The sequence below is a fragment of the Diadema antillarum genome, unplaced genomic scaffold (genome assembly GCF_040938485.1).
Source record: "Diadema antillarum isolate AM-2024a unplaced genomic scaffold, OU_Dant_1.0 seq00000692_RagTag, whole genome shotgun sequence".
Classification (NCBI taxonomy): domain Eukaryota; kingdom Metazoa; phylum Echinodermata; class Echinoidea; order Diadematoida; family Diadematidae; genus Diadema; species Diadema antillarum.
The window spans coordinates 819,533-963,711 of record NW_027271597.1 but is presented as its reverse complement, the minus strand read 5'-3'; the positions used below and the strand labels follow the sequence as shown (position 1 = coordinate 963,711).

Below are 144,179 nucleotides of genomic sequence, written 5' to 3'. Positions count from 1 at the left end.
GGCAGCCTAAAGAGGGGTTTAAACCAGCTGACCACTTCCCCCGTAGATCTGCCACTGCACATTGTGAACTTTTCCCTGTTTACAGTAAACAGAATTTAGCAATTAGCATGAAATCTCACAACAGTCCTAGTTTGAAGGCATCTACAATTGCTCACATATACACATACATACAAGCAGACACACACACACACACATGCACACACTCACACACACACACATACACTAGTCAGATGGGTCTTTGATAATGTATGGGCCTATCCTCTTCGTCAATGCACCCATTGGTGGACCAACGACCTGAAGGCCATACTTCTTACACAAGACCACTGTCTTCATGTACTAAGCATTCCATGCGCTCGCAATAGGTATCAAAGGACCACCTCTACTGCTTCTACATGTATCCACTTCACAATACAACATAATAAATATGCACTGTCGAGGGTCACAGCCTACCACTCCCATTCACTGAGTGAATTAGTGTGAGGCCAAGGTTTGTGTGTGCCCACTGGCATGTTCTCTTTGTGATGGTCCACATTTAAAGGCTATTGCAATTGCCAATTACACACACGAGTAGACAAAATACTGATGTTATTCGAATCGGTACATCTGGAACAACGCACTGGCAGTAGTAGTCTGCATTGAAAGGTCCTGTATGCAGTATCTGTTATGTCTTTTGGCAGACAATCATAGGAGTCTCCATGGGAAGTGCATGATCGGTGTGAGACAGTTTTGGTATGTCTGTTTGCAGCATGTTTGTTTGTTTGTTCATCAGTTAGTCTGTGAGAAGTACTGCCATCACTCCTTCCACCCACAGCAAGCAACAAATCTTGGCTGCCTTTCAAAGTGGGCGTGTCCTGCTGCTCAGCTGAAAACACTGGCGCACCCACTTTAGCAGAGGTAACACGTGGGATATGGTCGGAAGGATGAACTTCTGCATTAAGGAGCTGATGCCATGAGCTTCCCGTTCCCTGTCCGCACTAAAATCGCCAACAGTCTGCGGTCGGGGACCCACAAGTACAGTGGTGTCTCACAGATAGAATTCAGTGAAGTGATCAACAGATAGCAAATATACGAATATAAACTGAAATAGAAAGAGTGATAAGTACAGTAATGCCAACCAATAAAAAAAAAATGAATAAATAAATCTTTTCATGTATCATCAGTAAGGTGTGGCAGCCAGCTTCTTCATTGTACGAGAGTGGTTTGCATTGACTGAGGCCCAGGATAGCAAAAGGTCACCTGCAGAGAAAGGCCAACACTTCCAACCGTACTCCTGCACAGGAGATGAAGCATGAGGGAGGCAGGGGGTTGAATCAGTGGATGCGGTGCTGGCTGGAAGAGGTGTCACCAACATATCTGGGGTCTGTGAGGGAGAAGAGAGATACGGACAAAAGAGATAGAATGGAAGCAGTGAACAAACGACGTAGGGGGTTGCATGGGCAGGAAATGTATAGCAGGATATCGTCATACAGAGGATAATCAAAAAGATGAGATGATGCAAATTAACAGGAACAAGACTATCACGAACAAAAGAAAATGGTGCATGTCTAATGTGCCTGATAAAGGGTATGACAAAGTGGCAAACTATACCTACAGCTTATTGAACTGTGTTGCTGTTGCATACAATGAAAATATGATGAGATTCTACTTGTCATTGGGCTTGGCTACTGGTGAGTGTACAATGTATGAACAAATGTCATGCACAGTAGAAAGAGTGCTAGCATTCACCTGTTTACAACAGCTTCCTGCTTGCAGCCCTTGCTAATGGTTCCATGACATTTGCCCCTACGACAATTGCTCCCATGAAATATCTGCATGCGCCAAACATAGTGTCTACCCTCACACATAAACATAACCCTAATCCTCATCCTCACTTCACTCTAAACCTAAAACCCAATCACAACCCTAACCCTCAGTCCTCAGAGAAAATAAGACCAGAGCAACTGCTGCAGGAACAAATGTCGTGTCACCCTTGTTAACATATCCCACGTACCACTGTGTGTAGCAATCTTTTTTATTGTGGCAACCCAAGATTACCCAGGTTGATCCAAATGTGTTATTATCCCGCATGGCCTTCAATCAAACTTTTACTTTGACTGCAAAACGGCACAATTAAAATCATTTAAAGGACAAATCCACCTTCATAGACATGTGGGTTGAGTGAATGCAGCAATATTAGTAGAACACATCAGTGAGAGTTCGAGCAAAATCGGACAATCCGTTAAAAAGTTATGAATTTTTGAAGTTTCTTCTCAGTCACGGCTGGATGAAAAGACTACTATAGCTTGTGATGTCACATGAGTAAAACGATATAAAGAAAGAATAAAGAAAATTCAACATATTTCCATTTTTCTCGCATAACAAAAGAACACTCGACTTCTCTCTTTCAGAAGGCAGGGGGAATAATATTACCCTTAACATACGTCAGTAGCAAGTCAAAGAAATGTGCACTTTATTCAAAAAGTAAAGTTTTGTGAAATTCTCTATTAATTTTCCTTTATATAGTTGTACGCATGTGACATCATACACTGTAGTAGTCTTCTCTTCCAGCAGTCACTGCGCAGATACTTAAAATATTTGTAACTTTTGAATGGATTGTCCAAATTTCCTCAAACTTTCACTGATGTGTTCTACTAATATTGCTGCATTCTCTCAATCCTTATGTATATGAAGGTGGACTTGTCCTTTAAAAATATGAATATGTATGAACAGTAACTGCATACATGCATACACAAATAGCAGCATGGCAGCAATATCACGGAAAGATGATACAGTAAATAATAAACAGATAGAAAGTGACTCCAGTGATTTGAGAAAAGAAAAGGAAAAAACAGATGGGTTATGTATTTCACTTTCTGATGGCATATCGTCCAACCCTTGTAAAAAGAGAGGCCCCTGGGTAGGAAATAACGGCAGAAACGAATGCAGTACTCTGGCTTGTGCACACACCTAACGTTTGATAGGAAGCACAGGTGAAGGTCTCAACACGGAGCTATTGATGCTTATCCTGTTTACCCATGCGCGGTTTCTCATGCATCAATTACCAGGTATGCATTTTCCTCATCCTGAAAAACCTTAGGTTGGTTTGCATGAAAAAACAACAACATCGGCTTCAAACACCCTTCTGTACATGGTAGTGTGCATACCAAAATATCATATTAATAGTCGCATAATCCAACAACAACCTCATACACGTGCCCCTCTAAATGTAGAACTAAATGATACTTTTTAATGTATTGACTAATATGAACACTATACAACTATGATAACTTGGAGCTCAGTGAATAGTTTTGCACAGTAGACCTGTTTTGGAAATAAATTAGTACATAGTTTTAAGTCCATTAAACGGAAGTGATGTAGTAGCTGACTACACAGGTAGTTACAATGATGCATAAACACAGGGGGTACATATAGCAAAAGCATTTTCGCACCAATGTAGATACCTTACAAGTGCACTGCATGGCTCCAATATACTCAGGACTATGCATTATCTACATCATATGTATTTTCCACAAGGATATTGGCTGTATTCGCACACAGGAGTTAACAGCTTTTGAACCTCGATGGAAAAATAAAAATAAATAGATACGTTGTAGCTGGCTAAAAATAAAGCACTATGAACCTCCACACTGCGCATGCCTATCTTAGACTTGTGGGCCGGGCCATAACCACATCAAGCTCTTGGCTCAGCCATGGTTCCACTATTCTTTTTTGTTTGCAGAGTCTATATTATCTGTGTAAAGTTTGTATTATAAGCCAAGTCTCTATTGTCAGAAATTTGTAATGCCAAACTTGTAACAGAGATCAGCTACAGAAGTCACATTTGTGAGGCATGAACAGAAATCAACAAATCATGGCTTGCTGAATGTGCGAGATGTCTTATCACTTTATTTTTGCCTTCCAACTTTCACCTGTGTGTAAATATACAACTGAAATGACACAGTTGTTAATCTTTTCTGTGCCAGGGACTTTGGACAGTGCATACAATTTAAGTGGTTTTCTGTGCCAATTGGAACTTGATGCACACACAGAGTTACTGATCGCAAAACAAATCCATGGAACTTTTGTCTAATTTCTCACTGCTCAATACACCCTGTGGGTAGTTTACGATAAAGTCTGAAACAAAATATTCAGATATCAAATGCAATCTACAAGCGAAACTATCAATCAAATTGGAAAGAAAGGATAAAGTGAAACACAAGCCTCATGCTGAGTATAAGACTTTACAATATGATAGATAAATTGTTGTGTAAGGGGGAAAAAATACATCTAATGCAAGGAATCACAATCATGACGTGCACAATAGGAATGTCACAGTAATCTAATGAGAACAAGATGGGGACACACAGACCGGTTCTATGGAGTGATTCTATCATGCATTCCATACAACTATAGATGGGTGAAGTCACTGGACTCTGAATACTCAGCGAGGGATGAATTTCAAGTCAGGCTGATACCAATCTATCAAGTCCATGCAACAGATTGCTTCTTCATGCAAATATGTGCGATATGACCATTAACAGATGCATGAACCAGATCTAACTCAACTCTACATACTATACACCAGATCTAGCTCAACTCTTATATACTAGATCTGACTCAACCTTACATGCATTCTATTTGGAGCTGGGGAGGGGAACTTGTCCAGCCAAAACTCAACTTCCATTGAGTAAAAGCACCACACAAGGGAAAAAGAAATCTGTTTACAATGGGAAGGCAATAATCTATCATTTGAAAAAGACAAACAAACATTCAGAGGGTAATTAATGGAACTAGAAGTATTCATTTAGTTGGGGAACTTCATCAGGGTAGGTGGATTAATACTTGTAGATGTTCACTGAAATGTGAATACATGACAAATAAGAATAAATACAAATTCCAGTTTTAAAAAAAAGAAAGAAGACAAAACAAAACAAAAGAAAATCGAACCAACAATGCAGTGTGATTAACTATCATTTTTTTTTTTCAGTTCATCAGATAATTATACTGTGTAACAATGATGAAAAGACTAAAAGACAAGGACTTTTCTGCTTCTAACAGAGGACTCTGGAAGACAAAGTTTCATATGCACAGAAAGAGTACACTTAATCAGCAGGTCAGAGAAAGTCAGGGAAAAGTTGGAAAGCATCACCAACTCCATGGCAACGTCCATGAGAGAGAGGATGAGTATTTCAAGGCAACCACTACACGCTGTGTTCAAAGAATACTAACATTTAACTGGCCACAACTTTCACGTCACTACTGATCTCTCATGTCCAGGTACACAAATTGTGTAAGTGACAATAGATGTTTGCTCCATTCTGAACAATCACTGATTTCCTGACAATTTGCTAAATCTGGCTAAAAATAATAGGCATATAAAAAATATGACAAAAACAAGAGAGACTATGATAATACACTTACATCATTTCACTCAAATCTGAAAAATAGTGTTATTGAGTATCTTTCCCTGTGCACAATGACAGGCCCATTGAACAATGCACATCTCAAAAACATGCTTCATTACCCATCAAGAAACTTCCACAACGTTCAAAACCGTAGCTCTCAGGGATGGGGATTTAGAAGTGAACCGAAAATCAGCTCATATAATACTATGACGGAGGGGTATGGAGATTTGACCCCGGGCCTTGTATGCTATGGCTGACTGAAACTGAGATCAAGACAGAATATCATGTCAAAATATGCTCTATCATTTTCTTTTTATTTCAATCTTTTGGCCACCATAGGGACAGTCACATGAGCAACGACTGCCTTGTGTATTCCATGTGCTGTGGAATGATTTATGGCAAGTCTGGGGAAACCCCCCCCCCCCCCCCCAAACTATCTGTGCATTACTGAGGTGAAGACAAATAGATAAATGAGTTTGTGCAATATGCAGAAAGGGCAAAGGACAGTGGAATTTTCATGCTGACCCATCTGAGATGATCTAATTAACAGCACTTTATAATTATACAGCAAATACTGCCTCAGTCTATACATGCACATGTTCCAGCAATCAAACGTACAAAAAAAAAGAAGTAGAAAAAGTAATGTTTTCTGATGTGATACGGATGATCAAGGCAGCATGAGGGAAGTAGCAGATAGTCGCACATACTATGTGACAAATGGTGGATGCATAACGAATGAGATGTTTATGAGGGCTGCTGAGTGACTCTGTGACTGTGAACAATATTTTTCCTCACTTCCAATGAACTTGTGACATCTAACTCAAACGTGAACCATCTGTATGTGGAACTCAGCAGGCAACCAAAAATAGAATGTTGTCTCTCGTATTGCACAGACCGAGTCTACTTTGGGGATGATGGGTACGATATACATTTATAGCTGAGTGCATACAGATGCTGCAATAACCAACTGCATTAAAAATGAAAACTAGAAAAGCACTCAGAGAGCGCAGGCCTCAGTCAAGTAGCTCATCTACACCCATACATGCATGCTGAAAATCGCAATTTCCCAATGATAAAGAAGCCTTTGTTTACCTCATCAGCTTCCTGCATGAAATTTATAAAAATTTGTGGATCACTTTCAAAATGTAATCATCTTTTCCTTCTGTCATCATCAACTTTTCCTGCAAGTTTCACCCATATCTGTTGGCAACTTTTTGAGTTATTTTGCAAACAGATAAGCAAACAAATCAATGCTGATAGAAACATCACCTCCTTGGCAGAGGTAATAATAATAATAATAGCGCAGTGAAGCCAAGATGTGGCGTCTTCATTTAAAATCTCTGAGTAATATTTTCTTCCTCTTCCAATGAACATAAAAAAAAAGAAAGTATCAGCCCTTATTCAACAATGTCAAAACTCCATTATCACCAGTGATATTTTAACAAGAGTTGGTTATGGCAGATATCTTTGCGGCTTTCAAGCAAATGAATGGACACTAACTACAACCAAACCACAACGTGTCACAGAAGGTTGAACTTGATTCAAGATGATAAACCCACAAAGGTCCAATAATAGTTGAAGCTACATGAAAATGGTGACAAAAATGAGCGTGCAAGTGCACAAGAGTCCATGCATGCACATATAAATCTTTCTAGAGCTACTTTGGAAAGGCATGCATCACAGAATAAATTGTGGTTGAATCTCCCAAACGCTTTGATAATATTACCTGTAAATGCCTGGTGGGTACAAAGGAGGTCTAGGGCCTCGGGAGGGAGTGGGTGGGAGTGGGTAGGGGTGGTCTGCATGGTTGGCAGCATACCCCCTGAAATGGGGTAATGGGGTACGGGAAGGGGTTGGGATAGAAGGTGTGGCATTAAACATAAAGATGGATTGTTTGTCAATTGTTTAAAACAAGTTTATGAGGGGGTAGGAGATGACAGGAGAGAACGGAGAGAATCACACACACACTTTTGTTAAAACATTTACAGCAAAAATTATCTGTTAAATATTCATCGCACTTAACAAAACTATATAACTTTTACTTCTTTCACAGATAAAAGGAATTGGAAATTTTGCAGAGTGTGGGAAAAGCACAAGTCAGCTGTCAGCTAGATCCCTGTTAGTTTCCAATATCTTGCTGGAGGACATACAGCTTATCAAGAGACAAAAATGTCTCACATTCATCAGCAAAACAGGACAAGTCCTTTTAATTTTCAGAACATTATAAAGCACCGAACAATGGTAGATTACTGCATATCACTTTAGGAAACCATACTGTAGGCCTTTGAATAACAAATCATACCATCTCGTATGATGGATACTAGAAGTCATCAAAGCATTCAAGCATTTCAATGTCCTTTTGGGGTTTTTTTTGTTCAATAACAAACAGAATTGAAAGTTTGATCTCATATTTGAGACATACTTAATTTCCAACTGCAAAACTACAGCATGCTCAAAACTCTGCTGCTCAGGTCCTCAGTGGAACGTCTCGCTTCTCCAGCATTACCCCAGTTCTTAAAAGGCTACCAGTGTCCAAAAGGACAGAATTTAAAATTCTGCTCCATACATGGAAAGCAGTACATTCTTTAGCTCCAAAATTATTTGCAAAACCTTGTTTCAGAATATGTCCCTGGCTGAAATCTCCCCTCATGTAATAGTAAACAATTAACAGTTAAAAGAACAATCTCAACTCTTGGAGAAAGGGCGTTTATTTCTCATACCAAAGTTGTGTTTTTTTTAATTCATTTCTCTTTCTGTCTCACCTGCTGATTGAGTATGGAAGTATGTCCCAGCAGCGGGGCCTGTGATAACAGCGTCCCCTGGGCTCTGGGGTACCCCAGCCTGGGCCGGGCTCTGCACTTTCGGCATTGGGAAGCTGTTGGTGTAGTTTCCACCCCCAGAGCTCTGCCTTGCCGTCATGTCACTGAGAGGCATCTGGCCATAGCTCCCCATGGCCTGGTAGGAGGGTGACGTAGAGTAGGCTGCCATGGAAGAAGTGTGGCCGGGGCTGTATTGTTGGTGGGGAGGGTACTGCTGCGATGTCGGCGAGTAGCTGTGGGCTGCCGATGGCGATGTGGGTGAGAGGGTTGTCGCGGACTGGCCGGGCATGCTGTGTGAGGGCGCCTTGAAGGCGGAGCTCCCGCCGTGCAAGCCTTGCGACCTCTGCTGGGCAGCAGCAGTGATGTATGAAGTGTGGAGAGAGGTAGATTGTGATGATGGAGACACACGGATGTTGCCGTTGCCGGGGGAGACCTGCTGGCTCGACATTTGAGGTAGCGACGTTGGGTCCATGGCCCCGCCCACATTCATCCGTGAACTTGTCACACCTGATCTACCCTGTATCGGAGTATTGCTAGCAGACTGGGAGTAGGCCTTCGCATGACCACCACCTGGTACACTCTGTTTCTTTGCAACAGAACTTGTCGTCCCACCTTTCTGCTGCACAGTCTGGAGTTTTACCCGGCTGCTCGACTGGGCCGTCATTTTCTCAATAGTCATGTCCCTCATTAGTCTGATCACTGGCTGTGATACGGGTATGTCTCTCGTGGGCACACTGCCACCCATAGGACGGATCTTACCTGTCCCCACCATACCAGACGATGTCACATCCTTAGCCTGCAAGCCAGGCTCTTGATTGTGTAGAGTTCTCATGGTATGTGCGTTACTAATTGCCGACAACTTGGCAGCATAGGGCTGCTGGCTGGGATCAAAGTCTGTACTTAGTTGCTTTGAGAATGGCTCTCCACCTGGTTTGACTGTCTTCTTCCCCAACCCTTGCCCACCCTTTGGTGTCAAGTCCACCTGTCCTAGCAAGCCACCACTCACGTCACTAGTCCTGTTCATAACTGTCTGGTTGAGGCTTCCAAGCGGACCTCCTGGAGGAACTGGTGTACCAGTTTCACTCGTGGAATCACCAGCATGCAAATCTGTCACCAGTTGCTTGGATAGCAGCTGGCTCACCAGGAACTCTGGGTCTAGAGGTTGCAAGGGGGAGGAGCCCGGATCCGGAATATCATGCTGACTGCTCAAGTTGCTTTCCCCTGTGGTAGTAATACCGCTTGCACTTGCATTGGCACCAGCCACATTGCCACCTTGACCAGCGCCGGTGCTCGGAGACACCTCCTGGTTGCTGTCGGAGGATGACACCCCCCACTCTGCCTCCTTCTGGTGAGCGCTGGGGATGGCTTCCATGGAGTCCTCGCCACTACCCACATAGTCCAGCAACGTTGGCACATCCTCCAGGTGCTTGGCGGTGATGGGACTGCCTACCATCTTGCTAATGGGTTGGGAGCTGGAAGGTTCATCCTCTGCCGGGACAGTTTCCGAGGTGGAGGGGGCGGGGTTCATGCTTGACCCCTCCCCCTCCTCCCCGGCTTTCTTACTGACGAGTAATTTCCTCGGACCACCAGACATAACTTTACGCTGCCTGGCTGCATTGGAGGTCACCTGGTTATGAACTTCTCGGCTTTCTTTGAATAGGTTTCTGGAGATTGACAGGGCAAAAAACACAAGAAAAGATATGAACTGTTGACGTACATCCTCTCGGCAAAACTCATGAAGAAAATGACCAATCCACATTATATGACATTTTGCATACCAACAACCCTGATATTCCATCAAATAGAAAATATATGGGTGAAAGTATTGCAAAAGTAGGATTTTCTATCTATCTTCCACACATCACAGATAGCAGATTTTCACACGAATACAAATACAAGGTTGAATGAAGCTTCTTCTATCATGAAAAATGGGAATAGTTGGCAGGCATGCATTCTGGAGTGGCAGTAACATACAGAATCCCTGCAATAGGAAGGCTGACAACTTCCGTCGGAAATCTTTTAGTATGTCTCACACACCATTCTATTAATGGAAACATATCCAGATACTGGTCGATTTGTACTGACATGAATAGTCTAAATGAATAGTCTAACAATTTAAATTGTCTGATATCTGACTCACACTCTGGAACAACATCAACAACAACAAACACTGCAGGAAGGATTCTCCTACAGACAGTGGTCCTCCGAAGTATCTAACTGATGCCCATGAACTCTGTCCCAGATCCCTTTCAGGGTACTAAGCTTTGTCACTGTTGGCAGGAGTTGACCCTACCTTGTTTGGATCCAATCCTTGGGCCATAGACCCTTGACCTCTGACTCCAGGAAGGCCTTGAGGTACTCCTCAAGAGACTGGGTACGAGACTTGCTGATCTCAAATGTCTTCACCTTCACCAGAACAACATCACACAGCAGCTTCCTGGTTCATGGCAGACGTGTTGTTTAGAGGTGGGAGAAAACATGACAAAAAAACAAACGCCGTGTGGGTTATGTTCTTTAATGATCAATAAAAGAACAATATTTCAACTAATTGAAGAACTGCCTGACATCAATGAAAATAATCATCAGTCATTCAGAGTTTTGTAGTAGCCACGTGATAAAAATCATGGGCATAGTTCCATGACATTAGCTCCTACGACAATTGCTCCCATGGAGTATCTTCACACTAAGCCAAACATAAATTTTACCCACAAACATAACCCTAACCCTTATCCTAATCCTCACATCAAACTAAACCTCAAACCCTATCACAACTTAACCCGAAGTCATAGGGGAAAATAAGACCGGAGCTATTGTCACAAGAGCAAATGATGTGTCACCCATGGGCATACACACTTGGGGTGGACTCGAACCAATCATCTTCTGGTTGCTAGACTGGCATCATGTCCAGTAGAATATCACATCTTTGCCCAATAGCCAGTGATGGTTCCAATCCTTTAAAGCAGTGGGTACTACGCACTTATTCAAATAAATGATTCTGGCATCACGTTCTCCTCATTGCAGCTGACTGACAAATGTCGATTTAGTTGCAATGAGAACAACTTGATGCAAGAATCACTAATTTGAAAAACAAATTGTTTATATTGTCATAAAATAGTGTAACACAAACACACACTGAGAGAATATTTAGAACAATGATCACCATAGCACAGAAAAGAAAAATTTCTTTTCTACACCTCATTTAATGAAGAGAAATAAAGACTAAGCTGAGTGAAGAGTATCAATATTTTTTTTTTCCAGGCAGTGAAAGGTATGAATAGACAATTTCACAGAGTGATATCCTTCATCCTTCATCCTTTGAAGACTTACACATGCATTAAGAGGGGTGAACACAAGAGGGAAATTCTTTCATTGTGTGTCGACAGTGTGGCTTTTCTAGATTTGTCTGCACAGTACGGCACTCAATCACATCAACCTCCACAATGCAGGAGGGTACTTTGTTTTTAATGTATGACCTACCTCAGCCTGTCATCCCAGACAAATTTCTTCTTTGGTGGTTTCTGCTCTATCAACTTGCCATCAGGTCCTTGAACCCTGCGAAGGAAAGACAAATAAGCAATTCTGGTCAGAAATCCTGCCACAGGCACAATCTCTCAAAAATAACTTGGGCAAACTGCATGGATCCTTGCCATTCCTAGATTATATATGGAATGTACCATTTTACTAATCTGGTATTTATTCCATTTTTACTATTGTACACTTGATCAAAAAAGCGAAATCATCCCTTGACATAAAAAAAAAGACTACACGATACAATGGAAAACTTGCTAAACATATCATACAAACACATCTGACTGGTGGTAAATGTTCATTAGTGATGGGAAAATAATTTCGGACATTTTCACAAAGTTTTATGAACTCCAGTACAAGCATGTCACTTGCATCATGCTTCAAAAAGTGGAAGCTTCAGTGGTAACAAAAGCAAGAGGAAGAACTGGCCCCTGTCATAAAGTGGGCATCTCATAATATTGGCCCGGAGACTAAGTGGCGACCCGGGGGCATCTCAAGCCTCTGCTATTTGCAGAGACGTCTACAAATGTAGGTGACACTTCCTGGAGAAAAGCTGGGTCTCTAGGGAGTCGTGAGATTGGAAACTTTTTCCACTCTCTAGCAGGTTTCAGAGACATCTCTGCTACATCCCGCAACATCTCCATCAGTTGCAGCAACACCATGGAGATGCATTTTGTCTGCTCCTTGGGAGACATCGCCGCCACGTCTCCACGATGTTGCTGGAGACCAGGAAGACTGAAGAGATGTTGTGGCAACATCTCTGTGATTCTGCCTGATCCATTCAAGAGACCACACGACTGAGCGCGTGTTGACATGGAGTCAATTTTCACTCCTAATCCAAGACACATACATCTCAGTTAAGTCCTTCACATTGGTACATGTTCCTGCTACTGCTGCTGCTCCTTGTGCTGCCCTGGAAGAGGCTCTACCACCTTGTCTTGCCAGGGGACATTCTCTCTACCGGGCCACCCAAGGGCAGTGGGGGGCCGGAGGGGCACGAAGGAGAGGATGAAGCAGTTGTAGCAGCTTCAACACAGTTTGTGGATGCTGAGGCAGCAGCTGATGCTGGAGCACATGAGGAAGATGGTTCCAGGGGCAATCCAACAAGAAAGCAATATTGGTTGTCATCTTGTCAGGAGACGTCTCAGACATCACTCTGGATTAGCCATGGTGAGAGCGCAAGTCTTTTTTATTGGGGGGTCTCTCTCTCTCCAGTTGCCGTGACTGATCAGTCGCTGCAGTTGTGAAGTCTATGCCAATGAGATAGGCCCTTAAGCCAGCACTTACATGTTTAGCATCGCCTCCTCAACCTCGGACTTGTAACGCCTTTCTTGCTCTGGCAGGACTTCAGCAACAGCTAGGAAAAGACAAATAGAAACATTCTTAGAAATTAAGTAGGAACATAGATTGACCCCATACTACATCCTAACCTAGTCAATTTGCAGGCATTAAAGGGAAATTCATTCCTGATATTATGTTGCTTTGAATGAACACAGAAATATCAGAGAAGTACTGTAAATCAATTAAAATTTCGGAAGTTCAAAGAACACAAATTGGCAACTCTGTGTGATGTAAAGGTTGAGCAGCTCTCCATTTGTTTTGTACACAAAATTTCATCATTTTGATATTTATCTCATGTATATGAGAAAACAGAACTTATCCACCGAGGATGGCACACAAAAATGTATTACCAGTAATCTTAATTTTCACCAAGAACAGGTCTGAGAAAAATTCTACTCTGCAGAAAAATGAAAATTGGTCAATTTTGCTAGCAACATAATATCAAGATGGAATTCCCCTTTAAGCCGCGATGCACATTCAATAATTACTCAAACATAAAAACACAAATTTCTGGAAAAAAAAGAAAATTGGTCAATTTGAAGCAACATTATACAGAATCAGGATGGAATTTCCTTGTTAACTATGATGTACATTCCAGTAAGCACTCAAACATAACCATAAATGATGACAGAGTCATTTTCACTTTTCTTCCATGATCTCAACTGATGATTCTCACAATTCATCCAGTGCCAACCACAGACTGATTTTGCAAAAGGTCAGCAGAAAATCAGGACAAAGGAACAAGTCTTGACCATCACACAAACATCAGCAGAAGAAGATGCGAGAATGGGTGTATGAGAAATGTGGAAGGAGCACTATTACCTTCCCTGAGTCTCTGTAGAGGTTCCTTCAGCTGATTGTCCTGAGCTCCCAGCTGTAACTTCTTGGCTCTCTTCTGCAGCGTCAGCTTTGTGCATGGCAGGTGATTGGCCAGATGGCCGTACACTGCTGACCGCTTGCTGCAGCTCAGAACCCTCGTACCGTGCTCAATCCTGGGTGGCAACAACACAGACAACATTGAGGGAATACTGAAAACCTACCTCTAGCACAAAATGTAGCGAGGAAGACATATTGGTATATGATGATCAACAAAAGTAATTGACAGCTATAATGATCATGATGAAAAAATAAATCATTGTGACATTAGTAACGTAAAATTGTAATGCCAGTACACCTGGGTTTTCATGTTTTCAATGTTCTGCTCTCTTATGTATTGAGGAGAGTACAATATCAATATTTGTGCCCTCTATGATTGTAAAACTGAACAAAGAATAACGTAACAGCAGTGTGCCGAACCTTGTCTTTCCTGGTTGTATCAAACATGTTTCCAGAGTATAGTTTTGTCTATGACAAAACAAAACTTTGGCATAAAGAATTAGATGAGCTGGTCGAGAGGACTTTTGTCATAAAGGGCATGTCCACCTTTATATACATTTGGACTGAGAGAATGCAACAATGTCAAACACATTACTGAAAGTTTGAGGAAAATCAATCAAACCGTTCACAAGTTATGAATTTTCAAAGTTTCTATGAAGTCACTGCTCGATGAGAAGGCTACTACAGTGTATGATGTCACATGCACAGAACAATATCAGGAAAATATAAGGAGAATTTCCCAAAATTTCATTCTTTGGAAAAAAAAGTACACATTCTCTCAACTTGGACTGACGTATGTTAAGTGTAATATTATTTCCCCTGCCTTCTGAAAGAGGCAAGGCAAGTGCTCTTTTATCATGTGAGCAAAGTGTAAATATGTTGACTTTTCCCTATATTTTCCTTATATGCATGTGACATCACAAGCAGAAGCTATAGTAGTCTTCTCATCCAGGGATGGCAGCATTGAAACTTCAACAATTCATAACTTTTTAATGGATGGTCCGATTTTCCTCAAACTTTTAGTGATGTGTTCTCCTAATATTGCTGCATTCTCTTAGTCCTTATGTATATGAAGGTGAACTTGTCCGTTTAATGGGAGCTCTCTGTAATAACAAGGATGAACAGGGTGGTCCATGAAACGGGGAGGGCTGTTCTGGAATAAAAGTTGTGTATTATGATCACAATCATTCTACATTTTTTTTAATCTCAAAACACTCCAAAGCAACTCATCATCCTGGCAAATTGCATCAGCCAGTAAGTTTTTTTTTTGGTAGACCATTTTGATGTATTGGATGCAAATGCCAAATGGTGGAAGATGAATTTTGAGTCCTCCGAGAACTATGCTTTGGCTTTAAACATGGCCACAGCCCTATATGTCCTCTACGGATTGTGACAAAAAAGTGCCAAACTTACTTCAGCAGCAAACCATTTACATAACCATTGAAGAACTTTGTCTTTCCCTCCACAGATTTTCTGGCAGCCTAGAGAATGGATGAGAACAAGAGAGAGGGAAAAACAATCAACTTACAAAAATGTGAAGACTAACTGTGAACATAGTAATTTATTCTTGGCAATTTAGGTATTTCTGCATGGTAGTAATTACAATCCCATTTGTAATTTGAATAATTACAAATGCTCAATTGTCATGGGTGAATCATGAGGAAACCTGAGGTGAAAAAAAAATTGTATTTCCTGTACAATTTCAAAGCCAGGGAAATCATCAATTTTTAAAAATCAATGGCATTATTGCTATAACTCAGACAAGTTTATCATGGCAAATGACAAAGTTCTACATTACTTTCATTCATTCTTTGAACAATCAGACTCTCTATGCCAAATGTGGTGAAATATGTAAGACATTTGTTTTTCATAGAGTGTGTATGCCTGTTTGTGACGGACATTGCGGAGTAGAAGCTAAATACATTTATTATTTAATACTTGATGTAGTACTGCATCCTTAGGCATTTTGCACTCCCAATTACAACATTCGTACATGTTACTGTGTATGACATTGGCACCAATTTGAAGAAAAAAAAAAGATGGAGAAATGTATATGTACCAAACCTTTGAATCAACCATTCCATATATACCTCTTTGATTTTCTGTATGTTGTCCACAAGCTGAAGAGGGAGTGCATGAGGTAAGGGGACAATCTGCTTGGAAGACCCCTCTTCAGCTCCAGGCGCCACTGGAGATACATTGGCATCACTGTCAACATCCCCACCACTGCCCGCTGCACCCCCACCACTCAAGCCCATCCCCTCCAGACCGTCAGTCCCATTCATTGAGGCAATGGTCATCTTCAATGCGCCCATCAACTCCTTGTCCATGTCCATGTTCAGGTCAGCCTCCGAGATGCCCAGATCCAGGGACATGTCCATCGCCCCCGGGGTCCCACCCACGGAGCTCACCGCCCTCTGAGCGGTGGAAGACGGGGCTTGACTCGCGGCCGTCCTTGCTACGGCGACTGCAGCAGACGTAGGAGCACCATTGACTGAGGAGGTAGCCGGACGAGGTTGGGGCGGTTGTGGGGATTCAACGTTATTGCGCTTCAGTAGTTCGGCCACCGTTGGTGTGCGAATAATCCGTGGCCCTCTTTTCCTCCTCTTCTTCTCCTCCCTAGATGAAGCGTGCAAAATTGAGTGGCTGCCACCATGGTTATCACATCTTAACATAAGTGAGAGATATGTCTCATGCATACTAATTAATTACAACATTGAACAAATCTTCCATAACTACAGTACACTGTTGTAATGATTAACACCCATTGATATTAATAACATTCCCTCAACAGGTCTCAACAAAAACAATAACGTGTTAACCCCCCCCCCCCCCTTATGACATTCAACAAATAATCCATTACTATAGTACACAATTGTATATTCAACAACCAGTACTAAAATCAATCCTCCCTATGGGTCTCTACAATAAACGCTAAGAACAAATCTATTGATCCTTCTAGTCGTTCTAGGCTTGATGATGTGATTCTTAAGAAAGTAGAGAGACACCACATCTGTCCCAAGGTACCAGCTGCATGTGAAGGGCCGTTGATACAGCACTTCTACTGTAGTACGTTTGAAATGTCATAACTTTTGAACGAGTGTCCAATTGTACTCAAACTTTCACTGTGTTCTACTAATATTGTTGCATTCACTCAATCCACATGTATACAACTGTACATGCATTTGGGTTTCATTCATTTGATCCCCTTTAATGCATACCCTTTTAGAATATCGCCAAACTGTGAAGACAGAACATCACACACACGCACACAAACTCAAACTGCAGGGACATGCTTACCTTAATTTCTTCTGAAGATGCTTCTTAACTTTCTTAGAGATGCGATCACCCGTTCCGCCGCTATCGCTGGAGAATTTCCTTTTCATCTTCTTCTCTTTCTTCCGCTCGCCATTCTCGAGCTTCAGTTTCTTCTTCTTCTGGCCGAAGGCAGAGAAAATACAGAGACCAGAATTACGAGTGAAATAATTCTGAATCTCTTTGCTTTCTACTAATATCTGAACAGTAGCACTGATGTAGTATTACCTCACCTTAAAGGTAATTATCAATATGTACTTCTGCCATTTCACAATCACTGGGTTTTACTGATAATTCCATGTACCATATATAGCTATACAGACAAATCAGTGGAATCATGGGTTTTCCTTTTACCTTTGTGTACATGATACAGTATAGATAATAAGCCTACCAATCAATATGTGCTGCTTATTAAAATGACTGCATTTTATTAAGGCCTTGACTTACAAGTGATTTTCCATATCATTTTGTTTATACTTTGGATTTTTTTCTTCCAGTAAAACTCCTGTTCAGGGAATTGTTTTGCAAGAATTTGAAAATATATTCTTGCCTGACTGGGCAAGTGGTATTTAAAAAAAAAAGTTATGTAATGCCCTGTTTACATATAATCTAATTTCATATTGACCTGAAGAAAGTATGTGACTAAAATGATTTGAGACTTTGTGGTCCTTTGTCTAGTTTTCATTTTGTCTTTACCTTGGGTGTCTTGGGTTTTTTGCCCTGGAAGTCTCCATCATCGGAGTCTGAGACCTCCCTAAACTTGAGTTGGCCCGTGTTGATGTAAAAGCCACCAAACTGAGTGGTCAAGCTGGACGGGACCAACTCATCATACTGTAAACAAAACAAATCAATGCACAGAGAACATCAAGCCATGCTTACTTACAAGCACCTTTGTTATGTTTCATATATTTCTCCACAATCAGAAACACTGCAAAAAAAAACTAGATATATCACTACGACGACTGATATGCCTCCGCCATAATGCATGGTTCTCCTAATAGGTCTATAGTACAATGTCTTGACAATGTGTGATGACAGTTTCAAACAATTCGCAAAATATTAAAATGACAGGTTTGACACAAATGTGCTGAATGTTCACTTTCCTAGAACTAGGTTCAATTGGATGAATGATTAAAATGTCAGAGTGCAGGTAATTGGGGAACTGATGATTTTTACTTGACTTTTTACCCTTTTATAAGTTTATGCATTGAGTAATTTTTCAAGGTAATTGAGAAAAAGTATAATTTCAGTATCAAATGGGAAAATAGCATTATCTAAACCTGGCCTTTGACCTTTGACCTCACAGTTCCAAAGAGAATCACTGTTAGGTTGAACATGCATAAATATGTAAGTTTCATGATGATACCTTGAGTTACTTTTGAGATATGGAGGAAAAAGTGCAATTCAGCACTTTTGCTTGACCTTTGACCATTTGACCTTTGGGCAAAGAAACTTCCCACAGAATATTACTTCAGAAATATTTATTTTAAAACTTCTTTTTTTTTTTTTTTTTTTTTTTTTTTTTTTGGGGGGGGGTCTGATAACAGTTGTGTCTAACATGATCTACACTGTATCCTTTGCACTAATAGCCTCACTCAATAGATATGTTCACATTGTACTATATAGGGATATTGCCCCTCAAGCAACAATGGCTCACTCACACATTGCCTAGCATTACTGTTCACACCTGCAATGTTTATCATCAAGAACTAGGACTTGATAAAAGTCATCAGCTTTAGTGTCTGGCTTGCAGTAACCTCCTTTTCATGCAGTGATCACTCATTCCCATGCAAATTTGATTCTTTATAATGAAGAACTGTGCACCTACAATGTACAAGTGTACATTGTACATTACTACCATGAGAGTGAAAAAAAAAAAGTAGTCACAGGTATAATATCAGCACTTCAACTGAAAAACCAGCATTTATGTATAGAGTGTACATATATGTTACAGCATGTACATTAAAGCTACAAACACATCGCTTGTATGTAAACAATCTGACAGATTTGATGAAGATCATTCAGTGCTGGTAGGGGTTACGGTATTAAATTACAAGCTTGTTGATTCACATATACATTGTAGGGGGTCATTGCATTCTTGGGGGAGGGGCGGGGAATCACTGTACTATCCATAGCTATTTAAGATACAAGTGTACACCAATTGTATACAGTTTGTACATTGTACATGTCAGTGGGCATTATGGTCAAGAGCATCAAGTTAACTTCAAGATAACTCCAAGTTAGTACACTATGAGAGCATTCACCAAAGTCTCAAACTTGAGATGTACCCCCCCCCCCAAGCCCACACTATCATCAAAGTCGGACATTTTCAAGTAACTTGTGCCTACTGTAAACTTTGAAGTTATGCAGCTCAGTATGACCCTCAGTCACGAATTACAAGACTGAAATTTGTGTAAACGATTTTATATTGTCCCAGAGGTAATTTTGTCATAAAGAGAAATTTACAGCCCCTATGTTTAGGCCTAGCTGTACAATGGAGTCGATCATTTGGGTGTTTTTTTAAAAAAAAGGTGGAAAAAAAAAAGAGAGCCAGTCTTACTTGTATTACAACTGTATATGTGTTATTACCAACACTTCACACACCCCTCTTCAATGGAAGACACCATGATCCATTGTATGATGAATGAGATGAGTGCTAATAGTGTCATTGTTAAATAGCTCCTTTAGCATCAGACTTTAGCCTTTCTATTCACCAGCTCCCCTCCCTTAAAGGGAAGCAGTCCTGAGATTTTCACTGTACTGATAATTAAGAAGAGTGAAAAATATAACCTTTCACCAATTTATACGCGTGGACATCAAAAATTGTCTCCGTACGCGATTTAAAAAAAATAATTCCTGCAAGCGATCGTGTAAGAGCCTGCCAAAAGGTGCAACGTCATTGATGCCCTCCTCTCAAGTTGACAGCCGTGCCTCAGAAAACCAATTTAAGTGTTCAAAATGATCATATCTGATTTTTTCATAAAATGTGACAATATGTGGCTTTATTATTTCAAACAAAATATTTCAAGCTTATTTATATATACAATTAATATAAAAATAAATAGTAAACATGTATTTATAAATAACTAGGGATGACGAGCAGAACACCGCTGGAAAGAGTTGTGCATCGATGACGTATGACTCTCCGCCAAGACTTGCTCATTTGCAGAGTCACACTTTTTTAACCGAAATGTACGAGCTTATTTGGTGATTTGAAAGTTTGTTTTTGATGAAAGTAGTTCATTGGAGGTACCAACAACGACATATTTTTTTAAATATCGTGAGGACTGCGTCCCTTTAACTCCTCTTATTTCGTGTCCACAGGAATGTGTGTGAAATTTGTGTACATTTGAGTCAACGGCACAGAATGGGTTTACATAAAAACAAAGGTGGCTACAAGCTTACAGTGCAGCATGAAGAAAATGCCCACTAGGAGCTGGGCTCACCTCAGCATGGCTGTTCTGGGGTAGACAGTACCAGTTTAATCATATGCTGAACAAAGATACACGCTCACTCCCAAGGGACCTCCCCTGCCTGGAATCAGTCACACTGCTCTAAAGATCACTCAGCAATTATTTTTTTTCTCTCTCTCTTACTGGGCAAATTTCATACGATACATGTAACACTATATCAAAAGATCGCTGCAACTTGTACATGAATACAGTGTGAACATGGTTTTTAGTACACACACACACTGCACACACACACACACACACACACACATCTTTCTTCATTCAACTTACGCATTCCGAATTGTCAACAAATGGGTCTGATTCATCATAGCCCATGCCAGCATCGAGAAGCTCCTCGAGTCGTATGCGCTTCTTCTTCCCTTTCCTAGAAGGTACCTGAACACACAAGAACCCCACAAAATGCACTCATGGTGATTATGAAAATTGCAAACACAACTGCTGACACTGAATTATGCCCCCAGGGCGTATGTATTTCTCATCAAGAGGCTAAACACATACAGTCTGTACTGCAGCCCAGGCAAAAATTATTTGAGTGTCACAAGTTGATAATTGATGCCATTTGAAGCCACATGACTGTGTACTCTGCTTTCTATAACATAAAATATGAATGTCAAAAAAAATTACACATACACTGTAAAGTGTACAGTATTGTGTGGAAACTGCTGATTAAGTGATAAAAGAAAAAAAAAGGCAACTTGTAATTTCATACTGATTAGGGCCTACAAAATGTACATAATTATTGTATTATTATATACTTTGACACTCGGGGAGTCAGAGATGTGTGTATACTGCATATACACATGTGTACCTGTGTATATCATATATTTACTAAAGGTAATATACAACTTTAGACCAGGGAGGTGTTAGATAAGGAGAGACAACTCCTGCTCTCCTTTGAAGTCATGCGCGGCACCGCCGAGAAGTTATGCGCTTAACTACAGGTGGAAATCAGGTGCTTTGACAAAAGAGAGCATCAATAATCGGGACTAGCGCTCTCACATCTAGAAATACTTGCCCCTACTGCATTTCGCTCTCTCTCTTTCAATGTGATGGCAACAATGAATTTGTGTACCCTGAATTGGAGCAGCGAATCAAAATGTAGTGTAAAACTGACAACTTTAACAGCAAATAGTTTAAAAGCACGCTGGTGCACGCTTTAGCGGAGTACTTTATTTGAAAGATCAAAATATCCCAGATTAAAGGATAGAAAACTAACATGCGGAAATGTGCGCATTATAGAAAAATATAAGGTTTTTAAGATGGCCTAATTTTCATTTCATTTCAATTTGCGCATTACGAAGAAACTAGAAATACATGTTTATAATATTGAATTCTTTCCTAAACTACTCTTAATCAATTCGAGTATTTCATTTAAAATTTTACGGGGAAATACGGCTTGTAATTCAACGAAAGGTGAAATGCGTTCTTCATCTCCGAACTTCGCCTTGCAACTAGAGCGGTGCAGCGCATGACTTCAAAGCGTATAGTGGAATGCTAGACATCCCATTGTAACGCTTTGAACCAAAACATGTGTTTGCATGAATTATGAAGAGTTGTCTCTCCTTTTCTAACACCTCCCTGTTTAGACATACTGAAATATGCTTTAAATACACTGTATACATACTTATATTATACATGTACATATTATATACACATGTATTGATACCAGCAGGTAAAAATTAGAACTCTGGAACTTATAATCAGGAACACCAAAAGTACATGTAAACCAAATGACTATCATTCTAACTGATGAATACAAGGAACATATTTGGTATAATCAGAAATTCATTTTTGATCCATCATGTCTTCAATTACATTGTAGGCATTTCCATACAGGCTATGGACTACAACTGTACATTATGTGCAACATTCTGGACATCCAACTGAAACTGTTGCTTGGATACACAATACATGTGATATGTACAGGCCTACAGTTTGTACATGTACAACCTGTAGTGTACATGTACAAGTTGATTTGTGCATGTACCAGTACATACAAGTGTATGAGCTTACCAACTACATGTTAAAAGAAAAAAAAAAAAAAAGAAAAAAGAAAACTATCCCCTCAAAAAAAAAAAAAAGAGATTGAAAAAAAAGAATACACAAATGTGTACATTTACCCGACTAAATGAACCATGCATACATTTTTAGTGCATGCATGTAAAGATTTTGACACCTCAAAGATTCATGGGAAACATTGAAAGCATACAACATGCATGAATAACACCCAATAATGCAGTGACATTTTACAATTGTATTAAGACTGATATATAGGCAAAGTTAATTATAAGAAAAATCAAATGATCTCAATGAGTATAGAACTTATGATAAAATTTTCTGCAGTGTATCAAGAGGATCGAGGATGAGGTTATAAAATGGTGAAATACAGCAACTCTCACATTGTATTTTTCTTCAAACTTCTTGGCAATTGCTGCCAAACCAGCCAGGTCGTCCTCTTCGACATCATTGAACACTTTACTTTCTTTCGCTTCCTCTCCCTGTTAAAGACAACAACAATAACACAAACGCATGTTAATCCATTGTATTGAGTATGATACACTTCGACTGGTCATTTTTAATATTTCACGAGTCCAAAATGATGATTATACTGTACCAATTAAGTCTTGCAATTTGTACAGCAGATTACTAAATCACCCATTTTGTACAAATTTGTACATTGTACACAGTAGGATAGCCTACAGAAAACAAACAAACAACAGCAACAACAAATTAAAACCAGGCAAGTCCTATAGATACATGGCATACCACACAGCAGACAAAGGAATACAATTCAATAGAAATATCATGACAGGCAAGTAAAATATCATTTCACAAAATTAAGTAATTCATAAATGCTCAGAAAAATATAGTTCATCCCAAGTTGAACATGTATTCTGAAAAATTGAAAAAAAAAGCCGGTCTCCAGCTAACATGAATATTATTACCTAATAATGTTGTACAGGTGTATAATAATAATAATTTAATAACGTAGAACACTCTACGTAATAATAATGTAATTCAGGTAGGCCTAATAACAACATTATAACAGAGACCTTTGTTAAATTAAAACACAAAGAAACAATGCGATGAAGTTTATCATTTTCAGGATAGATGGTCTTGCACTCTTGTGGAATAAGTGGTGGCAATGCATTGATAACATTCCTGAAGTAAAAAGTTTTAAAAAAAAGTGCAGTCACAACTGTAAAACAGTTTTCTGGCAGAATCTAAATAAAAGTAGACCTAAAAGAGACTGAAAAGAGACAAAAGCAAGAATTCATTTCTAACGGTACATGTAACGTTAGCTGCTTTACAAAATGTGTGGAGCCTAAAGTTAAAAGACACAATAAAACCGTTCATTTCCAGCTGCTAGATTTTAGCTTTGAGTTTTGAAATAGTCTACAAATATGATTTGGACTAAATATACCACAAAATCAAGTTGTTAGATCATTGCAAAGCTCAAAATCGCGGGACTAATTACTTCATCAAGTTTCCAAATCTGGGGTAGAACTCGCCGATTTCAATCTGCCGACCAAAATTACATCTATTGCAAACTGCTAAAAACATTCACCAGTACGACAGAAAGTTCCCCTTACATTAGAAGCTTTATGTAGAACCTGTGTCCATCATGATCACTGACTTTTTTCTTCAAGAATTTTGCGAGGAAAACATCACTATTTTCCTTGAAATATTGCGAAAGTTCGAGACGTGTACTTGTGATTTACACACACCCAACTCACGTCAATTACAGCTGAACGCCGCTCGGGCTAAGCGAATCAAGACAGCCACCCAAAAGCCGCCGAACACATGCATGCACACACTCCCAGCCGCAACCAGCGGCACAGAAACTAGTCTCAGTAGTGCAGCCTGACCGTGCGTGACCTCGCGCCCATACGCAACACGAAATGTTTTCATTCAGTCCATCCGTCAATATGGCCCGCACTCATTAAAATTATCGCATCGAAAACCAAGCCCGATTCCAAAAGCTCCGATCCTATCTTTATCCCCCTCCGAAAATACCACATCCCGCACGACGTCCAAAATACGACACCCTCCACTAAACAAGCCCCACTCAACTTCCAATCCGATGTCCCATTCATTCAACGCGCAACGACGTGACACACACACACGTACACACACCAACAATTACAGAAACCGTAAACGCGCAGCCACACAGCCTACACACGGTCCCGACTTTGACATCATGCAAATGAGCTGTAATGAGATGCACCGGTCCAAAAGAGTATCAAATCATTCACTCAAAATCATTTTGCTCTGAAAAATCCTCTTTCAACACGATCTCCAGTAGAACAACGCAACACCCGAGCACACCAATCAACAACGAGAACACGTCCCTGCATCGATTTCAACATTACACTCTACATGACCTTCGCTTCAGGCAAGCTAAGGACATTCGCCAATCAAAATTTGAGAGCATCTCTTCACACGGCATGTAATTTATTAGATATTCAAACATGCTGTATAGACCAATCTCAACAATTCCTATCCTTCAGCATCCATTTTCAATTCTGTAAAAACTACAAAATTTTGTGATTGCGCGGTAGGTCGCAGGAATGATCATTGCGCACTTCGCCGGGAAAAAGACCCCTCTCTATTTGCCAACCATTTCTTAGAACGATTTCTCAAGTTCACATTTCATGTGTTTTGCCCCGCCCTATATATTTTTGGCTGGCGAAGCCAGAGGAAAAGATGGCGGCTAGCTCTTCGATAATTGTCTTTCATCCCGTTTATTCTGAGCTGCATAAAACCACGTAGTAAAGGTTCTCGTTTGGGGGAAAGAAACATTGCCATGCCATCACAAAAGAGAACACTCTATTTCTAGCATATCTCAGCACTGTACCTCCTACGACTGTATAAATGAATGGCTAAAAGGTGTGAGTAAAGGTTGGGTTAGTTTGAAAGTGTGGAAAAAGTAGGGAAAACGTGAAATTTAGGTGAAAAAGTTGCACAATCGTTAGGATAGATTTTGTTCTACGGAATCCATGCATTAGAAGCACGAAAAGGTGACATGAGATTTACGTACCCCAGCATTTTTAACGAGGACGGGGTAGGCAAACTCTGGACACGTCTCCTCTGTTGTTTCTCGAAGATCGAGTTCGAGTCGCAGTGCAGGCGGTGTTTTTGTGTCCCGCTGATCACTAAAAAGTGGTCCAACCGAGGCCGGTATTATCCTTCTACGTTCCGCCATTACTGAAATATACTCCTACTTCATTTTTAAGGATTTAGACACAAAAATATCCGTCTGGTTATTCCTTTTCATGCGGGTCGCCATCTTCACGTTAGTGACGCCAGTGCGCATGCGCGTGTTTATGCCGCGCCACGGAGCACGAAACGCATTCATACTCACAGTACACGTTCTGTATTGTCACGTACAGTGGCGGGTTATTTGATTCGGAATCACTAGCTTTCAACGCCGGTGAATGAACTGTTTGTGGTTGATGGCAATTTGCATGGCTGTAATGCACACATTTATTGTCAACTATTGTAATTTTTCTTTCTTTAATCCTACAAAATGCATAAGGATAACTGAGCAGTAATCGTGAGAAAAGTCAGACTAGCAGCATCCCGTTATGGAATGACTAACGATCATAGTTATATAGTAATATACACATTTCAATGTCTATGCTCCTGGACGTGTTTTCTATCTTTGAGTTAGGATCAACTTACAATCATCGATACTATTGAATGCCCTTTTTAGTTTTATTCAGTGTTTCCAGAAACCACAGAAAATTCCTTTATTAATGGCTGTATGAAAAAAAAAGTCTCCAAAATATTCATTTTTATTTGGGAGTTAGAATATTGAAGATACACACATCATACGATCATTTTATACTAAGTTGGTCCTTTGTAAAACACCCCCTAGTTAAAAAACCAATGATGATAAAAATATGATATATTTTCGTGTACATGTCAGTCTAAGATTAAGGATAATTGATATCAAAATTACTTTTTTTTAACTATGTCGTGAATTTTTAACACCGATTTTAGGATGTCAGAGTTCTAAGAAAAACATTTCCGCACGTGCTCATGCGGTCCATGAGACAAATTACTGTAAATGATAATGATAATAATAATAATAATAACAATTATAATTATAATTATAATTATGATAGACCTAATAATAATGATAATAATCATAATTATAATAATAATTATTATATTGATAATAGGCCTAATAATACGAATGATAATAATAATAATAATAATAATAATAATAATAGGCCTAATAATAATAATAATAATAATCGAGGTGACGAGGAAAATGTTGGTAGTAGAGTAATTGAAGTAGTGGTTTTAGATTTTGAAAAGAGAGAGAGAAAAAAAACATGAAACCAATACAATGGGCTATATGACAAAAAAAAAATTGGGGGAATGAGTTTTCTTCAATTTGTATCCCTCTTTACAAATTAGATTTGTAAGATCGTAACTGCTGCTCTACATTTTTAACAAACATGTCGGAAAAAATGAACCAGCTGGAATCGAATCTGTCATCTGTACTGCTTTCCGGGCACTTTATACCACCAGCCTATATCCCTGGTTGCCGGCAGTGACACGATGAACTTGGAACAAATACCCAAGCTCCAAAATTTTGACGTTGTTAAGTTTAGTATAAAGTCCTAGGCAGACAAGGCATATTGAAGAAAGCAAGAGATTAGGGGTAAGATATGGGGTATGAGTTTTCTTCAGTTTGCCTCCCTCTGTAAACAAAACAACGAGGACTCATACCGCATATCTTCATCCCTCTGCTTATAAATCTTGCTTTCAACTCTAAATCTGCACCATATACATCCTCTATATGGCTTATATTTTCCAGGTGAGATGCCAAAGCCAAGGAAGAAGAAGGAAGGATTGACAAAAAAAAAGAATAATATAGAACCATAAAGAAACCAATGAACACCCCCAACAATAACGGGAAAGGAGGTCCAAAGAAGATTAAAAAAAAATCCTCAACTCACTAATTTGGAGAATGTTTATGAGGATTTCTTGCCGATTTTCACAGGTTAACAATGTTCACTGTGCTTTCTTCGCCGAAAGTTCAGCTAAGTACCTTGGCACAATAAGGGTCAAGTGATTAAAAGAGGGAAGATTCCTATACCATGATATAAAAACTTCATCATCGACTGTTAATTTGTATATAATACATTTTAAAATCAAAATGCACTTGACGTAATCTTTATTTCATAGCACGAATCACAGTTTTGTAATAACAGTTTCTGAGGGTCAAAACATTTATATTGCCTCCCATCATGTCATCCAAAACAACAACAACAATAATCCACCTGCAAGTTCAACACCATGGTTAGTTGCTACATATGGGTTAGCTATATTATGTCACATTTTGGATTTGTTAATGCGTTGTATCCATGTGCGCTGCAAATTGTTTTGGTATATCTACCGGCATTTTAAGAAGTAATATGAGTTCTTAAAACTACTACAAATGATGCTGGAAAGGTTGTTGTGATGATAATAATAATATAAAACAGCGATAATGACAAAAACAGATTGATGGAAAAATATTACTCTTTGTGATGATCATGATAAGATTAAAAATTTCTAATAATGACAATAATATATACTGAAATGTCAAAACTTGGCATTGTTGGGTTTCGTCAAAACATGTTCTCGAATAATACTTCTGAAAAATACTAGTTCGGGTAATCTATGAAACTTCTATCTAAATTTCAATCCCCATAACATATGAATGGAATTAGCATCATAACGGTCGTCATAGCTGGAGTTTGTGACCGATATACTTGGACGAATCAATTACTTTCATGTCATTTCTGGTGTACACACTCCCATGCATCGTTTGATTTAATATGAATGTTCACATATTACATTAAATTTCCTGTCTATCTTGCTATATTGTCGGCACAATAGACAGTGACGAGGATTTTTTTGATAAAATGTATTCCTTACAGAATAAAAGCAGCTTTGGTCTCTTAAAATTAAGAACAGGAAACTGGTGTAACCCTCACAGTTCTAAAGTTTCACATATTTGCATTATCTAATCTCTTTTTTTTTAAAGTGCTATAGGCTGAATGGAAAAAAAAGAAACCTTTTAAAGATCAATTCAAATGTGAAGTGGTATTTTACTTCACAATGTCAATATTTCAGGAAAGTACTTTTTCACACTTCTGACATTTCTTTGTCTTTTACAAAGTCCTTGCTCTTATAACAATCACCGTTCCCTCTTTCCATCATTTAGTCAGTAACGCCCCGACTGGGCTATTTATATTCCCCCCCCCCCATATATCACATAGATATGATTTTTATATCTTACCCCTGACATTACAGCCTGACGCATCAATAGGGTCTATTAAAGCTGTGGTACGAATACTTGATGATAAAATATCTTTTGCATCATAAAGGCTTGCATCATGGACAGAATATAATATGTTATAGTACTGGAAAATTGTTTGTTATGTTGTATAACTTTGTGAAAAATGCTGAAATAAATTAAATCAAATCAAATCAAATCAAATCAAATCAATTTGGACGATTCGATTTCCGAGAAACGCCAAGTTTCACCGAAAGGACATGGATAACGGATGTAATACAGATAGTTTTTTAAAAGATATGTCCCTGCAGCTTGATCCGTATACTATAAAATTGTGAAATTTACAGTTATAAATTTTGCACACTAAAACAACTACGCGTCAGTATCTTGCCTACTATGCATATTAGATATATTATTTATCAATGGAGACGGATAGGTTCGAAGAAAGATAGGTAATACATGTACAAGTAACAATACAACCTTTCCTGCGAGGCTATTCCTGATCTTCCATAACAATGGACACACCTTGTTGGTATATTATCCAGACCATGATCTCACCGAGACAGATTTGTTACCTGGAGCTCCCCGGGGGATGACAAATGATGACGTACTTGTCATATTGGGTCTGGTTGGGAGTGGTACATTGTTTCCTGTGACCATTCATTTCCTGCTCCGCCCCATATAATCATGAATGATCACCTTTCATTAGTCGTACATTCGCACCACAAGGCTCATCATAGAAAATTTCAAGAGCATCGATACAAATGAAGAGACATCGTGTAGACACAAAAATTTATGTTGTGGTAGGGCTATACCATCAGCATTATGAATACATAATTTATGTACAATGTCGTTATTGCCTTTTTACCTGGATGGTCCTACCATAGGCTACAAACAAACATCGTTGATATGGATGTACACAAAGGTTCAATGAAACAAAATGAACATCTAAAATAAAAAAATAAGAGCAGAATCCTCCGATTCCCTTAAAGTTATCAGGTCCAAGAATAATTGTCCACTGCCGAGATTAAATTTTAACTGCAAGTGAGGTGATTGGTAACAATCGGTTCTCATGACCACATAAAACTTTTGACGCTGTGAATGATGACAAAAATCATAAAGTTCTATATAGCAGGGAACGATATCTATTTCGCTTTTTATGAAAGGCTGTCTGATGTTCAGTTGGTCACGTGATCAACTGAATGTCACTATTATGCCTTTGTTTGCAAGTCTCGGACAAATTTAATATACAAGGACTGGAAATCTATTGTTCAATGACGTATGAAAGAACGAGAAAGCAAGTGACATCCTTTGAATTGCGAGACTGAAGGAAGAAGAATACTTTACGTTGCACAAGAACGTAATCTGCTTTCCTTCATTATTCGATTTTAAGAAAGAAAAAAATGATTAAAAGAACACCCCGAGACCACGAACGGAATCGATTCATATACAAAAACAGGTACATTATATATTAAACTATACACTCTACAACCCCACTACAAATTCTGCTCCATATTCAAGTGATTTCTAGCAAAATGTATAGAATAAACATATTTGTTAACTGTGAATCAAACACAAAAAAGTGATGAAAATTTTATAGAAATCAAGCCATAGTTTAGAAATTTATGGATTTATAAAGTTTCACATATACCATTTTCACGCAATAGTATAATACTGGTACATGAGTTACCACCACATTTTCAGTTTGCACAGTCTGAAGTTTGGCAAGATTCATTTTCGCGGTCAGTGCCTCGGCAACTACAAGTTCCCTTTTCAGGAAAATTAACATAGTAATAATAATCATTATGAACCTACAATAATTCAAAGCGGAAGTAAGATTCTGTATAATCACATTTTCTTTGTGCAATCATTCAAGAATGAACATTAAGCGGGAATTGTGAGGCGATGACATTTTTACTCTCAGTCAATTTCCATGGTAATGTGCTTGTGATCAATAGAATATTTCGTGAAACAACAAACATAATGACACTTTGAAATTTTATAACTTGAGGAAATATCTTTGTATAAACCTAAATAGTAACAAAGTGCGCATCCATTTACTGCAATAAACTTGATTTTGTTTCTCTTTGGGGTTCATGTACTCTTATTAAGAGAGAGAAAGAAAAAAAAACTAACTATAAGATGCTGCGTTGATTGCGTAGTATACTTAGCGAAAATCTCTCTCGCTGTGCCGAGAGAAAAATAAGAGTCTCGGTTTCCTATATATCATAACCAGAAATTTGCATGAGTATAATTTGACTAACAGTGACTGGCTGGTTTATAAAGGAGTGTACGTGAGGGGGTGATGTTTGTCAATCCGAAGGTTCGTAATTCCAGGTATGTTATCCAGGAAGTTCGTTAATCCATAAACGAAATAAGGTTCATTATTCCGAAGGGTCGTTAATCAGAAAATGAAATGAGGTTCGTTATTCCGAAAGTTCTTTAATCCGAAACTGAAATAAGGTTCAGTCAATCCAAGAAAGAGAAAAGGTGCGTACTAACGAACCTTCGGAATTATACGAATCTCACAATTTTTCGTTTTCGGGATTATTGAACCTTCGGAATTACGAACTATAACTTAACAGAGGTTCGTCGTACCATTATGAGTTGAATTCATGACCAGTAATCTTTCGCTGAAGGGCTAAACTATCAGAATTAAACAAAATGTTAATAAATGACACCGCAATTCAAATGCAGAAATAAAAATCACTATTTTGCTGATATGAAACATTAATTGTTCATGTACTGAATTGAGTAGTTGCAATTCTAAGTATTAAGCCAATCAGTTTCCACAAATTTTACTGTGAAGACAGCATTCAAAGCTTGAATAACACGGCATTGTGTGACATTATGGCTCGAACTCCGATCGAGGAAGAGTCCCAAACACTGAATCCATTGAAGGAACGACGGACCAGTAACACTTGAAATATCTATATAAATGTATATTTATACGGCGATATGCATTTAACTCCATTTTTAACTTAACTAAAAACAGAACAGAACCAAAGAGAGCAGAATTGTAAAAGCTTCATAAAAATTGGACAAAAACTAAGTTTAGTATTTTCACGAAAGTGTGACGTGGCTACAGAAACCACTTCTTACAGCCCCCTGTTGGTTTGTTCAGAGAGGAGAAAAAATGAGAGAAATCGTTTTATTGGTGGTTCAATTAGCAGAAACATCCTCTCAAGATTATTTCACAACATATTCACATAATCAGTACATAACACATCATGGTAACATAAGCATGTAATGTATAACAATTACAAATTTGAAGCAGGTAGGTTCATAATATACACGTACGTCGAATGTTGTGGGAAGGAAATAAAGCACAGCTTGTTGAACAAGGTCCAAAAAATACAGAATACTATACGCAGATGAGTGCAAACGCTATTATATTTGAGAAGGAAGGAAGGGCTAAGATGAGAAACCAAAAGGAAGGCGGGGAAGGAAGAAAAACAGAGTGTTGCGAATTAGGATATAGGATATTCAGAGGGCAGTGCGAGTTTGGCATTATTGAAAATTACACAATTGGCTACAGAAGTATTACTGCATTTGTGAGTGTTACATAATGCATATATTAGCCATTTATTAAAGATCATTTATCGTCAATCATTATACCGTAGGATGCAATATGGATGAACTGGGGCAGACTTATGTAAATTGGCAAATTATTCCAAAGCATAGGACCAGATTAAATCACAGCATTTTGTGCAAAGGTGGTGCGTGTACGAGGCATATGAAACAAGTTTTGCTGACGAGTGGAGTAACTATGAACGAAACGGTTTTTTTTTTCTTTAATATATAAAACTTAAAGTGCAGTTGGAGATTCATTCACGTAGGTTGAGACATTAAGGATCCAAGATGGAGAAGATGCAAGTCATATATTTTCAACGATTTGTTTTTCAAAACATATATCTCATCTACTTTACAGCATAGATCATTCCGCGTGACTGATTTCGCTGATTTATGAAAATACGTGAATTTTTCATATAGATTCCATGACTTTCTTACTGCTTGGCTGATTTAAATGAAACTTCAACAGTTCTGTTTACCTTTACTTTTATCGTAGTAATACATCAACTTGAACATGGCGGAGAATTTCGCTCTGAAGGCGTGATGGGCCAAACCAGTAAAACATGATAAAGGGATCTATGTCAGTTTGTCATCAAACACGTATACATTTATATTACATTGTATTGACTCAAAAAAAAAAAACAAACAAACAAACAAATAAACGACAAGAAATTATAAGTACCATGATTACAAGTCCATTTACAACTCCACGTTGAGATGACTATAACTCATGGCATGTCCAATGACAGCGAATTGAAGGCCACGGTAATATTTATTACTGGATTAATTAAAATCACCTATTTTGATAATTTATATTGTTATAGTATAAAGGTTAAGAATATTTGCATTTGCGGACTCGGCCATGCATGATAAAATGAATCTAGATGTATTACAATTCAATTTTACTTCATGCAGTGTTAAATTGTTTCGTGGTGATTGATGACAATAATATAGTTTATTACTCGAGTTAGGAGCGTGTATAGGCCCTATACATGCCTCGGCATGCGACTGGATCTACACTGATGATTGAAATGATACTTGGACTTATAATTATACAACGCATCGGCCAGTAATGAGGGTCTTGTCTTCTATACGAAGGATCAGTTAAGGAAATAAGAGTCTAATGGTGTAAAGGGGTATACGAACGGGTGGCCAAGAATAACACCTTATAGGAGAAACTGCATGTAGCCAACATTAAGATCAAACAAGACATTCAACAAAGCCCCGTGGAAGGCATCTGGCAAGACTTGAGCTATAGGGTTTCCGCTTTTGATTTTTATTGGGGAAAAAACAAACAAACAAACAAACAAGCTGAAATGACCACATGAATAAGGAATGTAAACGGGCTCTCCAAACGCTCACACAATCGGTTGGAATGGTAGAAATATCAAGGATTGAATCTTGCTTTGATAATACCTATCATACAACGCATCATGGATGTCTCTCGAAGGATTTATATAGAGAGATTTAGGTTGGGTTTTCTTTTTCAAGTGAGACTTTGGTATGAAATCAATTCGTCTATTAAGTTCCCGACTTTTATGCGTGACTTGTGGGTATGCATCTACATGTATGTGATTTCACCTATACTAGTAACTTATCTTTGGCAATTTTCCTCCCAAATTTTACCGCCTTTTTCAAGTTCCACTTGTTATCACTTCTAATCTTTGACGTGTCGTCTGCGTCTGCAATGTTCAAGGATCATTAAACTTCCGGTATAATGGCCTGGATGAATTAATAGTCTCTTTCTCCCTAGAATCGGCAGACGTCTTCTTCCGCTTCCGGTGGCAAGAGCGTGGAGGCGCTTATAGCATAATACTGTATCATGCTACGCCCCACCCGCTTCTTCATCAATAGACTTGCCAAGAATGACAGATCATCTGTGACTATAATTATATCCAAAGTTCCTTTCATAAAGAAAACAACCCAGCACATCATACTCGGCAAATAACACATCATGATATTGTGGCAATTGTTTCTTTATATACGTTCATTCTATGTCTGCTTTTTTCCTATTGAGTGTGTGTGTGTATGTGTGTTTGTTTTTGTTTTTTTAATTTCTCAGTCTTCCTCGTTCAGCTTCTCCTTTTTGATTTTAAAGGGATGTATATAATATCATAGCTAATGTGGGGATTTAGCTTTTAACTTTTTGTGAGATACTTAGAAACCACTTAATGAAATAATGGAGAGCATACAATTCTAAGAGAAATTTAAAGTTTATTCAATTAAAATCAGCTTTGAAATGGCTGAGATATCCAAAAACAAAGTAAAACAAAGCGATCCTAATGAAAGATTTGTCCCATCTTTTATGATGATTGCTTTATTTTGAATAGCTCAGCCATTTCAACACCAATTTTCATAAAAAAATAAACTTTAAATTCCTCTTATAGAATTATGTAATCTTCCATATTTCATAAGTGGTTTCTAAACATCTAAAAAAAATCACCATCAAAAAAGGTTGGAAACCTGAAGCTCCATCTCAACCAAAACTGTACCATCCCTTTAAAGGACAGAGACAGCAAAACTAAGTTTTATGATCAATCTACATGAGAAACAAAAAAAGATTACAATACAAATATTCCTGACAATCAACTGCTTGATTTTACTTACAGTTTTAATCCAGAGCAATATTGAGCATCACTTGTGTACTCTCCAAGTGCCAACAGTTTCTTTGAATGAGTAATGTAAGTCTTGGGGACAGCTCAACATTAGCTATATTTCCTTTTGTATGGGGTGCACAATGAATAATGCTTCAGAAATGTTTCATGATTTCATTAAAAAGAGTGAAAATCATACAAAGTTTAACAATCCCATCATTGCTGTTAGGCATTCTAGAGAGCACTCAGCATATACAAAGTAATAGATTACATTGAAAACTGTATTGCTCCTGCATGTAAATACAGTATAAGAAAATTTTACAATAATTACCAACAAAACATGCTTTCTTTCATAAAATGCCTGATCTTTAAACAGCTTCATTTACACCTTTGAAAATGAAGCTTTCAAAGGTGTAAACACATGGAAATAGGTTAAGAGAGAACAGCATGCATCTGTATCCTTGTGTAACATTTAAGAAAATATCATCTATGAAAAAAAAAAAATATCTATGGCAAATGAAATCCAGCCTAATTTATCGTCATGCATTCTTCATTGAAAATTTGGAACAGGATTTCTATTTGATGTGTCAATTAGTATGTTTTCAGTTCTATTTTCCTTTTGGCAAGTGCATGAAATTAACTACGATATTGTGTTCTATTGCTTATCCATCCTCAGTGGACCTAATTATTGGTTCTACACACGATATGTGAAATGATGAAAATGCATAGATGTGTGAAATGTATAATGTACACATTGTATCATCCTTCCATTGTACATTGTGTACAATGCAAAAATAAAAGATGCTGCTCTGAAGATTGTATATGTGCAGTGATAGCTTCATGAAGATTTTGTGGTGGTCACAACTACCTGGTACATCCATACACGTTCCATGTCAGATATCACACACGCACAGAACCACTAGATTGAAATCATACATGTGTATAAATAACCATCAAAATTATTGATCAAATTATCCTCTACTGTTAAAACATAATTATAGGCACACTGTTTTTGTTGTTTTTTGATATTTTTGACATGAGCGGCATAAAGCATTTGGCCTACCATGACATGAAATGCTTATTATAGAATTTTGTCATAAACCTGAATCTCTTGTGAAACATGGAAAGTGCTAGGTAAATAAATTAGAAAACATGTTGCACAATTTCACTTTTGCTCTCCCTCTCTCTCCTTTGTATTGTTAATGTACTACTACTTTAACATATCACTGTAGAAGTCAGAAATTAATACAGCGTCAGAAGTCCTTACTATGAATTTCTATAAACTAAACAGGATCTTTCAGAAAATATGCAGTCAAATAAATCTGAAAGATCCAACAAAATTTTGAAATGAAATCAAGCAATGAAAGTCTGTCACTCTGAACATGAGTTAAATGTACAATATGTAGTAGCAGGTGAGTAATCCAAACATATCAGATGTCTTGATCAGCAATGTTTGACTGCAGTGAGACAAATCTAAAAACTATACCAGCTGGTTTTGTCTGCTAAAAAAACTGATAGTATCATAATGAGCATTGGTCAAAATTCATGTTTTTTTTTCCTCTTGATTTTATTAATTTTAACACTTTGTTTTGCTTGTGATTTAAGAAAGATATGAAATAATGAATACAATTTTGGGTCCACTGAAAACTTCTTTATGCATTCCAGTTTCCCCTTTTCCACTTTTAGGTAAAATTTTAGAATTAACTGATTTACTCCAATCTCCAATGCATAAACAAGAACAGCTATCAATCAATTTATCCCCAGATAGAATATCAAAGAACTTGTTTCTGGCGGGAAAGAGTGATACATGCGATATTTCATGAACAGCATGAAGAAAGACGGAGAGCACCAATAGTGTGTAAGGTCAAAGTCTGGTGATCTTTTTTTTTTAAATGCCTCGATGCCACTTTCATACAACTTATCAAGGCACGTATGCCTACATTAATTTGCAGAGTACACATTAATTTAATATTGCCACATATTATTAAAATTATCGTAGAAGCCACATTTCTTTTCCTTGGGTTGATCATATTATCACTAATAGCACATAAACCATATGTTATTTTAATAACCTCAGAAAGTTTTTAGGTCATGTCTCGAAGGAGTTACAACTGTGTACTTACTCTTTGAATGTACATTTACACTTTGTTGCTCATAATGTATTTGTATTAAATGCAAAAGCTTTTTTTTTTAATGTACAGTAGACCTAAAGTTATTCTGATTGGATACCAAAACAAAGACCACAAACATGACAAAAACGAGCATGACTGCTTAAATCATTTAGATACAATCATATTTTATTACCACTTCAATCACAATGTTGTCTACTTACAAGGGAAATGCATATACAAAGTGAAACACAAGCATGGAATAATTACAAAAGAATTATGTGATATCTTCACAAACATTCCAAGCTCCATCTTCATTTGAATAGATATGTTACTTGCTCATAACATTTACTCAAGAGTGATGGAGATAAGTGGGGTAAATCAAATGAGGGGACCAGACTTACATGAATTCACATTTAGAGAGAAAGAGATATCTAGATTCTTATACTGTTGGAAATTATTGATGAAAGGATGGTTCTCCAGTTTAAACTGCCCCTGAAGAATGACTCTCTTCAAATCTTTATAATCTCAATGTGAAGAGCGTAAGGCTGAGACACATAAAAGCCACAGATTACCATGGGTTTGTTTAGTTTTTTGGGTTTTTTTTTCATAGATCTTGGGAGTGATGTGTAATGTGTCAAAAAGTGTGAAAGACATTAATGCCTTTGAATGCAAATTTGATGATGCAGTTTGAAACTTTGCCATCCTAACAAGGAGGTGATAGGATGATAAATAGACCTTCTATTACTATCATGTACAAATGAATTTTTGTAATCAACAACGATCTTTACTGCGCAGTTAACAAGTCACATATCAAAAACTGCTTTATACAAAGAACTCACCCATCTTCAAAGACCACCTATCAGTGCAAAGAGCACTCTCCACACAGGGATATGAAAGTACCCCCTCTATGGTCAAAATCAAGAAATTGCTACTTGAAGTTTTTCCTATATCCTACAGTCAAAATTGATATTTAGTTCAGTTTGGTGTCTATCAAAAGGAATGAGACAATTTTCATGACTGTCTTACAAGGCATGCCCCTCAAACTAACCAAAGACAGCTGAAAACAACCAAACCATTCTAGGTAGTCATGCTTTCAAATTCTTTCCAGACATTGTTTCAATGTCCTGTCACATGAATCCAGATACTGTTGGGTATGGCTACGCCAAGTGTTTCCATTTATTGCTCCCTGTGACTAACTAACCAAAACAATGGAATGAATGTTCAACACAATGTTCTGGAACTAGCCTCATTCTCCACACAACACATTGTTTCATAGTCCTGTTAAGGGCAGACATACAATCTTGGGCATGCCTGTACAGGATGCTTAATTCCTTCCTGCCAGAATGTATTGGCAAGCACAATGAAAATACTGTGAACACAAGTTTTGCTCTGTGTACAGAGTGTAGTGATGGTCTGATGACACTGAATACTCATGGAGTTTTATCCCTGTAGTCTACGTCATTGATCATTGTACACAGCTGACGATGTATACGGCAAATATGTACTAAAAACAAAAAAGACATTTTCTTTCTTTTTTTTTCCCCCACAACAGCTGGAGTTTGATAAAGAATAAAAGACAGGGGTCATTTTGGAATTTTCTAAAGTAGCCTATCAGAATGACAAAGCATTATACATGTTGTATGAGCTACCAGAATACTGACATCACTGTCATGAACATTAGCTATTTTTTTCTTCTTTTTTTTAAAATTCATTATTTGATATCCTCAGAATGGTAGGTACATGTAAATCAGACTTAGATCATTTACAACCACACCACATAAAATAGATAGGTTTTTGTGATGATAATTCTGTGAATGAACGCATACATAAAGAAACGCCAACTACGCACATTCCTTTTCTACTATAGTGCAGTGAGAGGGTCTCTGAATATCAACAAAGAAGCTGAAAGTGACAAAAAGCATTTGGTACAAAGCTTTAGTGATTCTCTCTATGCTTGGCTTGTTCTACACTATGTATCCCTGAACATCAATTTCTGACTTAAATCTTTACAAAAAACAGACAGAGAAGTCTTCAAAGGCCTTCCGTAACACAAAAGACCAACTCACATTATTTTCTTCATCCATTTCTTTTAGGAAAAAAAAAAAGTGTATTAAGTTATAAAATGATGGGTGAAAAGAGATGAAATTGTTGTTCCTCCCCCGCCGCTCCCCACCAGGTGATTTCAGGTATCAAAGGATCCCCATCTTCCTTTCATACATGGCATGAGGGTTTCCCATCGCCTCTGAGTTACCAGGAACTGCAGGTAAAGAAAAGAGGGACAATATGAAATGAAATAATTAGCGCAACCATGATATCACATCACCATGGGATCACAACACAAGAATTAACTTATTTGGTCACAAGGGGACAGGCTTATGGTGTTATGTCCATAGCTCTATTTTGTCTTGATGACATTTTTACATATAACAGCAACATGTATCATATTTAGCATTCCACTGACACTCAAGTCCTGTAATACTCATGTATGACATTTCATGGATGTATACATATACAATTTGTATATGAAATAATATCTATATCATATATCATATCATATCACATCATATCATATCATATGAACAATTAAAAAATATGATTTTTTTTTTGGATGTCCAAGAATTTTGATGTAAGATATTTATTGGATTTATTAACATGAAGAATCATTACTTCAGAGTACTTGTTCAGACCAGGCCTAATGAATATTTCATGGTAAAAAACTGTGGAGGATGTAACATACATATATAATACAAAATTCTTCCATGCAGTTAGAAACAGCTCAAGTTACTGATTCAAGGCAGAACTTCTTTAATCTTGTATAAACAGCCATGCACAGATAGTGCAACTTATTCAGTGATACGGCAACAAATTCCAGCACTTCACAGGTGAATATTTACTATGAAAATATTAACATAAAAAGAAAAGGGAAGAAGAGTGGATTGAAAGAGGAGAAGAGTGCAAAATATTGGACAGACATGACACACCAGTGTTTCTGGTTGGTACATTGTATAACCAACAATGTACTAACATTTGTCTAAGAGCTGGCTTCTACAAGGCCAAAAGGAGTATAGCGCCACCTTGTGATAACTGCTGTATAGTTGTTGGCTCTGTGACCAATTCTGAGCTTTTACAAGAGCGGGCAAATCGCCTGCTCTTCTTTATCATCTGGTATTCTGCAAAGTAAACTCTTATCCACAATGGATTGTTCATATAGCTATGAAACAAATAGATGGTAAAATTTATGTCCTCACGGCTTAATTTTAGCTGTTCTCCCTGCTTCTGCCTTTTTGTTTGTTTTTTGTTTGTGTGTTTTGGTGTGTTTGTGTCATTTCCACTGATCTGTCTTTGTTTTTCCCCGACTTGCAAACTCCCTGAACAAACTGAGTGATGTGTACACTCATGACTTGTTCGGCCATCGTCCTGTGGTAAATATATATGACTTGTGAGCTCTGTGTCATACGCGTAGGTAGAAAACTGCCCTCATGACACAGTCCATTGCACTTTCTGCAATGTCATTCTTGAGCCTGAAGCAGAAGTGCACCAAGTGAGGAGGATGTTGGTATATCAAGGCACCTGTGTCATAGCAAGCAGCCAGGACTGCCAGCCAGGGGGTGGAGATGGTGCACAAAATGTGCTGGCAAAAAAAAATAAAAAATAAAAATAAAAATAAAAATAAAAACAGAACAACAACAACATAAATATCTATGGGATTGGGAGAAGATTAATAGTTGTTTTATGCAAAATTACATTTGCACTAACAAGTAACTAGACAAGTACTTCTACATTTGCACTAACTACACAAGTACTTCATATCAGAAACTGACTATCAAGCATCATAATAATGTACAACTGATTATGATGATAATAATAACAACTAGAAATGTCGCTACAGCGACTGGTTATACCCCCGCCAAACAACATTTCACAAGCTTTGGTCAAAACAACATTTCATAAGCTTTGGTCAAAAAACTGAGGAAGTAGTTAAATCCGCAAGATCTTTCCTTGATCTTTTGCCATTAATATGCCGTTACCATGGCAACGTACTTTCGGGTACTGTCGAAAAATGCGTCTTGCACATCTACAACCAAAGGCACACATCTGTACCAAGTTTCATGGAAATTGGGCAAAAACTGAGGAAGTAGTTTGCAACACAAAATTTTCCATCATTTTGGCTCATAATATGTGAGCTGTTACCATGGCAACATACTTTTTGTCACTGTCAAGAAATGTGTCATGCTGACCTATATCCTAAGACAAACATTCAATATGAATTCCATGAGAATTGGAAGAACACTGATGAAGCAGTTTTGCCATGAAGCATTTTGCCCTTTATTTTACCAATAACTTGCCGTTACCATGGCAACGCACTTTTTGCCACTGCGGAAATATGTGTCTTGCACATTAACATATTCAGATGAACATCTGTACCTAATTTCATAAAAATTGATCAAAAACTGTGGGAGGAGTTCGCGACGCAAGATTTGTACCCATTTTTGCCCATAATATGCCGTTACCATGGCAACGTACTTTTGGGTACTGTCAAAAAATACGTCTTGCACATCTACAACCCAAGGCACACATCTGTGCCAAGTTTTATGGGAATCGGTTGAAAACTGAGGAAGTAGTTCGCGACGCAAGATTTGCAACGGACCGACCGCCCGACCGACCGCCCGACCGCCCGACCGCCCGACCGACCGCCCGACCGACCGCCCGACCGACCGCCCGACCGACCGCCCGACCGACCGCCCGACCGACCGCCCGACCGACCGTCCGCTGATTCCTATATACCCCCTTCAAACTTCGTTTGGCGGGGGTATAAAAATTAGTTTTCAAATGCTGTGATCCTTGTTATCAGCATTATAATGATACTTCAACCCATCAATAACAATCGTGAAGATAAAAAATCCTGAAGAACTGTTGAAAGTGTTATCAACATTAATTCTCATTTCAGTTTATGAAAGCTAAATTTAGTCAAGATTAGTGGCACATGTTCATGGATACTTATATTAGTTGGTGGTAATGTTAACCCCCGAAGTGCAACAACTGTGGGCATCTTGTGGAAATCAGGGCAGGAGATTGCCAAGCAATCCACAAAAAGTTCATTCCATTGGCTACAAAGCAACCATTCTTATCTTGGTATACATTGTACACATGAATTTCCTGTTTTCACACACGAAGGACCAAAAACTGACATTGTAAGTTCTGCATTTGTTCCTGAAAGTTTTGTTGCAGCACCTATCATAAGGATTAGCACAAGCTGAAGTTGATCTGTAATCAGTGTATCATAAAATGTAGTATGGGTTTGAACGCTTTATTAAAAAAAAAAATGTTTCAGTCAGTAGTATATAAAAACTACAGAGTCACACACTACTGTATGTTGACTTTACACCGCACAGAGAGACCCAGATTGCCAGCGGGGACGACAGGGGCTACGGTTTCACATCAACTGGATGTCATATGCGCACTTCCTGTCATTAAACACCCTCGCAGCACACCCCGAAGCGTCGTAAATGTCAGAGAAATAACGAAACATTTCCGAACCTGTGACATACTCATCACGACGAGAAGAAGAACCTAGAGAGCTGCAAGCTATGTGTATGTGTCCTGTCACAACTCCCATTTATTGTATGCCAATGTCAATCTATGCTACACATTATTCATAGACATATCTGACATTAAAGAGATCCTTAGCCATGTCAGGCAAACTACTTCAGTAAATTTTTTTAGAGTAAATGAGGTATCTGGGGAAAAAAGTCGGCAACAGTCAAATATTGGTTGAAAGCAGGGAAGAGTGAAACGTCAAAAAAAAAAACTAGAAATGTCGCTATGGCGACTGTTATGCCTCCGCCATAATGCATCATTCTCCTAATAGGTCTAGATAGTACATGTGGACAATGTGTGATTACATTTTCACAAAACTGGCAAAATATTGAAATGACAAGTTTGTCACAAATGTGTTGAATGTTCACCTTCCTTGACCTTGGTTTAATTGGATGAATAAGAGAGCATGTATTTGGGGATTTAAGGACTTTAACTTGACTTTGACCCATTCATACATTTATGCATTGAGTAATTTTCATGGTACCAGTATGGAGAAAAAGTGCAATTTCTGTACTGAATAGTAAATTGTTACCATGTTCATCTGGCCTTTGACCCTAAAATTCATAAGATAATCACTTTCAGGTAGAACATGCATAGATATGCAGTAAGTTTCACGATAAATTGAGCCACTTCCGAGATATGGAGGAAAAAGTTAGTTCAGCACTTTCACTTGATCTTTGACCTTTTGACCTTTGAGGCAATAAAAAAGAAAAAGAAAAAAAACTCTCCAGAGAATTTCTATTAGGTTACACATGCATACACCAAGTGTTAAAAAAAAAAATACTAATCCTGCTGGCATTGCATGAACATAAGGGAAATAGTAAAATTTTGAAGTGTTGCACTTGACCTTTGACCCCTGACCTTTGACCCCATGAACCCTACATTCTCTAGATAATCACTGCCAGTCAGTACATGTATATATACTATGTTCCATGAAGATACCTTGAACAATTTTCCAATTTACAGAGAAAAAAAAGAAGTTTTAATACTTTTACTCGACCTTTTGACCTTTGACCTTTGACCTCATGACCCAAACTTTCACCAGAGAATCTAAATTGGGTAATACATGCATACACTAAGTTTCAAGAAAATATCTTCAGGCATTGCATAGATATGGTGGAAATAGTGAAATTTTATGTATTTGACCTTGACCTTTTGACCTTTGACCTTGAGCACGTGCACCCAAAAGTTGATAGGCACAACTTCACCCCCTAATACACATACATGCCAAGTTTCATTAGGATACCTCAACAGCTTTTGATAGTTACCTTGTCCACAAAATTCATTACGGACGGACGGAAAGACGGACGGACGGACGGAAGGACGGACGGACGGACGGAAGGACGGACGGACGGACGGACGGACGGACGGACGGACGGACAACCCGAAAACATAATGCCTCCGGCACCACTTCGTGGCGGAGGCATAAAAATCATATTGCACCAATGCAATGATCAAAAGCAACAGATCAGCGGGAAGATTCGGAACCAAACAAGATACATGTATATGAATGATGTAAATTATGCCTATTTAAATGTCCATAGTTAATTGCCATACGTATGATTTCTAAATAGGTGCCTTTACTCTTCATGTGAAAAATTATACATTTTTTCATTTCATTTCTGCACATCGTCATTCTATTATTTTTTCATTTATCATGTATAATTTCTGAACAGGGTAAACCATGCATCAAACAAAGGTTCGAAAATGACAATATTAAGTACTTGAAATCTAAACTAAAAACTTTTAATTAAAATGTAAGCAATTACAAATCATCTGCACAGGCTTCATACAGAATATACTGTCAAGTTTATCAGTAAATTTAATCAACACACAGGAATTCATCCTTCAGGATTCACTTGAAAGACAGCGGATGAATAACACTGGAGGATTCTTGACTGCTACAATGACTGCGTGCATATTTGGTACAAATGATATAATAACTAATCCTTCTGGAACGGTAACACAGAAAATCCCTATGTTTAATAATACTACTTTGCACAAAGGACTTACGTCACAATTATCTGGCTATGTGAGGACTTATGAAACCTCACATGCGATTTACTGCCCTCTGTTGTCTGCATGAGGTCAGTTTAGGTATCAACGGGGTTGGGTGAAAAAAATCAACACCTTGGAAAGTTGTCAACAGAGTCAAGCATGCCAACACAGTCTGGTCAAGTCATCATGACGTAGCTTGCATAGTGTTCATTATTTGTTTTATGCTTAGACATCACTGGTCTCACATTTTCTATTATGTCATCTAGGTTCTTCATAACTCTGCTCAAAATTCCATTTCAATATCATGTTTTGAACAATTCACATATGCAGAGTATGACTATTCCTTCTCAAAAAGTTTAACAAAAAGATTATTTAATATTGATTTCTCTGCAAGTAATGATAGTCACATGATCAAGACATCTACTGGTAAGCTACGTGACTGTGACCGAGGCATCCTTCGTAGTTATCATCATTTGAAGATCATATCTGTTGATCTGATTTCATTAAAACAATTTCATTCAAAACAATTTTTAATTTCAATGACTTCTCCACTGACATACAGCTCGACAAACAAATTTCTCAATAAACTTCTTCAAGTTTTTATGAGATGTATGAAAAATTTAAAGAGAGGACCAGCAAATCTGTGAGACTCATCTTCCAGGTGCCTGGGTAGCACAGAGCACGGGGGTTAAATCAGGGTATTAAAGGCAATCGGTCGTCGCAGGCGATTCGCAGCTCAGTAGAAAAGCACGACAAGCTGCTCCTCCCGTTATTGTACCCCCGTACGTACCGAATGCCGAACACGACGCTACGCAGCGCACCAGCGAAAACCAGATGGGGCACGAGAGCCGTGCGAGCCGTCCAATGTAATTTCAACATGGACGCCCGAATACCTACCGAATGGGGCCGAATGGGTGCACGCACAAAACCGCACAACAGCCATGTGCATGAAAATCTCTGTTACGCGTCCCCGTCGCGACACAACAGTAGAGCTGTGTGGTGTACGTACGTACGTATCTGGCTGCAGTCTCTGTTTATTTGCACTATGGTGCCAATTTCAGCAATCTAAGCAATAATATTTTAAAATGTCTGAAAATATTATATAACAATATTTTAAATCATTCATATATTACGTTGTTTAATATTTGGTATTTATAAATATGCTTTGATGAAGAAATATTAAAACTCTAAACTTCATGTATAGCAAGTTGCAATGCTCATGGCCATATGGCGGGTTGTTTTGATCTCATTGGCAATTGTCTGCTGCGTCAGCTGTGTTACAGTATGTTGGGCCGGATCGGAACATAACAAAGTTGGTATAAAGTCGTCGGTACCGGTATGTTAATATCAATAATGTGTGTGGTATGCGTGTACTGTTTCGGATTAGCCTTGGCTTTGGTTTAGTAATGAAACCTCACAATGGAGATCAAAACAGCCGTCCAACTCGAGTAAAACGTATCTACTTGTTTGACGCTATCGACGAGTGGAGAATGCAGAGAGACGTGTTCTTAGCATGCTTAGGACAGGGAGGTTTCCTCTCACCTCCCTGCTTAGGACAAGTAAGAGACCAGTGGCAGAGGGGGAAGCTTCAGCGTCAGCGTGCCGATGAAAAATTTGCTTTCCACTTGCTGGAGTTGCATGAACAGTTTTGCAGGAATTTAGAATGTGCAAATTCGTGTTACCGTTACGGCATGCACGGTGGAATTGTAATGCCACGGCTTACGCCAATCAAGCAACCCCAGCTGACCAAGTCAACAACTTCAAGGAATCCAGATCCAGATGATGTGTAAGTAACGTTAGAAGTCTATTACATGAATCAATGATTGAAGTGGAATGACTTTTTCTAATCTATCTTTAACTGCTAGGGCCTTTGCGTTTCATCGACAAGTAGGCCTATTTTTCTATGTATAATTCCGCGAAAAACTTCTCTAAGTTCTCATTTATGTCAAATTATGATAACGCCGTAATCGAAATGACATTTGCTGGGTCAGGTTATCGCTTCTTAAAAACTGACCCAATAGTAGGCAGCAAATGTCATTAGTCAGGGAATCGCAAGTAGTGGTAAGTTTTTTGTCATCACAGTATTGAGAATTTAAAGTATTTCATGTGCAAATGTAGAATCTAGATAGATACAGAGAGGTCACTTTCCTGAGCAGCTAGCGTCAACAATCCAGGTTAAATTTGCATAGCCAGATTTCATGGCTGCGATTCAAATACTGTTTGTCCCCATTGATTTAACTGTATAGCAAAGTCTCCTCTTTCATCATATTTAGGGGCCCTACATTTTAAGTTTGGTTAAGGAATTTTGATAAAGATTGTAATTTTCATAAGCTTGGCAAAAGTTTCAGGCATCTATGTTGCATTTATAGTCAAACTTCCAATGCATTCGGTCCAATAATTTGAAACCAAATTCAAGTGATCCAGTGAAGTGTACATCTTTTCATGTGAATTTCTACAAGTATGTTGAAATGTAAATTCTGAAGAAAAAAAAAAGATCCTTTACAGTTGAAATTCGTTAAAGTTTGGTTACACCGACAGTGTCAGGTCAGTGGTAGTAACTACAGAGTTACAGTAGTGTACGTACAATACCCTTGTACGTGAAAGTTACAGTTTTATTTACCTTCACATCTTCATATAGGAGTGTCTAATAGGGATGTTGATTGGTGTGGAAGTTGTTGATGAACAACAGTTCATAAGAATCCATTGTTTTAATTCTAATACAGATATTGGTCATAGGTCAAGGGGCAATATGAACCTATCAGTTTGTAACATGCTAATATGTACAGGTATGAGCTTCATCAAGTACGATTAATTGGTATCCGTGGCACATCCCTTATTTGTTGATCAAAGGTACGCCTCTGATTGGTATTTTAATCAGTGTTTGGTAGAAAGCTAACCCATTACAATGGCTTTGCGATGTTACACTGAGTTGACTATGGACAAAGGTCTACTGTCCGCGATTTTCATTAATTTGTAGGGCATTTTTCACACATAACCTCAGATACTGATACCTGTGATAGGTTTATTTATAATGGTTATCCTTCACACTGTATTGTTGAGACAATAGTGTTCTGTTTGTTTGTGTAAGAGGGAGATAGACAATAATTTCTTTATGCTCCTGTCTGAAGAAGGCATTACATCTTATTTGTCATGTACTTATCTATGAGTTTTAATGTTCACTCTGTGTGTGTGTGTGTCTTTTTTTTTAAAGATTATTCACACCAGGCTAAGCTGACAGAACTATAACTGTGAGTTTACCTAGTCAAATGAAAGGGCTTCGGCATTGCTTCTTACATATAGTATATTCCAGGCAGGTGATACAACGCTCACCTTCTTCATATTAGTTAGTAAAACAATGAAGAGTGCAAAAATACTGCATAAATGTGCAGTGCAACTGTGGCCGTTGGCCGTTGGCCCTGCACGGGCACAGTCGCTTCCCCGTCCTGAATTTATGTACACACGCCAGGGCAAGTACATGATACAGGCAGGGTCTCCGACCCAATCGTCCGCGTTCAGAATAGACAACTCGGCGGTAATATCCGCTACCCATGACGATGTGTCATCGTCCATGATGGCCACCCTATCTATTATAATGTGGTCTGCACTCACTAATCTGATCTGATCTGATGATTACAGTATAGTTGACGAGTGACGACGATCGACGATGCGATGAAGAGAATGCGTAGTCGTACGAAGTATACGCAGCTAGCTATATAGCTACTAGCTCATGCGAACATCACTCACATTACACAAAACGTACTGTCCCGCGCTCAGCAAGCGATCGCGAGCAATCGAGATACTATAGCGCGATACATTGCTTTAGGGATGTCTTGCGCACACACACATTTCGCTTCGTAGCAACTTCGGAAGCGAGTTTACGTGCTGCCGCCCGCGGCTGAAATATGTCCATGTATCCTCGCGACTGGGTGTCTTTAAAGTACCATTCAGTGACCGGTCGAAAACTGGTGTCGAAAAATAGAATATTGCGTGAAAATCCCGTCGCCCGTCGCCTATTCCAACGGAAAAATGAATAAAATATCAATATCCTATTTTCAACTGAAAATGGAACACAGGATAATGGATTTGCTCTCAAATTCTGTTTTTCGCGTTTCATTATAATGAAATGTCAAAAAATGACTCAAAATCCTATTTTCTGAACATTTCAAAAAATAGGAAATGGAAAACAGGATATCGGTTCGATATTCGTTTTTCCATTTTCCATTTGCAACGAGCGACGGGATATTGAAGACCGCCCCCAACGGCCACTTTATTTCGACACATAAATCAGTGGTAGCGGTTCCGTATTATTCAGCGTCTAGAAGAAAAAGACTATACCTTGGCTACGATATGCTACGCACCTCATCAAACTATCCAGCAGGCACAATCATGGCGTGTAGCTCTTTGTAGCGACGTGCTCTGCTGCGAAACGACAAGTTTGTAGAGACTTCCGACCGTAATTATGCGATGTTTCCATCTACTGAGAACCTTTTTCTTCTCCGACTGAAACTGAGATGAACTAAGAAAATAGTTTTAGATGAAATCCTCGAATTTCAACAACTTCACCAATCATAATGTCGGTGAAAACCGTGAGAAAGGAGTTGCGTTTCCGTTGTCACTGTACCCAGTGCCGTATGTGCCGTATATAAGGCACTGACTGTACCAGGACAACAGGGAGAATAGTACCAATCATAGCTTTTCTTGGGGGGGGGGGGATGGAACTGGTAAATCTTATTTCCAAACCTATTCAGCAATTCTATATAATTATAGAGACTCTGTTTTGAATTTGTTTATCATTTATGACCAGACCATTGCGCTACATACTTTGTTCTAAGTTTTTTTCTTATTATGCAAACATCTAGGATTAGTCTGACAAATTTATAATCATATTCTACACAATGGATACACCAAGTTAAATCCTCTGTTGGTTATGATTCACCTCTTTTCTCACCGCATGTTTTTTTAGCTGCCCCTACTTTTCATGCTTCTCTTTGAAAATTAGCCCTAAGTTTAGCTGAAAGGGCAAATTTCTTCCCATAAGTGGAAAACGAATAAATAATATAAAAGATAATAAAGAGGAAAACTGTCTTTCTTTGATTATGTATGCGCGCTTGTGAGTTGTCTCGAATTCATTGTTGGACATGTATCTTTGATTGAATCAGTTAATATTGTTCTATAAAAGGTGCCTTTTAAACAATATGTTACATTGAATTTTCTGTCATGACCAGTCAGGTGGACAGTCCATAAAACAAAATAGAGTGTAGTCTCATGGTCCACCTGGTGGTTACTTCTGGACATACACCATCACATGAAATTGAAATGAAATGATCACATAGAAAAGCAAGAAAAGAAGGGGCACCTAAAGAACTTAATGGTGAGAAAAATGATGAATCACAACCAACAGAGGGTTTCATTTGGTGTATGTTTTGTGTATAAATTTGTGAATCTAATCTTAGATGTTTGCAGATAATAAGAAAAATACAGGTGAACATAAAACGAAGTTATTATTGTTATCATTATTATCATTATTTATTCAACATTTGCAATACAATACAAGTGATAACAGATAAACAAACAAAGCAAACAAATTACTTTAAGGATACAAGATGTCAGGTTTTCCTTGATGGTGAGCTTCCCTATGTTGCCGGGTTGGAAAAAAGCAATCAAACTCAACTGAAGGAAGCACGTCAGGAAGTATTTGAAGACACACACATAAAAAATAATAATAGTAGATAATAATACAAATAATTTCAAATTGAGCACGTACACCAGGTGAATTATTGTACATGAAAACTAGAAATATCATTGTGGGAAATGGTATTCGTCCCTCCCCCCCCCCCCCATAAAAAAGTCACTCCAGTATACCAAAAAAAAAGTGTTATCAGAGTACATCTCTGAAAAAAACCCCACAAAAACAAATATAACTGCACTGCTAACTAATAATATATTCTTAGCACCCAAATCCTATCCGATGACCCAAAACCTTTGCCCCCATCCCCCCCCCCAAATAAAAAATCACCTTCAGACAACAAATTCACGATACCAGGTATCATCAACATACCCAAACCATCTTAGATACACAATAAAAATAAAAATAAAAAATGATTTCAAACCCTTAGCTTCGTGTATCGTTAACCTGAGGCTCCATGACCCGTTTTCTCTATGAAAATCCTTATGTGGTAATACATACACCACTGTGCAATTAACAATGTATATACGCACCGAAATTCATAAATACTATTGGGTTTTGTGAAGAATGACTAAAAAAAAAACCAACCAAAGACAAAAACAGTGAAATACTGGATCAATTATATGTATGTCCTACACATAAAGTCTGAAACCCAGGGACAATAAGGGTGGATCGGAAGCAAAACTAAATATAAATCAGTCAATCATAAATCAAAATGTATAAAAAATAATCTTAAATTCAATTCAATTGTACCTTCGAACTGAAATCCCGTGGTGAATGGTGTTCGCCCCCCCCCCCCCCTCCAAAAAAAAAAAAATAGTCTGTGTGTCATAGCAACCAAGAGCAGTCACATAAAGAGTAACAGCAAAAACAAAATCACAATCCTGGTCCTAGCACATTGAAAAGGGAAACGCAACTCCTTTCTCCGTTTTCACCGACATTGTGATTGGTGAAGTTGTTGAAATTCGAGGATTTCATCTGAAATTATTTCCTTAGTTCATCTCAGTTTCAGTCGGAGAAGAAAAAGGTTTTCAGTAGATGGAATATCGCATAATTACGGTCGGAAGTCTCTACAAACTTGTCGTTTCGCAGCAGAGCACGTCGCTACAAAGAGCTACACGCCATGTGCCTGCTGGATAGTTTGATGAGGTGCGTAGCATATCGTAGCCAAGGTATAGTCTTCTTCTTCTAGACGCTGAATAATACGGAACCGCTACCACTGATTTATGTGTCAAAATAAAGTGGCCGTTGGGGGCGGTCTTCAATATCCCGTCGCTCGTTGCAAATGGAAAATGGAAAAACGAATATCGAACCGATATCCTGTTTTTCATTTCCTATTTTTTGAAATGTTCAGAAAATAGGATTTTGAGTCATTTTTTGACATTTCATTATAATGAAACGCGAAAAACAGAATTCAAGAGCAAATCCATTATCCTGTGTTCCATTTTCAGTTGAAAATAGGATATTGATATTTTACTCATTTTTCCGTTGGAATAGGCGACGGGCGACGGGATTTCCACGCAATATTCGATTTTCCGTCACCAGTTGTCGACCGGTCACTGAATGGTACTTTAATACCCTGATTGGGTTAGCCTGGTGCTCTGGGTGAGAAGAGCTTAGAAGGCCCTCTAGAATTGACAGCATTTCTTCACACCTAAGCTTCAACTGCCTCCCTTTCATCCACATGGACATGGATTATACTGGTATTAATGGTGAATTTTTAGAACCCCATCGTGTCAAGATATGGAGGAGGAAAATTCATCTTTGGCTCACCGAAAGAGACAATAATCTGTGAGGAGAGAGGAGGCAACAGACTTTAAGCCAGTTCTGTCAACTTCAGGCGGAACTCAAGCTAAGGAGACTCCCATAGTCCCATCAATACACTTCCTTATCGCATGCATAAAGGTGTGGGGTAAGACTCGCACTTTAAGCCTATGCTAAGCCTAAAGCACCTCTTTGAGCCTCCTCAGTATCATTTAGAACAGTGAGGCGCTCAATTTGTCTATGATAGGTTGGTCCTCGGTGGCTGAAAATAGGCACAATGGTCTGATCTTTTCCGACTTATCAAATTAGCTCTCTCTCTCTCAAAAAAAAAGAGTTTGCGATTGTCTCCTTGCTATTCTAGGTATTTGATCCTCACAAAATAGCTCAAGGTGCTAGTTGGATTCTATGAAGCACAATGGAAATCATCAAATCAAGGAAAGCATGAACTAATTTACTCTTTGCGTGCTATTTGTGAACAAGTCAGCTGTTTTGACACAAGAAAAAGTTTCTCCTTTTCTTTATGTGAGAAAATCTCCCACCTGAAAATTGTAGCATGTTATATCAACTATTTCAAGTTTGGTTATTTTTGTAACAAAGTTTAAACACAGTGGCAAAGTGGCACATCTTGTTGACATCTCAGTTAGCAAGAACTTGTCTCATGAAGAATGCTGTTTATTTTCACTTACCTTACAGTGTTAAGCTACATATTTATGAAATAAAACAGCAAAAGTAGTCTTTATTCAGAAATTGTCCAATAAGAAAAGGTTTTGGTGTTGCTGTTGCAATCCTCATGTATGTGTCCTTTGAAAAGAAAAATATATCGACACTCAGCTGATATCAAAGCATTAATCAACTTTACGGATTTACTTTCATAACAGTTCATTGAGGGGAAAAAAAAAACAGGGCCTCCTTGAGTAAAATTGTTTTTTTTTTCATTTTCTTTTTCTGAGTTTTTTCTTCTTTTTTTGACATCCCCAATGCCCCTGTTGCCTAGACAAAAAACACAAAATTGAACATTTCACGTGCCAATCTGTTGCTTCCACAAATAAAAATCTCGTAATAGGCTTATAGTTACAAGATCACTAGTAATATTAGGCTGAAATGAGGCTGTTGTCTGAGATCCATACAAATTTCGTTTTTTTCCTAAAATGAACAAAGGGATGGTCTTCACATAGTCAAATCAAGTACAGTGTAGGCTTTATTGAATAATGACTTTCACTAACATAAGCTCCGTAAAATAAATCTGACCCATTAGTTGACCAAGTTGACCAAATGAACAGGGCACTTGCGATGCTTAATTTTTCTACATTAATTATATCATTCCTGGATATTTTTCAAAGAATTAGAATAATACAAGATTATGCAAATATACTGACAAAAAGCAGATGATGGGATGTCCAAGATGGTAGACGAAATAGCAATCAACAAAGAACCAAGGGATCATGATGTAGTGTCTGCCTTTTGGAACTGGGTGTGCTTTGTACATATCAACCCCATGGGAAATCACAGCAACCTGAAAGTTTAAAGGGAGGGGTTAGATTGTAGCCATGGAGGTGGTTCCACCAAGTTCTGCATTCTCACATCCAACGAAATGAGACCCTTAGTGTGGCAGTGTTGCAACGTAAGCTTTCGTTTCTGCATATTTCATCACCGTGGCAACAGGTGCAGTGCAATTAAACTTAACCTCCAGTCTCCCCCGAATTGAGAAGCAGGAGAATACAGGAAGAGGGCGTACCGGTAGTTTTATGCACTCGACGAGTAAACAAGAATGAGTAGGTCCGTGCCAAGTTTTACCTCTATTAAACATTCGAGCCCTGCAGTAGATTCAGACAACCAACATTGGAAGAAAAAAAAATAGTACAGTCTGCATGTCAGTGCATGTGAGAGGGCGAAGGGAGGGGAAAGAGGCTGGTAAAGGGGAATTATCAGCAACCTCCATTCCACAGCCACAGGGGTGAGCCAAATTTATGAGACAAGACAAGGCAGCTAACATGTACATCACTGGCTACCCAAACTGGCCAGTCAAATGAACAAGGATGAGTAAGCATTTATAACTTGTGTAAGAATCCACAGCAGTTTGTCCAGAGCCACATATAAACAAAAAGGATAACAGGTATTAACACGCAACAAAAATAGTCTGTATATCAGAACTTACAAGAAAGAAAGCTTTAAACATGCTTTTGCTTTCTATGTTCAAGAGAAAAAACCCTGTAATTCTGCAGGTTTAAACATATTGGCCCGAATTCACGAAGGTGGTACAAATGAAACCATGGTTTAAACCATGGACAAAAACCATGGAGCGCCAAGTATCGCATGGAATATTTCGTTACGAAATCAGTCATTTCGTCGATGAAATGATTATTTTGTAACGAAATGACAACATTTTGTAACTAAATGAACATTTCGTCCACGAAATGATAATTTCGTTAACGAAATGGTCATTTTGTCGACGAAATGACCAATTTTGTAAGGAAATATTTTCTGCAACACTTGGTGCTCCATGGTTTTTGTCCATGGTTTAAACCATGGTTTCATTTGTACCACCTTCGTGAATTCGGGCCATTATGAAGACTGAAACAAAGTTCTCTTCTGGTTGGCTAAAGTAAAGCTTGTTTTCACTAGGTACTGAGCTCTGCTACTGAGCTGTAGGACTACATCATGCCCTCTTCTCCTACTTCTACCCTCCTCTACCCTCCCCCTTCCCTTTCTCTCTCCATTAATAAGAGCTATTCTCTTGAATTCTACAAACTACTGTACAATTTACAATACAAATTTGTAATAAGGCTCACACAAGGAACAGTTGCTAAAGAGCAATGTGAATTGCATGGAAATGCAAAATGTTTGATTTACGCAGGTTTGGTTTTTTTTTCCTTGCATATCTTTAAAAAAAATAAATAAATACAGGAGGATGTCTGCCCAAACTTATCATGCAAATGTCAAACTGTTGTCTGTCACACTGTGTGCAAGCCCAGATAACCAGCAAATTATTGTTTTATTTCACAGGTTTGGGTGAATTTTGGAGTATGCTGGGTTTGATCTCTTCTGCAGGACAATAGAAGTTCTTCAGGGGAGAGGGGAAAAAATGGAATCAAGCTATAAGTGCCTGTCACATAAAATATACATTGACAACACCACCATCCTTGCCAGAACAAGAACAAAGAAGAACAGTTAACAAATGTTACACTCCCATTATCTTGGGAATGTACTCGACGATGTCACACTGTGAAAGATGCCAGTCGAAGACAAGAACTGACATCGCCCACAGATGAACCTGATTCATCACAAATTAGACCCTCGGTGCGATAGCGGGTCAGAACGTGAGCACAGATAGTGCCGTCTCCTGCTAGACACTGTAAGCAAAAAGCCACAAAATCGGCGAACAATGCACCAGCAAGAGTGTTGCCACAGTTACCAGCCCGCTTTCCCTGTTCGTCTCCATAATTCGCTCAGCATGATCAACATCAATTCAAGACATGTGCGTGCATAATTTTGTGCATTTTTCAACCACAAAAACTTGTTGTTCTTGGTCTTCAAGTACTCTTCTGCCTCACCATTTGTTCCAAAGTTCAATACATTTTTCTTTCAAGAGGGAAAGTGGGAGAAAACTATGAATTGCATGAAGGACAAGAACATGATATCAGGTTGCATGAAATAATAAAAGTTTTTATTCTACAGCAATAATTACCAGATACCACTGTACGATATTTAATCAAACATGATGGCTGAACACTTGTATTCAGTATAATTGTCCATTTTGTCATTGACCCTACCATATTTAATGAGATTGTACCAATTGTGTATGGTTGAACATGCAATTGATATATAAAACCTTCAGACAACATGGAATAATGTGGCCTAAAGATGGACATGCACAATTTAAAGACACAAGCTGATGAACATTCATTCTCTATCTAGTAAAACTTCTGAAAACCAAGCTAAGTTGCACAATTTCTACCCTCCCTGAGACCAACAAGCCACCCTTTTGGCTGCCCATGAACAACATCACCTCTCCTTTACTAATCAAGGTACCTTAGTATGGTACCACACAAAGGCTTGGCCTTTCTTGAATCTGGACTGTTCTTCCTTTGAAACCTTGAGGCAGCATATCTCCAACATGCACCTCCTCTCTCAGCCCATTCTCCTCCGCGTCTGAAAATCCATCTGAAATCCGAAGGCCTAAGAGTAACATATCATGAAAAAGAGAGGACAGCTTCTTCCTGTCTGAGCCAGAAAATGTGTTGTTAGTTGATCAAAGTTAAAGTCCTGTGTTCTCTGTTACGTTGAGAGCTTGTGTCTGGTAGCAGACAGACGCTCATATCTCCTTCTGAGAAATCCATTGCAGTTGAGATCTGAGAAAGGCCAAATCTGGCAGATGCTTCTATCTCTTGTTTATATATTAATCCAAACCATTATTAATCATACACTGTTTTTCATATCTCTCCCTCCCCTCCCCCCCCCAAAAAAAACCCAAACAAAATATGGTGCAAAATGGAATCACATAGGAGACAAAGACAATTTCCTATAAACTAATTATGATACAGAAACTATAGACCGATTCTGTGAGGCGGTTTGTGTATTATCGGCATGGGCAGCGCCATTACTGCCGTGTCCCGGCCGACCCCCCCTCTCACTCCCCCACCCCCTCCCTACATTAGCACACGCACGGAATAAAAAACTGATGCATGGTTGTTTTAGCCAATAGACGTCTCGTACTGAGTGCACAAACGCTTGCTTAATGCGCGAACCTTTGTAACAAGTGCGCATACTCCTGCTACAAGTGCGCGATAAACATGTTGCTCGTGGGGTGGGGGAGAGGAGGGGGGGGGGTAGGCTGGGACACCGCAGTTTGAACTAATGGCTGCACTCAGTGCCGCAAATTGTCTGCTGCCCTCAACGAACCCGAATCGGTCTATAGATTTGCGGATAGCACTGGCAGAGTTACATTAATTGAATTATTTAATGATGATTTTGAAGATGAAACAGTCTCCTCTTATCTCACTGGGCAAGTGTTCCAGGAGGTAACACAGATTGGGAGGCAGGTGAGCTCAGAAGTGTGACATGTGTCTGTAGGCCATTCACACAGAAGCATTATCGGCTTTGGGATTGCTTTGTTAAAATCAAGTTTTATATGCCACCATTTACACGTGGCTGCTAAAACAAATCATTGGGCTGCAAGCGAAGCATTTTAAAATCTCTGAACTGTGCATGCCCACACATTGACCGGAGCATGATCCTTGGTACCTGGTACCCTAGTGTGCAGCCCTAGTGTGGCAAGTTACCGTAGGTAATCATGTGATCAAAAAACTGTGTGTATGTATGTGTGTGTGTGTGTGGGGGGGGGGGGGGGGGTGTGTGCGTGCACACACACAATATCACAAGAGTTTTTAAAACAAAAAATAAAGATGGACTGATTTTTACCTCAAAATACAGATGGGGGTGAGTCCAAACATCCAATAAAAGTCATTCTGACAAGATATCACAATTTTCCTGCAGCGAATGTTCTCATTTTAATAAGTCGTCAATGCAAACTTTTGCGTAAAGTTTGAAAAACTGCATTCCAGTGCCTGATTCTTCTGCTATAAAGTTTCACGAATTCAGGTGGCTTTTGGCATAGTTGCCTTCTAACTTTATCTCGAAGTGTCGTGATTTTCACTCTCAGTGTGAATGGCCCCTCTGTTTCAGTGAGAATTCAAAATCATTGTTTGCTACAAGATGCACAGGGCCGATTACCATGGCCTGTGGACACAGGAGAGTGCCATCATTATAATCAATACTGCTAGCGCACATTATGTTTGTGTTTTGTTGAGAACCACCGCATGAACTTCGTCTCCAGGAATCCCCTATCATTGATGATTCTGCACTTGAAAAGGAAGATGATGCTGCAGAATAAACGGCCTCCAGCCAACAGTCTTGCAAGGCTTTTTCAGAAGCTCAAGGACCATCCAAAGCCCTCTCATCTCTCTTTCATGCTGTATCAGTCCCACACATTTAGCATCATTGCAGTGATAAACTAAATAATCTGGATGGCTTATGGCTGAATCTTGATCTGGCTGAATCATAACCTTGAGTAGTCCTTATTATCTCATTTGCATTTATGATCAAATTGTTGCACATCACATATTCTCAGAATCTCAAAATGATCTGGATTACTGCACCTCTTGAAAAAAAAGAAGAAGAAGGAAAATGAACATAAAACAGAAGATGGAAACCTTGCTAAAGGCAAAGATGCCATTTTTACAAATATCAACATTCTTCTGAAAGACAAAACCATGAGATTTGATCACCACTATTGTTTAGTTAAAGGGATCGTACAGTTTTGGTTGAGACCTAATTTCAGGTTTCTAACTTTTTTTGTGAAATAATGAGAAACCTCTTATGAAATATGAAACAGCACGTAATTCTATGAGGAATTCAACGTTTATTTGATGAAACATGATTTTGAAATGGCTGAGATATCCAAAAAAGAGCGATTCTAATAAGTGTGGGACCTACACTTTATTACAATCGCTTTGTTTTACTTTGTTTTTGGATGTTTCAGTCATTCCAAACCCGATTTTCATCAAATAAACTTTGAATTCCTCTTAAAATGATATGCTCTGTTCTATATCATAAGTGTTTTCTTGGTATCTCGCAAAAAGTTAAAAGCCCAATTCTCATCTCCACCGATACGGTACCATCCCTTTAACTGAATTTTTGAAGGAAACTGTCTCAAGTTTATATATGACTGTTTGCTCAATCCAGTAAGTGGACCCCCACCCACAAACAAACAAGAAAGAAATGTGATTATTCTGGGCTTGTGTGGACCAGCAGGTGTACTGACATAAAGAGCCAGTGATAGAGGGTCCCAGGGTGGGGTACCAGGATCCAGGATGAAATCAATTTAATCCATGTGTGATTCATTCCCGTGGTCTTCTCCTCTCTTCCTATTTCAGGCTTTTACCAACTAAAAACCCCCTGACCTCCTTTTCCTCCCAATTTTCATCTTTTTATTTTCTTCCCTTTCTCTCTTGTCTCTATTTCTCTCTGGCTCCATCACTCAAAGTATTCTCATTGAGTTCTAAAGTTCCTCACTCCTACTACTCTATCATCATCAGGTGCATTCACATGGACAGCGAAATAGGGTGGTATTTTGAAAATACACTGTGAAAATAATACAACATGAAATACAGTGATATAATTCAAGCTTCATGCGAAATATGCAAGCAAAATTTGAGTGTGAATCATGCCATGAAACACCACATATGATACAGTGGCATATTTTGTACATGACTTGGCAAACTTAATGTTTTTTTCTCATCAGAGATGTGCGCATGCGCAATGCTCACCAGAAACATCATGATATTTCGTGAATGAGAATGCAACAAAGTGATCTACCACAATATCTGTTAACCATGGTATTTTGCCAGTGAGAACAGAGCAAACAAATCACCTTGGTATCTTGTACCACAGTAATACTAATATGAATGCACCTTTAGTTGCAAGTATAAATCACACTGGGTGCATTCACACCCTGCCTCCATGTATTTCCATCACATTTTCTTTATCTTCTTCCTTTGATATTTCCTTCCCTTTCTCATCCATCCTGCCTTTTAAGTTTCTGCATCATACGTTCTTTTCTTTATCTCTCCTTTCTTTCCATCTTTTTTCTTTATCTCATCTTTTCCTATTGTCAATGTTCGTCCTCTCCATCTCCCTGATCTTTTCCTTGTCCTTCCCTTCCGTTTTATTCCTCTCGATAAATCTTCTTCCATCTCCCCTTCCCCTGTCTTCTTTTTCTTGCTATCCTTGACATTGTTGGAAAGTTTGCCGTACAGGATGTCACGTTTACCCATTCATAACTAGTCACAAGGAATGTCTCGGTACTGTGCAGCTGAATGGTCTTATTTTGCCCCCTGCAAGCAGAGTTCAGGGGGAGGACATTTTTTTTTTGGTCTTCTCTCCTAACTGTATCTTTGAACATCATAAAAACAAGGGCAAGGTGAATACTGTCGGCTCTGCTCAGAACTAGAATGGCACCAATTACATACTTCTGGAAAATGTTCAGATATTTTTTTTTTCTGCTCCAAGCTGATGCACTGTTCTGTAGTGAGGAGTGGACCATTTCTTCAACATCAGAAGCCTAAAGTTGAAGTACATACAGTAAACCTCGCTTAAGTCGACATTGCATAAGTCGACAACTCGCTTAAGTCGACACGATAGAAAAGTCCTGATTTTTGCCTTTGTTATTCCTTGAAAATTTCTTCGTCTTAGTCGACATTTATAAGTCGACAACTCGCGGAAGTCGACCTGATTTTTGAGTGCCAACTGAGCTGAAATACGTGTTAATTCCCTCGTCTGAGTCGACATAATTTTTTCGCTCAAAATCTTATCACCATTCTCTGAAAAAGAACTGTTTTCCCGCTCCGATTCGCAGCATTTCTACTCGGTAATTCGCTAGCGTACGGCGCGGTAGCGTTCGCGCCATGCGTCCAGTGTCTTGTACGCCAGAATAGAAAGGGCATACACTCATTTACATTGGAGAATTACATGTAGTACCCAAAGCAGTTCACTTTCCCCCTTTTCTCCTTCTCGTTATTCTCAAAACGCACAAATTTTGTACACCTATAGGTCCTAGTAGAGAATCATTATCAGAACATGAAATAGGTGTTTCTGTTTACCAGAATATTTTAACGTTAATTATTCCGAAGCGGTATTAGAAACCTGGGCCCGTTTTTAGAAAATTAATTTAAATGCAAATACATGTAATTAAATGCAACTAAAAATCAAATGCAGGTGTATCAAATCACGAGCAACTTTGCACGTAAACGCAAGTGCGTTGCTGAAAAGGCTTGCGTTTGGTAATCATATGAAACTAGAAAATAGTTGTACGAACCTGCACGCAACTCTAAAATTCAAATGAAATCCATCAAATCACGTGCAACGCTGTATTCAAACGCAGGAGCGTTGCAGAGAAGACTCGCGGTTTTCGTAAGAAACTAGAAACTGCATTTAAAAGCATCTCTTAACATCTACGGAGGTGCGTTATTGTTGAAAAGTCTTGCACTATTTTTTTATTTCGTACGCAAAATTAACAATTAAACGCAACTCTGAAAATCAAATGCAATTGAAAGTCCATCATATCACACGGAACGCTGAAAAGACTTGCGTTTGATAATCATACGAAACTAGAAATTGTAGGGAACTTTTTTAAACTCAACTGCGTTTAAACGCGATTCTAAGAATCAAATGCAAGTCCATCAAATTACACGCAACGCTGTATTTAAACGCAAGAGCGTTGCAGAGAAGACTTGCAGTTTTTGTACGAAACTATACGAAACTGCGTTTAAACGCATCTCTAAACATCTACGGAAGTGCGTTATTGTTGAAAAGACTTGAATTATTTTTCATTTCGTACGCAAAATTAAAACTAAACGCAACCCCGAAAATCAAATGCAAGTCCATCAAATCACACGGAACGCTGAAAAGACTTGCCTTTGATAATCATCCGAAACTAGAAAATTGTAAGAAACTTCAACTCAATTAAGTTTAAACGCAATTCTAAAAATCAAATGCAAGTCCATCAAATCACAAGCAACGCTGTATTTAAAACGCAAGAGCGTTTCAGAAAAGACTTGCGGTTTTTGTATGAAACTAGAAACTGCGTTTAAACGCATAAAAATCTATACGGAAGTGTGTTATTGTTGAAAGACTTGTATTATTTTTTATTTCATAATGGAACTTTCGCCGTGACTGAACTTAGTCTGCAGTAGCAGGGAAAAGACATCGCAACATTTACACGTACAAACTACCGAAACGCATGCTGCTTCACGAAATGTCAATGAAAAAATAGCAAATTATTGTTACAGTTCGCTATGCCGAAGGTTTAAATCTCAGTCCAAAGTTAAATTAGTCTGACGATGGAAAAAGATTTGTTTTTACAAAGGCTAGTAATCCGAAAGATGTCGTTTTCGGATTAACAAACTTTTCTTCTTCATTTTATTTCAGACTGGCCCGTGCCGTACAGAGCGGTAATGTTGCAAATCAGAGCGCGAGAACAATTCATTTTCAGAGTATGGCAATGGAAATTTAAGAAAACAAATATATTGACTTAGGGAAGGAATATCACACATCCTATTTCAACTCAGTCGGCACTGAAAAATTATCTCGACAGAATCATACGAATTCACAAGCATATCTTCGCCGCAAAGTTGCATGCAATTTGGGGACTATGCGTTTGATTTTTCAAATCAAATTTAAAATGTACAGTGTGTAGAAACGGGCCCAGGTTTCCGATCCAGCTCTCTCAAAATCTCTCTAGAGATTTGGGAATTGTGCGTTGTCGTTACTAATCCGCGCGAGATTTATGCATGAACTAAAACATAATTATTGCTAATGTCAGTAGGTATGTTTTGGCGGCAAAAGGAGTAAGATTTGGATAGCGATCCGCATCGTGATCTTACTCTGTATAGGGGAAATTAGTTTTCATTTATAAGTCGACAAAATGTCGACTTACGACTTACGCGTAAGTCGACTTTCGCGTAAGTCGATGTGTTTTTCTCAGTCCCGATTATGTCGACTTACGCGAGGTTGACTGTATAATCAAAGAAGCTTTGTTCTTTTTTTTCTCTTGATAAGTTTGTGTGGCTCCTGCATGTTTCAAACTGCATAACTACTCATTTGGGAAATAGAGTTTCTATCTGTGGGATGCACATTAGCACACAGTAATATGAAAACAAACAAACAATTAATCAAAGTAGTGTATATAGGTCAAAAGACAGTTGATATAAAGTCATCTTCTTGGTACGGGATGTATGAATGTTACTATGTTCAAATTAATAAATTCTTGCATCAAGTTGTTTCTATTGCAACTGATTGAAAAATTCATACTGGGACTTTCAACTGTATCTCCCTTCAGGTCCAGACCTGAAGCGAGCCTACTCTCAGTATAAAAGGTCGAATAAGTCTAAGCTCGAGTTAGTTAACACTCAGAGGTAGGTTCAGATCAGCTTCAGGCCCAAATTAACATCAGTATGAAAGGTATCTCAATTTTAGCTTGGGATAAATTCAGTGACCCATGACCATAGGTAAAGCATACATATATTGATAAACAACAAACAATTTTAGCATCTGCAGGAAGCACAGTTGGAGGGCAATAAGGTTACCATGACAACTACTCTGGACTCGCATGCAACTCAGGTGGTTGAGAATGGCAACTCAGATGGTTGAGAATGGCAGCACAAAATGACGTATCGTGACCTAAAGTTATCTCGCTTCAGAAGCGAGCTCAGGTTGTGCGCAGTCTGAAATGGGTATGAGTCTCCACTTCGAAATGATGGCAGATGCCTTCAATGAAATCAAGCAAACACAATTACCTGTTACAAATCTAGAAATCTGGAAATGGATATTATTTTGTTCCGGTCCTCCATCTGCCTTGCAGCAACATAACGAAATGATTCATCAGCGATTCAAAGAAAGTTTTGATCATTCATGCTCCTCAATCCCCTCCCCTCAACCCCCTGCCCCCCCCCCCCCAGTAATCAAGGACTAGAAGAAAACTAAAGCCATGAGCACCTAGCAATTTGTTTACTCCATTAGGTGCCCAACTTGGGGGCGAGTGTGCTGCCTGTTGCTGCAGATAACAACAGGATTGTGATGGGCGGAACATGTGTTCCAACGCATCACAATTTGTAGCTCTCTGCAAATGTGGTGGTGGAGAGCTAGCTAATGGGGGCACGGTGTCCGGTAAGGTCAAGGTTAAATCAATCACGAACCACCCTCCTCTACCCCTTACACACTTCTACCTCTCTAAAAAGTTTTGATAGCAACAGTTTGAGGAAGCAAAAAAAAAAAATTTTTTTTGGAATGGTTGATGGTATAAAAGTCCATTCAATTTTGATCAGTAAGACACACACAAAGTTCAAATGAATATAGAAAGTTGATTGATACTAACAAACACACTGATATTTGCTGACAAAACTAGACTTGGGATGAGGGAGGGGTGCTACTGCAATGGAAAAGTTGGCCACAAAGATTTCAGTCTAAAAATGATTTTGTGGTCAAATCCTCAGCTTCTGATGTGATTTGTGTTGGTCTGTCACACAGTAAAAGATAGGTAAAGTTGTGACGGCAATGAAAAAAAAAAATATTTATACATTTTTTTTTTTAAATTGTTCCGGTGGATCAGTGGATGTGAGCATAGCATTACACATCTGAGTGTGATTTTTTTAATCTTGCATGAAATTGGTTGTGATAATTGAAATATGAATGCTCACTGTAGAAAGATTTTCAAACACTGTGTGGATTCCTCCCTATGACTACACACAAAATGTGCTGCTGGTTGCTCAGTGGCATTCCCCCCCCCCCCTTTTTTTTTTCATCACAGTCGTAGTTGCATGCTGCGGACTGCTGAGCCAATTAAATGAAAGTTTGAAGCCAAATAATTTTTAATTTCTCGATGACAATGGGCCTTACAGTGTATGTATTCCACACCTGGAGTAGCAGGTACCTCATGTGAACGTAGAGACACATTAGCCAATACGGTAACACCCCCCCCCCCCCCCCCCCCCGATTGCATCATCTATGAGCCCTCCGCACCCACTGCACAAACATCCTACAGGATCAAGACTACGAATGACACCAGAAAACTAGTCCAAGCAATCATAAAAATCATGCACATGTAAACGCACATGTACACGCACACGTACGGCATACACAAGGGGAACAAACGGGTAGCAAATCTTTAACTAGAAGTAACCAAAATAACAAAATCATCTGAGTTTGGGGAAAAACTTTCTTCTGGCATGTATATGGTTGGTTCAGGGAAAGGTCATCATTATGATCAGTTTCACAGACGAAGATGTGACAGTCTCAACTGACTGGAGACATAAAGCTCTGCCTCACGAGTCCACAGCATTCTGCTGATTCTCACTTTTTCTCAAATACTACAGTGCACTCCTAATAAAATGAACAAAGTTAAAACAAAATTGCATCACGATATTTTAAAGTAAATATTCAGGTCTCAAAACTACTTACATATCTTATGTATCTCTTAATATTACTTACATCAATTTCATGTATTACTTACACAAATCTTACATATAAATCTCACTCATATATCTTATGTATCTCTTCATACTCCATTTATTTAGCTGTAAAGAAATTTTGATTAAAAAAAAAATGAGGACTGAGGACTTTGTTATTTAAATGGGAGTTGCCTGCACTCATTTTCTAATTGATTTTATTTGATTGGGTGATATCACATTTTAGAGAAGGCACTTTTCTTTGTGTAGAAAATCTGTATTACTTGTATGTAATCCATGTCAAAAAGTTGTCATCCCATCTAACTCATTGACATTCAGAGATGGGGGTTGGGGGATGGGGGGGGGGAGATGGAGAGAGAATCTCAACTGTTGAAGTAAAAAGGTAACAAGTTTACCTTGATAAGTACAAGAGAAATATGGATCATACACATTGCATAGTTAGCACCTGTTAAAGATTACTGTACAGTGATCTCCTGTTCCACTGTAGATACTGATGTGACTTGGCAACACATTCTCTTGATCAAGTCTCAGAAGTTTACATTGATAAAGCTGTAAAATTATACGACTTCCCTGAAATTTTTTACTACCAGTATGAAAAGACAGACATAGATGTGACTTCAGGATTTAGACTTGCCTGTGATCTGACGCCATTTGTTAGATCCTATCTAAACAGAGTAGGTGAGTAATAGACTTATCATGTCACTATCAGCCACTGCCACCCCCCCAAAAAAAAATAAAAACAACAACCAATCACACAAGCTGTATGTCATAATGGGCAACAATGCAATTGTTCTTCTGCCCTACACAAATACAAATACACTGGCTACATGCTCTTGTAACTTATGTTAAAAAAACAAAACAATACTACAATGACATCAGAACACCATTTTATTGGAAACAATGCCTTTTAACTAGATTTCACCATGACTCTTGGGTGGAGGGTAACTCCATGTAGAAATGCCGGCATGTAGAAATGCCGGCATGCATAAACGGCAGTTTCAAATGCCCTTTGCGTATTTGCAAATGAAACAAAAAGCAGGCCTCGATCATTGGTTCCTTCCTTCTGCACTTTTGCAACCGGTGGGTCTTACGTCGCAGGGAATACCGAAAATAGCAATTCTAGCCTTAATATCATTTCCTGGTAAATCGCATTTAGTCTCCCCAACTCGGAAGGATGGGGTCATGTTGCAAAAAAAAAAAAAAAAAAATCTCTGAGAATTCAATTTTGTCGTTCCATATAAGCTCCGTTTGGGTGTTCTTTCAAAGGGTGCTTTTCACTCTATCCTCTCGACACCGAGCTTAGGAACAACAAAAACCCCAAGTTCTCTTTCATCTGTGTTGAGCTCTGAATCCATGCATGGCACTTCGTTACTAGACCGGTTTAATACTAACATGCTCTCTTGGTGAACAAATGAAAGAGTCTTGCAGAAGTAATACTGCAAAACGAGGAATATTCGCATGCATTTTGATTTCGCGAATTTTGCGAGTGCCAAAATTTGCAAAATTAAAAAGTACGCGAAAGTTCTTGCCTACACAATATGCATTGGATGCCATTGGCAATTCGTGAAAATTTTATGCTGCAAGACAGCCTGTCAGCTCCAATTCACGAAATTTTCATGCCGCGAATAATTTGTGTTTTACAGGAGGTAGATCAAACCCACAACCAGGAGAAAGAATGAACTTTGACTCACTGTGAATTGAAGAAATACAGGAACAGCATGGAAATATGACACTAGCACAAGCCCATGCATAAGATGACACTAATACTGGCATATGTCATATGACCACAAGTGACACTACAGTACACAAATGAACTCTGATTTACACACCCCTGCCAATATTTTGTGGGCAGAGAAACAATTTAGTTGTAACAGGGAAGGCATGCCAGAGAAAATATGTGACTCAAAAACTTTGCACGCAGAGCGAGAGGAGAGAGGCGAGAGACATGGAAATCCTGGTCTCCTTTCAAATAAACTGGAATGAACGCTAATGCTGCATTTCCTGACATTGCATGTAACCAGATCTCGCATGCTCCGGCCATACATGGTAACCACCAAAACACGAAAGAAAGATGCCCTCCTCGTCGGAGCGGATATTCGTGGAAGAGCAGTTCATCAGTCTCACAGATCAATATCCTCTGCGCCGACATCCTCGCCAATGGCGACCTAATTCACCATCCTCCCACAAACAATGATGCGACCCTGACCAGCACACTGCTAACTGCATGTCAAATGACACGTTGTAGATCCAATTACCGATCAGATTGCATACGATAAGCGCTGATCTGTATTTCCCTTTGCAGAGAGAGAGAGGAAAGCCCCTGTTCTTGTTCTGTTTCATGTCCAGTTTTTGCAAATCCAGAGTGTAACGTCAATACCGTCAATGTGCATCCTTCAATATCACCACATCCTTCGTGAAATTGAACGTGTCAATGGTTTGTTTGAGAAACCGCAGATGGCTCTACAAGCATGGAAGAAGTCTAATGTTACGTACAAGATGGAATCATTTGCTAGTAATCTTTTATTCCTCAATGTTGATTTGATGAGTTTGTTCAAAGTCCCTGTCAAAGTCACGTCAAAGTCACCACATCTGAGGAACATATGTTCGTATAGGTTGATACACTGTATACGCTGAATATTTTGCAAGGCTTTTTTTCACAAATTTTGCGAGTCAGGTGCTATTCACAAATTAAAAAACACATGAAAATATCAACTCTGAACCCGGCATGAATGTGCACATGCATGCATACATTTCTCCCTTCAGTTTTGTACTCAACGATCATGAAGTTAACCACTTGAGAAATTGTCACAAAGTTCTGATTCGTAAAAAAATTAGGCTTGCTAAATATATGGCATACACAGTACAAAGAAAATAAGTATTGTTCACTGGAAATTATATTTTCAACCTCTCCATCAATCAAGTGGAGAATACATTGAATATTCACACCATCACATGGTATGAGGATGTGGCAATCGTATTGCGTCGCCCGAAGGAGGGAGAGGGTCTCAAACAAAAACACGCTTGAATGCATGGGGAACTATGTCCAGGGTAAGATGAAATTTAGGTGGATAAAATGAAGTTTCCTCTCTGTGAAAGACTTCAATTATGTATTTTCTCACACACACACACACACAGACAAACAGATACACACACAGACATACACACAATCCTAGTTACAAATGACCAATATCCTTTACCCACTGTGACTACATGCTTGACCCAAATTCAGTTCCTGTCCACAAAAGCAAATTACCTTGACCCCTCCTGAAAGACAACATCAACACAAATAGGTGGTCTACAGTAGTGTGTCTTCAAATTCAGTTTCAAATTTCTACCCTTGGGAAGGAACATCAGACAACTTTGAAGCTATAGGTCAATTTATATATATACATATTTTTTTTTTTAAGTAGGATAAGTTTCTTTGATTCATCTTATGTTCCTTTCACCTTATATAATTATGTTTGTACATGTGGAAACCATGTTTCAACAGACCAATTTTCTTAGGTATCAGGTTGGACAGACTTTAAAGGGACTGTACAGTACTGGTTGAGGTATGGATTCAGGTTTATAACATTTTTTTGGGGGGGGGGGTGAGATAATGAGAAATAATATGAAAGAGCATGTAATTTCAAGAAGGATTCAACATTTATTTATTGAAAATTGGCCTTGAAATGGTTGAGATATCCAAAAAAGCAATCCTAATAAAATTGACAGGCCACGACTTTTATTAGGATGTCTTTGTTTTTCCCTGTTTTTAGATATCTCAGTCATTTCAAAACCGATTTTCATCAAATAAACTTTTTGATTCCCCTCAGAATTGGATGCTCTTTAACATTCTATAGAGTGGTTTCAAAATATCTTGCAAAATGTTACAGGCTGAATCCTCACCTCAACCAGTACTATACAGTCCCTTTAATGGAAAAAGTCAAGAATAAGTATAAATTGATATCTGACTATCAAAACTCAGTGCTACATGGTCATCATAGCTCCTTTAATTCTTGATAAGTCCCTCCCTTTAATACCTTTATCTCTCTTTAAAAGAAACACACATACACACACACAAACAGACAGCCGCATGAAAAGTGTTGGGGAGTTCCCAGACAGGAATCACGCCCTCTCTTGTCAGACGAAGCCTGTCAGGAAACCTCCTCCACAACTTTCCCCATTTTTTCACGTCTCTGTGTGACGGCCAATTCCGAGGCATGTGGGTGCTGGAGAACTCAGTCAGTCAGTTGTCAGCAGAGAACTGTGGAAAGGCCCCCTCTCAGGTTGGGTGTGTGAGTTGCCATGGGCAACAACCTATTCCACTTTGCAGCCCCCTTTTTCTATTCATCAGTGTTGATTTGAAACTTTTCAATCTTTATACAAGCATCCTGCTTTCAACATTTTAGAGGCAAGTAGGTTAAAATCAACTTTACTTTATCTGCAAGAGAATTTGAAGAGAGCATTGAGAGAGAGAGAGAGGATAAGGGATTTAATCATGTGACCATAATGCCATGAACATTAAAGATCTTCATTCCAATTAATAATTCTTGCCTCACCTTGTTCTCACTACAACATTTTGACAAACTGCCTGTAACTGCCATAAATTTGTCAATTAGTGGCAATAAAAACAACTTGACACAAAGATGACTAATTGAAATACATATGCAGTACCCACTGCTACAAGGGATCAGAATGATCACTGGCTATTGGGCCAAAGCTGCGTAACCTACTATATACACGAAATATTTAGTAAGTCAAAATTTTAGCGAATCGGGACTTCTGATGATTTCACGAGTGCTTAAATTTGTGATCGTGGAGTACTGTACTGAATGGAGGAAAATATGCATGTGCGTCACATTCATATCGTGATCAGAAATATCATTTTTGTGTGTTTTAATTTCGCGAATAATTTCACGAAATGTGCGAAAATAAAAACCTCGTGAAATATTTGGCGTATACAGTAATTTCACGTCTGATTTCAATGAGACCCGTACCATTGCGTTTGTTTTATCTTACTCTAGCTGTCTCTCATAGTCAAGTTTCTGGAGTGGTGCTACATTTACAAACTATGCTAAAATACACAGTGCCAAAAGAAGCTGGGCCTGACATCATTATGATTCCCCCCATGAGTGGATCAAGAAATATATTGAGAGGCTGGCATTCTTCAGTGACTAGGTCAGAAGGGGTGTTGGGAATAGCGGCTTGCGGAGATATACCTGATAAACCCCAAACAATGCAGTGCGCAAACCACCGGAGTAGGGAACGATCACTGCCGTACAGCCTAATGAAGGATGTCACTTGCGCTGGTCTGCCTTCCTCTCTCGGGGGCAACGAGCATTTACGCAAGATTATGTCACCTCCCAAAAAAAGGAATCGCACAGACAATGGCAGACATTAGCTCTCGCTGGACTGCACCGACGACGTGGTGTGTTCATCGGAAGAACCAATAAGATACAAAAAAGAAAGGCTGCTTGAAAGGACAAAAAGCAAATGATGAGAGCAGAAACAGAAACAAAACAAAACAAATTCTGCCATTTGTTCTCGTCTCTTTCTGCATGTTTCAATCTCGGATTGATCATTGGGGGGAGGGGGGGGGGGGAGGGGAGAGAGGGATGCGATTTGTCATCGCCCGGACAAAGGTTTCTGTCCATCGTCTCCTATCACCTGAAGACACCTGTTCGCAAACTCTCACTGACGGCTGATGGTGTGCAGCCCCACTGGTCCCCCCTCACACTATCCCAGCCCTGTATTAATCAGCTACAGTTCTCACCACTGGCATGACGGACGAAAATAAAGGCGGCACGTCAGGTTGGCCGCAGGTCAGCTTTCTCGATTTCCTCATCAACAACAGGGTCTTGCTCAGCTTCCTGAATATTGTCTTTCAGACCATGCATAGTATTATCTATGCAAAGTTAGACTACTGCCAATACCTGGTAATTAAGAAGCAGCACTTCACTAAAACCACACAGCTTACCTCTTCTATGGCATACTGTGAAAACGGAAATTTTCGCGCATTTCGTGCAACCAGAAACTAGCGCGAATATAAAAGCACGCGAACATTTTTGCTTGCCATAAATTCCAGTAGTTAACGTCTTGATACCGCGGAATAAAAAACATGTGAAACTCTTCTTACCCTGCCAAGCGCGAAAAATTAGTCACGCGAAAATATCCACTTTTACAGTACTTCTAGAGTAAGTCCACTCTGTGCTACGTGGTGGTCTAAAGATTCTTCCAGAAGCTTCGACATCTGCTTTCATATAATTAACCCCTAACAACGTTGATGATCAGACTATGAATATTACACACAAATTTGATGATCAGACTATGAATATTATGCAAAAATTTATTGGTACAGCTGTTTTTCTTCTATAAACTGGAAGTTTCATTTTTAAAATCTGTTTATTCTGCTGGTATCCCATCATTATCATAGTAACAGTGAGTCCATAATTGTTTGGGTTAGAGTGAAGGTGCAACACCAGGAATCAAGTTGTCACATTTGCAAGTGTAAAATCTATTGCAATTTGTGGGAGGAAGCAAAAGAACTTTCATCTTGATAATCACAGTCATCTCCATGATGATGGATGATGACAAAAATTATACCGAGGAAAAGAAAACCCTCAAAAAATTCATGAATAGAAAGAGAAAAATATATACTATATACATATAAACATATTAATAAGTAACACTTTAAACTATTTCTACTTAGAGTACCATTCTACAAACAGACAAGCTACCATGCACTCATCTTAAAGCTGCTAGTACTACACCCCCTGGGAGATTGCAGTCAAAGAGCGAAGAGTGCCCTCGTGTGTGCTAAAACGGACAGGAAACTCAGGTGACAGACAGGAAATGGCACACTCAGTGTAAGTCACCATAATTGGCATGTGACGGCGTGTGCCCTACAGGGGCTTCTGTATGCCTCCTGCCAACAAAATACTGGGGTTCTAATGAAAAGGGGGGAGACAAACTAACATCAAAGGAGAGAGACCACTACTATTGTATCTTTAGAAAGCTTTCAGACATTACACAGAAAATCTACAGCTCCTTGAGACATCTATCACTCTTCCTGTCCAAGATTAAGGTCACTGATGGGGGGAAAAAACATTTGTTATCAGATCTGGATTTATGAAGACAAGTCTAATCTATCGCAAGACATCTATATTTAGTGATTTGTGTCAAATATTATCTTTTGCCATGGCTACGTCCCGAATATCCGTCACAGAAACGTAAAAAGGGACAGCATTTGCCAAATCTGGGACAAATTACTTATGTAGGTGGCATCTCTGCCTTGATGCATTGATATTTGATGGCATGTAGACCTAATTTCAATATGCTAGAAGGTCATTCATATTTCTACATATATGCAGTACACGTGAACATACAAACACATACACACACACATACACATGAAACAAACAAACAAACAAAAAACCTTCCAACAAATTCCTAAAAATGAGAATTACGGGATGGCATATACGGAGAACAATTTCTGGGCAAGATATCTGATGGAATATTGATCTCATCAGAAACTATTCTGGTGCTCATCATACATTTACAGCAATCATTTCAAAACCATACAGTCCAACAAAATCTTCGAAAGACGCAGCTGGTAGGTCGTGTATCCTGGGATTTTCAGCTATTTCTGGGACTGCTGATTGTATCAAACACTGATTACTACCATCCCATCAAATAAAGGGCACCCAATGTACTTGATATTCAACTCCTTGGCACCTTGACGCACAAGACACGGTGTATCTTTCCTGAATCTGCATGTATCCTTGGAACAGCATCTTCTTTTATATCTCTTGTCAAGTAACATCAGAGCCGGTCATTGCACAGTAGGGCCATTTTTGGAATGCGAAGACTGTGAGGATTACACTTTCAGGAATCTACTCTTGAGTTCAAACTCAATCAAAATATCGCGCTGGAAATGCCAAAAATTCTGACAGTATAGCTAACAAACCCGGCATGTACTTCACTATAAAGGAAATAACTCATTCTGCCCACTGTGGCTCACTGTATGAGCAGCAATCTGTAGCAGCACATGAGCAGGGCATAAAGGTGCTTCATCACAGTGCTTCAGTTATGCAAATCGACCCAAGTGTAACATGTCACGTGAACAACATAGTTGAGCATCCAATCTCTAGCGAACACCACTTTCTAGATGCCTCGCTACTAAATTCACACTTCACAACTACTGAAAAATAAAAGAAAAAAAAAAAAAGGGAGGGGGTAGAGAGCCTCAGAATTTATTTTCAATTTTTGCATATTCACATTTAGAAAAACAAAATACACACAAAACTTACATTTCACCAAGATTGTGAATGGCGATAGTAAATGTTTTGGCCTATCCTATCTCTTTTGTTTCTTTTCAACATCTCTGCCCCTCAAGTAAATGGGGGAACAGGGGGGAATTACGTCCCCCTGCTGGCTCACAGATTTTACATGAAGAGTGTATCATCCTATGGCTTAACCTCCTACTCCTATCACCCTATGAATGATTCAAGGCTGCTTCCGATGAACCATGCATCATGAGCCGACTCAGGGCAGCATAGCAATTGCTGGCCAAAACAACAAACAAACAAACAAACAAACAAACAAACATTGACTCATGATATCCCTTACACTGCAAGGGAACATCTACTTCAAATAACACACACACACACACACACACACACACACATCTTGCAATGCTCTAAAATCAGACCTTTCACAGCACTGCTTCAATAGTTATGACTGTGGAAAAAGAAATGCATGGGAGGAAATTGAATATTCACTCACAAAAAAGGACACAGCATTCAATTTCAATTATTGTCTGCCTGATGCTAGAAAACCTTTAATATCCAGAGCCACAGTGTAGTCATACTGTCATAGCTTTCTCATTAGTTTTCTTATTTCAGTCTCCTATATCTGTTTCTTTCATATTACTTTTATCAAAGTATTTTAGCAGTTGCAAAAGCAATGCAATCTAAAGAGGTTTTTTTTTTTCTTTTTTCTATTTAAACATGCATATAAATCACACTAACACTCAAAGAAGTAGAAACGTTGCAATGGCAACTCATATGCATCTGCTACATTGCATTATTCTCCCAACAAGTCAACAATGCATCTTGCTAATGTGAGACAACAGTTTTACATGATTGGCAAATAGTCATTATTTGGTAGTACATACACCCATTTTCATGACAATACTTTGAGCCATTTTCAAGATATGGAAAATATAGTGAAATTTTAGCATTTTAACTTGACCTCTGACCCCATGGCCCAACTCTTTCCCTACAAAATCACTGTGCAGTAATGCATGTACATGTGTAAATACCTAGTTTATTTAAGTGTATCGAGTACACGATTGTAATTCCCAAGGTATGAAGAAAATACTGTATTTCAGCACTAAATAGTAGAATTTTTGCATTTCAACCTGACCTTTGACCCCATGACCCCCAAATTTTCAAAACAATACTTGTCAGACAGTACATGCACATGTATTAAATTTCATGAAGATACCCTGAGCCATTTCCAAGATATGGAAAGATTCTTAGCATTTTCACTTGACCTTTCACCTTTTACCCAGTGGCCTAAAACTTTCCCTAGAGATTCTTTATCAAGTAATACATGTATACAGTAAGTTTCATGAAAATATCTTCTGGCATTGCAGAGATATGGGGAAATAACAAAATCTTAAGAATTAGACCTTGACTGTTGACCATTGGTATGCGTACCCGTATACTAGGCACAGCTTCGTCCACTTATACATATATACCGGTATATGCCAAGTTTCATTTGGATACTTCAAACAGTACTTTTATAGTTACACTGTCCACAAAAACGTTTACGGACGGAAAGACAAACAGACAGACGGACAACCTGAAAACATAACTGCCTCTGGCGACACTTTGTGGCAGAGGCATTAAAAAAAAAATAAAAGTTGCTAAAAGAACTTCCAAGGGCAAATTACCCAAGGGAAAAACACAAGGGGTAAGAGGCAGGGGGTGGAGCAACAAAACTTTGTCACACCACACTCGTCAGTGCCTCATCGGAAGTTATCGAGTCTGGTGTCACTGCCAACACTGGCTGCACGAAGCCACAACGGTAGGGGTAAAGCAAGGACAGGACACATTTCATGAGATAGCACTATGACTTACCGTAGGCACTCCTTGGAAATGCTATGTGTAAAGGAGCTCAACCAGAAAGATATGTCTGTATACATGGCCTTGGTGTTAACCTACTCTTTTAAACGAGCCCCACCCCTCTCCTTTTGCACCCCTCTTCCTCACCCCTGCCCCCAACCCCCTTGCTGCCAGCCCCCTGCACAACAGATGAATAATAACGAAAGCCCTCTTTTCTGAGGATCCGGAAGTTATCAAAGTTTGTGTCAGGGGTGACATCAAACTTTCACAGGAGAGAGAAGAGAGAGAGAGAGAGAGAGAGAGATAGGTGACATCACCTCTCACAGCCCACTGGGGATATGAAGCTGTATATGCAATTCAGCGGATTGGCAAGCAAACGCAGCATAGAGTGATTATATCTCTCATCCACACCCCTCAATCGCATCCCAACCCCGTCTTTATGTTTGATTTTCACCCTACTCTACTTTTTCCATTTCTATTGGATTCGGGTGTGGGCTGATAAAATACGATGAACTGAAAAGTGCGATCCAAATAACTCATCACTGTGAACTGTTTAGAGAAACTTACCGTGCCCTTGACTGCATCACTCAATCTGTTAGGATCGTTTCCCAGGAAAACGGATGATATCAAAAATCCTCAAAAACAATGATTCTTGCAGGAGGAAATCACTGCTTTTGTTCCATTCCGAATTTCTAATGCCTGCTGCCACTGCAATCATGCTACATAGAAACTAATGACCAAATTGCCGTTATTTTAAAAATTCCTTACAATGAAACAAAACTCATCTCTGCACATGTGTTTGTTTGTTTGTCTGTCTGTTTGCTTGTTTTACCCCAGCTTGCACATGTGCTTTGGTTTGGTTGGTGGTGGTTGAGGAATGAGATTTGAAGAAAAGCTCAATTCTGGCTTCAATACAGCCTCTGTCACATTCGAAGGGAAAAGAGCAATAACGGAATGATTCTCAGCTTATCAACCTGTAATTAATTCCAATGCCAACATTTTATCCATAAAATTTCAAGAAAGCATTGCTAAAATGCCCCACCAAATTAGGGCACCGCTTTTATGAAAGTTGTCCAGCCCCGACAAGTTGTCTGTCTCTGACAATCACCATAGTAACAGTCAGGTGACCACAGCTTCTCAGCCAATCAAAACCAAGGATTTTACTGAAATTGTCAGAGACTGACAACTTGTCAGGGCTGACAATTTTCATGAAATGGTGCCCAGGTTAGATTCATAGATGATAATAAAATATTCTATGACAAAGAGATATTTTGCTCAGTATCTTTAATATGCAAATTTGAAATGACAGCAGTTTCTCTTTAAATGTTTTTTTTTTCTTACTTTTTAAATATTCATGTCTTCAATGTCTACCACCATCTAGGCATTCATAGAACAAAACTTTATCAATCAATACAGGAAGAGAATTAGTCAAGTGAGAAATTGTTCTCATATTTGCTTTCAAAATTATCAGTATTTAAGATTAACTTTGTATCAGTATCAAACAAAGAAAAAACGTCAAATGAATGACACATACTTGCTCTTTGAAATAAAAGGGGGGAAAAAATCAAACTGAAGAAAAATAAATAAACAGAAAAAATGTGTCGAAACACTGGCAGAGCAGTAAATCATCTTTGCGACTGAAAAATGTACGCCCAGCACAAATTCTGGTGCCTCGTATTTAATGAGATTATGTGAAGCATCCTGCAAGGCAAGGCCAAAAGAGAGAGTGAGATGTACTGTGGGAATGAGGGAGAGTTATATAACATTGACCATGAGCTGAGGTTACTTACAGGCATAAAATGTTGTTGCACGCTAACAACCCGTTCACATTAGAAATTCATGTGTGATTTCTGAATCGACGGTAACTATTTTGACGCACACACATCTTTCCTCTGTTTCTAAAGACTTATGACTCATGCCGCAATGAGTTTTAAGTATACAGCTTTTAGGTCTATAGAATTTGTGTTTTTCAAAAATAATATGGGCCTGTATTTTCAAATGTTGTCATATGACACCAAAATATTGCTGAGCATATTTTACGCTTCGAGAAGTTATCATTACACTAATTTGCAAGGGAACTTGTAGTTTGTCCAATGTGTAGCATTCTTTCAGTTGGCTGTAAACGCATGAGTGAACCTGATTTGTATTCAAATTGTTTGATCCTGCCTATGTCTTGTCTAACTGTAATCTTCTCTTTCCATGTTATGTACCTTCCACAAAGAAAAAAAAAAGGACGCTTGGGGCATTTCACATCTAACTTGCAAACCCTTGAATCCTCTCATCACATGCTGGAGTTACACACGTGCCTCATAAATCAACTGGCAGAGTTTTTAATTCAAGACTGCAGCCAAGGCTGCGATGATGCTCCAAGGAGATCGAACTTTTCACCTTCAGAACGTGACAAGTGTATTCTTTCTCGTCGGATGTCACCTGATTGGTCCTAATCATGACCTGGGAGTGGCCATCCTCACTCTGGAGGGTCACACACCGGGGGTCAAACGCACTCCTTCCTGGCCCGCGCACGGTCACTCCTCGTTTGTGCCACGCAAAAAAAAAAAAGAGGGAAAAAATGCATTCGGACGATTTGTCACTCACCACAAATACGCAAGCTCTTCGGGGGAACAATTTACACAAGCCTAAATTCGGTGTGATGCAATCAATTTACGAGAGAGTACAATGGTCAATGACTATGTATTCTATTTACGGAAAAGTTAGAATATCTTTCTTAAAAAGAGAGGATACTGAATATACTGCTGATTGCAAAACATACATCCTCATACAGTGCACTCTCGTTACAATGAACACAGTTATAACAAAGTTTTTGTTGCAATGAAGTAAAAATTCAGGTCCCAAATTATCATCTATATCATCTTCATGTAGTTTACTGTTTGGTTATAATGAAATTTCGATATAACGAAAGAAAACTGCCAGTCCCGAGGAGTGCGTTGCAACAGGGGTTGCCTGTATCTATCAGCCAATGTGGCTATTAAGAACCTCTTAGTCTTAACTCTGTACTGCCTTATGCCACAGGCACAACTTGTGCATCTTCTGTTGTGTTTCTACAGCATTATGATCTCAAAAGCATGCAGTATGGGTTGTACAACGTATCACTTGTTCTGTCTTAAATACAAGGGCATGCCTATGAATAATAAAACAGGTTGAATTTGACCATCATATGATTCTCTTGTTTCAATTTGCCGTGGAATATTCAGAATTATGATGAATATGGAACATATCCACACCAAAGAAATACCGTAAAGTTCCGTGTATAAGACGCACTATTTTTTCGTCAGAAAACTTTGAAAATCGGGGGTGCGTCGTATACACGGGTACAGTCGAATCACGGAAAAAAATCCGTCATGTACACCCAATTTTATAAGGCCAACTTGGGGCCATGTATGCCCATCGACGTTTGGAAGGTAAGCAATCACTAAAACTTACGGATAAAAGAGCGATCTTTCAATCTGGACACACACAAAAGCTGCAAATACGAGATAAACTTACATCGGCCTTGTGCAGTAACGATGTATCAATCTGGCCATAGACAACAGCTGTAACACTAACAGCACTGCTGTACATGCTACCGATGTCAGTCTACCAAGCTACCAACAGCCAACCTAGTAGCTGGAATACGCGATGTACAGGTATCATTACTAAATTACCGATACCGTAAAACTTATCAATGTACTAGTATCGATATGGCCATAGACAAAAGCTGTAAAATACGGAGTAGGATCGACACTATGTCACCGTAAATATGAACGATGTGTGAAGCATGCATGCATATCCATGTCGTTCGTTTGCTCTTCATTTCACAAGTGCAAGGCCAGCTAGGATAGCATAGCTACACTGTAGCTAGCATGCAAGCCTTTGGCAAAGGCAGCAGCTGCAGAGAGGCTTTTGCAATGGACTCGCGTGCACACAGCGATCGGATCGAAGCGCGCTTGCCCGTTGCGCGCTGTGTGTGCAAGTCCATTGCTCTCTGTGTGCGTGTGCTGAAATTATAGCGAGCTGCCTTTTGCAAAAGGCTAGCACTGTGCATACAAGCATGGTACAAGAGACACACATGTTACTGGTAATAGTGCATGAGTGTAATTACCGTACGCACCGTATGTCTTGCCGTATGATCCCTCTGCTACACTTGTTGATGTTTTTCTTATTTTTCGTAATGAACCTTCCAGTCTGACATGCGTCAATATGCGAGACACCCTCTGCTATGTATGACAGCAAAGATCGTACTGTACACTCATGAGTACGATATGCATGACACATGTACCACGATTGAAAGGCGAAACAATAGCAAGTGAGTACCGAGACAAGTCTCGCATTTTGCGTCTTCCATATTGTGTTGATGTCCGATGAATACAGTTAAAAGAAAACGAAAAATAGAGCAAATACATGCTGCATTCTAGGGAAATTTTGAGCTGAAATAATATGTATGACACACGCAATATTTGCGTGGACATTTTCGTGTTTTTTTTTTTTTTTTTATTTTAGGTCCGAAATTAGGGGTGCGTCTTATACACGGGTGCGTCCTATACACGGAACTTTACGGTACATACACTTTGCTTCAACGACCAAGCTACTAATGAAAATATCACAATTACATGATCATGGTTAAAGAATACCACACTATCAAACCATACACCCAAGTTTGGGATCTAATCAATTTAAAATGAAGAGGATTAAAGTCTAAAGTGTTCATAAATACAATTACTAAGCCTCTTATTTAGAAGATAAGCTTTTGATTGAGCCAATAAAACAAAATAAGCTGTATTTCCTATTGTTGCTGAAGCTCATCTATGGAGGTAAATTCAACAGAAAAACTACAGAGAGAGAGAGAGAGAGAAGGGGGGGGGGGGGGAAAGATACATTTTTACTCACAGGAGGTGGGTAGGTCACAACGTAAGAAAGAAATGAAGATGTTATGGCCTAAACTGGGAAATTAGATTGCGTGTATGCTGGGGTGTTGTTCTCCTCCAATGAAAACATCACTAATTAGATTACCTGGGAGCACCCAAAACCTGGATTTCCACATCTTCTTGTCCTCATTTCGTTGCTCTAGTGAAACAGTAACTAGCAAACCACACCTGGTGGGGGAAAGACCGATGGCTCAAATGCTGAGGTGGAAACGCTAACCTTGCAATTCCACGAGCCCTATACTCGCGAGCCGTGGCCATGTTGCCATGAATGAGAATAAACCTGAATGACGAGAAATCGATACTTGCACGGCATGCATCGATGTCTTTTTTACCCCCCCCCCATATGAATGTTGCATGACTGTCTTTTCATGGAAATTATGAATGCTACCGCCATGTTCAAATTTCATTTGTGTCTCCCTTGAGTTAGCATGTATGACTGTTCCAATGAAATGTTCCAATGATCCAAGTGCCATTGCATATCACAGATCTTCTTCAGAATACACATTCATTCTAGATGCTTCAATTCATGCAGACCAGAAATGTATAGGAACAAAAGCAAATTCAAACAGACTACAGCAAGAAAAACATAACCTTGAAAGTTTTTTTTGTTTGTTTCTACTATTATTTGTGCAACTTATCCATTATTTTGCAGGTGTCAGATGGGGGAGAGTTTGGCATTGAAAGGCTGATCTGCTTTTTCCTGTGTGCCCTGCACATCACTTACTAATCATTCCATGTGCCCTTGTGCTAAAATGGTACAAAGTTATCATTTCTAACTTCATTTGTTTCAATAAGTTACAGTTAGAAGTTGTCAAGAGACTTCTTTCACATTTGTCTGTGGTATGGATAGAAGTGAGATAAAAAAAGAAAAAAAAAGAAGAATGAACATGAACATATTCGAAAAGAATATAAAGTTATGATGTTGGTGTCTGTATATAATACATCATGACTTCATGTTTATGCTGTTTCAATCCAAGAAATCAGTAGTAGTTTTGTTTTAAATTTGTAAAGTTCTGTTTCTGAACAAAATGTAATATATTGCATTGATTCCATTCATGATAGGGTAATTTCATTCAAATACCAAATATGGAAATATGTGTTTTCAATATTATTTAATCTTTTTTCTTTTTTTTTGGATGATCCAAGGAGATATAAGCCCAGAGATCAGGCAGGCCCTGTACTGACTTTAATAAACAAAGATCTTGCCTTAACAAATCAAAGCTACTGGCTGACAAACGCATCATTTGGAATTGACGCCATTCCAAACACATACCGTTACTTACCTTCCCTTAGAAGTCTGACAGTCCAAACTGACCAATAATGACCAGTGATTTACACAAAGCCAGCAGAATGGGTCATATTATTACCAAATTTACACACAGAAACAAAACACACACTGACACACATTGACAGATTAAGACAATCAGTGACTGTACCATTTAGGACATCTTCAAATCCAATTTCACAATCTCGTCCTGTGAGGGAGTCACTGAGCGCGTTTGATGAAGGCAGAACGTCAGGACTCTCAGACTGTGAAAGGAGCACAAAATACATTTTATTGTACATTTTTTAATCCTTCATAAAGGCTATTCTACAGCCTGGGTTTTACCTCATCAAAATAATCTTCAATCAGCACTACATACATGAACATCTTTCATATTCCTTCAATTTATACTGTTTTTTTCATATAAAATTTTATATCTTGATTGGTGTGCCATGGAAAAAAGATTTTTTTTTTTTTCTTCAGTGATGTTGATGCTGTGGAAAAAATAATCCACATCTTTCTCACAATCCATGAAGAAATTCCAAATGGAAGGTATTGGAGGCACTTTGTACATCAAAACACACCATTCATACTTCATGTTCAGCAGGAATTCAACTTTTTAATCTAAAACTATTGAAAGATATCCCACAGGTGGTGACTTTCTAATGCGCACCTTCTACATATTGACAAATCCATTCTGATATTTAGATTTGTCCTGTTCTTGTTCTTTGGAAAAGAAAGAAAGAAAGGAAACAAAATTTCAAAGAGATGTGGAAAGAGGAAAAATAAATCCTAAACCTTGTTCCCAAAGAAAGAATAAAAACAAAAACAAAACAACTCCCCTCTTCAGAGCCTTTTGTACCAATATGGAAAGAGTGAAGCAGGATAAAGTGATACATAACAGTTAGATAACATAGATGCATCCCACTTATAATTATGAACATTTGTGAGTAAATGTTTTGCTCATTCATTTTCCCTAACCTACTAAGACAAATTAACAAGCAGAAAAATACAAACTAATAGAATGAAACAACATATTCATCAACTGAAAAAAAGTAAACTCTTTGCAGCAAGACTACCTGTGCTAGTATACTGCGTTCCATCATGAGCCTCAGTGGCGCGTGCATGCCCTGGACCGTCCTCAAATTGGCAAACTCCTGCTCTTGATGGTTCTTCCAAAACTGTGATTGGAGGAGAGGGAGGGAAAAAAGAGAGAAATCCACAGTAATAATAATAACAATGATACAGTGTACATTTACATTGTGCATTTTCCACAAACGTACATGTTAAAATGTGCTTTAAGGCCTGATTTCACGGAGCACGTGAACGATTTGCGAAGGATGCGAAGGGCAAAATCCAATATTTGTATTTTAGTCTGCAAAAGATCGCCAAACGAACGTGGGCGTTGGGAAGTGTCATCAATTGTTCGTTCGCAGATGTCGTTTTTACTTTGGCGAGAATTTCAAAAAATTCTGAAATTTTTTGCGAACCTTTTCCGCACACTTGGTCGTGATTTGCTCATGATTTGTTCTCAAAAGTGTCTTTAAAGCCTCATCATATGCGTTAAGACCTTTCCAAGACATGCGCGATGTTCGCAAAATGTTCGTGAAACCCCAAACAGACCCTGAAACTTTGGAGAATGTCTCGCGTATATTTCACAAAATCTGTGAAGTTTTTCCAATCATTTTACCACGTAACCGCAAACTGTTCGCATACCTTTTGAGACATTCTCCCTAACGTTTAGCGCATGTTTAGGGGATGCATGACCTCTTTAAAGCTCTATGTTTTTTACAAATCAAAATCGTAGCATATATCTAAACATCAAACAACTATTAACAACTATAAAAATAGAAGAAAAAAAAAGAAATTAAACACCAGCAAAGGGAACGAAATGTTTGGTATACAAAAAAATCGCAGAATACACTTAAAATGATTCTAAAGTAAGCCAAAATTACATTTGAAACTAGAGATTATGTGTGGGAGAAACTGTGAAAAAAAAAATCAAATGCTTTATGAGTGGAGGTAGCTAGGTCGTCAGAAAAAAAACAAAACTGTAGGCACACACACAAAAGAGAAATGAAAGAAAAAGAAAGGAGAAATACAGGAAAGAAAAAAAAATGCATTTGTTGAATACCAGGGTGTAGATACCACCAGATCAAAGTACATTGTATGTTACATGAACAGGCACATTATGCACAAGGCACATCTCTAGTTTTTTTTTTAGATTCCGCAGTAGGGCTACACAAATGCAGTCACATGACTTTCAAGACAGAATGGCATCCTAAAGCCTTGTCATCATGATGGTAGTGATGATGATGATGATGTACACCTTGAAAACACACACACACACACACACACACACACACACAATGGTAGTACTGAAATAGCTTATCATCGATACAATTTTACTTATTTTGGCAGTTGTTGTGTAAGTATGTGCACGGCCGTGTGTGAGACAGAACTTTAATTATTCTTGGGAACAATAAGAAAGAACTGAGTATCAGGAATCAGACACACATAATGCCCATCACCAAGAACACACTCTGCACAAGACAGCTGGAAGTTAACACATCCAGTACTTTATAGACATGCAATAGTTTGATTATTAAATATGATCTATGGTGTTTATCTACATCTGTTGAGCACAACAGTCTGAGCTGATACTCTTTGGTGTGAAAGTTGGCCTAAAGTCGACACGAAAAAAATCTTGCCAAAAGGCAGCAGGAAAACTGACCCAGTCTGCCCATCAAAATCACTCCCGAATGACGGAAAAGAGGAAGTGCGTCTGTTCGCAGGTGTTTACGCACATGTAAACAAGCAGTGGCCACATGTTTATACATCTTGCGGTCCGGAGAAGAGAATGTGACGTCTGTGTAAATACAGGCCAGGATGCAGAGGAAGAGAAGCCTTTTGAAAGCATTCAATTGTTCTTCGTAATCATTTCCTGTTGAGGAGCATTCGGATGGACAGAGGTAGTGTATCGAAAGACGACGAGGGTATAGTTCTAAAAGTTGCTTTCAAAATGCAGTAGATGGGATACCTCAAAGAGCTACAGGCTGTAGTAACCACTTTTGGCAAGATGACCGGGAAATATTGCACCTTATAAATAACTTCATCAAATTGTCCAAAGTGTCAAAATGACAAGAAAAAGGTACACTTTAAAAATCAAACATAAAATAATGTCAAAATCTTGAAGTTTAACCTTTCACCTGTCAATGCTATACATACTACTCATTCACAGTGGGTTTTACGGAGAGCTGAACATTCTTTTACAAGTGGCTACCTTTAGACCTTCAGATGAAATTGAATAGACAATGAGAAGAAAAAAGAAACAAATATCATACAGAAAAGAAAGACAAAAAATGGAGGAAAGAGAGGAAGGATGATGATGATGATGAAGAAGAAGAAGAAGAAGAAGAAGAAGAAGAAGAAGAAGAAGAAGAAGAAGAAGAAGAAGAAGAAGAAGAAGAAGAAGATAACCTGATCCATGTCGGTGGGAGTGGTTTGCTGGTGGCTTGATTCTGGCAAAGATATGCATGAACCTGATCACTTGCACTTTTCTGATCTTGATTCAACCTCAACTCCCTTTCACTTCTCATCGAATCACATCTCACAGAATCACATGTGACCATAATGGTCTCTGAGGAGGTGTACCCTCAATTTTGGGGTCATTTTCCAGAAAGTTATGATAACACCAAGTACGCAACTTGTTATCTGATCAATGTATTTCATTTCTATAGTACTCTGCCTTTTGTGCCTTTATAATGTCCTCTTCTATCTTCTAACAATAAAACTTTAAAAAGCAATTACAAGCAATGTTAAATCCAATGTATTCTGATGTTTTTAATAGTAATTCCATTCAAGACTACTCCCAAATTACATCTGTACCAGGTCTGTCCAGAATGTATCCACATTCAAAGTTCAATTTTCGTAACTAGATCATATCTATACAGGGTAATGCACTCCAATTGAACCATAGCGGTAATCCTATGGGACAGCAGTAAATGTCAATGTTGAGCCATTCTCTTTCTCTACCTACTGTATAAGTTGTTATTTTCATGTACAGATATTTTCGCGAATGAGGAGATTACAGATATTTTCGCAAGATGTTGTTTTCGCGAATGGATGCCCAGGCAATCGCAAGTGCACTATCAACCTAGGGTATGGCAACATTTTCGCATGTTGTTAAATTTACGGTGATTCTCGAGAATTAAACCCTTGTGAAAATATACAGTATCTTCCTTTCCCTCTCTGATTTCCCTTACTACGGAGTTGTCGTACGGATATATGACATATAGATAAAGCACCTTCTTATGTGTCTGAATGCTCTTTTATCGATACGTTGTATGGATACGCGTCATAAAATGTACATGTAAAAAAAAAATCATGGTTGAGGATCATTTCCATTATATATGACATCAAAACTATAATATTTGTGTCTGGATATTCTCATATCCATATATTGCATTACTAGGTGGGCTTCATTTGCTGTACCCACTAGGGTTTAGCGAGCACTACCACACGAATGCATCACAAAGTAGAAACAAAACGCGCAAAGCCCTTGCAAGTTCGAACTACGCAAGGGAGAGACTCATACATATTCCTCAGCTTCCGATGACACGTGACAGCGCGCGAGGTTTGATGCTGCCATACAACTGATGTCTATTGGGAGTTGTGTCTGAATGCTCTCAGATTGATACAAGATATATCCGTACGACATATAGATATACGATTAATAACTCGATGCCAAAAAGCGGCCGGCCTCTCTCTCAACACCCACACAAGCAATTTAAATGTCTCTCTAGCTGTCTCTCTCTGTATAAGCTATCTCTACCTCTAGCTTAATGGAATGATTTGTGGGAAGTATGTAAAAATAACTGCACATACATTGTATACATAAAGATTACTCACTCTTGATTCTGCTTCCTAACCATGCCAGGATATTTGATTAACCAACTGCTAATGGGCTTATCTGGGGGGAATTCATTAAATCAGACACAATTAAACTTTGTGGTTTAGGAGAATTTCATCTTGTTGGCACAAGCTGTGTCTTCAAGTTTGAAGTTGTGGTTTGACAAATTCCATCATTTTCACAGAGTCATGAGGAAGAAAATATTGTATACTTTCTATACTTTTTTGACAAATTCTAATTTTTAAAGTCAACATTTCTATATGATGTCCAACCATGGATTGTATGAACAAAAAGCAGTTTCACTTTGAATTATGCCAGGATTACATATTTTGTGTTATATACCTCATCTATAGATTCCTCTCATCTGATTGGTTAAAAGTGGATTCATGAAAATAGCTGTGCCCCATTTTTTATCGAAATGACGTCATGATTTACTGTGCCCGGGGCATAGAATCAACTGTGCCCTGTATAGTTTTTGGACGCAGTCGCAACCCCGTACACATAGATCGCTCATATGCACGCACCAATGATACGACCGCCGCATTGTCGATCAGCGTTGATTACGAGTCCTTGTTTAATTCAGTAACCTTTTAACCAATCAGATAAGAAGAATCTATATTTTCGGTATATAAAACAAATAATGACAGCTTGATATTCGGGGCACAGTTAAAATTATGTAGGCCCTCGGTGATGTGAAAACCATAACCATGCCCTCAGCTTCGCTTCGGGCATGGTTACGGTTTTCACATCACCTTGGGCCCATAATTTTAACTGTGCCCCTCATAGCAGTCATTATTTGTAAACTATTACCTCCTTTTGGAATAATCATGATGACTATGGCAGTGAATCAATATTCTCATAAGCAAACATAAAACTGTAATACTTGAAAAAAAAAAGATGACTTGCTTTGTTTCATGCAACATGAGTGTTTGAAACAATACCCTCAAAAGTTTCCTCTTGAACAACTCTGAAGACATGATGCGTCAGAATTGATCATACTTGTCCGTGCTGAAGTTTGAAAACCAGCTGCATCTACACATCCGTCTTCGCTTTTAAAACACTCACAAACATATTCATGTACTGAATACTTCTTCTGGTGTATATCGTGTCATTGACAGCTCCTGATTACAAAGCATGTTTGTTTCATCAATACCAACACACACCAACTCTTCGATCCTCAACTTCTGGTCTCTTACACATATTCCACTTTCTAAGAAATCTTGCGTGGAACAGGTTTTTGCTCACACTGGACCAACACTGTAGAACTTACTTCCACGTGAGCTAAAAGACTCAAACTCTATCATATCTTTTAGTAGCAACCTAAATCTAACTTGGCAAACCGTGTGTTTTGAAGAAAGACATTCATTTCTTCTTCTTTTTCTTCTTCTTCTTCTTGTATGGTACCTTCAATCTTTTTGTTTTGGTGTAAAGTGCCTCGAGTATTTAATCAGAATGGAAAAGGGCACTATAGAAATTGTATGTATTTTCATTAGATAGAATATATATGTGAGGTTTTTATTTTGCAAATTCACAACACATGAAAGTAATACCTCTGATCACGACATAAATGTGACATGCATGCTTACAATTTTCAATCCATTACTGTTATAAAGTACTCAAAGAGCACAAATTCAACCACTTGGAAGATTGTCAGGAAGTCTCAATTCCTGTAAAATTAGACTCGCTAAGTATCTGCTGTATAAAGTTTATAACATGTACTTTTATATCATGATGGGCAAAAAAGGGGAGAACAAAATTATGGCATCAAACATTCTTGCAGAGGGCACCTACAAGATCATGCAATACTCAAACAAATATCTATGTATGGAAATTATGGAATCTTTCCCCTGTTTTTTTTTTTTCCAAGGCCAAAGCATGAAGAGGTTTAACTGAAATGATATTGGAACAAACATGACATCAAATTGAGATGACAGTTGTTCCTTTTGAATGACATGAGGTAAAAATATAACAAGCCGGAAGAGAAGGGGTACAAATGGTACTTTCTTTCTCACGATGCAAGCAGCTTCCCTTGATGCCTCTCAACTCAACCATTAGAGGACTATGAGACAATCTGGAAGTTTTGGCTCCTGTATTTTCACAGCAGCTATCAATAGTATGAGGCCCATTCCTACTTGGAGCTCTTTCAGCACCTTTTTTTACGATAAGAAGAACAGGATATGATCACAGAGTCATTAGAAGTTATCAGATGGGCTCTGAGCTTGCATGCAATATGTACACATATATCTCGTCAAAGGTGTACTGTTGAGGATGCATTACACAACTGAGGTGCAACAACTGTCTGGTGGTAACAGATGATTAATGATGACAGCTAGTTGTTAGGGCTTCTGACATGTTTACAAACAACCCCCCGATAAAATAGGAGTATTCAAACCTATCTCACCGCCCCCATCCCAATTATGCAATCAGCAAGATGCTTGGCAAGACTTCAAGATTTACTTCATAGTTCACAGAATCTTTACAAGCACCCCCTCCCCCCCCCCCCCCCCAAATAAAAGAATATATATAAAAACTTCAGCAATGATAAAGTTGTATGACAAGAAAGCACAGGAGGACAAAGCAATGGATCATCAAAGGGACAATTGATTTTTCAAATCACATATCATGAAGGTCACGACCACGTGAATACATACATCCCTACGGTGCCCTCATGGTTAAATGTAAATCTGATCGTAATAGGTAACACTCCATATTTGGAGAGAAAGTTACTGCACTTCTCTCATGCGACTAATTTTCTTCCCGAGTGTTGCAAAGTTATAGACATATTGTTTTTGCACATATTTCATTAAAGGCACAGGAAACTCTATTTTCTTAACTTAATTAGCATCACTGCTGAAGCTACAAATCGTCGGGTGCCCGTGCATTGGCCGCTAACGCAATACAAATTGTATTGCGTTAGCGGCCAATGCACGGGCACCCGACGAAATAGCCTATAAATGTTGACTTTACAGTAACTGCTTTCATGGCATTCATTGTCAAGACATTGAATTATCCTTTCCTTTTTCAGCTTCATGGGTGTGAGATCAAGAATAATGTCATATGTATTGTGGCTACAGGTAACAATGAAAGGGGACAGGGGATACGTATCAGCTTACCTATGAATGCATAAAAAATACTCGGCTGTATTTGGTTGGAATCATCAAAATCTCACAGGATGATTTCATTGAATACACCAAATGATCACGTGATTTAATCACTGGAATTACAGTAATCAGCTTAAAATGAAAAATTCAGACTTTGTGCACAATGGCTCTTTTTGTTTCCTTCCACACCAACTGGTTCCTCCAAATGCAACTTACACAAAATTTTAAATTTGCAAGTCGGTGATTGTGGAATGATAAAAAGGATAATCGTCTTAAGAAAGTGACACACTTCATTTTGGCAGCACTCCATGCCCACATTCAATGCAACTTAACCCAGCTCTAATCACTCACATAAATTTCATACATGAATGATTAATGGCATTATCTATTCTCATGATCCTTACATCTTTGGCAAACGTGATATGACAACTTTTTTCTCTGAAGGCTGCCCTCAAGTGACTGATTTCGGAGAGAAGTGGGAAGCCGGGATAATTCGATTCTCACCAAGTATGAATCAGCAAGAAAAGTTAACAGACGGGTTTCCTTTCCAGAAATTTATTGCGCTTTCCTGTGAGATTTCCAGTGAAATTCCCAACTCAGCGGACTTTTGCCTCTTTTCATTTACTACTGCCCTCTTTCCTTTCACACCACTGACAGAGAGGGGGCTTTGGATGGACTATGTAAACATAACCAAACTCTGACACCTTTAAGTCTCTCAGAGCCACCATCTCAAACTCCTACTAACATTATGCATATACAGCCTATTAATGGCGTTAAGAGGGTTAAGAAGAAAAGACGCTCTTTCTCGATATGATCTACTTACAAAGAAGGATGGTTGACATGAAATTTTCCTGATGTTCACTCTTATCTATACACTGCACTGATTGTGGCTGCTTAAATTCATTGATAATGCTCATGTACACTCCAAGCTGACTACAGAAGCACAGTGTGTGATCGGTCGCAGTCATCTTTTCTGTTGGTAATAGTCCTATGGTCATAACCCATTAGAGCAAATGTATGCATTAATTAGTAAGAATCTCCTGACAAACTATATATAACTGCAAGTGTTCCTTGTATTTTGCAGCTGTATGAGGCAGGCATAAATAAATGTGTACTGGTAAGGCTTACCGTACTAAAATTTCTTAGTCCTGTACATTAAATTCATGTTTGTAATTTCTTGTTGCTACATGTGGTTTTGAACAAGTTTCTCTTTAACACTTTTGACGTTCAAATTATGTCAAATACTTGAGACTGTGTATTCAAGTGATAAAACATCAATTCGACAGTTTCTCTAAAGACCATGTGTGAACATGATGAAAACCCCATTGTGGCATCTACAAAAAAAGGAAATAGCTGCATTTAGATGATGAATCACACACACAATGCAAAGTACACTGATGTGGTAGTATCCTAAAATTGGAAAGCTGCAATATTCTAACTTCTCTGGATTTACTCCATTATCATTCAATGCCAGGTGATGGGAAAGGGGAGATTTTGTGCGCCCCCAGCAAAATTCCTGCACAGAAGTGTGAAAATGTCATTAGTCTTGGGGAAAGGAAATATTGGTCTTATCTAATGAAGATGTAAATCTAGCCAATTCCACCACATTCATACACACACTTTGACATACTTACACATATGAAAGGGAGATTTTTCATCCACAAAAAGTTATTTCTGATGGAAGGAGTGAAAGGACTGAAACAGCACATCAAATCTTTGAGCTGAATCAGGCAACAACATTTATAGAAATATTTAAAAAGTACCTTCTTACTCTTCTTATGGCTAAGTTGATCTCATTTCCATTGCTTTCATTAATATCACATTATGTTAGCCTAAGTTATCAAAACATAAAATAGAACCAAACAAAGTCATGTATATTAAAGATAATCTGTAAACTTCTTCCCTTTTCCTCAAGTCAACCCTGATATCTTACCTTTTAATTCTTGCTTGCAATGCAAGAAGCAAATGATCGGACAAACAATTAGCGAATACAAAATAAAAACAAACTGCAATCAACAGTGCCTCAAGAAGTATAGCCCTCCTTTTTCTTACATTTTTCTCTGATTTTTCCAGTGGGTGAGATGTGACCAATTCTTGTTTCACACTGGTAGGTCTGCAAAGAAAAGGAGAATGAAATAAAACTGATTATAAAACTCACATAGATTCACACACCAAAAGCATTTCATTATGATATCATATATCACTGCTGTGATATAAAAGCTCCATATTTCCATGTTCCAAATTCCCACCTTCACCATTTACAAATACACATATTAATGCGTTGTACCATGCAACGACTGAAGGTTTAAAATAAAATTACGAAGGTATACTATATTCATGATGATATCCCATTGTCGTGAGTGAACTCTGCAGCTGATATAAAATACATGAAACAGAATGAAAACAAAGAGCAACACCATGTTTGACAGCTTACCCTGCATATTGGTCAGTTAAGATAAAGGCCTATGTAACAACATGGATAAGCATTTGTTGGACTTGGCAAACAAGTATATTTTCGTAGTCACGAAAATTCATACAATTCCACTTAAATAATTTCAGCAAATTGATGGTCAAGATGTTTGCCATAGAATAGCTTCTCGTTTAAACCTGCACAGTACAATGGAATCAAACTGGAGTAAAAGATGGATCTGAATTGGGCCATCAAACAAAAATGGTTCAGGTATATTCCCTAAAGTGAGGTAAAAGCACTAAATACAGATTAGCGTCTTGTGTTTTGGAAAGACATTTGCGAGTGGTTCAAGGGGCTTGAAATTGGGTCTGCAGCATAAACAGGGTATAGGAGCATGATTCTGCGGGTCAACGAGGAGTCAAACTCACATCCCGACCGTGTTCTCTGACTGATTAACGCGACTCGCTTCAACTACTCACCCCATCAGCAAGGTACAAATTCATTTAAAGCCCTCATCCCACCCAAATTGGCAACAATAACAGCTGGAAATTCTATTACAATGCCCGCTCCTGTCTGCAGTCGAGGAAAAGCCACATTACCATTACGTTAGCTGGCCAATTAAAAATCTCTCCCCTTTCTGCCTATTCAAATGTGACTCTTCCCACCCCCTACAAATAAAGAGGAACAGACATTACATAATACTAGTTGACTCATTGCAGCACGCAGTTTAATTAAAACATGATACGCAATTGTACTAGCTTCACCGGGCATATTTTTTTTTCACTACACTGAATTATACTGCTGACAGATATTGTAAACTCCTAGCCATTTCTTCTTATTTTTCTGCAGAATTTTCTGAACCAAATTTGCATCATTATCACACAAATTGTCTAGACCTGGTATAAGCCAGCTCTCTGAAAAGAGACGATGGGATCAATTGATAGAAAATAGGTGCAAATGAGATTGGCTTTTGTGATGACATACTGGATTTAGGAATGTGGGAGGAGGTGGAAAGAATGACAGATGAGTTATAGGGTAGGGAAGAGGTTGCAGGTTTCAGGTATCGCACACAACACAGGGTTTATAGACTCCTCTAATAAGCCCTAGACGAGTTGCAAGCCTTTTCCTTAAAGCATCATAATAATCCAATAGACATGATGGAAGCGTCTCTCTGTATGCGTGTATTCATCCTTAAAACAAAAATAACATATAAACCACCGAGCAACCAACGAACAAGGATAACAAAATCCAGGATTATGTTTAAGGCGTGTCTTTAACCTTCAAAACTTTTTCCCCCCAACATCAGAAAGGGAATAACACATACTGTAATACTTCAAACAAATTGGTCAACATACAAACAAACAGACAAACAAAGATACACACATATATGCACATACGTGCTAACACACACAAACACACACACACACACACACACACACATTGACATGTTTTAAAAAAGAGAAACTGTGAGCCTGTTTCAAGTAAACAGGAGCTCCTCACCCTGAAAGGTACTTGACCGAAAGGTCACGGGCATTCGGAGAAGGAAAACAAATTAGACGAGGGGAAGCTGCTGTTAACAGCAATCGCGCTGAGGCTCTGAAATCACCACACCAAGTTGTCAGTGCTGTGCCTACACTCCCTTTAAGAGGTCTTGAACTTTCAAATGATGAACTATGAAGAGACACATGCTGAATACTCCTAATAGCCATTCAGCTATTACTTGCACATAAACCACCATTAAATCAAAAGTAGCTTCAGTGATCAAATGTTTCAGCGACAACAACGACAAAGAAAAAAAAAAAAACCTGTCAAAGCTTTTCATGAATGATTGATTGTGCAGTGTATCCCAAAAGCACACAGCTCTTTCTTCTGGGATTTACTAGACCAGAATAGTAAGTAAACAGATCTACAAAAAGCTCCACTCTGAAGACTTCTACTGTAAATACATGGATTTGTGGAAAAATGTGGTGTGCGTGACTTTTCTTTTTCTCATCCAGGAGCAAAACCATATCTAGCTTTCGCAGGTGCCGAGAGTGCTGAATTTAAAATGGGATTGTTATGAGGCATCACTAAAATTGTGTTTCAAATTAAGCATCCTTACCGTGTAAATGCAAAATGAAATCGTGGACAGTGATTTGATCATGTTTAAATTGAGGGTCCGGAAGTGTTTCCAATCGCGACCGTGTGAATGTAGTAATTGACCTCCGATTGTGTTTTTGGGAGCAGAGCTTACGGTGACCTTTCAACCTCCTCCGCAAAAAGACCGCGTTCCTCAAACGTTTGCGCTGCAGTCAAAGTGCGTGCTACTAACAGCTCAAGAGATGGGAACTTGAAAAGAAGCCACACCTCCCATCCTAGCTCTGAAATTCGAAATCGCAGAAATTGTGAAGCCTTCCTGGGTCAAGTGAACAAACAATGATTCGGATCGTAATTGCAATCCGGTTTGTAATCCAGCATTCAAGTTAAGCACTCTCGATACGTATGAAAAGCAAGGATAGTCTTTTCCTGACTTTTGCAAAAATGTTATATTCACATGTGTTGATAATTAAGAGGACTTCTTTCAAAACCACCATGAATGAAGCAGAATTTTGCTGGAGTTTCCTTATTATGTGGTCTCGAAAGGAAGATTACTCTTCCTTCATTATTCCTGTCCTGACACAAGATACATTTTCTGTTGAAGAAGAAATCCAGCCCAATCAAAAGTTAGTCTGAGAAGAAAGAGTAAAATTCAATGAGCACAACAGCAAAAGAAAAATTGATTAAAATTATATATAGATAAGGGAATTATTAAATTTGAAGTTTTGGCTAAATTCTGCAGAAGTTCATAAAAAAGTTGATAAGAATATGCAAAAGAGTGAGCTGATTATGTCATCACCTTACAACTTTCCAACGATCGTGTAAAGAAAAAAAATGATGATATCTCACTATTTTCTGCTTTAAAAGCAAAAAATATAATGTTATTCCAGGCTGAATAACTTAAAAATAATGACCCTCAGAGCATTAGGATTTGAGACTTGGGTATAATTGCATTTGAAAAAAAAATCAAGATCAACAAACTATATGCCTTCTTGTAGGCTCTTCAATAAGAAAAGAGTCACTAACAAACAAATAAGCAAAAAATAAAAGAGGAACTCCTTTAAACACTTGTCAGCTTAAACAAATGAAACTCTGGAAAATGCATCAGTGAATAGCAAATAACAACTTCTTAAACTTTCTTTTGAGGAGCTGATCCATATTTGTTTGTTACTCAGCCACACACGGAGGTCAACTTGCACTATTTAGACCACAACACTGACAAAGTTCATTACCCACAATTTCGGTCCCCAATGAAATGTGACCTGGAAAATTTACAATTTAGTCAAGATTTTACTTGTGCTGTTCTAGCCCGAATACCAAGTCCGGTTGAAAGCTGAGTTGGCCAGTTGCTACTTCAAATTGTCTTACCCCCAAATGAGCACATAAACAGACAGATGTGGCAAAGAAACTATCAAGCAATAAGAATAAAGGTAAAACTTAGTTTCCATATATATGCCTGCAGAAACTGCCTATTTTTGCTCTGAAATGGACACATTCAGATATGCATAAGAAATGTGTGAAATACTGTAAACTGAAGAATGTTCGCATGCATTTTAATTTCGCAAATTTCGTAAACCAAAATATGCAAAATTAAAATGCACGTGAATGTTCTTTTCTGCCTTATATGCATTGTATGCAAGTGACAATTTCATGCCGCAAAAATACCTTGCTTTTAGTAATGCTGTGACAATGTAATTTCAAATTCAAATTCAAATGGTGGTAGATGAATTTTGAGCCCTTCCGAGAACTTTGCTTTTTTCTTTATAAATGCACCTCTCATTCTAAAAAACAACAACAAAAATATTTAGTAATAGAAAGAACAAGAAAGTCCTTCATCCACTTATTTGACGCACTTGAGAAGTGAAAGGTGAATATTAATGAAATGAGCAATCATTTGAGGTACCAGTATCATTAAACTACTACTGCTGACAAGACAAATACTACAAAGAGAGAATTTTGGCTATCATATAAGTCAGATACCATAGTCCTAGAAGCCCATTAGTATAAGATGACTATGTTCTCAGTAATATTCTTCTTTACAAATATGTTTCTAGAGACCACAATGATATATTGACAATAGAAAACATTCCAAAAAATAGATACCGGGTACATTTTCAAGTACAGCATTTCATGTGTGTGATCTACATGTCACATAGATACAGTAAACAAAATTTGTCTTCAATAATTTTTAATGACTACCAGTAAGTTTCAACGAAATAAACTGATTAATTGCTTGTTTAAAATTGGTTGAAAATCAAGTCCGCAGAGTGAGTTTCTTTTGCTTGGTTGTATTCATCATTGGTGTTTGTTATTCTGAAGGGCCTTCACTGTGCACATAGAATAACAAGTTAACACTTTTGTGGCATGAGACCAACCATTGAAAGGTCAGTACTATGAATGGAATAACAATTAAATTAGTTACCATGATGTTCCTAAATGTGCCAAACTCAGAATAATTCCATGAAATCTTTGTTATGTCAAACAAGCAACAGAGTTCTTCAATGATATGCATAAAATCCAAAAGTACAACATAATCTATAAATAATATATAATATATAATAATATAACAATAATAGATAAATAATAATTTCATCTCATGTAGGGTACATATTGTATGCTTCTGTCTGGGTCACTTAAAAAGTCATGGCAGAAGCTTGAAAATTTTTTTAATAGACTGCATTTTTGAGGAACTTCTTTGAACAGATTTCTAGCTGTTTATATTGCCAATATTGAGCGCATGATGGAAACAAAGTCCCCAAAGTGTTAACATATCTGTCAAACTCTGACAGTTGGTTATTTTACGAGAGCAGCTGGCACATTAGAGGTGGCTATTTAAAGCGGTTTATTCCTTACACTCACGTTTGTTTTCTTCCCCTCCCCCCTCATTTTACAGTTTTGTTAGGTCACTAACTTTTTTCTGGTACCACTACGCACAGTGAATGGTACTGGCAGACCATGGGGTGAAATGTCCTCGGCGAGTCTGCCTTAGTTCACCTCAGACAGTCGTCTGCAATCTTCAATTCATGACATCTCCTCATGAATGCTGAATCTCAAACTCTTTCTTTGGAAATCAACTCTGTATGAACTTTTAAAACTCGACAAGTCCCATATATATGGCATTGAAGAAACTATTGAAGTGAAGCAACTATTGAACAAGATACAAGTGTGACCTGTCTCTTTGGTTACCTGATAAAGTCACAGGCATTAAAACTCACAAAACTGCTGTGTGGTAATTTGGCTATGTAAATAACAAATATAATAAATTTTTTCGAATATCATCTCCTGACTGAATTCCAAAGTCTTGGAATGTTGCAAAAATTTGAATATTTTTGTGTTGTCTGGGGCATCTTACTGGGGTTTTGTGAAGTAAAACATCATGTTTAAAAGACATCTCAGCCACATATGATTACATGTTTGTTTATTTGCTTGTTTTTGTATGTTTTTAATTTACATCTGACAAGATGGCTGGATGGGCCATATTCAGCTGCACTAACTGGTTTTCAATGGAGTCTAGTTGTCTGTACATGGAGCTGACCACTCCATCGCGTTATGCACCATGTTCTTTGTGATGAATGAATGAAGCACAATTTTTTACATGCATGGGTTGTGATTCTCTCCCACACAGAACCTCCATTATTTTGATGTCCTAACCTAGGGACAATGTGCTTTGCCTCTAGTAGATGGGGAATGATAGCACACAACATCATCCAGTAAGACTTTGAGGGATTCACTACCACACCCACGCCCGAATCCATGCCATTCAGTTGAAGGCAGATATGCTATTGCTATGGACTGAGCCACCCTAATGGCCTAAACAACATTACAGGATGATCTTCTCCAAAGTCTGCATTCATGGTCGGTCAGACTCCTTAATCAACATTTGCGTGGTAGGTTTCGGAAAAAATAAAGTGGAAATATATGAAAGATAATAAGGATAAAAAGTGATAAATCACTGAAATGCTTGGACTTGTAAGACTTGAAAGATTCCAGATCAGAAGATGGACGTTCAGCATCTTAATCAGAGTCTCATATGGATAGGTCATATATTGTCAGTTCAGAAGAAGAGAATTAAAAAAACGAAGTCCATCTCAGGCGGCACTAATAGCCATATGGCTTCAAACTGGAAATATGTAAGCCTCATCTGTTGTACAATTACATTCCAACAGTTTGTTATGGAGAAGACTTCATAGCGAGGTGTGTCCATGGAGACACAGCAAAAACAAGAAATGGGTGCTGCCCTCTATCTCCCAAGGAAGAAGGGCTTCGGAAATTGGGGGGTCACTAAATTGATGACATCCTTTTTTATGAGGTAAGATGGGTCAGCAGCAACACCAGGCATTGCCAGACCACCGTCTACCTTCACTCATGCATCCTTTTCCGCCGTTCATTAGCAAGTCCTCAGGCTGTCTTCAGGTGTAAAAATATGCTTTGAGCCTGGTCTTGGTCACAATTCAATAACAACTCCTTATGGATGTAACTTTTACATCAGCACAATAACATTTCAGGAAGCTATCTACTTTATGAGGGGAGGATACTATATAAGCCATATAGTTAGCAAGTCTACTTTTTTTGCAAATTGGGATTTTCCAATCATTTTGCAAGTGGTCGAATTTACAGTTGGAGAGTATGTACGGTAATGGACAGAGAAATGCTAGCACACATGTCTCATTCATGTCGAGATCAGAGTTAATCAGTGTTGTTAAATTCATGAATAGTTCCCAATGCACTAAATTCGCAAAAATACAAACTTTGCAAAATATACTGCGTATACAGTTACACCGAAAGCTCATCGTAGAGTGGAGTACATAATACCTTTCTGTTTTGTTTCAACTGTTTCAACAGTTTATGATCTTCCTGGCTATCAACTGCTATTTAACAATCGACATAGCAAACCGGGAGGAGGAGTTGCAATGTACATTCCTGTATCATTGGAGTTTCAGTTTGTATCTGAACTGTCAGTTATGAGTGACGTACTAGAAACTTTGTTTGTTAATATTGTAATTCCTGGGGTAAAGAGCATGCTAGTTGGAGTAGTATACAGGCCACCTGGTGGCAAAGTAAATGATTTTGTGGAAGAAATGTCAAGAATTTTGTCAAACCCAATTGTTAACAATAAAAATATTTTTGTTATGGGTGATTTTAATGTGAATTTATTACATTATGATAATGAAAACTCTGTAAATGAATTCTGTAATTTTTTAAGTACTTTTTCTTTAGTGCCACTGATCAATAGGCCAACCAGAATAGTAGAGAACTCACAAACTTTAATTGATAATATATTTACAAATATGTACCCTCTCCCATACGCTGGTATTGTAGTTTCTGACTTATCAGACCATTTCCCAGTTTTTGCCAAAATGCCCATGACATTAAAGCATATATATGATGCTCCAAGTGATCAATATGTGAGAAAATTTAATCAGGAGAGTATATCAAAGTTTAAGAGAGAACTTGAATCTACTGACTGGAATGAAGTCTTGAGTGAGACAGATGTTAATAAGTCATTTGAAAAATTTATGGAAATGTTTATGTTATCATACAATCATTGTTTTCTATTTGAGAAAAAGCGTAAACAAAATTATAAAACAAAACCCCGTTTGCCATGGATTACAAAATCATTATTGAGGTCAATAAATAGGAAAAATCGGTTGTTTTATAAATATAAAACAAATCAGACTTTTGAATCTAAACAAAAATATATTGTTTATAGAAATATACTGACATCACTACTGCGCAGGGCAAAGAAAGATTACTATCTTTTTCAATTCAATTCTGTATGCAATAATGTAAAGGGAACATGGAAAGTTATTCGGAATGTTTTGAATGTAAACCCCAAAACTTCGGGTATTCCAAAGCTTGTAGTGAATGAAGAAGAAATTGAAGACAAAAAAGATATATGCGAAGCTTTTAATGAATATTTTTCTAATATAGGTGTTAATTTATCACATGCAATTCCAGATATGCAGGACACATACAAAGATTTTCTGGATAATCCAAACCCCAAAACATTGTTTTTAATTCCTGTAGTAGAAACAGATGTGCTTGATATTGTAAGTAGCCTAAAGAGGAAAAAGAGTCCTGGGTATGATGGAATTAGCAATGATTTGCTAAAAGAAATTATACAATATATAGTAAGACCCCTTACTCACATTTATAATTTGTCTATCGTTTATGGTATTGTGCCCGATAAAATGAAAATCGCAAAAGTTGTTCCTATTTTTAAAAAAGGGAATCGTACAGAAATAGGTAACTATCGACCTATATCTTTACTTACAGTTTTTTCTAAAATTCTCGAAAAACTTGTATACTCTAGACTTATTGCATTTCTTAAATCATGTAATATTTTTTCTACTTCTCAATTTGGTTTTCGTGAAAGGCACACAACATCTCATGCTATCTTGTGTTTAGTAGAGAAAATAGCATCTGCCCTAGATAATCATCTTCATACTATTGGTATATATTTAGACTATTCCAAAGCGTTTGACACTGTCAATCATGATATCTTGTTGCATAAGCTCTATTACTATGGTATAAGAGGATCAGCACTTGAATGGTTTAAAAGTTATCTTAGAAACAGACAACAGTTTGTACAACTAAATGGTATTGGTTCTAGAATGCAGTCTGTCACCTGTGGAGTACCCCAAGGGTCTCTTCTAGGACCGCTGTTATTTATTCTCTATGTAAATGACTTTCCAAAATCATCAAATGTCTTTTCTTTCTTGTTATTTGCAGATGACACTAGTATTTTTTGCTCTAACAAAGACCTGCGTGTCCTGTTGGAGACAGTAAATATGGAATTACATGGATTAACTGATTGGATTCATGCCAATAAGTTATCCTTGAATCTGCTTAAAACAAAATACATGTTATTCAGTAATAGAGACACCTTAATGCCTGGTCCTGTAATTTTTGATAATGTTCAGATTGAAAGAGTTATATCAACCAAATTTCTTGGCATCCATATTGATGACAAGTTGAATTGGAAAATGCATACAACTCACCTTTGTAATCTTCTCTCTAGAAATGTAGGTATGATGAACAAACTAAAGTCTTTTCTTCCAAATAGCATTTTGGCTATGCTATATTCATCTTTGATTTTGCCTTACTTAAACTATGGTGTATTAGCTTGGGGTGCTACAGCCAAAACTCGCTTAGAAAAAATTTTGCTTCTTCAAAAGAGAGCTGTTAGGATTATGTCAGCAGCAAATGCACGTGCTCATACTGATACGCTGTTTTATGGGAATAATGTTTTGAAAATACAAGATATTTATCTATTGTATTTGGCATCCCTCATGTATCAGATCAATAATGGTAATGTGCCCCACGCAATAGCGTCCATGTTTGTTAAGAATGATAGAATACACAATTATTGTACAAGACAGGCTGCTTTATATCATTTCACATCAGTCAGAACCCAACTCAGAAATAACACTGTCGCATTGGCAGGCCCAAAATACTGGAACTCTCTGCAATCCTCTTTTAGACAGGCCATTAGCCTATCTGGATTTAAACGTAAGATGAAATCTTATCTTCTTGACAGATACAATGAATCCTGATGGTTTTTTTTTTTTGTATTACTGTACTTCAGATGAAATAACTTGCATAGTTATAGATACATTTTTGTGCATAATGTGAGTCTGTTTTATGAATAGCAATTGGGACCTTTTTCAAATTGTTGTTTACTGAGGTCCTACTGTACAAAAGATTTGTGTGACATGCAACTTGTGTCAAATATTTTGACCTTCTGTGTATTGAAATTTGAACCTGTACATTTTTTTTTTAATTTTTTACACTGAAATTTGTCAGAGGGAATACATACAGGCGTGTACATGTGTTTCCACTGTTGATAAAGTTCCATAAATTGTAATCTTTAAATAGGGCTGAGTGTTAAATTCACATCTTTATGAATAATCAGATATATGTAGGCTCTTTGATATAATCTGCTTTATTGGTTGACATTTTTTTTTTTCATTGATTAATGCTGAGCTACATCTTAGTTAAGCACTGGATATCTTGTAAGTCATTGCCTTTATTTCACCCTCTTTAGTCTTGTCCCTGTAACTGTGTGTTCAAGTCCAAGTCATTTTTTTTCCTTCCCATTATTCAATCCCATATTCTGTTTTAAATACATTTTTTTTCTTTTAACATCCGTTAGTGTGCTTTCTCCCCCCCCCCCCCCCCCCCCACAATTATCATTTCATTTTCGCATATTGTATGTATATATTGTACATAGTTTTCAGGCTGAATTTTCCAGTCTTGTGTATCTGGTGTGTTTTTTGTTTTGTTTTGTTTTGTATTTGTAAATAGGAGTTTCTGCAATTTACAAGCTTTGCTTCTCAGCAGGACTCCTATCTTTTCCACCTCATGTACTAGTATATGTTAACTCCTTTTAGCTATCTGTCATGTTTGTGTAATCATTGATTTCTTGTCTTCACCCAATACTGAGGTATTACAATTTCTGTACTTTGTTTTCTTGGTGGAATTGAACAAATAAATTGAATTGAATTGAATTGAATTGAATTGAATTGAATTGAATTGAATTGAATTGAATTGTATTAAACACAGAATCAGTGTTCTATTGACACAACTAAATACGCACAAAAAAAAAAATGGTGCTTTCAGGACCGAAAAATCAATTTAATCTATTGATTACAATTATACTAAGATCCTGAAAAAAAAAATGGAGACATCTTCATGTTAAGATAAGACAATGTGTGTGAACCATTTGCACTGGAACACTTTTCAGTTGAATTTGAGCAAAACCCAGGGAATGAAGTCTTCGACAGTTTGAGGAGACGATTGTTTTGACCAAGTAATTTCCTGGAATCATAAATTAGACTGTTGTTTTGAGCCTGTAAATTAGTAAATCGCTATCGAATTACAAAACCGGAAGGATACATACACAGAAGGAATCTCTGAATGCTGCTAACTACAAACTGAAAAAAAAAAAACACACCCAAAATGGAGATGAATCATAGCTCAGAAATATTCACACATCTTTCTATCAATTACCATTCTTCTCAGGTTTTCTCCCTTAACTTTCGTTTTCTCTTTTAGCCTCACTCTGTTGAGCACATCTGGATTCTGGTACATTGTGCAATTTGCTACATTCCTCTCTTCACAGAGCCTCCCACATTGCATTTATCTTTCTTACAAACATTTTATTTAAATGAGGTCTTTGCAGACATAACATTTCAATCGCTATAATTGTCAACTCAGAAATATGTCTTCATCTTCCCATACTTCCCATGTACTTTGATAGCATTTTGTAATCTCTAAGAACTTGCTTGTTTCTAGCATCTACACTTACATATTTTAACATTTGGCATTTATCTCTACATAATTATATAAAAAAAGATATCTGTTTATCTCTATTATTAAAAAACATTTTTTAATTCCTAGATCCAGATGGTGATGCGGATCACTCCCAAGATTAATCATCTGTTCCTTATATCACTATCCTGTTCCTGAGAATTTCATCCAAATCTGTTCATAACTTTTTGACCTATTCTGCAAAGAGACAAACAGGGTGTTCAGACACAAAAAATTTATACTAAAATGGTATAGCTATACCAAAATGGTATAGCTATACCAAAATGGTATAGCTATACAATGAATTTGTATGTCTGAACGCTGACTAACGAAATGACGTATAGCGAGACGACAGTCACAGCATCGTTTTGAACTAGAACTCAATAACAAATCAACATTCCATCACGTCCATTGTGCGTCTGAACATATGGGGACCATAGAACTGTATAACTGGGCGGGGTTTAACGGGAGCGCGCACGAAAGGTGACCTTGTAACTGTCACTCATGACCATAACAACATGCGCTGTGAGAAACTGCACATCTATACAACGTTTTTCCGGAATAATCGAAATTAGCGTCTGAACGGTCTGTCGGCTATACAACGATTCTTTATACGCCGTTTCTTTTATCGAGTTTTGGTATAAACTGGTTTACGTTTGAACAGGGAGTTAAAGACAATAAACCAACACTGACAAAAACATAATTTGTAACCTCTTTGGCTGAGGTAAAAATAGAATAAATACAACTTTGAGACCCAAAAATACCCTCAGCATTGTGTTCCCCAATGACCTTGTTGACAGGAATCTGGACCAGCGATAAGGAGGAAACGATCTGCATGCTTGATGGCGGCCCAAGTGCATTACTAGTAATTGGAGTGCTTTCATCTTCCACTTTAAGTAGGAAAAAAGTTGGAAGATATGAAGAAAATTAAAGAAAACTGTTTATCAACACTCTTCTCTTTTTCCCCTCATATGTTGGTAACAATACAAGGCAGATAACACAAGTAGTAGCACAATAGCAGGAGGAATTTAGGTGGGAAAGTCTCTTTTCTGTATATGCCACGCCTTTGTATTGACTTTTGCATTGGCAATACAAAACAAACCATCCTCCACATTCTTCTTTACCTTTAAGATACTAGATTCATTTTCAGATAAAATTTCACTGATTGCAGTTTGGATAGTCCTGGGAGCCACAGCTACTAAACACTAACTGCGAATCTGCCTCAGATTATAGAGGGTAGTAGTGGAGTTAAATCTAAGTATAACTACAAATTGAGCAACTAATAGCTCAAGATATCAACAAGGTACTTCTAACTACTGTACTTGCAAAATATAAGATTTTACACAAACAAAAGACCAGCCTCTCCCCCTCCCCAACTGCCCCCCCCCCCCAAAAAAAAAAAAATCCTATATATGTTATTTGATGAATTTCTAAAAAAGAAAAATAAAATAAAAACTGTTTGGCCACCACTTTTGTCAATGTCCTTCTCGATTTAAAAAAAAAAAAAGTAGTCAACATGAATCCATACCAAGAACTGTTGACTTTAGCAAAAATTTCATCCGCAACTTACGTGTTTTTTTTCTCTATCACAAACACAAACTTGAACTCTCAAAACTCCACTCTATCTTGGAGAAACAGAGGGTGAACTTTTCGCCTCATGCACCATCAATATAAACGTGGCTTGTTTTCATTTCTCACGCCCAGGCATATGGGTAGGAAGTGTGAAACAGGTGACACTCCACAACAGACTTGAAAACCACCCAGACCCAGGGGCAATCTTTCCTTCTCCTTCTTCCTTTTACTTTCCTGAGTTTTTTTGTTGATTTCGAGGACTTTCTTTCCTCCGGTGACGCATCCAGGTCCTTGCTCCGGAATAGGGCAGGCAGACTGGTGACAGATGGAAGCGCCGAGTTCATAATTCTTCCATCTGGGACCCCAGATTCAAAAGGACTCAACTCTTCCTTAAATACAAAAAAGAACTTGCCCTTGACTCTCCATATACCATTGTGGATATCTTTTCCCAGTCAAGCTCTACTAGACTGGAATGTTTTTAAAATCAAAACCAAAGATGAGATGATACTGGCACTCCACCTGTCTCAAGTTGCCAGGGTAACCCTCTGCTGACCCTGGAGCAAGAGTATCAAACATTCAGCTAAAACATGGAGACAATTGTAGCGGTACTAGTTGGCACTGACAGAGGGCGTAAAAAGGAAAAGACGCATTGAGTATTAGAGGTGCAAGTAGCATGCTGCAAAGTGTTTCCACAGAGATGTGAGAGCAATGTAATGCATTGTCTGACACTAACACCCCAACAAATCCAACACATAAACAACATTAGTTCTGTCAACTCAAGAGGTCCTATGCATCACATTACCCACTGTCATACTGGCAAAACTTTAAAAAGTTTAAGTTCAAGAACACTTCGTGAAGCTTGCTCTTTCATTCACACTGGTGGCCAAACTTTGCGAAGTTTGGGTCACTGGTGCACAGAAAGCAGCGCCACCTGACAGCTGACCAGCGAATGCAGTGAGTACTCGAGACTGGTCACGTGAAAAACTTTGCAAAGTTTCAGCTGCATGCATTTGGACTGCACAAACTTTGAGAAGATTTGCAGGGGTTCAGGAAATTTCCTTTTTTTTTAGTGGGCAGTTTCACTAGAACTTTCTAGGCAGTTTGCAGTCACACTAGCAAAACTATGAAAACTTGGACTTCCAGAAGTTTTGCCAGTGTGGCCCTGGCTATTGTGTTTATTTTGAATTCTACTTTTTCAAAGCCTTTTGCGCACAAAATCAGCTGATTAGCTAGCACAATATTACACCAATGACTTATCTCTCACTCAAATTGGACATACGAGCAGCTGGCATACAATTGTGACCCGACTTAACCCACTCAATAATACCCATCACAACACAAAGAGTAAAATATGCCATGGATAAGTTATATCTTACATAACTCAAGCACCTCCAGCAGTAATATCATCTAGAAGGCATCATCAACAGAAAACTCGGTGTCCTGTTGTCATCTGTCATCATCTTCATGTCCTCCATTCCCCCCACCCCCACCATCATCCCCCATCTCAAATGTATTCACCTCTCCCAGCCTTTTACTCATTTTCCTCCTTTCTTGCAAGTGTCTATTTTTGCCCCCCTGCATTGCACATCCCAATCCCCCCTGCACCCCATCTTGCACCCCTGTCCTCAATTCACCTCCAGTTTTTCATTCCCCCTCTTCCTGTCCTCTACTTCCCTCTCTCCCACCCCCTCCTCTCTTTCACTCTTTTCCAGACTCTTTCTTTCTTTCTTTCCCTATCTCATGTCCTCCTCTTGAGTCTTGATGTCTGTCAACCATCTCACCCATATTTGAACTCATGTCCTTGTGTAGGCTCATCCCTTGCTTCTTCCACTTCCCCTACCCTCATCTCCCATCCCATGTCTCCTTTAAACCCCTTTTCCTACCCCTCTCCAGAATTTCCATCTTCCACCTCATTCTTCCTGTCTCCCATCACTACTCCATCCGACCCTCGCTCTCAGTCTCCTGTCTTTAACTTCCCTCGGCTTTCTCCCAAACCCTCCCCTCCCCTCCCCATGCATGCTCCTTTCCCATCCTCCTCATCCTCAAATGACACACCGTATCCTCAACACTTCTACTACCTTCTGTCTGTCTCTTTCGTAGCTCCACATCATACTCTTTAAGGGTGCTACTTCAGTTCAGTCAGCAGCATGTCTGCCTCCCTATCCAATTGACCCTTGTTCAATTCTTGAATTTAGCTGAGCAATATTGTATGTAATCATACCACCCCCTCTGGTAAGAGGTAAAACACTCTGTCTCTTGCATGGGACATAAAATGGCGGTCCCGTATGTGAGAGTCACAACTCATGCAAGTAAAAGATCCAGCTTCATTCATTCATCGTAACGAGCATGGTGCATAACCCGGTGAAGTGGTCCCATCTCACATCCAACTGGTTCCCATCGAAGACCAGCCAGTGCAGATGAATATGGGCTATCCAGCCATCTTCTCAGATGGAAAATTAAACTACGGTAACAAACTCTCCTCCACCTCCCTATCTAGTGTATCATCTTCCCTTTCTCCTTTAACTATCTTCTACCCCTTTTCCTCCTCATTTCCCTTCTTTGTTTCCACTTCTTCTTCTTCTTTTTTTACATTTACTTTAACTACAAACCACATCAATTTGATTCCCAAATACTGCAATTTTTTGCCTCCTCCCACATCTGACACCCATGTTGTATTTTCTTCTTCTACTGCTGCTGCTGCTGCTCCTCCTCCTGCCCACTCCAGGGTTCCTCCTCTTGATTCTGTGTGCCACCAAATCTTCAGTCCCGCCAAAGTCACTTTTATTATCCTTTCCTCTTTATCTTGTTCACATACAAATTGCATCTTATATATGTTGTTCTTCCCTCTTGTTATATTCTTTTTTCCAGTCCACTTATATCTTCTCCATCCTCACTATGTCAATTGTTTAATTATCACACCCTATGTCAGTGCTTTCTATCATCTTTCTTTATTTTCACATCCCTTCTCATGTTTTTCCTTCCATTCTTCATTCCTCATTTCCTTCTTCTGTCTGTCAAGAAGATATATGTTGATTTGCATAAGGTCGACCCTGGTATCAAGGAGAAGTAAGACATCACTCAGATAATTATTAAAGACGAAGACTGTTGGAAAAAACATATCCATGGATCTTGGTGGTCCTACTCAACTTGATTGATTGATTGTATGATTGGTTGACTGACTGACTGATTGATTAATTGACTGATTGTTTGTTTGATTGATTGATTGATTGATTGATTGATTGATTGATTGATTGATTGTTTGATTGATTGATTGATTGATTGTTTGATTGATTGATTGATTGATTGATTGATGGATGGATGGATGGATTGATTAATTGACTGACACTGACTTACTGACTGATCAAGCGATCGATGGATCGATTGATTGATTGACTGACTGACTGATTGATTGATTGATTTGTCTTCCATCTTATCTTCTGTTAACCTTTCTGTCTGAGCTTCATCCCTTTTCCTTTCCATCTTCTTCCAGACTCAAATCTTCTACCCTCCCCTCACTCTGCCCAACACAGCCCACAGTCACACTCTAAACACACACTCATAAACAATCGTGCCAGCAGCCATTCCCATCTGCCCATCTGAAATCTGTCTCCTTCACAAAGAATGAGTGTTCCATGGCGATAAGTCCGGCGACCGCGAGCCACCAACACCGTCCACAGAAGTCTTGCCAGACAAATGAACATCACCTGGAGCTATTGCCCTAGCTTCCTCCTTGGTGCAAAAACTCTGATGGGTGCACAACAGCTGCTGAAGGCTCATTTTGGTTGGTTTATGGAGGACAATGACCTTTCCTGGATCTCGGACAAGAAGAATGCTGGCCCCAAATAACTTGGAGTGATTATGCAACATGAAAAATCTCCATTAAAAGAAAAACATTTACAAACATTCTCACTTCAGCATTTGTATATTTTGTTGGGTGAAATAATGTTAACATTTCTAACAATCATATTGTCGCTGGGGCGACGAGACCTCGTATCTACAAAATGTCAAATGTTCAGGAGAGCCAAAAAACATGGCGGCCAAAGCACTGTGGTGAATGGGATAGCCATTCCTTTGACATGCCGTGGTGGCTTCATTTTTGGAGTAAGACAGTTGGGATTTGGACAGGACATCACTTAACCCATAATTTGACCATTAATCCAAAAAAGTTTAATTTCACCAAAATTGCAGATACAAGATCTTGTCGCCCCAGCGACAATATGTAATTAATGGCACAGGTTACTTGAACCCTGAATAAAAAGCTATTATCCGATGCAAAGGGCTACGATTAGCACTCAGGTTTTATGATCAGTCTTTTATGAGGGTCAAACAAATCCAGAAATAATGCAAAATAGCAAAATTAATCCTAAGGAAAAGATTAGATTAGTCCAAATTACAGTGTGTACATACTAAATTTCTACATCATACTGCCAACTAGACACTTAAAATGTTGCAGGCAAGTCATTTCCAATTGAAAAAGAATGTAATCAACACATACAACAAAACAGAACTCCCTCCGTTGAAAACCATACAATAGTAAAGCAACGTTAATAAACAATCAGATATATCTAATTTGTATTACGCGGCAGAAAACATTCATGTTTTAATCTCAATACAGTCACCCTTGCTTAAGTCGACCTAGCGTAAGTCGAATAATTGCCTAAATCAGAGGTCTTTTCAAGTCCTCTTCTCTTTATATTCTATTGATTTTAATCCCTCATATAAGTTGGATTTTCTCTAAGTCGAAGCTATTTCTTCAGTCTAAATAAATTCGACTTAGGCAAGGTCGACTGTATTTTCTAGCATAGAACACTTAAGAATGCCACATGAATCATAACTTTCAAAACCTTCAGAAACTGGTCCAGCATAACCTACTGGCCTTGAAAGTGCCTCCTTTAATTCAATCAACAGAAAGGCATTTCCCCTACGGAGACAAATGAGGGTGAGTAATTATCTAGTATCAACCTCCTACATCTCAGGCAGGAAGACAGAGAGTAAAATGAGAGGAAAGTTAAGCCCATCGGAGGATTAATTCTCATCACCACAAAAGCAGATGACCTTTCACAGTCCACCTTGCAAATCGACACACATTTTCCCCCTTTTTTTTAGACCAGGTATACCCAGAAAGCTGTGATTGAGATTCCAAAGATGGCGATAAAGACAGGATGCAAAACATTGACGTCAACCATCCCCAACATTTGACAGGGGCTCAAACTCGCCATCCTCATCACTGAATGATCTCCCTGTAGATGACTATCGGTATTCTGATATGGATGATTAACATCCTGAACAAGAATGGTCAGATGCTTTCTTCCCCCGAATCACAGGAAAGAAAGTGATCACAGGGCTCTGTTTTCCCGCTCCTAAGCAAAGTATACAAATAATGCACAGGTAGAGAGTCTGTTAGTGTAGATGCAGCACACTCAAGTGTATCTACAATGGTGTGACATTTTGCACGACATTGTGAATACCCAAGAGTGAGCTCATCTCCACTTATGTCATGAACTTAAACCTGTGCATTATTTGTTTTATAAAAATGGTTCTATGAACTATTTTTTTTCATTTACCTTTATGGGTACACGTAAATACCAGTTAGCTACATGTAGAACTTGCTTTTGAAAAAGCCAAGATGTCCAAAGAAATGTTCCAAACACACAGAGCTTGTTAACTGTAAAAAAAAGTGATGGAGGTAACTGATCGAGTGTGCATTGCGAAAATATGCAATTGTGATGTCAGTGAGTGTGAATACCGCCGAGCCACAGTCACACATTGTATCTCTGAGCGGTCATTAATACACAGTCTATGGTAAAAACACTTACACGTGTATGCCCAATGGGTATTATCGGCAAAAATTAAAGACTGGTCACATGGTTGCTCTCAGCCGATCATTTGATCAGGATCCGTATCACCATTTAATAAACAGTTATAACATCCTACCAAACTAGATATTATTCCAAAATTTCCTCATGGAAACACATTAGTAGTAGGTTTTTAATCACTGCAGTATTTTCTATGGCACAGATCACTATAATCTATAAACCAGCATACAAGTTTTGATATACATTGATTTACACATTAATGTAAGTTTTGATATTGTAGCTCCACAGCCATGTACGCTTCCATTTGTCCACATCAATCACAAACCTTGACAAATTACTCAGTCTAGCTATGTGTGGTGAACATGGGTCACCCTTAACCCTGTCTTCTTTTCATCCCTGATTTTATTCTTCACTGGTTTAGACGAGAATGACAGGTGTTTTTTGGACGTGTGAGAAAACAAGGAACCATAAACATATGCATCAACATGACCAAGCATTTTACAAGATAGTTGAAAAATATGTAGCTTGAACACATGATTCTACAGAGCACTACAAAAGGCACTGATATGCATTTTATAAGGATCACTCGCTTGCAATAACTAGAAAACATATTGGTTACAATTTTAGTATACTACCAGTTATGATCTAAATTGAGCAAAATGATGGCATTAAGATTGACATTGATTTTTAAAGTTTAGAATACTTTTCACAGACATATACAGGGTGTGTGAAAGTGATTTCTGAATTTAACACCACGACGCATTCTTAATGGCTGGTTGATAACATGAAATATCTTCACTATTGCTTTGGTCATCCAGGAAAATATGTAAAGAATCTTTAAGGTTATGTTTTGATAGTGAGTGTGTGTGTATGTGTGTGTGTGTACGTGTGTGACAGGATCTATTTGAGGAACATTACCAACATGGGAAGGATACGTAAATACATTGAAATGCAAATATTGTACACAAAACCATATAAAGCTGAGATCCCTTGATCACATGACTACTGTTTTATGATATTTAAAATCCTTCTGGGAGGATGGAGCAAGGGAAGGGGGGAAATACGCAAATGCCAGAAATTTATTTCTGTCCCCCAGCCTGATGACCCCCAAAGGGAGTAGCACCTTTCTCAATCTTCCATTTCTGTGGTGGGGGGGAGCACTTCCGTCAATTTTAATTACAACTAACCAGGATTTAGCTAGGGAGGTGTTAATTTGGTCTTCCATATCGGTGAGGTTGATTAGTGTGAAAGAACACTGGAATTATTACCAAAATTTCTCTTTGGCATCTGTTGAAAATGAATACTGTTCACCTCACTTACAGTGTGGTATATGTGCGTGCCACTGCAGAAATTTGGCTAGGAACCCAATGAAAAATTAAATTATGCATAAAAGATTTATGATTCATAAAAGTGTGACTGTAGAGTTCTGACAGAATCGATTCTTTTGGAGAATACTTCTGAGAGAATATCTGGCAAATAGGCATGGTGATGGACTATTTTTGTAGTATGTTACTTTGAAAGCTCTTCTTACATTTGATATGCAAAAGACATGTTAGGATAACCATAGACTGGAAAAATTGAGCAGCTCAGACATTTCACACAGTACAAAATACATCATTTTGCCTTAACCCATTGACGATGGACTGATTTTGCTACAACACGCATTTCCCATAGACACCTGCCCGAGTATACTCGGGACTCGTCCTCAACAGGTTAAGTTGTACATGAACAAATCATCGCTTAAAATTTGTGAAACATAACGATGAAGAGGGCAATCATATATCCATGGGGGAAAAAAAAACAAGCATAGGAAGCAAAACTGATGAAATATAGATGCAGGTGGATGCTTGGACACCACCAACATGAAGCTCACAAATCGGACCCCCCAAAATAAGTCTGTGGATTGCGGGGGTGGGGAGGGGGAGATAGACAGAAGCTGGAGAATGCAGATAAGAGCATTCCATCAATCAAACTGAGAACTACTTCCGTTCAAACTCCGTCAAGGACCTCAATCCCATAAAATACAAATATTTGATATTCGAATACTCTTTTCTTATCGAGTTCATTGAGCTGTGAGAAATATCTTGATTTCTCGTGGTTACAGCTAGTGCTTCCCTGATGCAATCTGTTCGTTTCCTCACCACAAAGACAGCCTCCTTTCCAGTCGCGATTCCTGATCTGTAGTTTCAGGTGCTACAATGCCTACCGAAGGAGTGAGGGAATGCTGCTGATGCCATCATCAATTTCCGGACGAGAGCAATGTCTTTGTGATAAAGACCCGACACACACACTTGGGAAATATTTTTATGCTGTTCTACGGAACAATAAGCCAACCTGTTATTAGAAGACAGAATGGTGTGCTAGTCCTTGCCAAGCAAAAAGCATCAGTCAAGACCAAGACCGATCATGGTACCATGACCTTTCAGCTCTAGACACCAAAGTCTGCATCTTTGTGTCCAAATACACATACACGTGTACATACCTATACACTCAATAGATAACTATTAGCAATTTTCAACATGCTGTGATAAGAAAAGAAACATATTGTGGACAGACATTAGGTGAAAGTATTAGACAGAAGATGGACACATGGCTAGACTGATGGACAATAGAGGTAGCAACAAAATGGCTCCTGCTCCATTATTTGACGGATGAATCTATAGAAGAAAATGACCATCAGGCAAAGAACGCTGCAATGAATGTCTTTTCCTCCGCAGAGCATTCATTGGATTGAATGAACAGCACCATTTTAGAACGGGACGATATGACCTATCCAAAAACGTAAAAGATTTTTAGAAAATGAAAAGAGGGCAAAAAGAATGAACATTCCACTGCACTGAGATGATGGAAGATAGAAAAATGAGGAGAGGGACAGAACGTGTTGTAACACAGAAAGGAGGACAGACAGACAGGCAGACAGACAGACAGACAGAGACAGTCGGACAAAAATATCAGAACAAATAACTCCAGAGGCACTTAATGACAAAACCGAGAGGATAAAACAGTGACAAGAGGGAAAGTGAAGGAGAGAGGTAGAGGGGGAAGAGAAAGAGAGAGAGCGAGAGAGAAGGATGAGCTAATTGAATGTGTTTCCTGTCCTCTGTTCTACGCCAATAATCGCGCGCTTCCTCCCACCGATCAGTCACAAAGTTGCCAGAGCTCACCTGATTCTTGTCTCAGCTGTCAATCATTTTTCTCCTTTTTCGTCGATACAATTGTACACTCTCTCCCAACGTCCCATCCCCCCTCCCCCCCCCCCCCCCCTTAACCACTCTGTTACAAGTCATGGTAATTTATTGAATGAGTCAAGGCAAGCCAGTTTTGAATTGTCACACAGAAAAGGAAGCAAGAGGAAGGAAAAGTGTGTGACTTATCAAGATGTATGACTTTGCAGTTGTTATAAAAAAATGGGCAGTACGTCTCGGATTAGGACGAAACAGTCCTCTAAGTTTGCTTCATCCAGTTGATGAAAAGAGAGGTGACATACTCATGAAACCTGGGGGCAATACTCTTTTAAGTCTTAAGGTGGAAGTTTACAGCACATCTCAAGTTTATTTAATATTGCATTATCTTTCCTGCAATCACACCATAAAATGTGGATCTAAGGCCAGAAGTCAGTCTAAGGAGAAATACAAAAAATGCACAAACTAATAAAGTTGCAGTACATTCATATCCTTTTTAGACACTCTACACTCTTGGCACTTATAATCATCATAAAAATCTTGGAAAGATTTGAAACAAAAAGTGACATACTTCACACTTTGATGCTGCAATGCACCAGCAGTAGTTCAGTTTCTGTGACTTGTTTATATTTTCCCTTTTTCTGCCAAAAGAATTTCTAAAATGCTGCTATTAAAAAACCCTCAAAAGTGTTGATGATTAGCCATTCACTGGCCTAAAAAGAGTGATACCAACAAATAGAAAGGGGACGTAGGTCGACGTATTATCATAAAAATAAGTATGCCAATCGCTAAAAAAAAAAAAGGTGTATAAAGGAGTTTTCTTAAGCTCTGGGAATTTGAATTCACCGAAGGAAAGTGAAACAAAAATTGTCAACTTTGCAAAATGCATAAGACTGCATTCTTCTTTACCCTTTATATATATATCAAAGAGGGGAGGGGGATGTTATAATGAACCTAATCTGATCCAATACAAAGATAAATTCTGACTAATTGTCAGAAATGAATGCCAAATTTACCCTTCGGCCAAAAGATCCGGCACGCCATAGTTCTTCTTGTCCAAGGTGATCTCAGTAGTTCCAGAGACATCCTATAAAGAAAACAGAAATAGAATGGAAGAGAAAGAATGCAAGAAAGTGAGTATATAACAGAGATACAGTTACTGAAAGCATACATATCAAAACAGAACTAATAATAATAATAATAATAATATGCTCCCTATAATGCAAAATCTTACATGATGATGAAACATTTAGATGAAGAAAAAAAGCAGACATTATTTATGAAGGAACTGGAATCCAAATTAGCCTGTTGTCCAATTGCTACTCAGAAGTCTCTGAAATGCTGAATTACAGCAATGCTGTTTACAAAAACAATAACCACAACAACAAACATACATTGCACTTGCCCATCCTATCAAAAAAATGAAAACTTTGACTTGGAAAATTTTTGTTGATTTGGGGGTTTCAAACATGCTTTCACACACACACACACACACACACACACACACACACACACACACACATTGTTCTGGTTATTGATGATGATACAGTAGTTTATAATCAGAGGAAGGCAATGGTTAATACTTTACAGCAAATTACAGCTCAAATTTCGTCCAGTTTTCTCTAAAAATGAAAAAGAAGAAGACAGCACTACATGTAGATACAGTGACATTTGTCTCTTCAGGAATGATTTAAATAGCATTGTACAGGCACAGACAATTACAGGTTTTATTCATCTAGTACAGGTAGGCCTACAACTATTCAATGGAAAGATGGTAGATCCCACCAGTCAGACGCCAATGGGATCAGCAGTGTTAGGCATTAGACACCTCTCCCTGGCTGACCAGTGGTGCATTGGGATTCCCTACACAGCACCCTCATTGACATCTCCCATACTTTCCTCAACAGTTTCTCATCACTTGTGAGAATTACGAGTAGTACCTATCATCAGCACTGAACAAAGGTATGTGTCTAACATCACACAAGCACCTTGAAAAGGAAAGTTATAAGTCTGCAAAACATGTGAAAGTTTTATAAGCTTGTATCTCTGTGTGATACACAATCTGCGCCATGATGAAATCTGATGAAATCTAATTCACAGTTATAGGCCTACACGCTGCATTAAATTGAGAATGACAATACACAAAAATATGCAGGCCTACAGGTTGTTGTATGTCTTCACTACTTCCCCATCTAGATTATCATATCATTTTTTTTTTCATCTCATTTTTCATCTCATTTTCCTTTTTCCATATCAGATACCTTCTGCTCTTCCTGTGTGAGAATCTAGTCAGTCTTCTATCTGCCTCCATGAGACAGAACAAACAAAATCAACCTGTACAGACAAATACCCTAAAGGGCTTTTTACACTTGTAAATTTTTGCTTAGCCCCGGACCAACGGTGGGGCTAAGGGGGGGCCTTAGCCCCACCGTTGGTACGGGACTATCCTTAGCCCACTTTCTGTTTACACTCGTTTTTGCCAAAGTGGGCTAGCCCCACCGATAGTACGGTACTATCTGGCCCTGCAAAATAGCAGGGGTTAGCACCGCAAGTGCGGTGCCAAGCAAGTGAGTGTAAACAGAACGAAAAAATAATCCTGGGCTAAGCGACGGAGACGAAGTCCGACCCTCACTGACCAATCAGAAACGAGGTAATTAAGTGCTGCCGGTGTGTGCGTGTACGTGTACAGTACACAGCGTAATTATGAATATTCATGTGGTTTGGAAAGTCCGGGGCTAAGAAATACGAGTGTAAAAAGGTCAGTTTTCTCCTTAGCCCCGGACAAGAGATAGTACGGGACTAATTGGCGAGTGTAAAAAGCTGAAAAAATTGGTACGGGACTAACGATAGTCCTGGGTCAGAGAAAGTCCGGGGTTAAGAAACACAAGTGTAAAAAGCCCTTAATAGTCTCCAAAGTCCTGAATGTCAGTGTACAAGGCTACAAATTCATCAATGGTCTAGAGATGGTCTGCACTTGTCCCTAAGGGATCCCAGCTTGGCCCACTGCCAGAGCACTGGCCACCAAACAAATCACCATTGCCAATGTTCTCTCTCTCCCTCTCTCTCATGCCCATATTTTCTTCATATTGTTATCCACACATACATCATAGTCTGAAGTAGTCTCCTCATCCAGCGGTTCCAACATATGTAGAGTGGAAACTCACTTTGAAAAAAAGAAAAACACATCTCCCTGCCCCTTCATTCCACTCTCTGTCTTTCAAAGAAGTCATGTTTCTCGTACTATGATTAATAAAACACAACACAATCTAAAAACCTTTGATACCACACGTCAAACAAGGGAGTTATTGACTTCTGAGTTCTAAAACAGTAACACTAAAGTCTGTGGCAAATCATACATTTACATTGTCTGCCCCCCCCCCCCCCCCCCCCCCCCGCCTGTATTAGAAAAATTAGTCTGAGAATCACAGTTGCTTGTGACAAATGAATACAGATCAATTTAAGTCCATTTATCATTGCATCAACATCTAAGAACATTGTTTTGTAGGGAATGACCGTGAATAACACCATTTGTTCATGACCCCTTAGATTGAAGTCTGACTTCTGTTTCATTATTTGATGCATAAAAAGGAAGTTTTTGAGTACAGAGCTTTGAGAGATAAGCTTAGTTCATGCCGTTTTTTTCCGCTCAACTTTATGAGACACAGAATTGCCATTTTTGTCCACCAAAGGAGGAAAGATGACTGTAATAATTTGTATTCCACAAAGAATGTATGATCTCTCGGATAAAGCATGCCAAATAGGGATGAGTAAAAGACTTCAGAAGGAAGTGTGACAAGATTTTCAGTCACTACTAAATACAAATTGTCTAAATCTTGCAAAGGTCTGATCCCTATTTTTAAATATCATGATGTGGCTAAATTCTTTGAAAACTGACATTATAAGAGTGATCAAAATAAAATCAACAGCTGTATACACTTCCTCCTAAAAATGTATTTCAAATAAAGAAAGAATGACATAGAGGTAGGTAGACAGCTAGCTAGTAGCTAGCAAGATATATAGATAGATAGATAGATAGATAAGATAAGATAGATAAGATAGATAAGATGGATAGATAAGAGGTTCATAGGCAGGGGCGGGGGGTGGATAAAGTGAAAATAATCACGAAGCCTGTAACAAAGATGCTGAAGGGGAGTTATTTTCACAGCTACTTGGCATTTTCATCCTTTCCAAATCCAGCATTCCCAAGAATAGACTGTTCTCAGAGAAAACAAGTCTTTTTCTTTCTTTCTTTTTTAATCAGCCACACTTAGCATGCAACAAGGCCCACTCCAGCCCTATCATCAATATCATGTTTTGCCTAAGCATGAGGTACTACTAAACTTAGCACACATAGCTACACATAAGTACAACATGGACCTTACCATACCGACTTATCAACTAATCTCAATGAATAGGGAACAATGGCAAGGCAGTTTATGGTGAAATCTATTTAAACTGCTTTGGGCTTCAATAGTTTATTTGGCTTTTGTTGTGTGTTAGCATGTGTGTGTGTACATTTATGGTTAGGAATATGCACATGTTTTTGCACAGGTAAAATAAAGAGACATCAAGAGGAGTGAGGAAAGTATTATGTTTTCATAACTTATTTTGTTTGATGAATATACCATATACGAGCTATTCTATTGTGTGCTTTTGCAATATTTTCTTTGCATGAATACATTTAGCAAAAGCAAGTAGCATCACTGAGCTTATGTTGATCAAGGCAAAGCATTTATTATGTATTGAACAAATTCTATGTATACATGGTTGTCAGTCTTCGTATTATAACTCTGTCTTTGCTGAATCTGAATTCTCTTTCTTTACTTTTAGTGATGAATTTGTGTCATTAAGTTGCATCAGTGAGCAGAATACAAGCTGCTAGCATTTCTTTTATGTTTGTATTTGTTTCTTTGCAAAACTTGATTTTTAAATCATTGAAAAAATTCAAAATAAGGTATGTGAACAAAAAAAGTATGCACACGAGTGTTTCTGTGTATTGAATTGTCTCACAATTTTGTGCGTACCTGGTATTGCACAAAGATCTCATCTCTCTTCACCCGTTCCATACCGAATTCTTAAATCCCCATAAACTTAGTACACATGTAACCAGGTTCCCATTTGGAAGGGGTTAAACCAACAGAGAAAAAAAAAAAAAGTGTGGCACTTTCTCACTGCTGTAACAATGGGATCCCACACATCATATCTCATCAGCAGTTCAAAGTGATATGAATGGAAGATAACATCTAGACAATTGGAACGATCAAGAAACATTCTCTCTCCGCGGCCCGCCAACAGGCTCACAATAATCCCCGTGTGTCAACACCTGTGCATCCGTCTCACGTCATTCTCTGTTTGAGTTGAACTGGAACAGAAAAAAATCCAGTGGAATTGGGCTTCGGCGTATCATAAGGTGGCAACAGCGAATAATCGAGTCTGGAAAAATTTCATTCCATATCTCTGGTGAGGACAATTTCCTGTGGAAGCAGCAGAACACGTGAGTCACTCCTTTCACCCACAAAGGGAAAGAGTTGGAAAAGGAGATTTCTTATCGGCCTTTACAGCGCAAATATTTCAAAACCAATAACACCTGAGGTCAGACAAAATGGGAGTAAAATTCAGACTGGCACTCGACAGCTAGCTTTCCATGAAGCATGTGAAATGGAGAGAGAAAGAAAAATATTGTGTTTACACTGCAACAACAACAAAAGTAAAAGGAAGGAGAAAAAAATAACACCAATAATGATAACTATGATGATCTAAAAAAAATAAAACCCTTGGTACCTATGGATAATTGTAACTGTGCATACCATGCATTACCTTGCATCATAGTGTGGAGTTCTGTGGTTAGCTCTGTCTTATCATTTGTTATAAGACATTAAATTTACAAAGTGTAGCTCATAAAACCAGTGCCCTGCACATACGAATAAAAATGCAAAGTAACAGCAAATCATTCATATCAAGGAGATTTGAATCAGCACATACAAATGTATTTATTTGTGTCTAAATCTACCAAAATATATTACTCCATGTATCTTCAAGAAACAAGAAAATATTTTTCATTTTTGTTTTGTTTTTGCTTCCTTTTAAGGAAATCAACTAAACATAAAATAAATTGAGGCGTGAAAGACACGATTCTTGAAGATAATTTTCTAGAATTCTATTTGTATGCAGAGCTGTTAATGCTTAAAGATAATATAAAGTTCTGGTACCTCAAAAGTTTCCCTGACTTTCCTTGTCTTAGTTTGTGTTTCAGGTTAAAGTACCTTTCATATAACTAACACTGTGAGACTTACTCGCCCCAAAGTGCTCTCATGTCTTAGTAATCATGCAATAATGGTTGCGTACAATACGTGTATATTGATTGTCGCAGTACCGCATCGAGTCAAACTAACGGCTCGTTCGAATTTTTCAGAGCCCGCTCTGCTCTGGTATGAAACCATTATTGCATGATTACTAAGACATGAGAGCACTTTGGGGCGAGTAAGTCTCACAGTGTTAGTTATATGAAAAATACTTTAACCTGAGACACAAACTAAGACAAGGAAACTCAGGGAAACATTTGAGGTACCAAAACTTCATATCATCTATAACAAAGGAACGTTTTCCACATTGAGGATCAGGAACATTCAGGATTGTGCGTGGGTGTCCACTGATAAAAACAGGTTGTCGTTTCGGTGCTGAATATTGATTGAGCATCACTGCCTGCTTGCATTTGTCTGCCAGAAATTGGGCTAGGAATTCCTCACAGACAATGTGGGACCATGAATAGCAATGGGGTCAGATATGAGCCCTTTTGCGGTACCCCATGTACATGTACCCCAATAAACTCAAATGTCACGGCATATTTCTTCCTCCAATCCACAGAATGAAACATTAATGCACCCCTCTTTTCTTTCCTTCAAGAGTTGTTTGTTCTTTCTACTGTTGTAAAATAAACCACAATATTATGGAATAATAAACATCCACACCATGAAATGAATTCCATTTTGTTAACTATCCACCTTAATTTCATACAATGTACTTCCCTGCATGTATGTACTTAGATTTACCAGGGGGTAAATGTTCTTTCTTCTCAGCTTGCACCTGCTGGAGATATCATGCCTAGAAGTTTCCCACACACACAGGACTTTTGCGGACTTTCTCTTGCAAAATAATGCTGTATACACAGCAGGCTTCCTGCAGATATCACTTGTTTTTATGAAACCGTGCATACTTCCTTGGTAGTCACATTCCCCTGACCCCACCATGGTAAGCATTCAATACACAAAGTACAGCGGCCCCCGCTTAATTGGGAGGGTTATGGAGACAAGTTTTTGTCCTGTTTGAGTGGGGCTCCCACTTACCCTACCACAATGTAGTGTTCAGTATTTGCTTGTGCAAATCATCCCGCATGAAACCCAATTTTTAGGCATGCACTAAACCATGCACTTACTAAACTTATCAATATCAGCCACTTGGCAGATCCAGGCAAGGGCGCACCAGGCGTTGCCCTTTTTTTTGTTGTTACAACAAAATAAATAAAAAGAAAAAAATGGGAGGGGGGGATTACACCCGCCTTTAATTTTGTTAGGTGTCTCCCCTTTATGGAATTCCTGGATCCGCCCAAAGGAATAATTTACCCAGGATAAAAAACAAAACAAATATTCACAACTTAAAGTAGGAGAATGATATACATGTACCTGTGATCATTTCTGAAGATTTAGTTGACATAATCATGTCCTGAAAAAGCAGCTAGTGGTTCAGATTAAGTTATGACCACAAAAAAAGCTTGTTGTAAACACTGAATTTTGTTGCACTTAAGTGGTGTGCCAAATAAATAGGTCCCTGATATTTTAATCCGGTGAGTACTGTACAGTTTTGTACATAAAACTGGAACAGTGGTTAAAACCTCAGTATAGTCATCATCTCATCTTGTTCTTAACTATCTTTACTATTTCAAGGACTTAAAGTTGCAGTTGCCTTGGACCAATGAAAAATTTATTTATCAAAAATCTATTTAAAAAACATTTTGCCCAAAATGTAGAGCCACAATTTGGAAATTTTGCACAGGAACAAGCTTGAAAGAAGTACCGTAACCATAAATCCATCTAGGATATGTATTCAGGGGGTGCTTTGGTTCAGCAAACATACAACTGATTAGGCTGTGTATGCACTGTATGCTTTACAAAATTTTGAAAAATGTTTGTATGAAATGGGTAAGGTATGTACACCTCCAGACCATCATTACTGCATTACTGCAGACCCACACAACATTATATTTAAAGTGCTCTAAAATTAGGCTCAAGATTCATGGTAACTCTTAGGAATTTCAGATACTCTACTGTGCACATTTGTTATTTTACATGCATGTGCATGCTTTCTTTCTTTTTTCAGGGGGGGGGGATAGTAGTTCATTTTTTTTTTTTATGACATGATCTAATCTTTGCAATTTCTTCAAACTGTGAACAAAGAATGTCCTGTCTTTGTTAGCACTTACAAGGTTTTATACCTTTAAGTGTATAAAATATAATGATTTTAATTTAATTTACAACGAATTCACTATAATATCCCTTAAAATACAGTTTTCATTAATGATTGCCCCTTCAACTTACACAAAAATGGGACAAAAATATGGCAAAATGGGAGCAGAGGGTCACATTTCTTTCACAATGACTGTAAAATGGCTTAAAAACAGACTAGACAAAGAAAAGCTACTCTTTAGATAACTAGATGTGTATACAGGATTCTTAATCAAATAACCTTCCCCTCACAGATATTAACTGTATATGAAGAGCATCTGTATACATGATCTCTGTCAGTTCAAACAGCTTTTTTTCAATCTTTTTAGTACGGTACTGATCATAACAACTAATTATTGCATTTCTTTGTTTAAATCATATAAGGAAATTTCTTCTAGGAATACCATGTCCTACAATCAATTGTCTTTCCTGCTGTACATTCAAACATATGTGACCCGCTGCAACAAAAGGATCTGAAAGTCGAGGAGGACAATTTTCTGAAAACGATCTGACATTATTCCCTTACTCTTCCACTTTTATGTCATATATAACATGACTCATAAAAGTACTCGGTTGTGGAGATATTGATGATTTTATTAGCGCATGTCGAGTGGTTAAAAAAATCAGCGTTTCGAGAAAACCGCCTTCAAAGTTTTCCTTCCGACGCCATCATGATCAAGGGGAATCAAGACAGTTTTCACCGTTTGACAATAAAAGGTATGCTCCTAACAATCTCCGCGATGTTCATTCAAGCTTAGCACCAGTGGTCTGCGCAAGACCAATCAGTAACCAGGATGCCACTCACTGACCAATGAGATCACTCCCTTGTTGCTAGGGGCGGAGTCTAGCTGCGGTGCTCAATCCAAATCTTCGGACACGTTTCTGTTCCGTTCAAAGTCGGAAAATCATGGCCCAGAAAAATGCTATTTTCTTGCCTTTCCTTTCATCATTTAACTTCGAAATTTCGGCAGATGATAGGAGATACATTAGACTACAAAATTATGTCAAAAACAGAAATACGAAAGTTTTGACGGATTTTGATGATCTGATTTCAAACTCGATTTTCTCAATTCACCCATCAGTGACTTTAGGATCCTTTTGTTGTAGCGGGTAACATATGCTGTTATCTTGAATGAATCAGAGGCAAACAGTCAACACAGTACTGTGAAACCAGAAATGTTTGCCTGCAATTCAATTTTGCGAATTTCACAAGAATCAAGATTCGTGAAATTGAAATGAACACAGAAGTTCTTGTCTACACTTTATGCACTGAATGCCAGTGGCAATTCACAAAAATTAATGCTGCAAAAAAGGCTGTCGGCTCCAATTCGCGAAAATTTCATGCCGTGAAAATATCTTACTGTACAGTATGCTTTTCCATTATCTCTCTGAAAACAATCATCTCTTCTATCTATGTACAACTGTAAGTATGAGATGAAGTATAACAAGTTATGAGAACATGCAATGAGTAAATGCAAAAAAAAAGAAGAAGAAAATAACAAAAACACCCCAAAATACTCACACAAACCCTTGTGCAACAAAACATAACCATCATCTTTCTGTGCACCATCCCGTAATATACATGTACATGTAGTATCATTTTTAGGAGGAAGGCTGAATAGCCTTTGTGCAAACTTTGAACTTTAAAGATTTTTGTCAAAGTGTTAATCTATCTGATTCCAGGAAACTAACGCTGTTGTTGATGTTTGCTACTCTGTATCTCAAGCTAACGGAACATCTAGAAGTAAAAATTGCTCTTTACTTAACTGCTTTCCTGATGGCCACTGGCCATTTAAGGCCGTGTCACACCAGCCTTGCGTGCAACTTGCAAAAAACAATTTTGACTACCCGGAGGTCCCTGTAGATATCCGCACATGACAGTACCTAGCATGTATCTCAAAAGTAGTCGCCCGGAGGTGCGCACGCATATTTTTTTACCCGCAACCGTGTTTAGGCCCTGTCACACCTTTCCGGGCAAGCTACTCGGGCTTGTTACGTGTAGGGATTTTCTAGCATACCGGACATTCCTGAGGGCGGAAAAGGATTTGTGCGAGTCAGCGCATGTGTCTTACTTGCTGGACACGTTATACTTGCGAGTATACTGTGTGACCTTTGTACCAGTCGCGTGGGGGCTGACAACTTAGTGAAGGAATTCCTCTAATAGAATGGCTGAAATCTCACAGAATTTCATTATCTTGGCTGCATACGCGACTGCGAAGTACCTGCGTGGGAATTGCCTGGGAAGTACTGCCGCTAAGGGTCTCCTACTGGCGTTCTGCGTGGACCTCTACGGGCATTCCCGCGACTCACCCGGAAAAAGTTTTGGTCATGCTCAAAACTTGGCTGCGGTTAAATCGGACTTGCGTGAGCACCTCCGGGCAACTACGCGCTAGATACTGTCAGGTGCGGACCAACTGCGGAGAGCTCCTTGGAGTAGATTTGTTTCCCCGCAAGTCAAGCCGCAGAAGTTCCCACGTACGGTATGACAAGGCATGAATGAAAATTGCACACATTCTTGTTCGCCCGCTGAAAATCTTCTACGTGCTGGAAACTACCTCCTCGCCACAAGCCCGCGTTATGGTGTGACACGGCCTTAAGCAACAGATGAAAACTATAACAACATTCAGAAGTTCAAACTTGTGTAAACACTACAATTGTAATTTCCCTATGTTGTATTGTGAGCAGAGGTTAGACTTTTTTATTTAAATTCTTTTTTTTTTGGCAAGCCACTGTTGTTGGTTTTTTTTTTAATATCAAAAGTCATACTGTATCTTCTGAATGGCAATAACTGGCTAAATGTTCTGTGTTAAAGAGTATGCATACCAGTAGGACCGTATACTCAGCAGGAAAAAAAAAGCTAACACTTTTTCAAGTTTATATTTCTCATAGAATATTTGGTAAAAGTTTATGCATGAGTGAACACCTTTGTTTTTCTCTTCCAAGGCATAAAAGTAGAAATTGCAAAAATATGAACAAGTTGTCATTCATGCATACAGTTGTAAGTGCTCTTCCATATTACAATAAGAACAAAATAATAGATTCAAATACTGTATGTATGTGGGTAATTCCATGAAGTTGGGGCAGTGTCCATGTAGCATCGTGATACTTGAAAAATACATTTCAGCATAACTCAATATTAATTATGCTGTACATTTATTGTTTGTAGGCTTTACATTTGCATTGAGGCCACACATTTTCCTGGAAATTTTGTGCCATTCAGACTCAATTATGATGAAGTTATTAAACAATATGTAACGGTGTCCTGTAGCATCGTGACGTGTCCATGCAGCATCGTGATATTTTAAAGTTTGGTCTTAAGAGACAAATTATGGCAATTAGCTTGACCCAAATTTGATGCAATATGCATATTTACTAGATTAGTCAGATAGCTAAATATCTCAAATTTCCTGTACACAGTTTTGATTTTAAAAGAAAATTACAAAATGTATCACGATGCTACGCGGTGTCCTTTTTTGTTACATTTGGTGGACACCGCGTAGCATAGTGACATTTTTTGTAATTTTCTTGTAAAAGTAAGACTGTGGAAAGGAGAGTAAAGATATTTAGCTATCTGACTAATTGAGTAATTATGCATATTATATCAAATTTTGGTCAAGTTAATTGCATTAATTTGTCTTTTAGGACCAGATTTTAACTATCACGATGCTACATGGAAACGTCACGATGCTACAGGACACCATTACATTTTTAAAAAATAACTTCATCAAAATTGAGTCTGAATGGCACAAAATTTCCAGGAAAATGTATGGTCTCAATACAAATGTAAAGCCTATAAACAATATATGTATAGCATAATTAGTATTGAGTTATGCTAAAATGTAACACTTTGTGCCCCAACTTCATGGAATTACCCATGTACATATTATATTGTTATGCTTTTTGTTTGACCTATTATCATTAATTAATTCCATTATTGAATGAATATTGCTGTGGCGAGTATACATGACTGTAATTAATGTGTATCATATTTTTGTAAAGCGTAATTACAAATATGATACAATGACAGTCCCATAATTCATTTTGTAATATGCTATAAACTTTAAGGCCAAGTAAAAAAAGAAACCAGTTTCTCGTCCTCGCGCCCATCGATTTTTTTACTATTTACTATTTTCAAAATGGCGCTCAAAATACCAAGAAATTCATAATTCTCGTCCCAGCCCGCTCCCCGCCCGCATTGATTTTCAGTTGCCGCATCGACTTTTTTTGATATTTTACTATTTTTTCGGCCGCCGAAAAAAAAAATCGACAATTCACCTACCAATCGTGATGTCTCATTTCTAATTACGCCTTGCGTCCTCTACTTAGCTGTAGTACAGCTGTAGCTTCTGTAGTGCGTATGTAATAACGCATGCATTTCACACTGCGAGCTCGACAAGAAGGAATGACCCACAAAGCAGTTGAACTGTAGTTGGATGGGCGCGGGCGGGCGGGCGCGGCCTGGGCTGTGATGTACAGCGCACTCGGTACATCGTGATGATGTAGACAGGACGTTGAGCACCTTTTGTACGGTTTTCTCGTGCTGTTGCTCGCTCCGCGCTGCCCGCATCATGTGCTGCTACAACCGTTGCGCAATGTAACCACATAATAGAGGAGACCAGCCAGCCAGCATAGCATGCGCGCGTTCTGGAGCTGGAAAAAAAAAATCGTGGAGTGCAGTGATGGAGAGAACCGATCTCAAGCGCACGTGTGCACAGCGAACGGCTTTAAATACCAGAGCTGCCAACCTTTGGAAGCACAAATTAGTACTCAGCAGCTCCAAAATTCGTATTTTTCTACCAGAATTCTTATTTTTCAATCCCCCTCTTTTTGCTATTTTGAATTAAACTCGTCGACTTATGAGGCCTACAGGCTCTAAACATAAGGTTATGACACATGCCGAAGCATCGAGCTTGTCACCAGCACGATAAAGATGCCAAACTACGCAATGTTCAGCGTTGATTGATTGCTTTCTCGCAATAAATGTGTACAAGTGCAAGTATGTACCTCCAAAAACTTGCTGGGCTGATTATGGAAGCTTCCACTATCTAGCAGTGGACGTGGAATGCTTTCATCTTCTCAAGAGAGCTTCTTTGTGAGCGGATGCAATGCTCTGTTCCGTGTTTCCAATTATCGTTTACTATGAAAACATAATCATGCGTTGTTTTCAGGCTTTTTTCATTTTATTGGATTTTAAACATCAGTATTTTCCGAAGTATTCCAATTCCTTTTCCCCTGACTGGAATCAGAAAGTCTGCTATAACGATGATCGCAAAATGCCGCGCTGTGTGTGGAAGCGCCGATGTGCAAACACGTGGCTTCACTTTCAAGTTTAAAGGAATGCGCCATGTGCTCCTGCCTATAAGAGGTTACTGCAAGTTCGATGAATCGAATGCGCCATAGCTGAGCTGAGCTGAATGGCTTGTTTACGGTAAACATGCAGTTTACGTTCGATACGAAGAAATCATTACGTCTTTCACGAGGGAAAAACACACAAAACAAACGAACAAACAAAATACACCCCCGAACGAATGTTGATAGCCAAAACTTTGAAAAGTAATACACAGTAAGCAGTTTTGATGAGCGTGAACTGAAATTGTCATTACACGTTGTATTTTGCTGTTTATATCACTGCTGCTTCTTGGTAGCACTGTAATGATGGCCATGGGAGAAATGAAGGGAGAATGTGACTTACCAGCACAGGTACATGTTTTACTACAATTATGTAGTTTTGGTATACAATCATTCATCATCCAAATGATGAGTGATTATCAAATGTCTTTTTAGAACATGAAGAAACATCTTTAAATGTTTAATGTTATAATGCCATATCAGTATCATTTTGACATCCATCTGCAATTGTACAAGCCAGTTTCCAGTTGAATGTGCTACAATTGTACTCCATTATTATGAAGAAATGCAGATACATACCAGCTGTGTGGAGTCAAAAAGTCACAAACACAAATTATAAATAAAGCAGTGTTTTGAATATCATGGAATTAATTTCAGTCGTACTCTCTAAAAAAAAATGGAGTGAAAATTTTCACTCTAAAAAGAGTGAATACAAAAAAGAGTGCATTTCGAGTGAAATTGGAGTGAATTTTGAGTGAAAATGCTCATTTTCACTCATTTTGGAGTGACGTCAGGGATCACTCGAAGATTTTGGAGTGATCCCTGACGTCACTCCAAAATGAGTGAAAATGAACATTTTCACTCAAAATTCACTCCAATTTCACTCGAAATTCACTCTTTTTTGTATTCACTCTTTTAAGAGTGAATATTTTCACTCGATTTTTTTTTTAGAGAGTACATTTGTTGAAAGACATGCACGTTTTATACCTGTTTCAATTAATAGCACAATACATCAGAATTGCAAGTACACTGGTATCAGAAATGCCATTACAACACTAAACACCAGTATTAGGATGGTCATTTTCCCTTGACATCTGTGGTGGAAAGAAAAAGCAAATGTATTTCTGCATGCATGAAGTTTCGTTTCAAGTATGGTACATATATCTATTTGTTTGAAAATGCACAGAGTGCAGACAAGACATACACTTGGGACCTGGTCTCTCATAACACAGCTACCAGAGTGATATTTCATTTCATTAATTGGATATAGAAAATAGTAAAGCCCTCTCTCGTTACCTTTCTCAGAATTACCGGACGAGAAACACATATTACTTTCATTTTGACAATCCTCGAAAAAATAGTAAGATATCAAATAGTAAGACCTCCCTCATCGCCTTGCTCAAAAAACCCGGACGAGAAACTACTTTCTTTTTTTACTTGGCCTAATACAATATTTGAAAGGTCACGTTTATTGCACACAATAATGAAATGTTCAATTTTTAATCTATTATGAATAATGGAAAAAATATGAAATATTTCTTTAAAAAAAAAAAAACACTGGACAGAAATATCATCCTTCAATCATTAAAGGACAAGTTCACCTTCATTAACATAAGGATTGAGAGAATGTAGCAATATTAGTAGAACACATCATTGAAAGTTTGACGAAAATCGGACAATCCGTTCAAAAGTTATGAATTTTTGAAGTTTTTGTGCAGTAACCGCTGGATGAGAAGACTACTGCAGTGTGTGAATAACTTTAGATGTCACATCACATGCGTACAACAATGTAAGGAAAATATAAAGAGAATTTCACAAAATTTCATCTTTTGAAAAAAGTACACATTCCCCCGACTCGTTACCGACAAATGTTATGGGTAATATTATTCCCCCTGCCTTTAGAAAGAGGCAAGTCAAGTGCTCTTTTATTATGCGAAAAAAGTGAAAATATGTTGAATTTTCTTTACATTTTCTTTATACTGTTGTACGCATATGACTCACAAGCTGTAGTAGTCTCCTCATCCAGCGGTTCCAACACAAAATTTTTAAAAATTCATAACTTTTCCGTCGATTGTCCAATTTTCCTCAAACTTTCACTGATGTGTTCTACTAATATTGCTGCATTCTCTCAATCCTTATGTTTATGAAGGTGAACTTGCCCTTTAAGTCAGCGACAAATTTGACAGACACACAAACACAATGTCACAATCATGTGCAGGAGAAAACAATTTTAAAAAAAGAAAGAAAAGAAGATGCACCAGATTCAAACTGGTAAAGTTCACTCCCTTTCCTTCCCCTTTATTGTCGAGGTGACGTAATTATTTTGGTTAAAGCGGCTGTTATACAGACTATAATGACTGATTTTGATTGTTACCTGCATATCGCTCTTCTACAGTCGACATGTTCATTGATCCATCGCGCTAGGCCAACGGCCAACAAACCTACATACTTTTGAGTCATAATTAACTATTTTTCCTTCATAACTGACCTTTAAATTCCATGAAACCATTTGATATGATCCATCTTAACATTCTGATAGCCACAAGAAAATTTTATTGATAAATTATGCAAGGAAAGGGTAGGTATGCATGGTGTGCATTTCTACACACACACACACTCAATTGCCCACACAAAAACGAGCGAGTGGGACCATCTAATGACTAGACAAAAATAATATAAACTTTATTCAATGTATTGACAGTATTTGAGTAATTAAATTGCCACACAAATACTTTTCATGACTAACATGAGCACTTCCCCTTCATAGAAAGACTGAGTAAAATTAGGAAGCTTAGTAAATGAATAAATACTTTCTCACGAGCTTACCATGTTTGCGGCCATGTTGTGTTTCGAGGGAGCCGATTTTTGGATTTTCATGTAATTTACTTGAAGAGGGCCGCACGCCCTCTTGTGTTCGGGAGGATTATTCACCAGTCTTGCTCACCGAACTAAAACATAGGTTTTAGTTCGGTGGTCCTGCTGCACTGCAGACTCGCCAACAAGCACTTTGACTGCGTGCAGTATGAAGTAGGCCACAGTATTATCAATCTTTTTGCTTACTGAAGTACAAATGTATTATGTGATCCGAACAGCAAAAGTAATGTTCTCTCCCCTGCCACTAACAGCAAAATTAAAGCGCGGTAATGAAGAAATGGCCACTACCTACTACTGCGCAACCAAGTCTGTTTATTTTTTCCCTCACAGTTTCCAAAATAGTCTGAAAATTAGGTCGATAGCGCGAGAGTTCAAACATAATGTGATAGTGTTCTTAAGTTTTTGTTTGTTTATTCATTCATTTTTGCTTTTGCTGGGCCAGGAGTCTATCATATAATCTCAAAGTCATATCGAGGACATCGACTACTAGTATGTTACGGAAAGCTGGGGAAAGTTTCAGGCAACCCTCCATTAATTTCTTGTAATGTAGTGAACAGAATATAAAAAAGAAAAGTTATGAGCATGAATGAATCCCTAATCAATGGGAATCTGGTCATAATTAATCTTCGTGCCAAAGTAAATATTGCCATTTCTAATTTTTGGATTTTATTGTACAACCCATGTTTACTCGATGGCTGAAAGTATGTGTATTTTCATGAAAAGCAATGTGTTTAATACACGTGTATTAAATACCAGGCAAAGTTTCTTGTGGGAAAGTTTATGTTATGGGGTCGGGGTCTAAAGTTTAATGGTTTAATTAAAAATGTTAATATTTTTGAATAGAAAATGACTTAAGTTATGTTTATGAACTTTGCATACACGCATGTAATGCTTAAAGATTTGGTGAAAGTTCAAAATTCTGATATTTGATGTTGAAGTCATATTATTACTATTATTTTTTGCATGTGTTAAGACTTGCTTTGTGCATTTATTTTTGTATCTGATAGTTAAAGTATTGATATGAAGATTGAATTATTTCAGTTATATTGAATATGATGTTTACGATATTTTTGTGTAGTTAGATATAGGCTGTTGTTTCACACTATGGAGATTACATTGGATTTGTTTGGGGGATAGTACGATGAAGTCAATTTATGTGTTTTGAGATACTATTCTTATTTTCATAGATGATATAATTCTGAAGAAATACTGTATGAGGAAGAATATATATACATGTATATGATTATAAACTTATATGAATAATGTGTATGTAAGTATATCTGTCTTTGTTTTAACTGAAGAGCAATTATTATAATATTATACTTATATTCATTATGTTTGAATTGTCTGTTGATACACTTATTCAAATACATGTTTGCACCAAAGATAAAGAAATAGTGATATAAATTAGTGTATTATATTTCAACAATCAGTATGTCATATACTCCACCTTTTTTAGTAAACTGGCATAGAAAAAGGCTTGAGCTTTTTTATTTTTCTTTCCTTCCTTTTCCCCTCTACTCACTCCTCTTCTTCTTCACCTTTGTCCTTACATATCTCCAGCTTTCCCTTTGTGCCTCCCCCAGCCTTTAACACTTTCTCATCTCTTCCCCCTAAATCTGTTTCTCTCACTCTCCGCTCTCCATATCTTGTCTCAGACTCACACTGCATGTACTAGCACTCTCTGTCTCTCAACATTCCTTATTTCACGCCTTCTCTCTTCTCCTCACCCTTTATATTAGCTGAAAGGATTGTGATGTCGGTAATGGAGGATATAAGGTACGTGTATGTAAACCGGGTTTGATTTTTTTTTTCAGACAACTCTGCCTTATTGTAATATCACGTGTGCGTATGGCCACTATTGATGTACTGATTATTATTTGTTGTTGTTGGTGTTGTTGTTGTTGTAAGGATTGTATTTTGTTCGTGTTTTGTATACGTAATGTACTTTGTCTCACTCTATTTTTATACCTGTAAATCAGATGCAATTCAACCATTCGACTGCGAAGTTTGATCAATAAACCATTAGATAAATAAATAAATAAGTAAATAAATAGATAGATAAATAAATGAATGAATAAATAAATGAATGAATGAATAAATAAATAAATAAATAAATAAATAAATATAAGCCTTATCCCCCCCCGCTCCTCTCCGCATCCACCACGTCCAAGCATAAACACACAAACACGCACATGCACAGACGCACGCACACACACACATGCAAATAGGCTGAATTTACATTTTGACCATGTCATGTGCATACACACAGCCACACACACTCACACACGCACATACACACATTCAAACACGCATACATACAAACATACTGAATTTACATTTTGATGATGTGACGTAGACACATTGTTCTATCATTCAGTCGCTGTTGCAGAAGCATGATATCAAAATCAGAATATAATAATTCTTACTGATATCTCTTTCTTTACATTAAAATGCCTGACAAACCATGGATGCTTAGTTAAATCATGCAGTAATAAATCGACAGAAATCAGAACTTGCAATAGCAAATAATAAGTAAAGATGAGGTCAGAAGATGAAAAGAAGAACGCACGAGTTCGTAGAAGACTAAGTCTCGAGAGATTTTAGGAAAAATATCCCCTCCAGAATTTAGTGAATTCCTGGTTACCTTAAGAGGTAATTATCGTAAAGGTAATAACTGTCTAGACAACAAATTAAGCCCTAGCGTTTAATCTCTTTGTTGTCGTCCACTATTGTTGCTACGTCGGTGCTTTCTTGAATAATCCTAGCCTTCACTAGTGGCCAAATATGAGTGATCGACGACTAGCGGAGAAGAGTCCAGAATAATATTTTTGACAGTGAATGCGTCTCTTATGGATTACTATCATGGTCGAATCATAGAAACAACAACTACAAAAAAGAGGATGATACACAATTCATAAATTCTGTTCCATCGAGGATGAAAAAAAAAACAAACACAAACACAAACAAACAGCGAGACATATCATTGTGGTGCTCACTCGCACACGACCAGTAATGATCAGTTTTCATATCAGTATTAATAATCACTGATGAAGACAATGATATCAATTGTATAGTAACAACAAAACAAATGTAATAATAACAATAATGATGATAATGATATTGATAGAAATATTTAGTAGTGGTATAATATTCTAAATGATAAAGATAACAATGATAGTAGTAGTAGTAGTTTTAGCCTTCTTCTTCTTATTATTATTATTATTATCATTATTATTATTATCATCGTTACTACTACTAATAATAATACTAATACTAATAATAATAATAATAATAATGACAGTGGAATAAGAACATTCGCAAGAGTGTAAATACTCATAATAAGTTTATATAAGTATAAGCATATAGGCTTATCATAATATTTGTATATTCATATGAATACAGATAAATGAAATAAAAAGAATGTACAAATTATAAGAGAGGCGTCTGAGCGAATTTCGGTCGATTGTTGTCATCATTATTTCATCTACTATCATGACGATTATTGATGATATGAGTTTCATCGTTAGTTCTGTCAAAATTTATCATAAGTCTTATCTTTTCTGTGCACTGTTACATGGAAAAGAATATGCAGACCTATGAGATTGTTAAATCATGTATTGAAATTTATTGTAAATTGCAACAATCATTATCGGTAAGTTATTGCACAATGAAATATTTACTACTTACACAAATTGGAACAGCACAGCTGCGCGCGCATGTCAAACTATTTGACAATTTCTTTTTCTATCTCTCTCGCTCTCTCTCTCTCTCCTGCTCTCCTGAATATGATTTTCAAAATACCACTTAAGAATATCTATAAGGATGCAATCCACTTCAAAGGATAAGGAAAAAGGTTGTCTGTCTGTCAATAGTACTGTCATCACTAATTATGATCTATTTCCATCAGTTGGCGTCTTGACCCACATACATTTCCCACTTCCGGTCGGTCTCTATAATAAACGAGAGTTAAACAGCATCAGGCGTCTTCTATCCTCTTGTTTAAAATAGCCCTCCAACATAACAGCCAAAACAAAATCTACACGAAATAAGGTTTAAAACAAGACACACACACACACACACACACACACACACACACACACACACACACACACACACACACACACACACACACACAAAGGAACGGGGTGAAAGCTGAAAAACAAAATCGACAATACGAAGCAATTTGCAGTAAATGAATGCACAAAATAGTAAGCTTTGTTTTCAGGATTCAGACTTCTTGATTTTTTTTCTTGATGTGTTTTGACCTTTTTTCTTTTTTCTTTTTTTTTTCTGACGCACAAGTTTGACGAAAGTTACTTAAACAAGTTACAGCACTGTCTTGTGATAAGGTCTCGTGCTGAAAGTAATTTTTCGATGTATTATGTTGCATATTCCATTTTCATGGCACCACATCGAAAGCACGGCCATGTGATGTAGCGAAATGGGAAGGTGGCGGAGAGACTAACAGGAGGAAAAGAAAAAGGAAAAAGATGCATCCCTCAACCGTGTACTTGAAATCATAACTAGAAAAAAAATGGAAAAGAGGGGTTAGAAAAAGAAGACAGCATGGACAAAGAAGATGAAGAATAAGTAGTAGTAGTAGTAGTAGTAGTAGTAGTAGCAGTAGTAGTAGTAGTAGTAGTAGTAGTAGTAGTAGTATGTAGTAGTAGTAGTAGAAGAAGAAGAAGAAGAAGAAGGACGATCTATAGGGTGAAAATGAAGATGAAAAACGGTGTTCTGACCAGCAGAGGAGGAGAAAGATAAAGAATAACCTGTTTTTAGAGCTCTGCATGTTTTGCAAACTCGAGTGTTGTTGTTGTTGTTATCATTATTATCATTGTTTCGCATCTCTTAGTTATTACTAGTACGCTGCCATTCTTTCTCTCTCTCTCTCTCTCTCTCTCTCTCTCTCTCTCTCTCTCTCTCTCTCTCTCTATATATATATATATATATATATATATATATATATATATATATATATATATATATATATATATATATATCCCTCTCTCTCTCAGTGATTAGTTGTGATAACCAAGACGATTCTACTCATTTTCACACTTCATTTCCGTATTAATGTGAGAGCAATGGGTCAAGGGAGGAACTGTCTCGAGACTCACGTATTTACGTAGAATAATGTATGAATGTTTGGAAGTTTCCGTATTATTATAGGAGAGTCCTAGGAAAATAAGTGTGATCTGCGCATGACCAACACGGCGAGCTCGACGGGTGAAGAACACAGGCGATGTAGCGCGAGCCCTTCAATTCGATGTCGCGTCATTTCAGTTTCAGTTTTTTTTTTTATTGAGCATTAAACACACTATTCTTATTTCAAACAAAAAAAAAAAAATCCTAAGTTATTCTTAATGCAACACAATCAAATCTTTATCGTACGAATTCATGATACGAGCGTAAAACTCGAAACAGATGTCATATATTGCTGTTGTTGTTGTTGTTGTTTTAGACGAAACTGGAATAATTAGATAGTTTAGATACAACGAATTATAACGAATGTCATCAACCGGTAAGTTGCCCACAGTATAAGATATCCTGATATTTGTTCATTGCTCAGACAATTATCATAGTACATGACGTCATCTCGTGTAAAATAAAAGAATGCACAACTACACTTTTCGGTATCAAAATATTTCAGTATCCTCGGATTTGTAAAAGAGTGGTGTATATTTCATCAGGAATACAGTCTCAACAAATTTGAATATGCGACTTTGACCAATTTGTATAATTATCTACATTTTGCTGCAACTTTCACCGCAATAAGTTCTTTGTTTTTATTTCTATTTCAATGAAAGCGTCTTCTTTTTATTTGTATGAATATACTCTTTCCATTGAAGTCAATTTGAAGACGAACTGGAAATTCCATCTTAAGTCTGCCATCTAAATTCATTTCTAAAAACACAGTTTCGTCGAAATTCTTTAATTTTTTTTTTTTTTGGCGTCTTGAATCAAAAGCATACAGATGCCGAATCTATGCCCTATGCATAGAGCTCATAATTGCTGTTTAGCTTATGAAGTCAAACACGCTTACAAGCAAGCCTAGTTACCCACGCCGATGAAAATCGGCAGGGGGTTATGTAAAGGGTTCCGTATGTTTGTTTGTTTGTTTGTTTGTTTGTTTGTTTGTTTTTTTGTTTGTTTGTTTGTTTGTTTGTTTGTTTGTTTGTTTGTATGTTTGTTTGTTTGTTTGTTTGTTTGTTTGTTTGTGTACAAGATAACAAGAGAACGGGTAAACGGATTTGCACGAAATGTTCAGGGAATGTTTGGATAATGACAGGAAAGAATCGATTAGATTTTGGTGATAATCGGTTGACCCTTGCAAATTCTGTGTGACCTTGAAGTTTTGACCCCATGGTATAGTGACCATTCCGAAAATTTCCCGTTTCTCACTTTGCGATTTTCCGCTACCATACGAACACATAAACTCCCCAACGATCCGACTTCGCTGCTCAAATGTTCGTAAGAATTCCGAAATTTACGTTTAGGCCTATTTGAGGGACTATGTCCTTCTAGATTTATGAAAGTTCGTTCTCCGTCATCACAAACTGGCCCGTATTTTGATGATTTTTCAAATTAACATTGATTGTTTTTTTCGTTGGAGGAGCATTTTGCTCGGTCGCAGTCACACTGCACGATATGCGTGCTCAATGTCAATGCGTGTGCAAGGCCGCTGAAAATGCATCGCGCTCTACACTGTTGGTGCAAAATTGCACCGGGGACGTTGCGGCGCTCGTTGGTGGCCGAATACTGGTGCAGTAGACATTTGCATTCAACCCTTGCATTGAATAATTCCCGTAGACACTAATCATAGGGGTAATTGCCTAGGGGGTACGTAAATTTTGTTTTTCTTTTTTGCTTTTGTGGATACCATCAAAGATCGTACACTCATACGACCTTTGATATTTGATGATTTTTCAAATTAACATTGATTGTTTTTTTCGTTGGAGGAGCATTTTGCTCGGTCGCAGTCACACTGCACGATATGCGTGCTCAATGTCAATGCGTGTGCAAGGCCGCTGAAAATGCATCGCGCTCTACACTGTTGGTGCAAAATTGCACCGGCGACGTTGCGGCGCTCGTTGGTGGCCGAATACTGGTGCAGTAGACATTTGCATTCAACCCTTGCATTGAATAATTCCCGTAGACACTATTTCATAGGGGTAATTGCCTAGGGGGTACGTAAATTTTGTTTTTCTTTTTTGCTTTTGTGGATACCATCAAAGATCGTACACTCATACGACCTTTGATATTTGATGATTTTTCAAATTAACATTGATTGTTTTTTTCGTTGGAGGAGCATTTTGCTCGGTCGCAGTCACACTGCACGATATGCGTGCTCAATGTCAATGCGTGTGCAAGACCGCTGAAAATGCGTTGCGCTCTACACTGTTGGTGCAAAATTGCACCGGGGACGTTGCGGCGCTCGTTGGTGGCCGAATACTGGTGCAGTAGACATTTGCATTCAACCCTTGCATTGAATAATTCCCGTAGACACTAATCATAGGGGTAATTGCCTAGGGGGTACGTAAATTTTGTTTTTCTTTTTTGCTTTTGTGGATACCATCAAAGATCGTACACTCGTATTTCTCGATTTTTAGCGCTTTTTCCGCGACCCGTCGCGTAGACAATACTCTTAAAACTGGACTTAATTCGCGCGCGCTTGGAAAAGTTCCGATTCTGCACTTTTGACGGTGGAATTTGGGATTTTCGATGGATTTTTGGAGGAGACTTAAGGACTTTCCTGTACGTGAATGAGTGTTAATACCATATGTGTAATGATGTGATTTGCGTGTGATGTGACTGTAGAACCAAAGATCGTACACTTCAGTGTACGATCTTTGGTAGAACTCACTGGCTGGTGATAAAGCACACTGGCAATTAAGTGGCCGAATTCTGGTAGATGACCGAATGCACATTATGTTTACCCCGACTTTGTACTTAGGCGTGGGTCTGCCGCCTTTGACGGCCCCTCTCTAGTTGACCTATGAAAACATGGGGTTACAAAAATATAACATCAATTATGAGTATAGACATGATAGACGTGCTAGCATTTATAGTGTCATTATATGACACTGTTTTCTGAAGAGTCGTTGTCAAAATAGTCTCGATGTCAACGGATCAATTTTTATTCATATTTCTCTTCAATTCAAGGGAACGGAGGCGACTTGGGGCATCTTATTGACGGACATTTCGTCTTGGTCGACTTCCCATGAGTAATAACTGATAAGGGATCTCATCCGAAATTATGGACATTTGCAGGTGAGGGACTGGACGTCATAAATTAGCTGACCAGACAATGAGTGACAAAGACAAAAAAAAAAAGAATTTAAAAAAAAAACCCTCTCAGATTCATTGAAAAAAAACTTGGCAAAAGTTTCGTCAGACACCATTCTTTGTCCTTGAGCATTTAAGTTTTTGACAGGCTTTCTTTTAACAGCATGTCCAAGCGGCTTGTGAAAAACATGTATGTTAAACATCGGAGCTTAGGACTTGTTGAAAGAAAACTAACATTTTATACTCATATCATAATGTTGCACCAACTAGAAGTGTAACCATCGTTACATTTTCCGCAAATATGCGCGATATATTCCTAAGAGAAACAAAACTTTTTTTATAAATCATTTACTTCATCGGTGTCTTTAATGAATCAAAGCATGAGCCATGTGCTCATTTTATGATATAAATACAAGCATGTTTGAATTTACTTCTCCCAGTTATTGGCATGCTTTACATCTGATTTGATGTTGCTTATCTTAATCTTTTTATTGTCGACTTTCCCGTACAATGTATTGCTGCGTTGTTATCTTACTCATTTTTCTAATAAAGAAAAAATCATTTCTTCCCTTCTTCAAACGCAATTTGAGAAATAAAACATCATATTGCAAGACTTGATTTGCACGGATAATAATGTTCTACTGTCACACACAATGCACTAGGCACATTCCTCACCCCGATAGAAACTGCAAGCTGCAAAGCAAACACATTCATCTAACCAAACAGTCACTTCCCCTCACGACGCCGAAATTCTCATGCTGTCTCAGTGGAACTTTTCCCCCGGAGTACTCGGTATGTTACGATGGGACTTATCGCAGGTTGTATCTAGCACGAATGCGATTGGCTACAATTGCGTTTCCTTGTCGTGGCCTGATTACGAGGCCGAACGGGCTCACGATCACGTTCAAACGGGAACTGGTTGATGCTAATCCCCTTCCTCCCGGGCACAGCACGCGACCATAACCCACGGACTTGCACCTGACCATTAACCTGTCGCGCGTATCGCGTCTGATTTAACCCTTCCAGCACGGCTGCCTGAAAATTTTATGAACATTATAAATTATGTTTGTCATTGGATACGGCAGAAGTAATACGCATGCAGTCATGACCATTATTTGCTTAAAACATTTGTCCTCTTCAGTATATTGTTTGGTTGGTCTGTTTTGTTGTTGTTGTTATTATTATTATTATTATTATTATTATTATTATTATTATTATAATTATTATTATTATCATCATCAACATTATCATTATCATTATCATTATTATTGTTATTATTATTATCGTTGTTGTTGTTGTTGTTTTATGATATAGATGATGTTATATGACGTATGTGGAGTGAAACGTATAATGGCTTCGCAGCTATTACTGCTTTTGTATCATACCTCATGAGAAGCGGATCAGATCAACGGGCGTGACATCTCCAATTCAGTCGATGACGACGAAATTGAGAGCGAAAGAGGGAAAGTTGCGAGCGATTAGAAACTGTGAAGAAGGATTAGAACAAATATCAGATTCATTCGACTCTCAGCTCGCATGATGATGTATCTTTTTATTCCTTTTTACACTTGAGCATAAATATATATAGAATTTGATAATGGATTTTTACCCCCGACGGTTATATGTCTTGTATAGAAGAGATAACCGAATGGTCCGACCATGTACAGTTGACTATACGATACAACTTGTAATATTTGTCATAATTGTGAATAAATTCAAATATCAAGCACGAACAGTTTTTTACTCCGTTTAAAAAAAAATCCGTGTATATACTATGTAAGATAATGATACCAGTGTGTTAATGATGACACTTTACCTTTCAAACTCTTGATCAAACGCTAATAAAGTTTATTCCTCTTCGACGTACTTAGCAATCTATTTAAGATTTTGCCCCTTTGTCTGTGTCTATTTTATTTAAAACCTGAACGAGGTTTTAGTTTCGATGGTTTAACACGGTCTATCATGATATTAGAACAATCCACTTTAATCTTTCTTATTCAGCCTGTGATAATTTTTAAAGAACTGTTATGAATATGTGGCGTGGTTTTAAGAAAACCGAAACAAAGCAAAACAAAATGTGACTTTGGTTGTTCTAAGCAGAACCTATAACCTTATCTTCAAACTTCTCCAGGCCCCTCGCTCCTTCTCCCCACCCCTCCTTTGCTGCTGATTTATAGGAAGTCGTCTAATAGATATCTACACCGGCCCTGTTATGAACCCTGACGTTCATTCCACATTGGAGTTTATGCAATTCGGTCCCGTGATCTCTAAAATAGTCATCCCCATACCACGTGCCAAAGTTATAAAGAGGAGAAAGCTCGAAATATGCATAGATCAAGCTGTGATGATGATGGACATATTCTACCTGTCATTTCCTGCTGGCACGTGACCTGAGGGCTCTTTTCTTGTCATTTGTCTGTGGATGACACACCTGTAAATGACCGGAAGTCGTTACACTGGCACGCGCGGGTCAAATACGCAGTGTACGTGATTATGGCCACGAACCTATATTTTAATAGACAAACCGTCGTTAATGCTTCCTGCGGATATCCAGCATATCAACATAATCTTCTCGGATATTTCTCTGGAGGGATGTAAAATCAACGAAGATGTGGCGAAATATTAAATAAAGATTAGATAAGGCTTCCACTAAACTTCTAAACAGTCTTTATTTTCGTTCTTATGCGTCTGGTGTCTGTTAATTTGTGTTATTGTATCCCTTCATAGGCAATGAAACCATTGAAAAAAATCATATTACAGTAGACAATATCGACTTGATCGGATGACCACGAGACATGTCGTTGACTATAGCCCTTTTCACACTTGCAAATTTTTGCTTAGTCCCGTACCAACGGTGGGGCTAAGGGGGGGGGGGGGGGGGGGGGGCTTAGCCCCACCATTGGTACCGGACTTTCCTTAGCCCACTTTCTGTTTACACTTGTTTTTGCCAAAGTGGGCTAGCCCCACCGATAATCCGGTACTATCTGGCCCTGCAAAATAGCAGATGGCATATATCGCAATTGCGGTGCTAATTCCTGCGGATTGCAAATTACAAATTAGCACCGCAATTATATAGCTCTTTACCATTTATGTCTTCAAAAGCATACACGCATTGGTTTATTTATACCAAGCATTCAGTATACTATTTGTCAGAACGTCCTGCTTTCTTTGCTAATTCATCAATGATACAGTACTCACGGGGTGCTGCTACACAGTCGATGCGTTCAAAATACTCGGCATTATGTGTTTTATTTCATTCTTTAGCGTCTATATGCCATCTGTGAACCGATTTGATCAAACTCAAAGGCAAGTAATTTGTTGATGCCTGATATAGCAAGAAGTTGATGTATACTCACAAACCAAAACAATCCATAAATAATGAAATGTATCGTCCGTATATGCAAGAAGGAGACTTGCAGATTGTGCTGGTAATTATAGCAACGATAATATCATACTATAGTCATAATCATTATACACGTGTCTCCCATATGTTCGTCGGTAATCAGTAATACTAATCCTCTCCCCCACCTACTAAGTTATCATAGGACTACAATAAGTTTCAGGCGAAGGATATAACTTTTTTCTTTTGATAAGTCATGTAAATAACAGGAAAGTCATTGAAAAACTTACGTACAGGTCATAAAAGTCTCGGGAGATAATAACGAGTCCTCATCAACTCCAATTATGTGATTTTGCATGGCTCCTGATAGTTATCACTCAATTTTCGTGAAAGCATGTGAAACTTCAGCTAAAATTCCATTTTCTTTTTGAAGGTTGGGAATTGATGAAATCTCAACCCTTCTCTTTTTCTGATTTTACTTATAACATTTAAAGTCTACGTGACCATGATGTCCAGTTGCACTTTAATGGTTGTAGCTCGTGATTCCGAATGTTCGTTAATCCGAAAACGAACTATATAAGGCAAGGTAATCCCGAAGGTTCTTTAGTACCCAACTTCATTTCATTTTCGGATTAACGAATCTTTGAAATTTTCATTTTCAAGTAACGAACATCTATAGGTATACGGAATTTGTGTGTGTTGGAAAACTAATAACGATTAACCTTATTTTTTCATGTTCGGAATTACGAACCATCAGAATAAAGCCACACTAAATGATCGGATTAAACTAGCTCCTTTTTTTTCGTATTAACGAACATCCAGGTCTGCGGAATTCGAGTGTTTTGGAATAACGAAACTTATTTCATTTTCGGCTTAACGAACCTTCGGTATAACGAGCATCAACCCCACTTTGATATGATACCACCATCAGTGTATCGGCACATCCAAAGGCAACTACCTATTCGGAGGACGAACCCTGCCAGTGAATACGTGACCAGGCAGACCCGAGAGGCGGAAAACGTTGGTCCTGGCTCTTCGGTGAAATTCAGACGAAAATAAAGCGACTGCTTTTCCGATTATTGGATCGTTCCGCCATCTGCCCGGCGCAAAGTTCACTGCAAGTTCGTACTACTAGCTGGGAGGAATCGTTCGAATGGTATAATTTCTTCATTTAACCCATTTTCGGTGGAACATTTACCTTGAATTAAGAAGTCAGTACGGATGATACGTGACTTGCCCCAAGTTTTCCATACAGCAAAATATCATGCATTTCCACACATTCGCCTTCCGAAGTGCCATGTACTGATCACGTTAACGTGTAACAGCAGAGTGTGTAGTTCTTAGTAACAGGGATACCAAGTTAAAAAAAAAAAAAATATGAGTGAGATTTTCATGACTCGGCATCTCGGCATGCGAATGTGCGCGCGAGCGAGGGTGTAGGAGGGGTTTTTCCCCCCTGTGGCGATCCGAGGTAGGGAACTTTTTCAATTTTTAATCAGGTGCAAACTTAAGTGACTATTTTTTACTTATTTTGAAAGACAAAAGGGAAATATACCGTCAATTGCAACTATCACTTTAATCTTTTGAGCTATGCTCATTACATAGGCCAAGTTGCAGACTTCGCCCGATGCATGAGAAAAATGGGTGTCATGCGTGAGATCGTGAGATGGCCCCTAAATGCTTGAGTCTCACGCATAATGCGTGAGACTTGATAGCTCTGTAGTAATAACCGATCATAGTTATCATATTGCGATGACAGCAAAAATCCA

General features: G+C 38.3%; 2 protein-coding genes across 2 annotated transcripts in view; both read right to left on the bottom strand.

The window, feature by feature from the left end:
- The window catches only part of LOC139737396 (uncharacterized), a 40,450-nt gene extending 14,419 nt beyond the window's left edge, over positions 1-26,031 (bottom strand). Inside the window, exons 1-13 of the mRNA XM_071648072.1 lie at positions 25,778-26,031; positions 23,136-23,234; positions 21,007-21,111; positions 17,960-18,094; positions 17,249-17,385; positions 16,039-16,567; positions 15,362-15,429; positions 13,895-14,064; positions 13,019-13,088; positions 11,681-11,755; positions 10,497-10,640; positions 8,147-9,867; positions 7,111-7,206 (exon numbers count right to left, since the gene is read on the bottom strand). Coding sequence (XP_071504173.1) covers positions 7,111-7,206; positions 8,147-9,867; positions 10,497-10,640; positions 11,681-11,755; positions 13,019-13,088; positions 13,895-14,064; positions 15,362-15,429; positions 16,039-16,567; positions 17,249-17,385; positions 17,960-18,094; positions 21,007-21,111; positions 23,136-23,234; positions 25,778-25,942 — 3,514 coding nt within the window. The 5' untranslated portion in view covers positions 25,943-26,031. The remainder of the gene's footprint in view (positions 1-7,110; positions 7,207-8,146; positions 9,868-10,496; positions 10,641-11,680; positions 11,756-13,018; positions 13,089-13,894; positions 14,065-15,361; positions 15,430-16,038; positions 16,568-17,248; positions 17,386-17,959; positions 18,095-21,006; positions 21,112-23,135; positions 23,235-25,777) is intronic.
- A 13,419-nt stretch (positions 26,032-39,450) lies between these two features.
- On the bottom strand, positions 39,451-130,759 carry LOC139737407 (proteasome maturation protein-like). The gene is made up of 6 exons (XM_071648084.1): positions 130,731-130,759; positions 115,074-115,144; positions 91,742-91,802; positions 82,756-82,857; positions 81,849-81,942; positions 39,451-39,570 (listed from the first exon to the last, which is right to left on the bottom strand). Exons 1-6 carry the CDS (start codon positions 130,743-130,745, stop codon positions 39,503-39,505), a joined length of 411 nt encoding a protein of 136 aa, XP_071504185.1. The 5' UTR covers positions 130,746-130,759; the 3' UTR covers positions 39,451-39,502.
- Between the last annotated feature and the right edge of the window lie 13,420 nt (positions 130,760-144,179).

Bases quoted from the DNA above. Each gene is read 5' to 3' on its own strand.
- LOC139737407 (XM_071648084.1), bottom strand. The intron at 91,803-115,073 runs GTAAATTTGGCA...TTTTCTTTGCAG, and splicing joins CCGGATCTTTTGGCCGAAGG to ACCTACCAGTGTGAAACAAG. The intron at 82,858-91,741 runs GTAAGAAAAAGG...CTCCAATCACAG, and splicing joins TGGAAAAATCAGAGAAAAAT to TTTTGGAAGAACCATCAAGA.